A 104,368-nucleotide genomic window follows, 5' to 3' on the forward strand; every position below is an offset into this window, starting at 1 on the left:
ACTTCCATCTTCAGTGGCTTCAGGGGAAAGGATTGGGAGACACCTCAAGACTGTGCAATCCCATGGGAGTAATTTGTTGATTTGGTGGAGGCCAGCTTGAGATGGTTTAGTCTTTATCAAAGAAGAGTCTGAAGATACTTTGAGAATCACTGCCATCATCAAGGCAAATCAGAAATATTCTCTGGGCAAGAATTTGCTTGATAACAACAACAGAAGGGAGTGAAGCTGGAAGGCACTGTCAGCCAACCGGCAGGTAGTTCATGGGTGTCAAATCCTTTAATCCAACCTTTTAAAGCTCATCAAAAGATTTTACAGCAAGTGTATAAATGCCCTGAGAAATCCAAGGCTGCTGGAAATTATTTAGGACAAGAGCCAAACATAATTCAGAAAAAAATTGGAGATCGCTATGGAAAATTTGCAGAACAATATTTTTTGGAAAGCTTTTCTGTTATGATGCATAAACTAGATTCACACTAACAGAAGTGCAGAAGAAACATAACTCATAATGACTCTCTTACTTTCCTCTGACTGTAGTGGGAGCCAGGACACCAGAATTGTGCTCAGCAAAGCAATCCCTATTTCCAATTTTGAGCTCTTACTGTTTATTCAAAGCTTGCCCATTGACCCATCTTCCTGTCACAAACTGATTAAGTGCACATGTCAGAAGGATTGCCAGCAATCTACAGCAATCACTGGAAAAGAAAAGGGAGCTGGAGGGTATAAAACAAGCAGCTTTTCACTAGTGACTTCACTGTGAAGGAGCTGGAAGTCACGGCAGGCCAGTGGCACATGTCAGCATAGTCCAGAGGAAAGATGGAAATGGTTGGGAAGCTCAGTCAAGAAAAAGTGCCCACAGCCTTGCCTTGACCTGAGCATTGAACCTTTTCTCCAGGTTCATAAAGGCAGGCTCCCCGGGTGCACTTGATTGTAGGCACAGCATCACCTCACTCTGCATGAGATCCACCCCAAACCTCACTCCTACTGCCTCCACCCCTCAGAGGTGTCTTAGCATTGCCCAGCATGGAAGCCTACATGGAGGAACAGCTCACAGGAGGAAGGACGTGCTGCCTGTCCCTCTGAGTGGAGAGAGCAGGCTCTTTCTCATCACCAAGAAATGAATAGGCTTAGTCTCAAAGTCTTCCATCTGCTGGATTAAAACTGTGGTTTTAATTAAATCAAGGAGGAAAAGACAGAGGAGGAATGGTAATACAGATTTGGGGTGTGGAGGTTGTGTTTTTCTTTTTTTTAAGTTCAGTCTCTTGTGCATGAGGAGTGGCCCAGCGTGGTAGAAACAAGTGCTGGGGTGAGTTTGTCCATAGCATCAGGGCTGGGGCATCATCTCCTGATGTCCCAGCCCTGATGCCTGGCCTGTGCCTCAAGTGACAGTTTTCACATCTCCCAGGCTGGCCAGGACTTCCCAGGACTGCAGGCAGGGTGAAAAAAAAACGTCCACAAAGGGGTAGATCTTTCCTTATCAGCTGGGAGGGTGAGTGTATCTACTCTACACTTCATCAGAAAACAGTTTTGCAAAGCTTGTGAACCCAGTTGATGAAGAACTGCACTTGGCAGATAGAAAATGCACATCACATCCTGTAAACCTTTCCTAAAAGGGCATCACAAATTAATCACTCTGATGAAGTTCTTAATTTTTTTTTAGAGCATCATTTATCAGTTTAATTTAATGTTACTTCAGTTGCTAAGGAGCCATGATTGCAAACCTCCACCAAACAGGCGTTTTGAACACTAATGTCTGGTCATCTAATTGGAAAATATTACAAAACTCAAGCTGAGGTCTACCCTCTCCAGCCACACTGCACAGTGAGACATGGAAATGTTCTGTATTATATATAATAACACTGTTTATTAGTCAAGACTTGTAACTGTTGGAGAGAACAGCAAAATCACAAAAGGCTCAGTAGAAGGGACTTGCAAATTAGTCTCATTACTCTTGAAATTGAACTGCTTTCCATGCTCCTGGCAGAGATACCTCAAGGATACTGAGATTGCCTGTGTATTGCATTTCAGATCATGATCGTTCTGCTTTACACAGTAATGTACTAAGTCTCCATCAGGCCAGTGATGGGAAGGGGGATGTTTACTTAGTGATGTGTGAAATGATGAATAAATCTTCAGGAATTATTCTGGGGGAGAGGGCAGTGAGGGGAGAGCTTTATTACATTCCTGGATCACCACCAACTGCAGAAATCCAGAAATTTTGCACATCTTTCAAATAATGAGCATCAAATGGGAAAAAAAAAAAAAAGAAGGAAGGTTCAATGCTGGTTCAAATTTCTGCACTACCAAAAATGTTCCTTCATTTCAATTAAATCTTGACCTATTTTTAATCAAAAGAGCCTGCTGTGTCTTTCTGCCTCAGAAGACTGACATTGCCAGCAGGATGCTGCAGTCTCAGGTCCCAGCTCCCTCTGGAGTGCTGGAGGCTTTCCTTGGGGCCACAGGGTGTGGGGAGGCTCTGCTCCATGGGGCCATGGACTGCATCCCACATTGTCCAGAGCACCTCTCCCCAGTGCCATCCCTGCAGGGGACTTACCTGGTGTCGTACAGGAGGTCTCAGATGTACCAGCAACTGGAACCCTAAGAATGAATCAGGCCCCTCAGCTCCCAGCCCAGGCCTGCCACAGGCTGGGCCATTGCACTGAACCCACTGTGGGGTCACAAAAAGGGACCTGAGCTGGCACTGAGAGGGACAAGGCAGAGAGACAGGTCAGTAACTTTTCTAGATGAATATTTTCAAAGAGGAAAGATAGAGCAATGTTTTGAATAAGCTCCTGTGACATAAATAATAAATAAGCAATATAAACTCTATATACAGACATATACACATACATGCATGCATTATGGAGAGCTCTTCTTTGCTCATTAATTCCCTCGGGAGTTAGAAAATCACAGCTAAAAACAATCATTTGTATGCAGAGATAGACTGCACAGAGAGACAGAATTTTCTGTTCTTACCAGGACAATACTTTTTGGAAAAACCCCAACAAATTAATGTGAGCCATACTCAATAATTTTGTCTAAACAAACAGCAGAAGAGATATTTTCAAAAAGTAAGGAAATAAAGAAAATGCATTGATTTTTATACTTGTAATTTCATAAGCTTTAATTTTGTAACACTGTCCTCAAGACCTGAGCAATTCAACCCTTGTATGATACGTCTGACAAACTGAGTGTTTATTGCACTAGCATGAAACAGGGGTGAGGAGTACTCATCAGAAAAAAGGTAGAACTCCACAAATTTGATTTTAAGAGTGTTTAGAACAATCTTTCCACTTTTTTGATTCATCACCTAAGCCAAAAGGTTCCCAGTTCTCCCAGGGAAACTCATGTGTCTGAGAACTGGGCAGGTGGGCCATCAGCCAGCAGCTCTGCTTGCCCCTGCCATTCATTAGGCCATGGTGATGAAGCAGCTCTGTATGGATCTTTAATCCACTCCTTGTTACAAAAACCCATAAGATAGAGCTGTGTTTACCTGGTAGCATTTTATCAGGTAAAGCCCTGGACACTGCCTGGAGGGGAAAAGGGCTGATCTTCCACGTTTCTCTAGGCTAATCTTAAGGTTAATAGAAAGAGGACAACAGATGCCTTGTGAATTATTGCTTTGCAAATTAAACCTTCTTCCTTTTGTTGAAGGCAAGGCTGGAATGTTCCTTATTTTGTTACAGAAACCAGCAGTAGTTGAATTGATCCATAGTACCACCAAATTTTATCTACTGCACGCCCGGAGAGTTGTTTCAGGAGGGGATGACAGATGCTACCAGCAATAACAAAGGCACAAGTCCTTTGGATATGTAACTGAAATGCAAAAGACTTGCTTAGCTACTTCCAGATGTACAAGCACACCTGGCTACAGCAGGAGAGGAAAATTGGAGAGCTGCTCCCTGGGGACTTGCAACAGCTCCCTCTTCTGCAGGCAGGCATGCAGGAGGCCTGTGGGATTCACAAGCTCTGGGTGTCCATGCTCTGCTTTAGGCAAGTCTCTAACAATCCCCTCAGCTTGGTTTTTCACTGTATAGAACAAACCCTAGAGAGGACTTGTGCCATGGTTTTTGAAAAACCCAGTTCCACGGAGCCACAAAAATTCACAGTGCCAAACACTCCCATGTTAGGGCTCATCAGGCGTTAACTAATGATAATATCTGTCATAAATACTGTTGGGAATGGCAAAACATCACCCTTCATTGCAGTTGTGCCTCATTCTTTGTAAATACCTGCTGAATATTTTGAACAAATAATTATTACACTTCAGACTCTCCCCTTCAAGATATTCCTGAGTGACAATTTTTGCTTCACATCAAAAGAAACTGGTTCTTCATTCAACAAATTAAATGTTTGCCAGAATGGCATATTAAGAATCATAGAATGGTTTGGATTGGAAGAGACCCTAAAGATCATCCAGTTCTAACACCCCTGCCACTGGCAGGAACACCTTTCTCTATCCCACCTTGCTCAGAACCCCATCCAACCTGGCCTTGAACACTTGCAGGGATGGAGCATCCAAAACTTCTCTGGGCAATCTGTGCTAGTTTCTCACCACCCTCACAGGAAGGAATTTCTTCCTAACATTCAGTCTAAAAGAAACCAAACTCTCTGCCCCTCTACTTCCAGGCAGGATGTGGCTTTACCAGCCAGCAGAAAAGGCCCAGCAGTGCATCAGGCAGTAACTGCCTTGAGCCTTCTTTGAATCCCCAACAAATAATCCCACAAATAAGCCAACATTTCTGAGGTAACCAGGACCCAGGGACTGTACCTGAGATACACAGAGCAGAGGTGTCAGCCCAGAGTCAGAGTCCAAAACACATGAATCCCTTCACAAGCACATGCAACATCTGTGAGCTGTTTTGCCTCGAACATCTGGAACACTTATTTTGCTTGGGCAAGTCATCAGTAAGTGTTACCTTCCCTATGTGTAAAAGAGCACTTAAACTTTTCCTTAATTTGCAGATTCCTATTTAAGGTTAAACGCATGTTTAAACAACAAGTAATTCTTCCTCTTTTAATTAAGATTTATACAGATTCCCATAGGTAGATGAAGCAATGAAGTCCTAATGAGCAGAGAGTCTTAATTATGATCATTCTGTAATTGAAATAGTGGTGTGCCTCAGAACAAGACTGTTATGTTGCCAGATAATGGACTAATGAGCACCAAAGAAGTAGTAAAAAAGGTCTGTAAAAGTATCTTGCTGTTCCTATGAGGACATGCTTATGTGTGAGCACCTCAGTGTAGTATTCAAACACGTATAATGGAATATATAGTGCAATACGTCCAAAGATTTATATCAAGGTGTTGGAAATGGCTGAAGGTCAAGGGCATACCAAAAGCAATGGAATTAATTATTAATGCAAGACAGAAGAAAATAAGCCAGAGACAGCTGCATGAAGTGATTTGGGAGACAGATTAAAAATATAAAAAGGGAAGCCAGTGGGAGGCAACACTGGGAAATGATCAACATGCACCACAATATTGGTCCCATCGGCTGAAACCAGCTCCCTCCATGTTCTGATTGATGAAATACACCAGAGTCCGATATTTTTTCTTGCCTAAATGACCAGCTCTAATCATGAGCTCTACACATTGCTGCTTTCTTCATCATTCAGCTGGTCAGGAAAGAAAAGATAATTACAGAATGTTTGTTTAGTAATTGTCTGCTTCTATTTTGGAGTTTGCTTCTGGTGCTAACGAATGCGACTCCATTATGTCATTTATCATGTGAACAGTCAGGTTGAGGAACATTTTAAATCAGGAACTATTTTGGTTTGCATGAGAAATAACCCCACAGAACAACTGACAGCATGTGTGAGCAGAAAAATTCCATGCCTGAAAAGGATAGGTGAGGTGATTTCACCGGATAAAAAGCTTAAGGAAATATCTCTTCACCAGCAGAGCAGTGTTCATGGAGAAAGGAAGAGTTGTAGCCCCATATTTTTCCTCACAATGAAGTCCAGATTTGAATTTATTTACCTGGCATGCTAGGTAATGTTTGTTTTCCATTACCTTTTCTCCTATCACCCTTTGCAAGGGAGAGCTTTCGTTTCATTGGATGTGTTAAAAATTGTACTTTAAACCTGACTTAAGTACAGGTAACACAGGTTTTAATTATATCTGAGGTGTGGCAAGAGCAGAAAAGTGGAGCTAAAGGGAAGAACCAACCAGATATTACCCACAGATATATCTGGAAAGTGATGGGGAGTCACAGCTTTCTATAAACAGCTCCCTCCCTATGTTTATATCCAAAACATTAAATTTCCTGTTATACTGTAACACCAGGTACCTGACTTCTTCCTGACTTAATGCAGCCCAACTCAATGCACTTGTCCATTAGGGTGGGATCCCACACATATTCCCCATCCTATGGACAGGTGTAATTCTTGGTGAACCTGAACATGGTGGCTTGGGCTCAGTCAAAAGGCTACTGGGAGCACACAACCGTGTGAGAACAAACTGGAAATTTCCTCCAAGCATATTCTTCATCCTCAATTTGCTAGCTGATTTCACAACTGTGGGTTGAGAAACCTGTCTGAAGTGACTGGCCAAAGAAAAAAAACATCCCTTTAATAGGGTATCCTCCCAGTAATAGTGGAACAGAAGTTGTTTGACAATACTTTGGGTAATGTCTTGAAGACTGTAGATGACTAATAATAGCAGTGCCTTTTTTTCCAGAAATATGAAAGTCACAAAAATGATGGTTTAGAGGGACCAAAACTATTTATAAACTGAAGAAGAATTCAGTGAAGAGTTTTGACTAAAAAGGAGTGGAGGGGAGAATTTTAATGTGCTTGAAATAGAAATGAAATCTTAAGGAAAAAAATGCAAATCTGAAGTATTTTAAGTGGTTTTAAAAAAAGTTGAGTGGCTCAAACATGAAAGGACACCTTTTGTTTCAGATCAGATTAAGATTTTATGTTTACCAGGATGAACAACCTTGATTTGAAACGTCCTCTAACTTCAGCCTTCTAAAGATGGGCAGAGGACTCCAGTTCACCCAGGATCTTCCATCCATGCTACATACAGAGAAAGAGTAATACAGAGAATGTTAACTGAAAAAAATTAAAAGTTCTCAGGAGCATTGACTTACATCATGGGGTTTATTGTTCATTTCCTTTTGGCCAATTACTCTCTTCAGAAGTGTCTCCCGCATATTATGAAGACTAAGTGTTAAACCTGGGAGGTCATTTCACTTGCAGCCTGTCGAGAACATCTTTACATTGCTGGTTAACGACTTGTGAACTTCATTGTCAGATGCTGCTCTGCGACTTTGCATCTCCCAGCTGATGGCTCCGTGCCATGAGCCGAGCAATTGCCGGGGTTCGAGGGCGCCTCTCGCCCTTGTGAAATTCGAGTTCATTCTTTTTCTGCTCCCCGCGCTTTCTTCCTGCAAATTTATGACTTGCTAACAAATGCGTTGCTCTTGATTCCCTCCTCTTCAGTGATCTTTAAGATCTCTCATTTCATAAGGAAGAGGCAGGTGGGTGATCTGCTTCCAAAAAAAAGAAGTTTCCATAAGCATGACTTGTGGAGTAAGGCTGCTTGTATATCCATCCAATTTCCATTGACTTAATTCAGTCCTTTTTTGTCAAATTGCATAGCAGTAATTAACTGCCCTAACCAAAGTGTTTTCCTCAAGATGCCCACATTCCTGTGAGAGCTGAAGGTTTTACCCACACAACCAGGCAGCAGCCTTTCATCATTCTTCATATAAATTGAATACTTCCTCTGCTTGCCTTTACAGCTGTTGTCTGAACACCATCTACAAAACTAATGAAATACTCCTGTGGCTCACCCATTCCTTCAAAAACCTTTGTCCAAGCTTGTTATATCCTGGGAGGTTAATATTTTTTGCACCTTTGCAGTGGCAGAGGGCTGCATTGTGCTGATCTGGCACCTGGGAGTCAATAGGAGTAGGAGGAATTACAGCACATTCCTAGTAATTGTGCAAATGCAAATATATTACTCCAAAATCCTCTCTAATGTAAATCCAGTGAGGTCAATAGAGGTAGGGCAAAACTGGCCATTCTGCTTCGTCTGTTATCCTCAGGATATAAGGATTGATAGCAGCTATTAAGAGAAAGGAACTCTCAAATGTCTGGAAATATACCTGGGAAAAGAGCTGCAAGGATGCCAGAAATCACTCTTGGTGAAGATGGGTATTCTGCCTAACCAGAACAATCAGCACTGCCAAACACCTCCACCAGTGTGAACTGCTACATCTCCATTAGCAGGGCTGATTAACAGCAGCAGAGAGTCCTGCCCTTTGGTTAAAAAGAGCCAGCCTGTTACGGAGGAATTCCTGATTTTGGCAAGTAACAGCATCTCCCTACATCAAGGTCTTGCTAACCTGCAGCTGCGCTTTCCAGCGATTGTGTAAGGTTTTCTGCAGTTTCTTGAGTATCCTCCTAAAATCTTCTGTTGCTTGTGCAACATTTTTATGAGCTACACAAAAGAATTGTTTTCCTTAAGAAGTGCGTAACATATGCACAGATAAACTCAGAGTCTAAAGGTTAATATTGCTTCATCACCGCTGAAGTGAAATCAAAGATTTCAAAAGTCATTCTGCAGAATGATCTTGCATCTTTAGGGGAAAATAAACTGTTATTGACTATAATAATAATATTTTGGAATATGCTAATGGAATTTTTTTTTCATTTACCTTGATGCTCTCTTTTTTCCCATAACCACTGCAGTTCATCATCAGACAGTTATCCAGAGAAGTTGGGTTTTGTTCAGAAAAAAAGACTGTTGCAAAATTATTAAAGCATCAAAACATCGGTATAAACTTATGTCAAGACAGGAGGAGCTCTTACAAATAGGTATGATAAAAATACACTGTATTAAGCCTTTTCTTGCTTTCTTAAGATCTTTTAATTGGCTCCATTTAGCCAGGAAAGACAGTGTGTTAATTCAGTGCCTTTTCCCTTCTGCAATGGTGTCAGCAAACCATCAGCCAGAGAAGCCAGGAGTCTGAAATCATCTCCAGAGACCACTCCCTGTAGAAATACCCATCAGTAGGGAATTGCCTCGATGCCAAGGCTGTATTCAGCCTATCTAGCTTTATTAATCTGCTGACAGCCTGCTGCTTCTCACTGGCATCACTGGGCAAGCGAGGTAAACTGCAGCCTAATTAATGGCCAGGCTAGAGGCTTTCTTCAAAGACTGTCTGAGACAGATGCTGGTCTTGCCCAACAGAAATGCCAACCCAGTTTAAGTGTTCCTGCAACCTCTATGGTCAGGCAATTTATACAAATTTGGTGTGTTTGAATGCATTGTGCAAAAGGATGTTCAGGCATCCTAAACACAAACGGTGTCCAACGTGCATGTACTTGTGGGTCAGATACCTGCCAAAAGCCAAAGCCTTTAGCAGGATGAGAAGATATTCCTCTCCATCACTGATTTGAAATAGCTTTAGTTTTATGAAACACAGATTCATAGGACTGGAAATATCTCCGGCCTTAGGCTGTATCAAAACATGTGTGATGGAGATTTAAAGGGACTTGGATGCAAGTCATGTAAGGTCAAGTTTCCATTTAAGAACCATTTGCATTAGCAGTCCTACCACCGTGGTAACACAGGGGAAGAGACAGTAATGGTATTTAGCACATTAACATGGACAAAAGCTATTTGCTACATCCTCAGGAATAAACACAGACGAACTCATAACAAAGCTGTGCTTCCAATCCCTCCTCATTGTGCAGGTTCACACAAAAGGCTTCACTGGGCAGTGAGATTTGAGATCTGGTTTGGACACAGTCAGTACAGCAGAGAATACACAATCTGTGTCAGTCAGGCTCACCTGACACATACAGTTGTGACTCCTCATGCATTTTGGTGAACAAGCAGTTCATACCTGTCTGAAAGCCATGCTTGCCTGCTCAGCCAGGCACAGGTTCCTTGCTGGAAAATGGTCTCAGCAGAAAATGTTCAGCCCCATGTGTGGGTAACATCAGCTGCCTTGACAGAAGCAGATGGAAGGTCCATGTGCTGCTATGTCAGAAATGTCTGTCATTCTCCTGTTTTCCCTGTGTCCTGTATCTTAGGTTATCAGGCATGCTTCTCTCAATGCCAGTTAAAAGGTAGGTGTCAAACAGAGAAGGCACGTTCATTTATAACTACACAGACTATAATTATATGTAGTCTAGGGCTTATTTCCTGAACTAGGAAGGAGGAAAAATGGGTTAGGTGGGTGTGAATAACAAGCAAGAACATATCTTTTAGAGGTTATGAAACTACCTTGATCTCCCAGTATCAGAAATGCTGGCTAAGAACAAACAAATCAGAAAACCCTGTGCAGGCTGGGAGTTGGGACAAAAACAAGGGAATTTGGAACTGACAAGGGAATAGTAACAAGTTTCTGATCGAGGCTGGGAACTTAGTATTGCAAGCAAAAATGGAGGAGAAATATGAGGTCACCACTACAGCTTATTTGCAGAAAGATAAATGCAATCTTGGGATTACCAGGTGAGGTATTTCAGTGAGAAATGGGGACTTTAATGTCATTGTATGAAGCATTAGTGAGACCTCCTCCCATTTAATACTCTAACTACTTTTGGTAATCCATATGAACTTTAAGATTAATTGAAACCACAGCAGATGGAGGGAAGAGGTCTGAGGTGAACCGAGAGTCATTTAGGAAAGAAGATTGAAAAGCCAGTCCTGTGTAGCTCAGCGAGAAAGGGAGACGAGAGCCATCTCCATAAAAATACCTGAGTAAGGAGAAGTGAGCAAAAGAGCTACTGAAATGAGAGCCAGTGCTGGTGCCAGAACATGTGGGAAAAGGCTCCTGACCAGCAGGGACATGGACAGCCTGGGAGAATCTCACAGAGGAGTAACAGGCAAAAACACAAAATTGTTTTAAGTCCGAGCATGGTCCTTTCATGAAAAGGACCATAAACAACATTATTCCTGGCACAGCAGACAGCTGGGCTCTGTGATCCAGGATCCTCCTGTGCTTGTAACTTTAAATTGCCGAACGGGACTAGAACAGCAGCAAAACAAAGCCTTTGGCCACTTGTTACTGGAGGTCTGTGGAATATTTTCACAGCTCTTGCAATGCCAGAAGCTCCAGTGTCCTGGCTCAACACCAACACATTCCTCTGCTACTTAAGTCCCCCCTGTGGTTTCACTTAGTAATGCTACTCTTTGCTGCCTGTCCAAAAATTGTGGAACAATGCTGCCTTTTTGAGCTTAAAAATGTTTTCATTTTACTGAATTGCTCTTCAAAACGTAGTATAATTCACTCTAGGGTGTAACTGTGTTGCATTTTAACCTGCACAGAAATAGCATGTGCAAGTGTGGAGTGAGGATGGGAGAAAAAATAGCAATACAAAAATATCCTTATGACAGCACTGAGCCCAAGTGAGCAATATTGCCCTTATTTTACAGTAGGAAATTGTTGATTCTTTTAATCCATAAACAGAAGGGGTTGAAACATTTCCCATGAAAACACAATAAGCAGGTCTAGGGCTTTGCTATCAGCTGTAGCTTTTAACCAGTCTCTGGAAACTTGGTCTTGAATCTTATTTTATAAGCCTTTCAATGAAGTCTAAAGCCGAATTCCGGCTTTTCATCAAAATCAGAGGAAATTAATGACCGTGGCCTAAAGACCCTAATTTGCACTGGCAGGCTTGGGGTTTGGAACAGTATGAATTTCCCAGGGTGTGTGTTAACCTTCATTACCAGTATTGCAACAGTGCCTGGATCCTCCCAAACAAGAATAATGACATGTCCTATCCCAGATCTGTATCTATGGATGGCAGATACTTTGCAGAACAAGGAATCATTATTATTATTATTTAATTCTTATAACAATCACCAGAAGAGATGAGCTACTCCCACAGCTGCATTAAGTATCATGACTAAAATATGCAACCATTTTGTTATTTCATCTTCTATGGGAAAAGTGGACTGTCGTATTTCAACAGATGATTTTAAGCACATATTTCTCAGTAAGTATGTTGGAAAATACGGCTCATAAAATGTGCCTTGCTATTCCAATTTTGTCTATATTCAGTAATGCAGCCAAGTTACACAGATACCTAAAGTAGCTCCAGACAAGATTAAGTCCTGGAGCAGTGCAGGTAGCATGGAGCAAAATATGCACTAATCTGCCCTTCGAGTGGGGTAAATTAGTCTTCACAGAGCTCTGCCTTAACAAGTTACTTTAATATTTGGATGGAATTGTGTTAGAGATGGCTTGAGTAGAGCTGATTCTAAGCACAAGCCAAATAGGCAGATTTTCAAGGGCATTCACCACCAGGACACAAAAGCTGCTGAGATAAGAAACTTTCTGCCTAATTTTGCTGTGCCAGAACCCTGGGAAGGGAAGGAGAGAGAGGTACAGGAGGAAGAGTTTTCCTGCTGGAGCTGCAGGAACAGCACTGGCTTCCCACCACAGCCCCTTCACAGCCAGTGGCGCAGCCAGGCTGCAGCTCCTCTTCCTCAGGGTGGGAGGGAGCTTTAGATGTACCCTCTTTGGTGAGCTGGAGGGGCTACTGAGGGCAGGGACCCCCTTTCACAGCAGCCATGTGTGCGGCGGTGCCTCATGTGGCAGAGGGATGGGGAGCTGGATGCTAACAATGGCTATGATGCCTTGGTCAGACCCTGCTCCTCAGGACAGGTTTGTTACAGAGGAGCTTCATGGGGTGGGGTGAAATTTGGCCTCCTAGATATCCCGGGATCACCTTCTGAGGATAACAACTGAGGTGTTGAACTCAGTCCAGGTGTTGTAGCCAATAGTGCTAAGAAGTGCTGCAGCACTTTGAGCAGACAGGAGTTTCCTTAGCACTACAGGCTTTGTGTCCAGCCACTTCATTCTGCTGTCAGCCTGCCAAGATGTGATAAAAGTACCAATAAGGGCAGGTTCCTCACTGCCAGGATGGAAGAGACTCCAGGCCAACCTGAGAGGACAATGAGCTTTCCTCACGGACTGGGGCAAGGGCACTCCTATGCTAGCAGCTGCACTGATAATCGCTGGCCACATTCTCCAGGAGCAGGTGCTAGCCCAAACCTCGGCAGGTTTTTACTCCACTCCTCAGACTCCCCGACTCTGCCCTTGCAGCCTGTTTCAGGTGCCCATTCCTCATCCATCAACAATTTCAGCCTCATCCAGGCTGCATCTGCGATACAGTAAAAACGGTGCCACTTCTCTGGGACGAGGTGGCATCAGAATGTCCAGGGAGCCCTGGGAGAAAATTACTGGGAAGGAATCGCAGCACACCAGAGGGGAGAATGGGAAACTTTATTTTCCGGGGGGGCAGGTGGCCCGCAAAGCGCGCAGGGGCTGCGGCAGCGGCAGGGCTGTGTGCGCCAGCCCGCTCCACTCAGAAAGAGGCAGCGGGCCGGCTCCGAGGGCTCCGGGCGCCTCTCGGCCCCCGGCAGCTAGCGCCGGCAGGACGGCTCCGGCCAGGAGAGGGAGCCGTGGCCCCGCGCACCCCGCCTCGCACCCCGCCTCCCCCGGCCGGAGCCGCCAGCTGCGGGAGGGACGGAGCCGTGCCTTCCCCGGCACCGCGCCCGGCGGCTCCGACCCCGCTGCCCCGCAGTGACCGCCGCGGGCGGCGGGACCGCCCCGAGCGCGCACGGAGCGCGGCCGCGGGGAAAGGGGCGGGCGGGGCGGAGCGGAGCCCGGGGGCGCGGATCGGGGACGACGGCGAGAAGGCAGAAGAGGAGGAAGAAGAGGGGGAAGAAGAGGAGAACGCGGCGCGCCGGGCACAGCTGTACGCTCCGCTCGTCCTCAGGTGAGCCGCGCTGCGCGGGGCTGCGCGGGGGACGCCCGTGTTCCTGTAGGCGTGGGCGGGGGCAGGGACAAGGGACAAGGGAGCCTGTCCCGCCCCGCCCCGACCGTGAACTTCCCGCACGCGAAGGGAAAGTTTGAGTCGGAGGAGGCGGATTCCAGCTCCGGCGCGGGGTGCGCGGGCGGAGACGGGCGGCGGCAGCGCGCAGCCGGCAGCGGCCCCCGCTCCTCGGCTGGCACGGGGGGGAGATAGGAGAGAAAGAAGAGAAACCGCTCGGGAGAGCCCGAGGAGCAGCGCCCGGCGGCCACGGGCGAGGGAGGACGGGTGGGCACGGTGAGAGCGAGCGTGCGAGGCCGGGGATGCGGGAGCGGAGCGGGGGCGGCAGCGGACGCGGTGGTGCCGGTGTCGCCGCGGGACCGGGGACCCCCGCGGACCTCGGGGACCCTCGGCGATCCCTCGGTGTGCGGGGGCCGAGCCGAGCTGCGGGACCGCGGGTTTGTCTCCGCTTCTCCTGCAGCCGCGCTGGCCGTGCCCCCGGTCCCCGACATGCGGAGGGGTTTGCTTTAATTCGCTCCCCGGGCCATGGAGATCTGTGTATTCCTGGCTGGAGCGCTACAGGCACTGAGAAATGCAACTTTAATTTTCACCCGTATTGCAAATTCGTGAGCCTCTGATACCTGCTCTTTGCTGTCAAAGGGTCTCTGAAATGGAAGTGGGGAGAGGAAGGGATCAGGCTTCAGCCGTAGCAGGGAAATAAAGTGGAAGAGACATGTCCAAGAAAATAGACTGGAAGCGATTAGATGCTGGCAGCAAGATGGCCTTTGCTGTGCTTGTTGGGGGCAGCTGCCCCCTTACGTGAAACAGTTTGGGGGGGTATCTGGAGGGAAACTGGATGGTAGGAATTGTTTCCTGAAAAAGAAGGGGAAAAAGGAAACCATCAGGGCTTCACTGCTTTTCTGTGCCAATGTCGCTTTCCCCTGTTACAGTGGCAGTGCTTGTTCCTCGCTCTGGGCTGGTTTCTTGGAGTGTGCCTGTACAGTGCTTGGCACAACAGAACCCTGATCTTGGGGCCTTAGGATGTCACAGTAAACTGGATTATAAATGCCCTCTCACATGCACACACTCTCTTTTCCTCCTGACCTCTGTTTTGTGAATAGCTGGTTATAATGCTTGGATAAAATTCTGGTTGGCTTTACAGATCTTTTTTTTCTTATAAAATGATGGATTTTGTTCCATGCATTCAGTTTTTTGTCCTAGGAAAGGCTTTTCACTTCTGGATTTGGGAGATTGCAGCAAGCTCCTTATATTTTAAAAAACCCTATCTCCTTTGTAATTAGAAAGTATTATTTTCCTGACACTCCATTTTTAACCATGCCCCTCTCGGGCATGCAGAACTGTCACCCAACATACGCTTCCATACTTAGAAGGATTGTGAGCTGTTATTTATTAACTGTACTGTGGAGAGTCTATATCTCATAACTTAGAGGGTCATTTATAACAGGTTGTATTTGGCAGCTCTGGAAGATTTACTTGCTGTCTTGTATTCCTTGCAGGAAAGGTATCCCTTGTTTTCATGGAGAGCATCACTCCAACCCCACAGGCTCTCAGGTGGGCAGGCTTGATGCTGGAAAGGGTCCTGCTTTCTGTCTCCATTGCCTGCCTGTGGTGAGCAGGAGAGGCCAAGCAGAGAGGATTAAACTCAAATACCCAGATAGTCTTCTTCCCTGGAAGTAGGCATGGTGTTGTTGCTGGGATCACCTTGTCTGGAGGAGCAGTTAAGGATGTAGGATAGTGAGGGACATGGAGAGTAAGCCTGTGAGGACTTGGGGTGGTGGAAGGCTGCAGGGCACTGCAGTGACCGGGAAATGTTGAGCTGGGAAGGTGGTGCTGGAGCAAGGAAGCTGCTGCATGGAGCTGAAGGAAGGGCTGTGGGGTGAGAGGTTATGTTTCTCACTCAATGCCTCCATGCAGGGCTTGCATGGGGCAGGGCTGCATCCACACAGCCCTGGGATTGCTTTCCACGTCTCTGCTTCTAGCTTGAGTTCAAAGTGTCTGCATATGATATGATGCTTGCTGCTGTCTGTCCATGCCTCCCCAGAGTCCAGAAGGTCCTCTGATCCCTCCACAGTGTGGAAGGAAAGCTTGTGTCTGAACACTTCTGGGCTCTCCCCTTCCAGACTCTGTTGATTTGTGCAGGTATTCTGCATTTGAGCATGAATGCATGAGCACATGCAGTGGGGATGAGTACTGCCCTGTTCTGGGCTCCAGCAGCCTCATCCCCTGGGTCAGGTAGCACTATCCCAAAAACACCTGACACCCCAAAGCACGCATAGATAAGAGAGACTTCAGAGGGTAGGGAGAGTGGTGTGGCAGTAGGTTGGATGGTGCCTGGATACTAGGAGGTGTGGGAAATGCCTCCTTGCTGGCTTCAGAGCTGTAATTTTAAGCTCTGAAATAAGCATATAGGAAGAATGAGGCAGAGGGATTTTGTCCCAGCCTTATTCCTTTAAGACCTGCCTGAGCTCTAGGGAGGAAGCATTGTACTCCTTCAGAATAAGAGGCCAACATTTGTGGTTTTATTCCTTCTTCTCACTTACGTTTTGATTTCTCTGTTGATTATTTTGGCAGGCACATGATCCATATTTCTTTCCCCATCTGTCCTGGGTCCCATCTCTTGTCAAGTGTCCTCCCATTTCAGCAAGACTCTGACTTGCAAAAACTTGCCACAAAGCCCTTGTGGCTAGTGGTGTGGAAGAGAAGGTGCCCCAGCTTGGCTCTCAGGTTGCATTAGCCAGGTGGACAGTTAGGAAGATTATATCAGCATGTGAATGCATTCATATCTTTTTTTTTTTTTTTTTTTTTTTTTTTTTTTATCATCCAGTAACGGGGAGTGCTTTGGGAATAAAAATAGAAATAGGGAAAAGCCTATATAAGCTGAAATCTGTGAACAGCGCCACGTTATCTTGGAGCTGAAACACGTTCTACAGCAGAGCTCACAGTTCAGACATTGCCTGCTCTCCTCATTCCTCCCCTCGCTTTCTCTTGACACAGCTCATGGATTTCGCTGCCCCTGTGAGCAGAGCCTGTCTCCTCTGTGCTGCCAGGCTGATGCAGCCTGGCCAGTGGCATATCTGTACCCAGTGAGTGAGAGCTGGAGCTCCTCTGGTTGGGCGAAGTGGGACAGATACAAAGGCAGAAGGAAGGCAGAGCTGCCTGTCAGGTGTGCCATGCTTGAGCTGACCCTTCTCCACAGCCTGCGTGTGCTCGGGGGCTGTGTGCAGGTGGGGCTCTTGCATCCACGGTTTGTAGCTGCTTTGTTCTGCTCCACCGTCAGTGTGGCTGAGATTCACTGCTCAACTGGAACAAAGCAGCTTCTTTTGGGAGGTATTTTAGGATTTCTCCCCCCCACACCAGTGCTTTTGCCAGGCAGAGGGCTAATCTGACGTTTCTTAGCCACAGCGCTGGTCCGTGTGGGGCTTTTGCACGCAGCTGAGCCAGATGAGCTCAGAGAGTGCAGGAAGGGAACTGATTTGGGGAAATTACTTCAAATGGTGCCTACGCTTTAGGGAATTTCGATCTTGGCCAGAGTGTTTACTGTGTTCAGCCTCAGAGGTTCCAATAAGACACATGCACAGAACATGATATTCATAAACTCGGAGTCTTATTTTGCAGAAAATGCAGGAAAATGAGTGTATAAGTGTATGTATTTTGTTAGAGGGTTCTCTAAAATTAGTTGCTTGTTAAACAGTATTTTCACTACAAGTGAGGAATCATGTCTTTAGTCAGTCCTTTGTCAATTTAACAACTCTCAGTTTCATCAAATGGGAATATATCCCCAGGAATTCCTCTGACACAGGTTTCCCCTGAGTCTGGATGATTATCCAATTACAATTTAAAGAAAATTACAGCAGGGATAATTGGCTAAAGATAGAAGTATCTGAGAGCATTAGGGAAAGAGAAGGAGAGAGTGTGAGAGAGTGAGAGCTTCACTTTCTCATATGAATAAATGAGAATTATTTCAGTCCTTAACTTTTGCAGTGAGTGGATTCAAGGTCCCTGGTGTCTGGATCTCCCTCCTTCTTCTCTCCCTCCTCTTCTCTCCCTCCCTCTTCTCTGTCTTGTTATGTGTCGACTTGATATTTATATGAAAAAGTTACATTGATTCTTATGGAGTCTTTTTACATTTACATGTGTTAACAGAAAGAGACTGTTAACTTAAACGCTCTATTTGCAGCAGAGAGTATGAGATTTCCATGTATCCTGGGCTCATTCAGGGAAGTGGTAGGTGGCTCCTTCTCCTGGGAGCACTAGGAAGGTGCCAGAGAGCCATTAGTTTGGAAATCCCACGCAGAGTAGGGCCATCAAGGGCTACCAGCTCTTCCCATCTCTCTCTAGGTGCCCACAGAAGGAGACCCATTACCGTGCCTGGCAGGAGCACTGGATGCTCCAGCACTCCCGTCCCATGTCCATCATGGGAATTGAGACCCCTGAGCTGCCATGGCCAAGTCTCCAGTCGGTTCAGAAGCATTTGAGGCTGTCTTCAGGCCCACTCACTCTTTTTTTTCATTGCTAACAGCTTGTTTAGGCAAGGCTGGGCAAGCTCTGCTGTTTAACCCTTGCAGTGTTGGCTGTGGCCACGGGTCAGGGGCTCTCTGGGTGCAGGTGGAAACTCCATGGTGCAGGTCTGAGGCTGGAGTTGGACTCCCCATGCAGCTCCCTGGACAGCTTTGCTGTGCTGCAGCTGAAACATGATGCAACGTGAATCATGCACTTACACAAACACTTAGGAAACCTCTTCAGCTTTACTAAGCTGAGGTGTTATCAGAATTAGAAGAGGGTTTTGAAAAAAGAGTAAAGAAAAAAAGAGTAAGTTTTAATACCTCTCTGTTTATCTGGGAAAGCTGCTGGGTTTGCTTTTGTTTGTTTTCCTCACAGTTTTGTTTAATCCCTTGCGTGACTGAAATAAAAGTGGAGTATCTTGCCTCTCTTAGGCCTGATGCCCCTCATTTAGAGGGATGTGAGATTTTTCCAGTGTTCCAAGGATGATTCTTAGGTATTTGATCAATTTGTGTGTAAAAGCTTGCAAAACTGTGACTTAAATGTTTATCCTTAGTGCTGACAGGATGCTGTGGAGTTGTTTAACTGTATATTTGTAACAATTATGCTGCTTGGCGAGAAAGACGTGTTTTCCTCTCAGAGGGAATTTTTGTTGGTTTTTGGTTTTGGCCTTTTTCTGCCTGTGAGTTGTGGTTATGCTTGCCTTTCTTTATCATTTTACTTTTTGTCTTAAATGTAAATAAAGAGCTAATTACAGTTAATCTCGGTGCAAAGGAATGAAATTTTGAAGAGTGAAAAATAACTCCCATCTGTTGGATTTGCAGTAACGTTTTGGGGTTTGCCTTCTACTTGGAAAGATGCCAAAACTTATCTTGCTCAATTTAAGGTTTTCTTTGCACTATTTAAACTGGATTTTTAATAATTTATAAAAACAAACAGAAATGGAAATAGCTTTTCAAATTGTGTTTGGCCATGTTCTTTATGTGGTCGTTGCTAAAATGTGAACAGCTCTAGCTGAAACGAGTTTAAATCCCACCGCCAAATTCTATAGGAACAGGTTGAAGACCTTCTGGAAAAGCATCTATTTTTTGTAGTAGTATATTGCATTTCTCTGTTTCCTGCCTGCTGCGGCTCCATGTGCCCAACTAACCGGTCCCAAAACGACTTGTTCCAAGGGAACTGTTGCTTAAGTAGTTACTATATAAGACAGGCTCAGAACCCCAGTTTTTTTGTGGTGGATATGTGTTTCTTTTAGCCCCATCAGCTCCACTGACTGCTGAGCTCAGGGAATTAATCTATACTTTGCACTCATATGTTATCTTTCATCTCAGCATCTCTAAGCACTTTAGAGACTTCTAAGATGCACTGCTGTGGTGTGAGGTGGGGGGAGGCTGTTCTAAATGCGGCTGGGGAAACAGAGGCACAGATTTCAGAAGCCTCTACTAATGCACTCGGTTCAGGGGACAGCCGTTTAGAAGTTTTCTAATGCCTGATTATCAGGGAGGTACTACAGTTTTTCATGCACTGCATTTGATGATTGATGCCTACATATGGGTTTCATGTGCATTAGCCAGAAACTCATATTTCTACCCTAAACTAGAGAAACTAGAGATTTTTTTTAAATCTTCAACCTTAGAGACTTACAGGAGCCTAGTAAATGGCAGTGTAAGGAGTCCAAATTTCTAGTTATTTTTTTTCAGTGCAAGGAGTCCAAATTTCTAGTTATTTTTTCTCAGGTTAGTCCTGTTGCAAGAAGTAAAACCTCACCTCCCTCCCACCATAGTAACATCCAGGGCCCCACCTACATGAATTTATTAGCAGTCTGTTGAGTCAAAGCTCTGAGATATGTAAAAAAAGTACTTGTTTTGACAGTAAGACCCATGCAAATTCACTCTAATACAAATAATGGGATTTGTTCTGTTGAGAAATAGCCCCTCTTCCTTCAAGCACAGATACCTCCCAGTCCTTGTTTTTAAGAGGGATCTGGTTAGTGGGAGGAGGATACTGCTGCCCAGCTGGCAGGCTGTGGGGGTCTTGAGGGCACCCCTCCTCTCTGAATGAGCATGGATGGGCTGCTGGATCCCAAAATGTTTTGTTCTAGCAAATTGTGTTGGTTGCATTTGAGCTGATGTATTGGCGTGACTGAAGGGGAGAACTCAGACTCCACTGGAATAACATCCCTGTGGACTGGGATGGTATTTCCTCCATATCCATTCTCCTGAAAAAATTGCCACAGTTTCAGTGCATTTACCTTTCTCCTCCTTCCTTGTCCTCTCTCATGTTGCTCGGTGGAATTTAGGGAGGCTGTTTGACTCTGTCTCCTTGGGAGGCATCGCACATACAGACTCCCTGACCCCAGGCCATGGAGAGATAGAAACGCTTTTCTCCAGGCTGGTTGTGTCATCCTTTTCTCCCATTGCACAGGGGAGCTGTACCTTGCATTTCATAGTCAGGAGGGTAATGTTTCCCTCTTATAAACTTTTTTTCCCCTCTTATCTGACAGGTTCAATGACTCTGTAGTTGCTGACATGAAGTGTCAAAGAGCAGGAGGGAAACTCAACCAAACTGTGTTGGTTTGCACAGCCTGGTTTTTGGTGGCAGGGGGCCACAGAGGTGGCTTCTGTGGGAGGCTGCTAGAGGCTTCCACCATGTCCAGCAGAGCCAATCCCTGATGGACGTGCTGCTGGCCAAGGCTGGGCCAGTTGGAGGGGTTGGTGGTGCCTCTGTGATAACATGTTTGGGAGGAGGATCAAGACAAAGTGGGGCACATGCAGATTTAATTCCAGCCAGAGAAGAGAAGGAGGTGAGAACATGTGAGGGAAAACAACCTGGCGACACCAAGGTCAGTGGAGAAGGAGGGGCAGGAGGTGCTCCAGGCACTGGAGCTGAGGTTCCTCTGCAGGCCGTGGTGAGGACCATGGTGAAGCAGCTGTGCCCCTGCAGCCCGTGGGGATTCACGGGGGATGCAGAGATCCACCCACAGCCCCTGGGGATCCACGGGGGATGCAGAGATCCACCCGCAGGCCCTGGGGATCCACGGGGGATGCAGAGATCCACCCACAGCCCGTGGGGGAGGTGCCCACACCTGGAGGAGGCTGTGATCCAGTGGGAGACCCAGTGGGAGACCCAGTGGAGAGAGAGGGCCCCTGCTTCCAGGCTGGAACAGCCTGTCCCTGGGGGACTGCACCCCGTGGATAGAGAGACCCATGGCACAGCAGGTTTGGGAGGGCTGTGTGCCCGTAGGAGGGGCTCAGGCTGCAGCAGGTGCGGTGTGGCTGCTGCTCCTGAGAGTGGAGCCACATTGGAGAAGTTCATGGAGAACTGTCTCCTGTGGGAGAGACCCCACGGTGCAGCAGGGGAGGGACTCCTCTCCCAGAGCAGCAGGAGAAAATCTCGGTGATGAACTGACCAAACCCCCATGCCCTGTCTCCCTGCACTGTCAGTGGGAAGGAGGGAGAGGTTGGAGGAAGAAAGGTGTTTTTTAAGGGCTTGTTTTACTTCTCATTATCCTCCTCTGACTCTGTTAGCAATAAATTCACTATGTACTTCTAAGCTGAGCCTGTTTTGCCCTTGGAGTGTTTTTTCCCGGTCCTTATCTCAACTCATGAACCCTTCATTAATTTTTCTCTCCTCTGCCCAGCTGTAGCAGGGGAGGGTGAGCGAGTGGCTTTTATGGGTGCCTGACATTGGGCCAGTGTCAAACTACGACACCCAACTTTCCAAAGACACTCAGTGATTACTTCCTCTCAAAGCAAAGAGGTGAGCCAGCCCAGGGCTGGGGTCCGCACAGATTTGAGAATATGAAGGCATCCACTTCCTGGCACTGAAAGTGCTCAGAAGTGAAAATTTCAGAGGCTTCTCAGATTTTTGGCCCTTTGCAGCGGGGCTTTAGTGCATAGCAGTATTTCCTTGTGTCTCTGCTCCTTGTAGCCTTTGGAAATGTCAGCAGTGCATGTATTGCCTTTTGTTTGTCATTCAGCTGAAGAAATGAATTCATTGCCCTTGTGAGATCAATCATATTCTCCCCAAATAATTAATATTGATGACAATCACAGCATACTGCTGCCTTCAGCTCTGTCTCAGCATTCCCACTGTGTAGGTGCTGTGGGTCACAGAGCAGACTTTCTCAAAGGAGGCTCCTGGACTTCAAATTTCAGGGTGCTGTTCTTTGAAGATTGAATTTCAAGCTGCACTGAGGGGGCCACTGCAGGCAGAGCCTGAGAAGTTCCCTGTGATGGTGCAACAGAATATTTGCAGAGGGAAATGTTAGAGACATGCAAAAGCAATAGATGGGGGGAAGGATTGTCTCATTTCTGTTTCTCTTTTCCTCCTTTTTTGTGTGTGTACACAGCTTTTTCTAGCCCCCTTTGCAGAATGCAGCCATCCTGTGCTGACCAGAAAGGGACAGGTATGCAAAAGAAAGCTGCTCTGATAGTCACCAGGAGGACCGAGTGGGTGGGTTGGGAATGTGGAGGGCTGGAAGAATATCAGGAGAACTGTTTTTAAGTGGGGTGCTGTCCTGGGGGAGGCTGGTAGCTCCTGGCCTTTCTATTTTTATATTGCTTTAAATCGATTGATGTGTAAACCACACTTGGAGCAGCCTGTCTGAGCTGCCTGACAGGGATTGAGGCATCTTGATGTCTTACTCTTGTTTGCTTTTACTTATAAGGTTAAATGGGATTAAATTAACATGATTAATATAAGTACCAGGTGTGGAAATGCTGTGTGGCCCAAACTTGAAAAACTCCTCTGATTTGATTTTACCCTTGAATATGTTGCTCATCCCAGGATACCCAGAGTCACTTGAGGAGATCATTCTCTTATGCATCAGGAAGAGCTGGGGCTTCCTCGCTGGCAGCAGCATGGGTAAACCTGATAGTGGTGCTGGAGACACTGCAGCTGCCTGAGGAATTTGTGGCACCAGAGGAAAGCAGATTGTTGGGAGGGGAAGACAGTGATGATGTGCTCTGGAGCGTGGTGGTGCTTGGAGGATTTATGCCTGTTGTGTCCCTCTCTGGAGGAACAGGAAGGGAAAGATGTTGTCTGAATATATAGCAGCTATCCTGGGAATCTGGTCCTCAAGCCCGTAGTGATGTAAGGGGGGGGAGATGAAGTGAAGGAGCAGGTATGTAGCTGGCAGCAAGGGCTTGAACTTAAGGAAAAAAGCTTTTGGAGTGTTTTTTACTCTGAGAGCCTGTTCCAGGTGGTGCTGAGCAGGCCTGGGTGCAGCCCCTGGTGTGACAGGGAGGATGCGGAGTGGGACTGCAGGGCACTGGCTGGACTGGGCTGGGCTTGCAAGGAGACATCTCTCCTGGGAAAGCTGTTCTGGGGTTTGAGAGTCCTGGACCTGTCCTGAAAAAGGCATTAAGCCCATCTGAAAACCTGCTTGAAGCTGCATTGTATTCTCTGGGTTTAGAGACTTGTGCTGAGCGAGCTTGGGGCTGCTGCTGTGCAGTCTGTTGCACAGTGTGGATGTGCTGCTATGTCCACTGGGGCAGTGGAACAACCTCCTAGGGAGGGTAGTGGAGCTGCTTACACTGTAAAACCATTAAAAAGGTCGGTAGGCAGAATGAGTATTTAAATGCTCGTTGTCAGATGTCTCCAAGTGCTCCATGACTGTTAATTGGAGCTTTTCCAGTGAGGGAGGGATCTCCCTTTGGATTCCTTAAGTCTTCTCTGGTCTTTGAGCCACGCTGATTGCAGATTTCTTTTTTTCTGTGTAAAGATTAGTTTGTCAGTTTATTTTGTGGTAGCACAATATGTGCATGTTTCTCAGAACTCTCCTTTCACTATTAACAGAGCTGTCCAAAATAGAAGCATTGTGTCTGGCTTCATGGAAGATCTCAGCTCTCTTTGAAGCACTGTTGGGAACTTTTCATTCCCTGGCTATTCACACTCAAAAAATAGACTATCTTAGCTGGATACCTTTTGCTTGAGCACAGAAGTGCTCTTGTAGCTTAGTGTTTGAACTGCTCAGTGGCCAGCATGGATCCATTTGTAATCCATGCTGTTTGATTTTATAGCTGTGGCTCTACCTGCCCCTCTCCAGCCCACTCCACAGATCTCTAGGCAGTAGTCCCAGCTGCTTATTTGACTTGTCCAGGTGTGCATATTTTTTAGAGGTGACAGGGAGCTCATTTATTTTCTGTGTATGAAATGCAGTGTGCTCTGCCTGTTAAATTGGTGGCAGAGTATAATCAGTGACACCCTGGATTCCAGCAGAGCAGTGTGCAAGATCTGTAGCATTTCTGCTTTTCCGAGTCCTTAGAGGACCCCAGGAGAACTGCAAAGGGAAGCAGGGGATGCCAAATCTCTTCAGGTACATTTTCAAGCCCCCCCTCCACTTCTCTCTGCATGCCTAGATTGCACTTTTTTTCTTTTGAGAGGGAGAAAAAAGGCTTCTTCCTCTGAATTCTCATTGTTAGCATTAAATCTGTTGAGCCGAAAGGGTGCCAGGAAATGGTATCTAAATGCCAATAGCAACTCACAAATTCCCTGCCTGGAAATCTCACCTCCATGTCCCAAACATTGGCACTGGCAGAGGCAAATCTTGCACTACCAAGGAAGCTCCCAGGAATGACTCACTGTGAATGAAAGTCTCCACACTTCTCCCCGAGCCTCTGAGCTTGAGGGGAGGCTGCTGCCAGCTCTGCCCTCAGGAGCTCTTGGTGCTCTTGGAAGGGCAGTCTTGCTTCTGCAATTTGTGCTGCTCCGTTGAAGGAGAAATAGCTTGGGATCACCTCCCATGGTGACTCTGGAGCATCACACTGCTGAGCTTGTTCATCTCCATGTTGGGGATTTCATAAAAAGTAATTATTAAAAAGCCATCAGGCTGCAGCCCTTGGCCTGGATGTGCAGGTAGGAAGCCAGGGAGGGGCTGTGGTGGGTAACAAGCAAATGGAGCCACCTTGGATGCCTGGTGTCATGTCCTTAGCTGGCAGTGAGCTGGTTGAGCTGCTGATTAAGGAGACTATTTCCAGATTTCCTTGTTGTGTGTTTGGTTTTGGTTTGTTTTTTTCTTCCTTCAGGGTACTCAGTAGCCCTGGGTGTAAAGCTGTGTGTGAGCACTGTAACTGCCCAGTGCTGGGAGCCAGTGCTTCCAGGTTCTGTGTGCCAATGGCCGAGTCTGGCCAAGCAAGCCAGAAAATCCTTTGTACTAGTGACAGGAGACACCTCTCACCAGGGCAACTTTCCATCTGATTCCCACTAGTTTAATTTTTTTTTTCCCCTCTGCAAAAGCAGGTGTGTAATATCTGCTGTGATTCTAGCTGGTGAAAAGCTTTCAGGCTGCTCAAATTTCAGCATTTCCTTTGGTTCTGATGACATAAATTACTTTTGTAATAGAAACATTTCAGAACAGATTTCTTTCAGCCCTCTCTGCTGTCAGGCGTGCAGTGGCCTGGTGACCTGGCAGCTACCCTGGCACAGGTGGGACTCCAGCATTGATTTTGCAGGTCCCTGCCTTGGATGTGTCACCAGCAGATGCAGTGACTGGGTCACACCTATGGCTCTTGTGATATCCCTGATTGCAGGGCAGCTTCAGCCCTGCTTATTCCTGCTGAAATGTGCCTGGGAGCTGCTGCCAAGACAAATTGGGCTCCCTGCCCTCAGGAGAGATGCGAATGTTTTTTCTGAGGACAGCACTGGGGGCCCTCTGGTCAATGTGCCTGTGTTTGAAGTGATGAGTGTGGCGTAGCATGCATGAGAGCAGGGAGAGTGCTGCGTGCTGCTTACGGTGCTCATCGTCAGACTGCTGCTGGATTCCTCCCTGCTCCGTTCCTGGGAGCCATCTGCAGATGAAAATTGTAACGAATGTGGTTATTCCTCCTGGGGAGTAAAGGCTGGACTTCCAAAACCCATGGCCTGTCTTTCTGCCCAGGTCTCCAGAGATTTCGGTGTCACATTTGGTTCCTCTGGAGGGCTGTCCCTGGGACTGACCGGTTCTCTGCAGGAGAGGCTCCCCTTTGGGCAGGACAGAGTGGGACAGTGCCAGGCAGTGCCCACGTGGCCTCTGGGGGAGAAGTAGGGTAAGAGAGACACTGTGCAAACCCTGGATAAGTGGCACCAAGATGGTTTATGCTACAGTAATTCCTCCTTTTGTCTGACTTACTCCTGCACATGCTGAAAAGCAAAAGTGTTTCCTGGAGGGCTGAAGGGCCTTTTCCCATTTTCCATTAGTGTTTTTGCTGTTACTTTTCTGCAGCTGCTTTTTCAGGCTGCCCTTTTCTGCCTTTTGGATTCTTTGAATTTACTTGAACTTTACATCTGGTTTTTTCCCCATAAGAAAACCCAGCAAACTCATCGAGCAGCCTTCTCTAAAGCTGCTGTGTGATGATGCAGGGACCCAGGGCTCGTGGGCACGCTGTGACTGGGAGCAGCTCTGCAGCCCATCAATCAACCTTCATCTCCGAGTCCGTGTGGCATAGAACCAAAGCATTTCCTAAGCTAGCCCACTCTGGATTTTGCTAGCCTTCCTGTGTCTGCATCCTATTTTTTGGGGCTCTCAAATTCTTTTGAGTTGGGACAGAATTACAGAAGGAAAATAGCGTGTAAAACCTGCTTTGGCTGAAGTTATTTATTTCCTCTTTCAGAAACTGCTTTATTTTAAATGCCCTTTCAGTCAGAGCACTTAGTGGCAAGGTTCTGAAGAGCGCTTTTGTTCTGCAGGCCATAGTGTGAGTTCTCAGTGAAAAGCAAAAAACCTATCAGCTCTCCCTAGAGGCCTATGGTTAGGAGGGACAAAGGCGTTTTTCTTGGAAAATGCAGCATTGTTCTGAGGAATTGGTACAGTGTCTTTGAGAATAGGTGTGCAGTACTTAGACTGAGTGCAGTTCTCTTCGTTAAGTACTTGACGTCTGTCTTTTGTTTTATAATTGTTTGGAAAGTGCGTGGGCTTTGTGGGGTCCATGCTGCTAGAGGCAGGAGGAATGATGCCTTGCTGAGGTCTGTTTGGCAAGGATGTTTTATTAAGGGCTGTTTTATATGAAAATATTAATGTTGTTTCTGACATAAAAACCACTTTTGACCAGTATCAAATGAAAAAACCAAACCTTTCCACCCGCTTAGCTTTTAAGAGCAGGAGACACTTCCATGATTGTGTTTTTCCCCATCCCACTTTTCTTTGCTCCTCGGTAGACAGAAGGTTAAAGTTTGAAGAAAAAAGTGCTCAGGAAGGAAAAGGGAACAATTTCTGATTTGAAAGAAAGTGAACATTTCAAGTTGAGTTATTTAAAAAAAAATTCGAGCAAGGGCTGTGATGGATCATTTTCCCTAACCACTCTATGAATTATTATCAAAATGTTAATTTATGGAGACATTAAGAACACCTCAGAGTATATTGGTCTCGTGAGAAGTTCCTGGAGTGCTGAGGATGTATCAGAGCTCTCCAGCTGCCTTCTGGCTGCTCTGATTGCCTGGTTTCTAGCTGCAGTGTGATTTCTGAGCTGGTAAGCTCTCCTGCTCACTGATTTTATTCCTGGCTCCCTTTAGCATTTCCTTTTACTTTTATTTGCGCTGGGTGGATGCAGTTGGGTGAAGCCCTCTGCTGCAGCCTGGGTTTGCACTCCCTGGCCTCTGGCTCATTTGGTTGCAGCCACAGACGCTGGCATTTTGTTGCAGTGCTACGGAATTGCACAAGAAGTTCATCAGACAGCACTGGAATTGCATTACAGCAGGAAAAATGGCAACATGCTCTGTCCTGTTACGAAACACAGAAGCAGGTTGCTGGGAAAGGCTGAGAAAACTCTTCCAGTTCCTGGCAAGACCAGAGTGGGTTGTAGTCCGGTGATGTCAGGTTCTTAAGGGCATTACAAAACCCACCCCTCTCTGCAACAGAATGCAATGCTCTTCTCCTGTGTCACCACAGGACTGCTGTGGGAAGACCTTTTTATTAGGGGGATATCACAGCTTTGGGGCTATTTGGTTTTGGGTTTTTTTTTGAGTAATCATGTGTCACAGGAATGGAGCTGGACTGGCAAATGCTGGCATGGTCAGGGCATCCAGGAGGTTGTGATGCCTCCCCTTGACCAGCCCTTGACTCTGTGCGTGTCCCTTCCATGGCCCCTTGCATTTTGTATAGAGTGAGAGCAGCCAGGGCTGTGGTCAACTGTGTCCCTTTTCTGTAATGGAGAAATTGCTGTAATCTGACAGGCTCAGTGTCCATCTGTCTCCACTGCTAAGATCTCTGGAACGCCTGGAATGAACCAGAAGTAAATCACTCTGTGTGTAAGGCTTCTGATTTTATAGCTGGGTAGAGCAAGAAAAAAAGGATTTTCCTACTAGCAGACAGAGCATGGAAATCTTGGATACCTTGCTCACGGGAACAGAAACCTGGTGGCTCTGGGAGACAGTTGAAAGGAGCATGTTCCTGTGAGCATAGCTAATGGATGTAAATATTAGCTCACTGCAGAGTTCATGTATCACCGAGTGAAATGTAGTAGTTTATTTTGGCCTCAGGCCACACAAATGGCCTTGCTCAATACAAGGGAAGCTCATCCAAAGTCAGTAGTTGTTCCTGCTTGCTTCAGGGCTGAATTCAGTCTTATCTGAGTGAAATGCAGGAGAGACTCACTGGAAAATAAGGGTGAGTTAGGACACGCTGTGCATTTTAGCTAATGACAAATGGAGAGGGAGCCATGAGGGATCTTTATTATGGGAATGATTCCCCACCACTGTTTACACACCCTCTCTTCAAGCATCTCAATTACCAAAAGTTCCTAAATTCCTACCAGAGGTGCAGCATGTTGGATCTCTCTGTCCAATCTGATGGTGTAAAGATGTTTTATCTTTCTTCAGCATTTCCAAGGAGTAGGAGTACTTAATGTTGTTTCTTCCCTATGGAGTCTTAAGTAACATTGGGAGCTGGTTGTAGGTGGCAATAGAGAGGGGTTTGATAAGCAGCTGGCATTTTAATTTGGAGGATGGTGGTAAGGGATGATCAACCCTCTCAGCTGGACCCCAGGGGAAAAAAATATCACTTTCTTTCCTGCTTCTTGACCATTTTTGAAAGCCTGATGGCTTCAGAGGCAGTGTGCAGCCCTTCCCATGGGCTGTGCAGGGAAGAACAGGCATGCTTCAGATTTCCTTTGTCTCTTTGAGATGAGCCCAGCAGAGGGAAGGCATCGCACAAAGGCTTTTCAGATGTAAGCACTGAAAAGGAGGGATTCAATATCCGCTGCTGGGTTTTGAGTAGTGTAGTTCACGTGTCGCATTCTTGTTAATCTCTGCAATCTGTACAATCTTAGGTGTTCTCTGCTTATGCTCAAAGCCCTTCTGTGTACTGCATGTATTCTGGACAGGTTTTTGAGGGACATGTTTAAGGGAGCTCTGTGGCTTCTCCCCCCACACTTTTAACACACCCTGATGGAGCAGGTTTCTCTGTCATCTCATGAGCACATTCCTGACAGTATCACCATGCTCTCTCCTGCATCTGCCTGGCAGAGCTGAGATGCTTTGATGAAGTTCAGCCTTTTAACCATCTCTTCTCCCTTTGTGATCTGACAGCACCCAGGAATATCAAATGTGACCTTAACCCCTTTAATGAGAGCATCCAGTAGATGTCAGTTTTCATGACTACCAGCTTATAAATTGCTGAAAGACCTAGAAACAGAGGGAAATTTAATTCCAGTGAGTGAGCAGCTCTGAGAGCTGAATGCCAAATACTGGAGCGGGCAGCCAGTGAAACTCTGGCAGTGTACATTTATCTCAAATTACAGGAAATTGTGTTCTGTAGTGGGAATGGAAGAGTTTGGGATTGTTTTTTGCTATCTCTGCTGCTTAGAAAGTGTAAGCTTTTGTTTAGATTATTTCTGAAAAGCGTACAAACCTGGCTCTTGTTTACTCCTGCAAGTTCCAAGGAGGGTTTGACTGGGAAGAGCTGGTGAGGCCTTGTCTTGCCTCCACTGCCTGCAGGAACAGGCTGAAGCAGTCTCTGGCAGCCAGCCCCTTTGCAGGTCACTGGCAGCAGACCCTGCCAATTTGCACTGTGCTGGTGTGGCCGTCCTGTCAAATTGTCGAACATGTGCTCAGTGTAGATGTGCCACAGCCACCGCGAGTGCTCTCTACACTTGTTCTTAGAGATGAGCAGAAGGAGGTCTTGGCAAAGGACCTTCTTTAGGGAGTCAAAGCTTGGGATTTCTAGCCTACAAGTGTCCATTTAACTCCTTGTGCTCCTGGATGTAGACTATTCGGGTGACTTAAGTCAGTGAGCTGGGCTGTCCTCTTCAGAGCCATCACCTCCCCAGCTTGGCAAGCTGCCTGCAGGCTGCCACGTGGGTGCTGTTGTTAAGGAATCTTAATGAAATAAAACAGGGACATGCCAGAATTAAAGGATCACTGGGTGGGTGGAGGGATAAGCACATATATTCAGAGTTAAAAACATGGCCTGCAGTGGTAAAAGTGTCAAATAACCAGGTCTGTGTGCTTTGTCTCCCAGGATGAAGATGGTCAGTGTCCTGCTGGTTTCACTCTGGCTGTCCATGGTCACCCTCGGCAGAGGCTCAGGTAAGGACATGGCATGTGATGGACCTGCCCACTTACTGTGCAGAGAGGAAAGCTATCTGCAGTGAGCTTTAAGCATTTGCAGTATTTCTGGATTAAATGGTTGTGTGTAAAATACTTTAGCAAAATGCACGAACACAATGTTAGTTCTGGTTGGGTGTTGTGCAGTGCTCTGTGTAGAGACGACCAGTGTGGTGTGAACAGGTGCCTTAGCAAATAGCAGCATCACCTCGACCTAAAAGTGCTTTGCAAACTCATTCTGTGCCCTTGGTCAGTATCGTTATTGCCTTCTGTGAGGGACGAAACCAGGGCTCGGCCCATGGAGCTGCCTTGTCACTGAGTTGCTGGAAGAGCCCGGGCTTGAACCTGAACTCTGTTATTCCTGGTTGGATCTGAAGGGGACTGAGATTCAGCTCTCCAATTCTGACTCATGTCTCAGCAATGCAAGGGGAGAGGGGAACTTCTAGAGTAAGAGGAGCTCTGATACCCGTCTCACTGACTCACTTTCCTGACAGGAAATATGTTGTCATGCTCGAAGCTCCTCTGGCACTCGTTCAGCCCGGCTCTTGTGAAGAGGCAGATTGTGCATGTCTCGTCTCCGGACTTCCTATTTGGGGGTGGAAGGAGACAGCATGATTTGCAGGAGGCGAGTGGAAGGGGGGAGGGAAGAAAGAACAGGAGCTGGTTTTATGGGGGAAATGTTCAGAAATAAGGGCTGTGCAGGGGTTTGACAAGTCCCCCCATGAACCCTTGTCCCTCTGCAGTGCTGGCAAACAAGCAGTTACAATATACCCCGAGCAGATGAACAGCTCTTGTGTCGTTCTCTCTTGGACCACACTGAATTATTGTGGCCGGATTCACAACGTGCACTCTGGCAAGGTTCATTTCAGTGCAGTGGCTGAAGCCTGGGAGGTTCTTCTGCTTGGGCTGCCCAAGGGCTGCAGGCACTCACAGTAGGCCGTGATCTTCAGCAGGGGATGTCCCATCCTGGCTAACAGGGGCTGGGTAGAAGTGGTGAGCAAAGGGGAAACAGCAAAGGAAAAAGAATACACAGCCTAGGTCTCCTTCACTAAGCCCTAGGTAGTAGGAGTGCCTGGGGAAGGCATGGATCTCTGCTGCTCGCTGGGAAAATCCCTGCTTTGCTTGTGCTTCTGGACGAGCTGTTCTGCTCTCCACCAACGCAACATCCTCCTCCTGCTGAGGCAGCATTACAACACCCCACGTGCAGTCATCTTGGGCTTTTGCAGAAATGAGAGGTAGGTGCAATTGAATCAGGATTGCCCAGGAAATGTTACAGCAGCTCTAAAAGCTGACGCAGTCGGCTGGGAGGATGCTGATTTCACTCAGCTGAAATGAGCACCCTGGCATTTGGGTCACACAGGCTCATGCCAATTGATCTGGCAGAACCAGAACCCTCCATGCATTTCTGCAGGGTGTTTGGTACTTTTTAAATATTTCTCCTTTAGCAGAGATTTGCTGTACAGGGTGGTCAGAACCCTTGTAAAGTGCTGCAAGGATGTAAGTCAGGGGGTGATACATGAGTCTCGTGATCAGTTAAAATACACTTCTCCTGCAAATCCACTGCAGGTCTGTGAGTGTCAGACACACTCTTCAGTTCAAAGCTTCCTTTTTGGGCCATGGACTTCATAAACTGGTTTTGGCTGTCAGAATGTCCTTTGTTATTCATGATGGGCTTGGATGGCTGTACTTGGATGGAGGGGCAGCCGTCTGTGCAGCCCTCTGTTTCACTGCGGGGGTTTCCTGGGACTGGCACCAAAAGGAGACTGGAGCTGGTTTCACCCTTGCAAAGTCATAAATACAGAGCAGTTTGGGAGACTGGCCCTGTTCTGGGAATGTTACAGCGTTTGCACTTGCTTTTCCTTCTCGAAGCAGGGAGTGTACGTAGGAGGATCAGAGCTGAGCTTATCTGGAGTGAATGCAGAAGGGCTGTGCACAGTCTACAGCTGCCCTGGTGGTCCCCTAACACCAAGCACGGCCATGGAGATGGGTAGCTCTCACTGGGGAACCTGGCTCCTGGGATATTTAACATGTGTAACATGGTAGGGATTTGTCATTTCAGCTGAGTCCTTTTCGTGCTTTGACTATTAAGTCATGTATTGCTGTATTGTTGGGACCAGCTCTCTCTCCAGCCAAGTTCTGTTGTGGTTTGCTGCCACTTTTCCTGCGTCTGCCATCCTTCCCAGTGGAGCAGTCTGGTCAGCAGCACTGACCAGGGACTGCCTAAGCCAGGGGTACCGACTCTGCTGAGTCCCAAGCTCTGTGAGGAGTCCCAAGAGGAAGTGAGGAACCAACACTTGCTAAATTTTGGCTCTAAAATGCCAGCACTGCTCTGGCTGCACGTGGTCTTTCCATCCAGTTCAGTCACTATGGCTGTCAGTATCTCTGGCAGTGTGTCAGAAAGCTTTAGCATTGTGCTTCACCCTGCTTCCTGCTGGAGAGACAAACTCATAAACTTTATTTCCCCTCCAGATTTTGCCTACCACACTGTGGCTCTAAACATCTGTTCTCTGGGCTCTGCTGTTTCTGCTGCGTATGGAGACGGGTGCTGAAACAAAATCAGTTGCTGAAAGGGAGGTGCAAGCTGTACGAGGGAAGAAATGTGATCTGAGTAGTGTAGAGTAAAAGATGTAGAGCCTGAGACTGAATTGGTGCCTGAGTCTTCTATTCGCTCATGCTGAACGCGTGGGCAAATCATTCCTAGTCTTGAGAATATACATGATCTGCAGTGTATGGGCTTGAATTCCTTACTCGTGACCTTCGGGTCGCTGTTTGCAGTGGTATTCAAGGTCTTCTGCTCTCCTTGCCTAGCTAAGCCATCCTTAAGATGGAACTCATGTTGTAGGATGCTTAATGAACCCAGATGTTCTGATAGCCAGAGAAGGATAACAAAAACTGCTGGACCCAGGTCTGGTCTTACAATGGTTTCTTTGGCACTGCTGAAGTCATATGAATATACACTGGCTTAAAAGAGATAAAAAACCAGTCGGACAAAGAACATAACAGCCAGTTGGAATACAGAATAATGTTATCTTCTTACTTCTGAACAAAGCCGGCCAGTGTTAGACACGGACTTATTTATAAGATGTAGCTGTAATTGTGCTTCTTGTTCCATTTTTTTCTCTCTGCTAACCAGGCTGCTCTCTCACCCTCCAAGAATTCTCAGCTTTTCTAGGGTGAGGGCTGGGGAGATGACCGTGGTTGGGAATATTGTCTTAGCAAATTGCAAAAGCAGAAGAATATTGGTGCCAGGAGAGGAGGAGCAGCCTCATGCTGATTATCCAACAGACCCACATAGTGTGAGCAGGTACCTGCTGTGCATAAATAGCCCTTTGGTGGGGGGAATCGTCATGTTTGCATAGGAAATGCCTCTGTAGCTCCCTTGGGGGCTATCAGACAGACTGTGTGGTAGGATGAGCCCGGGACTGGGCCAGAATGATACTCCAGCATGGCAGGTAGTGGCTGGAAGGCAGCCAGGAGCTTCTGTCCTGGGAGCTTTATTTCAGGTTTTGCTGTTACTTGCTGGATTGTGAACATGTCTATTTACACTCCCCCATATCAGAGGCTTTCAGCTACTTTGGTTTTGTTTGCTCTGGAGTTGGCTCCAAAGTGCTAGATGTCACCAATGCTTCTGGATTCAGGTGGTGGCTGGAGCAGTGGAGTTCTGACTGCAGTGAGAAAGAAACAGAGGTCTGGCTCCAGAGGTCAGAGCCACTGCCTGCACTGTCTCTCCCGAGAGTTGAACTGCACTGTGTGTCTCTCATGCTTAGCAGAGAGGCAGAACAGTTACTTTTGGCCAGGGGAAATTTGCAGATTAATAAATTACTGTCTGTAAAACACTTTGAAGATGGAGAGCCCTGTGCAGCTCCTCAGGATTATAACTATATGGCTCTTACTCTACTGATGGGGTTCCAGTGGCTTTATTTTCATTACGATTTGTGACAGCCCCAGAAGCTGAGAAGCTTATTTTAGTGTGTAAAGTCAAAAGAAAAATAGATTAAACTGTATTATTGTTTTCTAAAGAGACTAAATCCCTCCCCCACCATCATCTCCTGGGATTTCCTGACTTCCTCCTACTCTTCCAATCTCAGCTTCTTGCTGTCCTAATTTAGGACATGATTTTATAACCATCCATACCTATCTGTGAGCTACTGTGGCTGTAGAAGTTTATGGTGCTTGGGGTCACGAAGTCATTTGACACTGAGGGTGTTAAAAGGTGCGCAGCCCTGGAGTGGATGGAGATAAAACCCGTGGTGCAGAGCTGACCTGGGTGCAGACGTGTCTCTGCAGCCGCCGGCCTCCCTCCACACCAGCCAGAGCTGTGCCCGCTGAGGAGATAAAACCTCTTGTCTGCTTCTTGTCAGCTGAGGAAATGGGTTGTGAGGGGTGAGCTCTGTGCCGGCGTCATCGTGGTGTGACCTATCTGCATTGAAGTGTGTGCAGGAAAGCAGCCCTTTTTGGGTGTGTTGCTGCTATGGTATTGAACAGTCACTTTGCTCCTCTGTGTGTGTCACATAGGGCATCAGGGAGCTGTCGTGTCCCCTTCCAGAGCCACAGTCGTGCTCTCACTGTGAGACGTTCTGTGGCACCCAGGTGACTCTGCCGGACTCTTGGACCCTTACAGTGCATTTTACCGCCTGCGGAGTTTTTTCAGTTGCCGTCCTCGGGCAACTGCTGCAGCATCTTTGTAATGCAGACATCCCTGTGGGATGGACAGGGAAGAATTGCTGACTGTATTTTAAAGCAGGCAACAGAGCACCTGGCTAAGTGCAGTAGCTGGGCTGCAGGTATTAGCTAAGCAAGCCTGTTGGCAGAGCCAGGAGTTCAGCCTGGACCTTGTCAAGTCCCAGCATGATGTCCCAGACACACAGAAGAGCCCCTGCCAGCTTGAGCACAGCTCAGCATGATGCTAATCAGGTAAGCCCCCTTTTCATGCTGCCTCTCCTACAGATGACTTTTGCAATGGGGTGTTCAATTTCCTGTATCTCTCCTCTTCCTATGCTGCTCTGCTTTGCTTCACGCAACAATTTTCTCAATGAAGCGGGATGGAAAGTAGCTGTTTGCTCTTCTTATCCTTCAGGGAAGCAGTTCATGCCCCTACCTTTATCGTTTGGATCTCAAATTTAAAGAAAGCCTCCAGGAAAATATGTCAAGCTTGCTAGAGAAATCTGAATATAATTTTTTTTTTTTTTTTTGGCCCAGTTGCTGGAGGTAACCAAAATACTCCGTGCCACATGCAGTAAACAGCTTTATGCACAGATAGAGAGTGAAGTCACAAAGCTCACTGTGGAGGAGTTCTGAGAGACACAAATAACAACTACCCCATGTTACAGGCTGTGCTTGATGAGATAAGGAGATTCAGAGTCAGAAGCTCTGGGCTCCATTATGAAATCATGGTTTTTTGGATGTCTTGCTTTGGCTGCTTCCCCCAAAGTCAACAGTTTATGCAGTCAGCTTGCTTGTTTTTCATGACTTTGGCAGAGACAGGTTGTCACACCTGTTTAAATTAGACATTCGGGGCCTAAAGTTAATCAACCACAATGCACAAGTGCTTTTTGAAACTGAGCCATTTTGCAACAGGAAGTCATTTTCCTTCTCCTTTTCTCAGCTGTCCTATCTATTTAAATGATAAAAGCACTTGGGAAGAGAGAGAGACTCCATCCTAGTGTGCAGCATCCAGATGAGCTGCTTCTGGGGGGGCATCACAGCTCAGTGGCAACACAGGATGAATATGATGAGACTTGGGAGAAGTGTAAAACCATGTCACCAGTGTCATCCCAGCAGAACTGCATGGATGAGGCTGGGCTGTGTAGGAAGTTTGTGCCAGGACCACTTCCACCTCCTTGCTCTGCTGGAGAGGCTGTGGGAGGAAGGCAGTGAGGTTATGAGAGGCCTCTTTGGATGCGTTTCCACTGGAAGTCAGATTATAATTTTCTGCAGAGTTGGCACAGCTTCTAGGCTGAGCCTCCAAGGCAGCACTGAGCTACAACCAGTTTTGAGGAGTTCTGTGACCACCGTCACTGCTGCAGAAGTAGTGAGAGCAAATGGTGAGAGCCAGCTGATCTTGGCTGGGTCTAACCCAACTCCTGCATCATTCCCACCCATCTCGGTGTGTTTGGGTCTGTGTCTCTTCTCCCAGTTAAGGGCAGAGCTTCTCATTTGTTTTGTTCCATGCTTCTCTCCCTTTGCCATGCTGTATGGTCAGATGGGATACTACTGAGCAGAGAACACAGCCAGGGAGCAGGGGGTGGTCTCCTGCAGGGTGGAAAAGGAAGGATGCAGACTCAGTGGGGAGAGTGGGTGCTCCTGGCACCAGTATAAATGGGAGACGCACCCACGCGTGGTGCTGGGCACAGCTGGTGCCTCCTGTGCTCACAGCACAGCTCTTGCATTTGGCCCGGCTTCCTCTGCTTCCATCTAAACTGACTGAGCGTGAAAGATGGTGGTGAGGAAAATTTTTTTAAGGTAGTAATGATTAATTCTTGCTTAATTGCTTTGCATGATCAGCTTTTTCTGCCTTATTGATGCTGATTCGTGCACCATGATAACGGGCTGGCCTTGCTGTGCCCCCCGGGTAGAGGCTGACTCATACCAGCTTTGCTTTAAGGTAATGCAGCAGGGGCAGATGAAGAAAGTAGGAAGCTGTTGAGATATGGCTTGGCAGCCCCAAAAAGCCAACTGTGTCCTGGATCACAGCAAAAGATGTGCGGCCAGGAGGTCAAGGGAGGTGATTCTGCCCCTCTACTCTGGTGAGACCCCACCTGCAGTGGTATGTTCAACTCTGGGGTCCCCAACATACAAGGGACATGAATCAGTAGGAGTGAGTCCAGAGGAGGGCATGAAGTTGATCAGAGAGACCTGGAGCACCTCTCCTATGAAGACAGGCTGAGAGAGTTGGGGCTGCTCAGCCTGGAAAAGAAAAGGCTCTGAGGAGACCTTAGAGCCCTTCCAGTACAGAAAGAGGCTACAGGAAAGCTGGAGAAGGACTTTCCACAAGGGCATGTCATGATGGGACAAGGGAGAATGACCTTAAGCTTAGGGAGGGTGGGTTTAGATTTGATATTAGAAGAAATTCTTTGCTGTAAGGGTGGTGAGGATACCCAGAAAAGTTGTGGATGCCCTATCCCTGGAAGTGTTCAAGGCCAGGTAAGATGGGTCTTTCAGCAACATGGTCTAGAGGGAGATGTCTGTGCACCCACACCAGGGGTGTTGGAACTGGGTGATTTTTAAGGTTCCTTCCAACCCAAATCATCCTATGATAGTACAGCCCCATCTGATGCCTCAGCTGAAGTGGTGTGAAGGGCAGGGATCATTCAGCTGGCAGCACTGATGGCTTCGTGTCCTGCTGCCACTGCACGGTCCCAGTCTGTATGCAAGGCAGGCCCCTGAAGGCACATGAAATCAAGGTGGGCATCCTTATCCTCACACTTCTGCCCTGCCTGAAGTTTCTCTTCCAGTTCTGATTGTTTCCTTCTACCATGCTGCCTCCCTCTAGCCTATATGATCCTCACTCCTTTTCCTAAGCAGGGCTGTGTGAAGAGGACCATTTCTTGCCTTTTTCCTGCAGTGTCTGTCCTGGGTAGATATTATGGGTCATAGACTGCCTCACTGTGTAGTTGCAGAGCATCAGCGGTAAGAGGGGTCAAGGCATCTGCAGTGCTTCTGATTGGTACTGAGAACAAGGTGGCTTCTTTCAAAATCATTTTGTAGAGGCATTTCTAGGAAGGTGCATTTGTGGGATGGTGTATTTTTAGAGAATTTTACTGTGTCCCTCAGGTGTGTGTGTAGTGCTCCATTTGCTGCAGCACAGAAAAGACACGGAGTTGGATATAGCTCCATTTCCTCACTAGTTTCCATTTGTTAGCAAACCTTTGGAGTCACAGCATGAATGCTGATCCCACTTGATTTAATCAGGAGCTGCTCTTAACTCCGGCAGCTGGTTTGTGTGGGAAACATTTCAAGAGAGAAGAAACTTGCTTCTGAGGCTTAGCCAGTGAAAACAAGTGTGAGTTGCTGCAAATGAGCACAGCACCATAGAAGTTAGTGCTGTTTCTCACAATTAGAACTGGATCCTTGCATCTTCTCTCTGCAGTGCTCCTTCAAATATTGTTACTGGAATCAGGATATATCAATGTGTGTGTATATATTTTTTTTTTTCCACAGTGGAACTGCTTTATGCCAGTGAAGGGTCAGTCATGCCATGTATATTTTTTTTCGCAGTGGAACTGCTTTATGCCAGTGAAGGGTTAGTCATGCCATTTTTTTTCAGGCTATCTCCAGTTTAGACTGACATACAAGTAAGTGGCATGCTGATGTTAGCAGCAAGTAGGGTCTGAGTATCCATAGAGCTTAAAATAGTGGAAGGAGCACAAAACGTTGTGGGGAACTGTTGGACGCAAATAAAATTATAATGTGAGTATCCCCTCTACTTTATGCATGTGTGTGGACATGTTGCCCCATCTGCTGGGGTCTGCTGCAGAAGTGCCACCACAGCAAGGTTGCTGTTGTCACAGGGAGAAGAGCACTGTCACAGCTGAGGAGGAAGAGGCTCACAAAGGTGTATGTGAGGGGTGCCCTGCAGTTCTCACACATTTTATCAGGCAGAGCCCGGGTCTCTCGGGCGTGAAACACCCCAAAATGTAGAAATAGCAGTATAACTGTCAGCATGGCACAGGGAGGAGGGAAGCTGTGCAAAGCACCACTGTCCTTGCTGTTTTATGTGTTAAGGACATCTTGCTGCAGCCTGTGGTGTTCCTGCCATCTCTGCTGAGTGATGGGTCATGGCATTGGCCCCTGAGCCCTCGGAGTCATGCTGGGTGGCTTTGCCCTGGCAGCCAGGAGGAGTCCTTGCCTTGGGAGGGAGGCACAGCCTGGGATCTCTCACTGCACGGCTGCTCCTGTGCTCTGGGTGCAGATGTTCATGACCAGCAGTTATGTGCTGTGTCTGGGGTTCAGCTCAGAGCCTGCAGCACCCCAGGGCAGGGCACATGTGGGGAGCCTTAGCACCACCCGTTTGCTGTGACAGTGTCCCTGAAGCCAGGCCAACTCTGAGACAAACTCTCCAGGTACAGCACTTACAGTAAAACTGCAACAGTCCCCTCTTCCAAAGCCAAGAAGACAAGGTCTGGGCATTGTTCTAGAGAAATGTAGGAAGAAAAAGAATAAAATAGTTGTATTTATTTTCAATAACTCATTCAGGTTGAACGGGTAAGTAGTTTTACAGTGCTGATTTATGGGCTGTTGCAAAGTGCAAGAGCTGCTCATGATTGCAAATTTCATTGATTTTGACTCCAAGAATTTCAGTACAGTAATGTTTTATATAGTTTTCTCTCTCCCCACTCCTGCCATTTGAAGTAATAACAATGATTTGCCTTTATGCAGCCCAAGAGCAGACACAAGTCAGGTGGTGGGAAGAGAACCTGGGCATCCTGATTTACAGACCCAGGTCTGCTCCTTTCAGAGGGGAAGCCTTTCTTTACAGAAAAAATGCCCTGTCTCCATGAGCAAAACCACTACAGCAACAATCCATGCTTTATCATGCAGTTAGCAGGCAGTCTCTGCAGGCTCATTTGTCTTATTACCACTCTAAGGACACTTGACCATGCCTAATCCATGGCCCCACCAGCATAAAGCAGCGTGCTGGTTCCAGTTGGCCCTGATCGTGGTGCTGATGGGTCGTTATGCCCCTTCCCATGGTGTAAGGCTTCCAACAGTGGTTTGGTCTTTCAAAATGAGCCTTGGCTCTGGCTGTGGTAGCAGCCATGGTGTGTGATGCTGTGCAGTTTTGAAAGATCTGTATGTTTTTAGATGATGAGCACTCTCCAGCTATTTGGGTTTGGGGTTCCTATGAACAAATGCTTGTGTTCTGGGTAGCTTCACTGCCTCTTCCTAGCCCAATTCGTTCTCTTCCTGCAGAAGTAGCACTCTGTCATATGGGTGTTTGGCATACTGCAGCTTGCATTTACATTTATGTGTAAACCCGCCAGAAAACATTTCTATTCTTACTGGCCCAGATTCCTCCTGCCCATGACTAACCATTGCTGAGCCACAGGAGTTAGCATCATTGCCTTTAAGTGCTGCAGGCCTGTCTTCTCAAAGGTTTATCTCTGCTTTTTTTTAATTAAGTATGAATTTGGGGGCAAGCTACATCCCACTGTCTATTTAGGGAAGAATGAATGCCAGAAATCCTGCTTTGGGCGTGTGAAGTCAGTTCAGAAGAATTCAGAAGAATTGGTCTCAAAGAGCATATTGTATTCTACTTCTCTTCCCAGTCTGAGTTCTTCTAGTATCTGCAAATGTGAGAGGCTTTGCAGTGTTGTCTCTGGTGAGCCTGTGTGTGATGTGCTGAGACACTGCTCCCAAGCACTGCTGCAGGCAGCACACCCCTCTCCTGTTTGACTCATTTCGGGTTCTCAGACGTCAGGCTGCCCTAGCAAATGCCTCCCAGCAGCTACAAGAGAGGGACTGGGAAGTGTGCCATGCTGTGCTCTGCCTCGTCAGTGTGGGGAGACAGGAGGTGGAGTGACAGCAGCTCCTCCGTGTGTCTCAGTTGGCTCCCAACAGTGCAGGTTGCTCTCAGGTTTGCTGACACCCTGGTACTGTGCTTTGCTTGCACTGAGTCTCTGCCTGCCTGGACATCCTGATGGGTAGGAGGAATGGAGTGGAGTCCTCAGAAGAGAAGTGGGTTTAGACTGTGCTTTTTGTCATGAAACTGTTTGCTAATGACAAGAATATTTTTTCTAAAAAGTAATTAGAAAAAAAAAGGCTCTGTACAGCTTTTTCTCTTGCTGGCCAGTTTCTATGTCAGTCCAAGTCTGCTGTGAGCCACGCTGAGCCACTGCCTGTTGTTGCTTGGGGTTTGCACCTGGGCACTGCCTGGGAATACAAGAGAACTTGCTGCTACCTCCCCCATACCGTCCCTTCTGCTCCTCAGCCTCCACTCCTAAACTTTGCTATCAAGAGTCTCTCTGTGTCACTTACTAGTGCTTGTGCTCATTGTGTTATCCTGGTGTGCACAGGTGTCACATGAATCCATCACAGTCCTCACTTCTGGAACCCACAGTGTAGCTTCTTCTGCCAGGGAAAGTGACCCACAGCTCTAAGGGAGGGTTGATGTTTGAGGTTTTTTTTTTTCTCTTCCTATTTCAGCACATCTATTTTCATCTTCCCTATCACTGTGTATGGATGCACACACACCTCTGGCATTATTGTCATCCAAATTTTATCTTCCCACATAAGACTTTTTTTGTGGTAAATTTTCTTGGAGCTCTCTAGGAAGTCTAGTTTTATGCAGGACTATCCTATTCTATTGTCCTGATGTGAGATGAATAGCTTGGCAGAAACGTAGGAGGTGTACAAATGAAAACAGAAGTTTCCAGTTCTCTAGAAATGAACACAGTGTTCTTGCTCTGTTTATAAAAGCCCAGTTTGCTTTCATTGAAAACACTATGGTTTTGCCTCTGATTTTAGCGGGGGCAGGACCAAGGGCTGTGGGGAGCATGGGCAGAACTGTTTTCCTCCCACAGACTTGCAACTAAGGCGCCTTGTTCTTCCGGCTGCAGAGCGCTGCGATGACTGGGGTGTGGACACCATGAAGCAGATCCAGATTTATGATGGGGAACCTGCCAAGATCAAATGCCCACTTTTTGAGACCTTCTTGAAGTACAACTATAGCACAGCCCACTCTGCTGGCTTAACCCTGATCTGGTACAGGATCGCGCAGGACCGGGATCTGGAGGAGCCCATTAATTACCGTCTACCGGACAATCACATCAGTAAGGATAAAGACACCCTTTGGTTCTGGCCTGCTCTTCTCAATGACACTGGGAATTACACCTGCATGCTCAGGTAGGTTGTGGGTGCAGCTTCTGTACCTCTTCAGTGCAATCAAAGGACTTTAGTGGAGGTGGGGAAACAATGCTGTTAGCACCAGATCTTTCTGTAGGGAGACAACCATTTACATAAGCATTAATAGGAAAAGAATGTTACAATTATAAGACCGCTCAGTGCTGAGCCAATTTACATGGCAATAATGCTTGGAGCCTTGCAGACGTTAATGAGCGTGCCTCTCCTTGCTGCAAGTGTCCGTGAAAATATTATTGCTGAGCCCATGGCAAAATCCACAGGCGCTCACCATTAAGAAGTGATCTGCAAGTCTAGAGTAAAAATAGCTTCAGATGCAGGGGTAATGTTTTGACTGCACACTAATTTGGCAAAGATTCATGAGATTCAGACTTCGAGGAAATTAAAAGTGTCTAACTGTGGTGCAAAATGAACATAGCATCTGCTATGCACAAGAGCTCTTTTTGATCTTCCTCACGTTGTCTTTTGTCTGTGTCTTTGACCTTATGATCTGCTTTAGCAGCAGGGGAGTGGATGTTGCTTGTTAGTCATCTTTATAGGCTTTTCTGAGCTTGTGTGGCCACCTCTGGTGGGGTTTTCTTTCCCATTTATAAATGAGTTAACTAAGGCTGTACATACCTCATCAGCACTATGACGCTCATTATTGCAGATGTAATTTTTATTTCACTCCGCTGCTGTAGGAGTAAACAAGTTTCAACTAATCAGCCCTGTTCTCATCCACCCTTAGGAACACAACCTACTGCAGCAAAGTTGCATTTCCCTTGGAGGTTGTTCCAAAAGATGAGCACTCTTGTGTGAGCCATTCCATAAAACCTCCTGAGGAGATGTTCTACTTGGAGCACGCCAATCAGAAGATCACATGTCCAGATATTGATGGGTTTTACCCTGCCAGCGTGACACCAACTGTCAAGTGGTACCTGGTAAGAAGGACGTACTTGGGCGGCGGGGGGATGCAGTGGTGTGTGTGAAAAAGCAGTGGTTGGCATGACAGTCATGGAGCTGCATTTCAGAGTCTCCCCAGTGACAATGCTGTTAATGAAGCTTTACTAATTTCAAGAGCTTTGCTTCCATTGAGTTCAAGGGTAAAACTGCTCTTGGAAAGGAACTGAGAGCTAACACTGAAGCTTTTTTGACCAGCGCGCACAAGTGAAAAATACTCCTAGGAGGGATTTAGGTGGCTCAGTTCAGTTATGGGCAGTGTGCCTGACCTGCTGTGTGAGCCTCTCAATTCCCTGTAAAGGAAACTGTCATTCATATTCCCTCTTCTTTAAAAAAACCTACCTATTAATGAAAATTGCATCCTTTCCAAAATCCTCTGAGGTCAGCAAGTGAAGTTGTACATCAGGCTCTGCAAGGACAACGGGTATCCTGTTTGACACAGTTCAGCAAACCTCTTTTCTAAAGACTGAGACATCTCTACTCCACCCTTCATACTTTTCTGATGATCAGACTGTCTCCAGCCATCCTCAGGCTCTTGCCTACAGAATTACTGCTCAATTTTATTAAATTTGATCTCACCCATTCTCTCTAGGTGGATGCCTTTAGTCAGTAGAGAATAAGAAGTCTCAGGGGATGTAAAGTCAGAGAGATATGGGAATAAATTCTTTAATAACATCCTATAAAGTGCTTTTGTATTTCTAGGTAGAACATTTTGTATAAGTGAATTTAATAATAAAGGAAGTTGTCAACAAATGTATCTGCTGATTAAAAAAAAAATTTAAAAAGACCCAAAAGAAAAACCCCACCTCTAAAACTGTGCAGGAAAAACTTCCTCTTGTATCAAGAGGGGCTGTTTCACTCCAGTAGTTTAAATGCTTTACTTGTATTGTTCATTGAAATTCACATCTCGGCAATCAATTAGCAGAATGAAACAAAAAGCCCCTTGGAAGTAATTTTTCAGGCAGCAAGTCATCCCATGCCTAATAAAAATCATTAAAAATGGTATATGACCCCTGTCTTAAACTACCCCATTAGGATGTATCTGATTTGGAAATGTACCATTCAAAAATAATCTCTTAGAAAATGTGCACATCTTTGGGCTTTATGACAGTCAAGATGTTATCTGCATAACCTCTTTCTGAAAAGGGATCTCCAGCTTGGTATTTTGGCAGAGTTTTTCTGCCTCACCTGACAGAAAGAGAGGAGTTATTAAGGTTTATGTACTACTGATTCTCGTTTGCTATTTGCAAACTCTGGGGCCTCATCCTCTGCTGAATTCAGCCAGGAGAGCTTGATTAGTCCCAAAAGAAGGACATCAACAGGGTACATGTCCTTTAGTTTAGTATCCATTTGTGAATATGTCATCGTTTTCTTCTTGTCACTTTTTACTTTTATTCTTCACTCTGCTGAGGTGCTCACTTTGATTGCCAAGGTACTTCTGGATCAGAGATCTCTTTTTTATAAAACTGTCTGTGTTTAAAGTGGGATAAAGCTGTTAGGGTGATCTGCTTCATCACTTCATTTTCAAGGTGAACATAGCAGTCTATATTCCAGCATGCTCAAAGTTCATGGTATTTAGGTCTGACCTACATCATGATCCCAAGTGTCATATTAACAGTTTAAAATCAGATCTTTGTAGTAGCATTTAAGCTGGTATCTGTACTTTTAAATCCCAAACTCAAGTGTTTTTCTGCCTGACTCCAGAACTGCAACTCGGTGGATAACTTCTATGAGAGATATCCCCAAGGGCCCAAGCTTGTCATTGGCATTGTCCGCAGTGCATATAAAGGGAATTACACTTGTATTGTGACATTCAAGGACCATGGAAGAACCTATAATCTCACCAGAACCATAAAGATGAAGGTGGTGGGTAAGAATGACTTTAAAATGAGTAAAATGCATGTGGATAACTGCAGAAGTGGTAAAAACAGCTGGAAGAGTTTGTTGCAGAATCCATTTGTGGTTGTATTCAATCTGCATTACCCAACTGACCTGGTGTATTTTTTCTTGCTGGGGTCAGACTTGTGTGACTGCCCAGAACATACTGCAGTAGAGGTCTCTCCCACCACCATGTCAAATATCCCAAACACAGAGAGTGGCCAGGCTCAGGCTGTTGAGGTTCAGCCCATGAGATGGCCAGGGGTACCCTCTGCTGGCATGTGAATGCATAACCCTGGCACTCCTGCTCGTGGTCTCCCGTGCCCTTTGCTTGTCATTGTTTGTGGGATTGTCACTTTATAGCCAACTTGTCTCGATCTTCTTGGAACCTCAAAGCCATTTTTGCTGGGGTTGAGACTGTTAATCAGCCAGGTAGAGCTCCAGGTACCCACTGCTTGGATGCGTCTGTCCCACACCTGCCAGGGAATTGTAGAGTTGAAAAACCTAGTGAGCTGTAGGATACATCCTGAGTTCCACGGGAACATCTGATTTAAGAGATGAAATAAATATATGTGACAGGAAATGATGTTTTTATTTTGTTTTTTAGAAGCAGCAGTAAAAAGAAACCGGTGCAGGTTATGCCTTGAGGGAGATGAGAAGGGTATGGAGCTCTTCTGATGTGAGAGGCCCAAACTAGCTTACCTAAACTTTGGAGGATCCTCAAAATCTGGATCTGGCCCTCAGTTTGGGGACTAGGATTAGATTTGTGTATGCATGGAACTCTGCAGCAGAAATGCATCAGGAGTTAGATTTGGGAATGTGCTGTGTGGTGTGAGGGCATTGGGAGTGAGGCTGCAAGGATTCCAGGTTTTCATGAAGTGTGGGTCCCCATGGGGGGCTCTCTGTTGTCTCCTGCAGGATCTCCGAACAAGGCCTTGCCACCACAGTTCACCTCTCCAAATGAGAAAGTTTTGTACGAACTGGAAGCAGGTAAAGTCCAACACTCGCAGCCTGCCAGTGAGACAGGGAGACCCAGCCAGGCACAAAGCTCTCCCCTGCCCCTGCATCCCCGCTGCTTTCCCTCGCAGAGCACACGAGCTGCCATGAGTTGCCTGGTAGACAGTGTGGGATGCCAGTTCTTGATGCCAGAATAGGAGAGCACAGCTTTAAAAGTTGATTTTTTGCAAGCACAAATAAAGACAGATATTCAGGCACGGAGATACAGAGCTGCAGCTGCAGAAGCAGATGAAATGGGGACACCCAGCTGCTTAGAAGAATTCCTGTAGGACCTTGTCTCAGCCCTGGCCCTGGCTGTGGTTTGCTCCCATCCTCCCTCATTCACCCCTAGAGTGGCTTCAGCCTTCTAGCCAATTCTTGCTCATCTCTCCCTTTCTTTGGCTGATGACTTCCTAATTAATGACAGCTCTCCTTCTGCTGACCTCGCAGCACTGGGTAGTGGGGTACCACACCCTTTCCCTCACCCCTTCCCCCACACCATCAGTTTTGCCTAATAGCTTTTTGGAGCAATTCCCTATATCAAATGGATTGTGTCCCATTACATTGCTGTAATAAATGTGGTGCCAATGATGATGATTAGCACCAGAGTCTTCACTTTAAAGAACAGCTCTTTTGGCTCACAAGGTCAGATTTCATCCATAGTCCTCTGTAAGATAAAATCACTTACAGGCTGATCACAAAGATATTCACACTCCCAAGTCTGATCTTAAGCAGAAGTCAAATTCTAGAAGTATTTCCAAACCAAAATGCTTTTATGGAGCTTGATCCTTCACTTTATGGCATCTGTCCCCTGTGCAGTGGGTTTGATTAACACTGCCCAGCTTTCCAAGGATGTGGTTGGCATGGAGCATGTCCCTTTGGGTGGGTCACTTGGTGCAGTCAAGGAATTTGTAACACATTTGAGAAGGCAGGATATTTTTTTCTATTTATCTATCTGTCACAAATCATCATGTCCAGGGATGTTAAGCTGTTATTACAGTTTATGTCAGAAAGTGGATGTTGGCCTCATTCCTTCCTGCAGGGAGGCAGAGCTCAGGCTGGTTAGGTTTTGGACAGCACAAAAGTAAGCCTGGTGCTGTTCCTGCTCTGCAATACCTTTTTTCCTAGGAGATGATGGTCCTTTCTTTGCAGGTGATGACCTTATCCTGCCCTGTGAGGTTTTCTTCACATTCCTGAAGGACTCCCGGACTGAGGTGTGGTGGACCATAGATGGGAAAAACACAGATGACATCACAGACCCCAAGATAAAAGTCACACAAAGGTAACACGTAATGTGAACCTTCATTTGTATCTCTGGGTCCTGTGTGGGTACAGGCATGTGACAGTCCTAATAGAGTGTGGAGTCTCCCTGTTAATCAGAAGCCCCTGTGTTTGCACCATGCTGTGATGAGCAGCAGGAGCTCCAAGGAGGGGGCCTCCTGTGTCATATCTTATGGATTAGTTTGAGGGAGCTTTGTTAACCAGTTCTCATCATCGTTTGTTCAGGTCCTGGTAGTGATGCCAATAGGTGGTGCTGTTGTGGGACTCACAAAACAGGGGCAGACAATGCTATTTAGAGGAGTGTTCCCAAATAGCAAAAGGGATAAAAGTGTTTCAGAAAAACAGAAGCTGAAAACAAAAATGTAATATTAAACATAGTATTGATTAGGAAGAATAGAGGTTCAATCACATAAATAACTCAAATGAGGATCAAAGTCCCGTTTGCTGGATGCTGAATTACAAGTGGAAGGCAGTCACTGCCCCAGTTGATTTGCAAACCAGTGTAGAAAAAGGAAAGGCAAAAGGAAATACTGTATCCCCATTTTGCAGATGGTCAATTCAGGCAGAGAGAGACAAAGTGACTCATCCAGGACTGCACAGAGAATGTGACGTGAGCTCTGAATCTTGAGTTCATGAGATCTTCTTGTTTATAGGCAAGAACTTCCATTTCCTCTAAAAGGCAACGTGGCACAGCTGCAATGAGAAAATTGTGAGTGGTAAAATAAATATTAAGGAAAATCAGATAAAGGAATAGCTGCAGCTGTATTAAAGGCTGAAGTGTATATTGATTTATAAATATCATTTTATGTGTTTTGGACTTTTTAAAGAAAGAGGTTATATCAGGGAAAGGAATATCTGTCGCTAAAAGCTTGCTGCACTTTCACATGTGTAATGCTCTAGTTTTTCTCTTACAGTGAAATTACTAGAGATTTCGAAGACAAAACTCTGATAAGGACTCTAACAGTTGCAAAAGCCACAGCAGAAGACCTGAAGCGGAACTACACTTGCTATGCCAGGAATGCCAAAGGCGAGGAGCACAGCCAGGCTGTAGTGCGCATGAAAGGTACGGCACCTGCAGAGCAGGGCTGTGCACGGAGGGGTGCTCCGGGGGGCTCTTGCTCCTGCCTTGAGGCTTGCCCTGCAAAACAGTAAGGGAGCAAAGAATTCCATCAGGCCTTTTTGTCTCACACAGTCTGTTCTGTGGGCACTGCTGCTTTATTGCTGTCATACTGCTCCTCTTCTTGGAGGCAAGGGAACAAAGGGCACTTCCATAGGCAAATGCCTGGGGAGAGAGAGGGGTGGACAGAGCTGTTGTCCTCTCCCCGTCCATGTACCGCAGCTGAAGCAGAGCTGAGGGGACAGGCAGCTTGAAATTATTTCAGGTTACTTGATTGCATGATACAATAGCTAGTTGGCATCCTGCAGAAGACAGACTGCACTCGCTGGCATTGCTCAGGGAGTGAGACAGTCACACCATGATGCTCTGTGGTTTTATTCCTTGCTGTCATGATCTTGCAATCTAGATACAGCCACCTCAGCATGGATGGTATAGACTGATTCAGCTCTCTTCTGTGGGGTTTTTCCTACATCTTTTTTTCATCACAGATTTTGTTCTTGTTTCCCAGACCCACCTCCCAGTAATAAAAGCTATGTGAGGCTTTCTGATTAAGGTTGATTTTTCTGCCTCCTTATCAACCTCATCTAGAGCTTCAACACATGCTTTTACTCTAAGTCAGACCTCCCCTCTCCCACAAGAAGTGCTGCCATGCCTTGCGTAACTCACGCCAGACACCTTCTTCCCTCTACTCTGCATTACAAGCACAGGAATGCTCATGGGAAGGCTCACTGGAAGATCTTTTTCTTCTTGGTACTTGTCCTCCTTTTTTAGTCTCATCCCTCTGAGACAAACCTTTTCTGGATTGTTAGGAAGGAACAATAGACCAAACACATAACTGAGAAAGGCTGAAACCATCTGCCAGTGTGTTCATACTCCATATGTAATTCTTCTGGGGTGATAATATTTGTACATGTAGCAGAAGTGAATCTGAAATAGTCACATTCTTTCTCTATATAACAGTGCCTAAATACTGGTTTCTAGTGAACTGATCCTCTCTCTTCCTCCCCACATCTGTTCTTGGTTAGTTGACTGGGTTTGCTCTGAGCAGACATGGTTATCCATCACTCCTTCTTCCTGCTCTTGCAGCAGCAAAATCCAAGAACCATAGAACTCTAGCAGCAGCTAGAGAACCTTAGGCTAAGCTCTCTGCAGCCCATCCCACTGTACATCCCGTGACAGCATCAGGCATGCCAGAACCTAACCCCTCAGCACCTGCCTTCCAGTTTTTAGCAAGTGGCTCTATATGTTGGCTCTAATTCTTTCATTACATTAGGTCATGTACATTTCTTGCTTTTTCCTGGATGATGTCCTTCTCCTTCTCATGTACTTCTGCTGCTCATCACCTAATGAACATTGATAAATTCCTTCCATTTTCGATTTTGTAATTCAGTTTTATTAGAAACGTATTAAATATTGGAATTTGGTGGTGTTTCCACTCCCTTTTGTTCTTTTATTGTGCAGTTTGTCAGTGTGCACATCAACTGCCACCAACAGAGTTTCCCAGGGACACAGTTAGAAATTTTCTGTTCTTAGTACGAAGAAACAGCAGTGGTGTGACAGACAGTGTATAAGTTGGAGGGGGTCTGTGATATTCTGGCTTGATGCCCACAGGTTGTCCTGTTTGTTTGCAAGCATTTCAGTTTTTCTGTAAGGAACTCTGATTCTTCTTTCATTGTAGAAAACAGTCAGGCCATGGCTAATTATATCCTGGGTGTCAGTCTGGGACAAGCCACAAGACCTGTGTCTGTTTGATAGGGAGGGAGCATGGTAACCATTGCCTTTATTTTGATGCAGATGCTTTACCTGGATCTCTTAGAAGTCAGAGCAGTTGTGTGTGAGAAAGAAACAAGCCTGACACTGCATAAAATTCCTGGGAAGCAGGGAAGAAAGTAGATTACACACTATCTGAGAACAGGAAAGGCGTCCCGTTTTCTTTGAAGCCTGCAGACCTTGAGGAAACGAACAAACTGTCAGGCCGACGGATTTATGACAGGCCTGCAACGGGGTTGTGTGTGAAGGGCTGAGCAGAGATTCTCACACTGAGTGTATAAGTACTGTCTTAACTCTGCAATAAACAGATTCATTTTGCTCTCAGCTTGTGAGTCTCACATTCGTACGCTGACTGTTGTGTTTCCCCAAGAGTTTGCTGATACTGCTGAGAAGGTCATGTTCCTCTTCTGGCTTTGGACTGTGCAGGTTTCTTCCACCAACAGATCATTCTACCACTGGCTGCTCCCAGGGCCTCACTCAGAGGCAGAAGTCCAGCCTGTGCTATGGATTTGCTCTGCCAGCATAACCAGACCTAATAACCCAGAATGGGGCTCCAGGGTGGCCAGCCATCACGAAAAGCCTTGGCCACCTTACTCTGAAGGGTCACCTTGGCACCTGGCTGTTCCTCTGTGGTGTTTGGCTGTGTGTGACACAAGTTTGTTCCTGCCTAGCTGAAGGCCCAACCTGTTCTTTAAACCTGACCCCCTGTTTATTTTTGTCCTCAGTTGTAGCACCCAAGTACACCGTGGAGCTGGCCTGTGGTCTGGGGGCAACCATCCTGCTCGTTGTAGTGCTCATAGTCATCTATCATGTGTATTGGCTTGAAATGGTCCTCTTCTATCGGGCTCATTTTGGGACAGATGAAACCATTCTAGGTAAGGATTTAAAGAGCTTTCATTTATTCATCCTGCTGCAGGCCAGGCCCTTTGTTTTCATATAGGATTTTTCCTGTAAGCTATTTTTAACCCTCTTCACAGCATAATGACGTTTTGACCTTCCATTTCTCTACCTACATGCAGTTGTGTGGGTCATTTTAGAGCAAGAGGAGTCAGGCTTTTGGCTCAGGGGAAAGGAAGAAATTCTCTCTATTCTCTGCAGAGCTGGAACATAGACATGGCAGGTTCCCAGAGCACTGCCCTGCTGATCTAGCTGTGTCACCCAAGCTAGATTGTCAGCATAAGTCATCAGGTTTCAGTATGTCCCGGGTTTCCCTGGTGACTCTATGTAAGGATTCATGATCTGATCCAGAGTGATCTGCTTTGAAATGTGGGAAGGCATCCAAAAGGGTGGATGTGGAAATCACCGTTCTGTCCTCAGTTCTTCCACAGCTTCCCTGTGTTACTGGGAGTTCATTGCTAGGGACTCTGAGGTGAGATTTCCTCCTCTGGAGGAGGAGGAGGGTGTTTGAGCCCTTGCAGCTTGTGGTGTGAACCTGCCACGGGGGTGCGGCAGCTCTCAGAGGGTGTAGGCAGGGTGCAAGTCTCTGTCTGGTGGGACTGCTCATGTGGATAAACAGCAACTAGAGGGAGCAAAGTCAAAGATGTCAAAAGACAAAAGATGCCTGGACAGAACGGGTTGGTCTGTGGAAATCTACATGCCTTAACCTGCAGTGCCTGGGCTCCAAGTGAGCCTTCCTAGCTGCTTCTCTTGCAAGTCAGAGGCCCGGCATGGGCAGTGTCACAGGTGTCCCTTCTGCCGTTTGTGTCTCCCTGTGCTCCCGCTGCCCAGACGGGAAGGAGTACGATGTGTACGTGTCCTACGCACGCAACGCGGAGGAGGAGGAATTTGTGCTGCTGACACTGCGGGGAGTCCTGGAGAACGAGTTTGGGTACAAGCTGTGTATCTTCGACAGAGACAGCCTCCCTGGGGGAAGTGAGTATCTCACAGGGGCTGTGCTCCATGCACCTCCTCTCTTTATTGTTCTTTGAGTTATTGATCATTGATTGCAACAAGCCTATCCAGATGATTTCTTGGATTTTTTTCCCCATCACTGTTAATGTACTCTTTTTGGTGTCTTCTAATGTTTTGGCTTCGCATGACAGTGTTGCGGATGCTCCAGGCCATGAAAAGGGCTGCTGTGGGCAAATGATGGTGGTGGTTGGTTGTTTCAGTTGCTCTTTCCAGGAGTGATGTGCAGGAATGTCAGCATGGGGAACCGGACAACTGAACTTCATGCAAGCCCTCTGAGCTGCCTTAAAAAAATGGGATAAAGTCAAAGCTAGAAGAAAAGAGGCAGGAGAAGTGTTATACTGGATCAGACTGGTAGCTCACAGAGGGTAATGGTGAATGCTTGTAAAAACCAGGAGTGTCTGCCTCAGGAAGGAGTGGAAGGTGCCAAAATCAGTGAGAAGATAATGTGCATCCCATTCATCCTCGTTAATTAGGGAGTTTGTGTCTAATATGGCATACAATTAAGCTACTATTATTAAAAGTACTATGTTGCAGGTAGTGAGACTCATCTCTTCAGTAAGATCAAGTCTTTTTCACTGTTTTGAGATAAATCATACAAGGTTCTGGCCATAGTGTCTGCTGCAGGGAGGTAGGGAATCACCAAGAATGGAAGTTTGTGAAACTCTCCAGATACACATACCTTCACACAAGTTCCCCAGCAAGGGCACAAATCCAGGCAACACTCTTGATTTTCAGTTGAAAATCAGGCTGAGTTGGCTGTATGATCCTGATGCCTATTAAAAGTTCAAAGTCTGAATTTCTGCCAGTGCAGACCACCCCACTTTGAAGTCATGGGCTTTGGCTCAGGACCCCACTGGTGACAACACCTGTGCTGAGAAAGTCCATTGAGGTCCCTTTTGAGTAGGAACAGGAGGGGCAGCTGGGTTCTCAGCCCGCTGCCTGATGAAGGGAGCAGAATCAGTCTGGGTTCTGTTATCTTTGTCTCCCAGATGGTTGACAGTATCTAGGAGCACCTTGAAGTTTGAGGGTAAATAAATATATATGTCTCAGTGAGACAGCTGCAATCCTGGTGCTGTTCCTTCTCGAAGAGAGCCTGAATGACATGGCAGGGCACCCTCCAGGCTCAATTTGCTTCATGCCAGCGTCAGGCTCAGAGCAGCTTTGCTCTGAGCCATTTTCACCAGATGTCCATCTCCCTCCTGTTCCCTCTGCTGTGTCATGCCCTGTTCATTTTGGAGGGTGTCATTTTCCTCCCAGCACAGCTCTCCTGGACTCTCTGTCCTTCACCCTTACCCCCAAACATTCCCCTCTGTGCCCCCCTCAGTCCCTGCCAGCCTCAAGCCGGCGCCAGCCCTGCGGAGCACTGCCGGAGTGGTTTGTCACTGCGCTGCCGTCTGCGATGCTGCTGGGGCTTCCCCGGTGCTTCTTAGCCAGGATTTGACTAATCTCCTTCTCAGGAAAACACGGCGGGCCAGGCAATAGCTTTTGGCAGCTAGTGTCATGCCTCCAGAGTGTGCATCTGAGTCATGGGTAGAATTATGTTGTCCTTGATGAAGAAACAGTGGGAGATGGATTATCCTGCAAGTTAGCTGACAGAAACGAATCAAATGTGCTTGACAGCTAAATGAAGTTGTCTGTCAGCATTATTTTACTCTCCATCGTAATTTCTGACCAGTCAAGAGTGTTCCCTTATCAGGGGAAGTGTGGGCGATCCTGCAACAGAGAGTACAAGTGCTGGGATTCACACTTAAAAGGGATTTTCACATTAATTGCAGGAAGGTGGCCAAGGACAGTCTACCTGCAGGTGTTAGAAAATTAAAGAGGAGCCACAATTACCGTGACGTGTCTCCAGCTCAAAGGGTGTCATTTTTGGGACACTTCACTAAAAGTCCTCAGAGTCAGTTCTAAAAATGCTCTAATCTGCTTTCATAGATGAAAGCAGCAGGAACAGACTGATGAGTAACAGGAGTTAGGATGGTAGCATTACCAAAGCAAATTATCCCATGAGGACACTCGGGGATGATGTAGATACTTATTTTGTGTGGGGAAACTGTGGCAAGAGGAGTGAAGGGAGTATCCAGAGTCATTTTGGACATCTGCCAGAGGAGGATGTAAGCATAGACATTGAGGCTTCCTGAAGCCTCTTCAGGGTGACTCTTTCCCTTGAGTTCATGTGTTGTTCAGCTGGCAATTTCCCTGCTTTGCTCCAGAGAGCCTCTTTTTCCCCTCTCTCTAGAAGGAAGCTAAATCTGAGCCTGAGATTAGCAGCCCTCTTGGCCACAAGGCATGCTCATTGTACTGGGTGGTGTCACTGGTGTGTAGTACAGTGACTTTCAGGTGTAGCTCTCTTGGTTATCTCTGTTAGCATGGGAAGGAGGAAATGCATCGACAGGTAGTCTGGAGCTGATGGAGAAGATGTCACTGTATGGGGTGGTGGGAACCAGCCCTGATCTAGGAGGTCCCACCTGGAGTCACTTGCAGGATTGGGAAGCACCAGTGTAGTCTAGAGAGGGCCTCCAAGGGATTTTATTGTCCCCTTCAAGAGGCACCTGGTGTCACAGCAGCAGCTCAGATGTTCTTGGACATCACTAACCACCTCAATGTTTCTTTCTCCCAGTTGTCACAGATGAAACCCTGAGCTTCATCCAGAAAAGCCGACGTCTGCTTGTTGTCCTGAGCCCCAACTACGTGTTGCAGGGGACACAGGCCCTGCTGGAGCTCAAGGCTGGCCTAGAGAATATGGCCTCCAAGGGCAACATCAAAGTCATTCTAGTGCAGTACAAAGCCATCAAGAAGAGCAAAGTGAAGGAGCTGAAGCAGGCCAAGGCAGCCTTGAATGTCATTAAATGGAAAGGCGAGAAATCCAAGTTCCCAAAGGGCAGGTTCTGGAAGCAGCTGCAGGTGGAAATGCCAGTGAAAAAAATTAGCCGGAGTTTAAGCCTTGATGGGTTGATGCATATCCCTGAAAAATGTTTGACACAATCAGAAAACAAACCAAAACACACCCCAAAAATCCACAAGTTAGGCCAGGGGTGGGGAGGAACTCAGGGTTTTTTCCGTGAAGGACCATGTCCCGAGCATTTCAGAGGATAGTCATGTTTTCCCTGCAGCTTTGATATTGCTCTGTCAGTAGGGAGACCAAAGATGCGAACACCCCCTCTCTGCAAATGTATGTCCTTGTTATCAACCACACAAGCCCTGGGCTTAAGGTCTAAGTTTGCTATCCAGGTGCGATGCATCCAGTACCTTGTGATAGCATGGCCAGTACTGCTAGATCCAGTTCCTATGGGGACCTTCATGAGCATCCAGGACAGAGCTTCTTTCCTCTCCTGAGTGACTTCACTCCTTTCTGGTCCTCAGTCCCTGCTGCAGAGGCTGAGGACCAGTTTGCAAGGTGTCTCCAGTGTAGAGCGTTTCCTGCATGTCCCAGGTCTGTAGTCCCAATCACTTGTGGGATCACAGACTTCTGCTGCACTGCAGGGAGCGTAGACTCTTGAGGCTCCTCATCTTTGCTCCCTACATTTCCTTTGAAGCAGATGCATCCAGGTAGTTTGGCAATGGGAAATGGCTGTTAGAGAAGCATTAAAAAAACCCCACAACTCTACTGGGTGCTATTTGTATTCTAGCACATCTATTAACAAGTGGTCAGTCTCTGGGACTCTGCAGTCTCACAAGTACTCCAGATCCTTCAGGGCTGCTTGTAATCCAGGGAAATCTCTCATGAGTACAGGCCATGGAGCATGTCTGAGAGATGTTTCTTTGTAAACTCAGGGACTTCACAAGCACTACAAGGAACCCCAGTGTACTACTGAACCTGCCTACTGTCTCTGCCACTGGCTGGGGGAAAGCGTCGTGCAAGGTGCTTCCAAGGTCTTTGGGATGACAATGGATATAAGTCCAACTCACCAGGACACCCTACAAACTCATTTGAACTTACTAAAAACTACTAGTTCTGTCCATGTAGGCAAGACTATGAGGACAGGCTGAGAAAACTGGGGATGTTCTCCCTGGAGAAGGCTCCTGGGGGACCTTATTGTGGCCTTTCAATACTTAAGAGAGGCTTATAAGAAAAGTGGGGACCGACTTTTTAGTAGGGCCTTTTGCAATGGGACAAGGAGTAATGGTTTTAAACTAAAAGAGGGTAGATTCAGACTATGTCTTCCTTTACAATGAGGGTGGTAGAAGACTGGCACAAGTTGCTCAGAGAGGTGGTGGATGCTCCATCCGTGGAAACAGTCAAGGCAAGGTTGGACAAAGCTGTGAGCAACCTGATCCAGTTGAATATGTCCCTGCTTATTGCAGGGGCGGTTGCCCTTTAAAGGTTCTTCCCAACCCAAATTGTTCTATAATTTTTATGAAGACTCTGTCCTCTCTGCCTGGTTGTGAACAACGTTGCCATTTCTAATTCAGGGCTTAGGTTTAAACTATCTTTGGCTTTACAAAGCAAGTCTCCCCCCATCTCATTTCCAGCCCAGAGCTGCAGAACAGAGGGTGTATCTCAGCTTTTGCAACATTCACACAAAATGGAAACACAAAAACCAGCTGCGTAGCTGTCCTTGCTTCAGCAGGACAGGGCGTGGTGAGTTAACCCCCATCACACAGTTCCTGCTGAGGAGGGAAGTTTCCTTTCCCGTGTAGGACAAACCAAAGCACAGTAAGTGCTTTTGACTGGCATTGACATGTGCTATGGTTCACAATGTTTTCAAGTAAAACTACATGCTCGGGGGGTGTCTCCATACCCCTGTAGTTCCCAGTGCAAGGACCTGCCCACTTAATTGTGGAGTTCAGTATTACACACACCAAGTGCGTGCTTATTTTTATTGATGGTGGTTGCTCCTGAGTCACCTTTGACTCATGCAGTTGCTCTGTTGGTGTCCAGTGGGTGAAGCATAAGCATTCATAATGGCACTATAAAAGCACTACAATTTGGAGTCTATGCACTATTCACCCAGCTGAGCTGGGAGCTTTGCAGGCGTCCCAGTAAAAAGCTCAGCCTTAAAGGTGTGGTACTGAATCCTGGTGTCAGAGAAACCTTTTGCCCTTAGCATTTTATGATTAATAATGTTATTCCAGGGCTGCAGGGAGCTACAGCCCGCCCTGCCCTTGGTCGGGTGCTGTATGTCGTGTTTAGGAATGGTACTGCACAATTCAGTGCTCCCCATGAATCCATGTGCCCCTCATTTTCGCCATCTCCCTCCCCCTGCAGAGGGCAGGAGAGGAGAATTGGAGGCTCAAAAGGTAAAGATCCTGCTGTGAGAAAAGAAAAGTTTACTGGAAACAGCAATGAGATAAGAAAATGAACAGTAACAGCAACAATACCGATGACAGAGGGTACAGGAAGTAAATGATTCACATGGAAAAAACCCCAGCAATAGACAATACCTGGCTGCTCCCTCTGCCATGCTGTGCTGGCCCAGAAGGGACCCTTTCTCCCTAAAAGAGACCCCCTTCCCCCCACCCCCCCCTGCAAATGTGAGGTGGTGTAGAGTAACTTCGGTATCCTGGACACTGCAAAAACTAACCCTGTCCTGGCCGGAACCAGGACACTGTACAAACATGGAACAGATAGGGCTTCTTTCTTACTGTCCTCTTCATCCTCCCCACCCCATGTAAGCTTTGATTTAAGCAGGTAAAAATTGCAGTCAGCTTCACTGAAGGCAGTGGAGCTCCTCATCTGCTCAGAGGTGCTTAAAAGTTCTGTTATGAGCTTTTCTACTGTGGTTGTCTTTGGAGGGACAGAGCTGCTTCCCACACTCCAGAAAATGTCATTTATAAGAGGTAGCACCCGAACCCATGCTCAGCTTTGTGAACCCATTGCAACCGTGTCATTTTGCCCGGCTTCACCTTTTTGTTTGTGTTTTAAGCATCTCTGTAATCAGCTGCCAGACCTGCAGGCAGAGGGAAGGCCCTGAGGCCAAAGCGGAGCTGTGTTAGATTGCCACATGATTTTTAAAAAATTGACTCCAAAATACTCATAAATTGAATTGACATCCCAGACCTCACTACATCACGTCTCACTTTTGGCTCAGTTACCAAGAGAACTTCTACAACAGCTGGTGAGGGGTCAGTAGCTCTGACCAAGGAAGCTGTGACCGGTCCAGAGAGATGGTCCCAAAAGGAATCGCCTTCCCGAGGCCCGGTGTCTTCCCTCAGCTGCTGGCTAGGAGGGCCCGTGCAGAGGCTGTCAGCTCTTCAGTGGTTGTCAGCTCGTGATTCCAGCTCAGCTCTGCAGGGCAGCCCCCAGGCCAGACCAGAGAGAGAGAGACGAGATGCCCCTGTAGCTGTTCCGCATGAAGGCAGCTTTATTGGTCCATACTCCGGAGAAGAGGAACCAGGGACGGGCTCTCTCTGCCCTCGCAGGGGCAGGGGGCTGGCTTTATAGGGATACAGGGGTGGGTATCAGGGGGTAAGGGCCAATGGGTTACAAAGGATCTGCATAGGGTCTCCCAGAGGATTCTGGGTTTGTCTTCTTGCCATAACTAAGAGTAGCTCCCTTTCCAGGGGAGTTCTGCTGGGAGGTTTAGGCAATCTCCTTATCTCAGCAGACGTCTCTCCAGGGCAGTGTCTGGGCATACCCCACAAATTTCTGCTGATGTTTTAGTAAATCTGATCATTTTAGGAAGGTAAATCCACCTCATGTATTTTTTCTGCTTTTATTGAAAGAGTTTTCCAAATAATTAATAGACCTGGACTTTCTCAGGCATACACTGCAGTAGCCTTTGGTGTCATTGCAACCCCAGAACAGGATTACTGAGAGACATCAGCAGAGCACCCACAAGGTGAAAGGTGTGATGGTTTGGAAGGGGCCTGAGAGTCAGAGGGAGCAGTGTGGAAGGAATAGTCCTGGAGCAGGTTCCACTCACCTGTGAGCTTTACCACTGGCTTTGCTGGGATCTGTCAGGCCAGGGGTAAAGCCCAGTCCCAACTGTAAAGCAGATCTGCAAGCACCTCAGATACGCCTGTCATTTCATTCTATGCCACAAGCGGTTTCCATTGTGGGATTCTGTCACAGCATCTGTCTGAATCAGTTGATTCATTTGAGTTTCTGTGCTCTAACCTAACATTTATCAATATGCAGCTTGTGAAAAGTTTGTCATTGTTATTTCATGGGGCAACAGCGTGGCACAAATTGGAAAAAATATCTTCCTTCCTCGTGCTGTTTGATGTCGTACAGCTGTTCCAGAGTTTTCCCTTTTCTGTATGTTTTTGCCTTTGTGTGATTTGTTCTGTGAAGTGTCAGTATTATTTTATTTTGCTTTTCAATAAAACATTTTCATTTTTGCATTTCAGTCCTTGTGCATTTCTCATAAGTACCATCTTCCCATTACATCTGCGAAATGCTGTTAAAGAAAGATGATTGTGTGTAGTCCAGGCGTCGAGACCATTTGGGGCTCCTCCTTGGAATGGGACATTTTCCTGGCTGCTTCATGCAGTGCCTGCAGAGGCACCTGAGCACCAGAGCCATCCAAGCAGAAACACGGTGACACACAGCATTCAGATGTCTCACAGCAGTGGACACACACACAGAGAAAGTCTCTGATCTGAAGCATGCTCACTTGGCAATCACAAGACAGATGGGAAGGAAGCATAATCTCTTTGCTTTAAAGATCAAATCAGAATCTTAGAAATCTGCCCAAACCACAGTAATCAAACTCACTCAGGCTACTTTGCCCATCACCTTCTAGGTTCAGTCGGCTTCATATTTTCTCATCCAAGTCAATTTCTTGCCCATTTCCCATGTTTGCCTGCCAGCAGGTAAGTTGAGAGAGAGCCCAGCACTTCCAGACCACTAGCAAAATGAGTACTGTGACAATCTATGGATTTGAGGTCTGTGGGTATGGGATCTGTGACCATAATCCTTACAATCTCTGTTACATCTTTGGGGTACATTGGGGAGACACAAGTAAACCAGTAGAAATACGTAGTGTCTTCTGCAAGCATTTAGTAAAGATGGAAAGTTTTTTAGTATAAAGCAGATAACCAAGAGTGTTGAACCCCCAGGTCCCTGCAGTGTTACTGCTGCCTGTCCCATCCAGTGCTGTTTCACTGGGAGGGAAGATCCTACCTGCACACTGTGAAGTGTCTGCTCATGAGCTGGGTAAACATTGCAAACTGAACATCCCTAGGTATCCTGGTCAGCCAAGTCTAAATGCATCCCATTCTCAGAAATCAAATATATCTTTGGAAATTTGAGCGTTTTCCCCACCAAAAAAAAAAAAAAAAGTCTCAAAAAAGTCTCAAAAAGTATTTTAAATTCAAAATTGATAAAAGAAAACCAGCACTGTCACCTCAATCAAAACATTTCATTTCAGTAACATCAGAGTCATTCATGTTAATTGAACCTGGGCTTTTTGAGCAGGCAGGTAGAATAGATGACCTCCCAGGGGCAGCTCCTGCTTACATTTTGCTGTGGTTCTGTGATTCCAGTTTCAAAAAGAAAGACCTTTCAAACCAGCAAAAGAGCTTTTTCTTTCACAAACTGTTGAAGCCTGGCTGTTTTCAAAATAGATTTCAATCAGTTGTAGAGAAGTTTGAATGAGGTCTAGACTTAGTAAACTGGAGATTGCTGCCAATTTTTTATGCCTTTGAAATAGGGTGATAAAAACATGTGATGGTGGTAAGTGACAATCCTGACAGAACTGACTGTCATCTACTTTTGGTTTCAATGAACCAGTGTTTTCCTGTGTGTGTTGGGGTAAAAATCCCCCCCAACTTCATATACAAGAAAAAACCTCTCAATTTGATTTTAATTCCAGTATTTTGTTAACAGTGCTGTACTTTCTCCATTAGGATATTACTGTATGATCATTTTTCCTATCTTGGTCTCCAAATAATCTAGTGACAATGAGTTTTACAGCTGGTCATACTTCTTTGAAAAGTATTGCTCTGTAGAATATTAAAATAAGGTGCATCCAGTGCACCTTCTGCTGTGAGATAAGAGACAGCCAAGTGCTTGGCAGAATAAGAGGCATTGCCATTGCAGGGAAGGAGCAGTATTTTTATTCATATAAAAGACCAGTTTTCCACTGTCAGGGAGAGAGGAGAGTCTTCAGCCTGAGGAATGAAGGCTTTAGCAGTGTGAAATGGAAGGGAAGCAGAAGAGCTCTTTGAAAGACATTCCTAGAGGTAGATTTTTCACTCTGAATGTGCAAGAGCTCTTACTCTAATGATCCTTGTCCTGCTTGAACACCAGCTTGTCCTTGGGTCCCCTCTCATCTCAGGCACCAGCACTTAGTAAGTGTATGTGTTTTTAAAAGTTTTTACGGTTTTATTACTCAGCTTTTGTTAATTTGCTCTCTGCCACAGCCCTATAATTCCCATCCTTTCCACTGCTCACCCTTTAGCCACAACACCTTCAATATGCTTTCTGCATCCTGAACCACAGGTAGAAGTCCAAGGACATCCTTCAGGTTTGCTGCTTTTCAAAATTTGTAATAAAAGAGATGCTGCTCTTGCCTGGCACCATTCCAGCTAAGCTTCTTGCTGAGCTTTACAACTTGCAATTAATCCCAAGAAATGCCTTGAAGGACAGTATTTCCAACCCCCATGATGCCATGGGCAGCTGGTGGAGGGGTTTAAGGCTGACATTTTTGCTTTCTAAATCTGGAGGTTTCTACTTAAAAGATGAGAGAGCATGACAGGGGGAGGTGGGTCAGCCCCTGCAGTTCGATCTGTGGCAGGATGAGATGATTGCTTTGATCCCCTGATGCAAAGGGCTGCTCAAGCTGTGTGCAGGTGGTTCCCAAATAAGAGCCACCCTTTATCAAACGCCTCCACTTCCCTGGGCAGGACTGATGCTGTGCAGGGCAGAAGTCAGAGTACAGTCATGGCATATCCTGGCTTCTCATTTACTGCCTCAGCCATCTCAAAAACCCACTGCACAGCAAAAATGCTGCCAACAGGAGTGTGGGCAAGTCAAAAGTTACAGGGCTTGTGCCACGTTTCCTTCTGTGGGAAGAGGGATCTGTGCAGGTATGCCACCAAGCAGCTTCCTTAGCTTTTCTCTCCCCGCTCCCTTCTCCTTGTGCACCCCAATTCCTCTGCCCTTGTCCTCTTAGATACCACTGAAGCCGTGTTTGACTTCATCCAGAGGAGCCGCAGGATGATCGTGGTCCTGAGTCCTGATTACTTGACGGAGAAGAGCATCAGCCTCCTGGAGTTCAAGCTGGGCATCATGTGCCAGAATGCCATAGCCACCAAGCTCATCGTGGTGGAGTACAGGCCGCTGCAGTGCACCCACCCCAGCATCCTCCAGCTGAAGGAATCTGTCTCCTTCGTCACCTGGAAGGGGGAGAAGTCCAAGCGCTCCGGCTCCCAGTTCTGGAAGGCATTGCGGCTCGCGCTGCCTCTGCGCAGCCTGAGCGCCAGCACTGGCTGGAATGAGAGCTGCTCCTCCCAGTCGGACATCAGCCTGGACCCCGTCCAGAGGAGAAGGAGCCGCTTGAAAGGGCAGCCCGACCCACGGGGTGCCACACCTGTGACTCTCACTCACGGCGGGACGGCCTCGGCCTCCGAGTCAAAGGCCAAACACCGAGCCAAGCGCTTCCTGACGTGCCGGTGTTGTGGGACCTACTGCAATGGCAGCAGCAGACTCAAGCACAAGCACCAGGCCGTGGCTGAGCCCAGGTGGGACAGTCATCTCTGCAACCCGGGCTCGGGCAGGCCCCCGGCACAGGGGCTTCAGGGCAGGGGTCGAGCGGAGCCCCCACCGGCACAGGCCCCCGCTCTTGCCCTCTGCCATTACAGTGACCTGTCAAACAACAATGACTTCTACGTGCTCTAACCCATAGGCTGAAGCGCTGCTGGTGCTGGACCAGTGGAAGAAACTCGCTGCAGCCTCAGACAGGATGTTTTTACCATGCCATAGGCACGGTGCCATGAAGTGTCAGTCCCATGCCTCCATGGAGGACTGCAGCAGTATCACTGCTGCCATGCACAGAGCAGCAGCTGGGGGCTTCCCGCCCGGGTGCTTCTCCTGAATTTAAATTGCAAAGTGGAGCTGAAAACATGTTTCTCTGGCGTTGCTTTTCCCACACCATGGCTGTGTTTGTGGCAGGGCTGCTGCTGGCGTCGGATGTGGGAGGGCAGGTCCCCAGCTGGGGCCCGGGAGGGAGGGAGTGGGGAGAAGCCATCCTGCTGGCAGTAGCCTCTGGAGAAAGGGGAGCAATCCTGCATTTTGCAAAGGCTAAAGCTTTGCTAATGAGGGTAACGGGAGCCCCTGCCACTGCAGTTATCCACTGTGGTCTAAAAGAACTTGCTCAACAGTTTTAAGACAAGCTCTTCCTCTCTAAATAAAATTGATTTCTTTAACCTGCTGTTGTAAAAAGTTCCATAGGAACTGGTAAATGCTGGAGCACTGTTCACCAGGCAGTGCCGAGGGATACGGTTTGCCCAAGCTGGCTGGGGTCCCCTCCTTTTTCCAGAGCTTGCAGTGCGCTCCTGGGCTTGGTCCCCATCCTGGCTTCACCGTTATGATGAATTTGTTCTGTCAGTTGAGTGGCCTTCCACGCAGCAGGAAAGAAAACCATTAAAAATCTAGGGAAATGTGATAAAAAAAATTCTCTGAGTAGTCAATGAGCTCAGGGATAGGAGCAAGACCTCAAAGGCTCACAGAAAACCTCCAGCGCTGAAGCCGAGGGGTCAAAACTCAACCACACTTCATTAAATAACCAAAAGAGCCTTTGAACAGTCTCCCTGGGGCTGCTGTTTCATCAGTCCATCGAGCTGGCTGTCAGCAGTGTTTCCTACTCTTCTCCTGCAATGAAAACTTCATTTGTCTCATTCCACATTGTGTAAGGATTTCTCTCCCCACTGAGGAAGGGTGCTAATCCTGGGAGTCAGCTGCTCACCTTCAGCTGATGCTCTGGCATGACAGACCTGGTAATACACTGCATTTGTTTTCTTTCCCTGAGACCAAAAAAGGTCTCCTTCACCACTCTGCTCAGTCTCGTAATTGCCTATCAGGTTGACAGGTAATTATTTTTCTTCTGCCTTGAAAGTATGATTTGAGCCCTTGGGGTACAGGGTCTGGTAGCCCCCAGGACCCTTATCTGATGGCCTCAGGTGAACTTGCTGGAGCTGTGAGGAAGGAGGGGGCCATATCTCACCCATTTTAATAGTGCTGAAGTCCCGTTATAATTCACGTATCACTTACCTTCCCTCAGCAGACCCTCTTCCTCAGTATTGCCCTGACTTTTTTGATCCTTTCCTTCTGAGATCAAGCACAGCTGACAGCTCTCCTGTTACAAGTCTCTGTGAGCTGAATCCTAACAGCCCGCTGCAACAGACTGAGAAGTAGAAACCAAAAAACCTGGTGCTGAGTCAATCTAAATAAAACAAGGGCGATAAACCCCTACCAGCTCATAGGAGTTAAAAATTCAGACTCTCGAGAAGTTTCCACGTGTGGATTTCTCTCTAATTTCCATCAGACACATTGTAACTTGCTCAGAAAAGCTTTGTCCGTATGTGGCTATTCCCAGTGATCAGAGGAGAAGCAGGAATGAGATATTTGGAAGGCAAGCTGATACATTGCAGGATGCTTTGTGAGACACAATCAAAATACCATTAAATGGTTAAATGATTCCAGTTGCTTACAATTAGATGTGGGATGGTACTGTCAGTGAGTCTGGTAGTGCTGAAAAGTGCAGCTACAAAACATAAATAATTTGTAATCAATCAGCCTCCAGAGTCAACATACTTGTTATTTGTTGGCATTTAAACAGCTCTTATTTACAGACTTTGCCCTTATTTGAGTGTGGTATTGTCTCGGTTGACTGCAACAGTGCAAAGATAGAGGAAACAACAGCTGGAGCTCCTCACAGATGCACAGAATGGCCAAATGCAGCCTTTTGGGGCAAACTGTCATCTCTTCATGAAAGAACAAATGCAAACTAGTAATGACCATTGTTTTTCCTTATGCTTCAACAGAGCCAGTGCAATTTTACCACTCCTTTTCTGACCTATCAAATGCAGCCAGGGTCTTGTTTGCTTTCACCACAAATACCGAGACATGGTGGGTTCCAGTGTGTGCAGAGACCCTGTCCCTCAAGGCCAAGGTCCCAGAGGCCGAAGGCACATCTCATTGGAGGGGTGTCTGAGCAAGGACATGGGGAACAAACCCCAGAACCAATTCCGCTGCGTTTGTCTCTCATGCTAAGGAAGTTGTTAGAAATACCCTAAGTCCCAGCTTGATGTCCTACTTTAGGACCAGAACAAACTCTTTGCAGGGTTGAATTCTGCTCTCTGAAAATCTGTTAAAATCTGTTCATGTCCCATCTGACACTGACTGATGCAGATGTACTGTAGTCCTTCATCCCACATAGTTCTTTCAAAAGAACAGTTGAGCAGGAGCAGAGTTAGTATATATGTAGAATTTCTACTATATCCTAGTGTAAAAACATTTGTACAATGTTGACTATCCTACCTATGGCATGCAGTGGTAGAAAGCTACCAGGTCATGATGTGCAGAGCCATTTCTACAATATTTGCACTGCTACCTAGAGGTTTTTAAACTGTGGAAGGCTGGTGCTGTCAGGAAGACGCTGAGCATGGGTAACTAAACAGTTAGGGGACACAGACAAGTCACTCAATCCATCTCAGCATCAACCTGTCTTCACTTTAGTGACTGCAAAGGTCTGGTAGCTAGGAGGTGTCTCCCTAGCAAGTGCCACTGGACATGTCAATAGTGGGCTGCTCCTCACATCTGAAATGCTGGATGAATCACTAACCTGCAAGAACTAAAAGAAACTTTCTTTCTAACATAAAACAGAATTTTATTCTCATGTCTTACACTAGATGCTGATCTCAGAGCATCTGATCTAAGTGTATTTATAGCAGACATTTTCCCAAACAATGACAAGATTGTGAAGGAACCAACAGATGCCAGAAATAGGAAAAAAAATGCTTCAAACCTTTAATCCTTGCTCCACATTTATATTTTTTCTTCCATGATTGATTCACCAGCAATATCTGTGAAGGGCAGCACCACCTGTAAGACAGTGTTTGCCCTGTGGGACACACCCAGCCTAGGAGTATAACCCAGAGCCATGTCAAGCAGGGGAGGGCAGACCATATGAGGGTGCACAGGTGCTCCCTGCTCACCACCCAGGCATTTGGCCTCACCTGGCATCCAGAAAAATGTGGTGCTGTTCTGGAAATGCACAAGTTAAAACATTATGGACTGAGCAGGGAGAAACAGGAATGATCCTGCAGCTGCCTGTCCAAATCCACGTGAAAGAAGTGCTGGGGTTTGACTGTTGTTCACATGGGTGTTCACACTGGATACCATCACTGGTCATGCTGGCAAACGGCTGTGGCTCTAAAGTGACATCATAAATGCACCGTGCAGGCTCCTTTTGCAAAGTTGTTAATGACACAGAAATGCTGCAGAATGGTTTACAGAGGACATAGCACCAGACACAGTAATGGCCAGACATCAGGGGACACAACATTTACACTGGTATGCCTGTAATCAGGCTAATGATTTGTGCTTCACTAAAATGTATGTGCCACAAAGTCATTTGGCTTGAAAACATCAGAGTTTTCCAACTCGTCAGTATTTGTTCAAGTGAATAATCAGCCTCAGCCTTAATATTGTGCCTGATGGTTGTGTAACCTGGGTTTTGCTTCCAGATGGTTCTACTCCTCTGCTGCAACAAAGAGACTTTTCAGGTATTTTTCTGTCTGTGGGAGTATTTGCACGCTATTGCCAAATCATCTGAAAATCCACTGTCCATGAAAGGATTGTTTTCCAGCAGGTTTTCTTCCTTTTCTTTGCTATTAATAATTTTCAGACCACAGGTGGCAGATTGTCTCTCCTTTTTGTTGCCCTGGCTGCACAAGGAAGTGAAGTCCCTGACCTGCAGTTACTCACTGCTTCCCACTGACCCTTTTCTTCCTCCCACTGCATCTCAGTGGGAAATTGGACTGGATTGCTTGTTGCCTCCAACACCTTTCCCAAGGAGGTGCTAGGGCTGAGGTGTCTCCTGGCATTCCACTGGCATGATTTTGGATGAATTTTTTTGTTACAGTGCACTTTGCCTGCTTGGGGCCAGTTCATCAGGCAAGGCAGATCACGTTGCGTGCTTGGTGAAGCGGGAAATAGCGATGACAGGCAATCCTTGTTCCATCTGCCGTGGTTATTAGCAAATGATGTTTTATTTATCTCCAGATCAGCCATGAAGACACCGAGACACTGACTCCCATCAGAAACTTGTTCAATAACGAGTTCTTACCTTCTGAGATCTTTAGGTCAATGGATGAAGAGCCAAAACCCTGCTATTAATGTGTGCAGGGTGATGCTTACAAAACATTACCACATCTATGTACCCACAGTTACCTGCCAAGCTGGGAGTACTATTAATGGGAAAAGGTCATTTGGGAATATCTGCTCCCATTGAGCCATTTTCACTGGCTACTACTGATTACAGTGACACCTTGAATTTCCACATGTGGGCAGCTCCATATTGACCACTCTGGGAATGAGTCTGCAGTGATCTATACAGAGTCACAAAGAACTTGAGTTTTCCATTCACAGCAAATCCAATTTCTTTAGTTTTTTTTTTCTCCTCTCCTGTCCTCAAGCAGAACAAAATCAGCACAAGACGACATCAAAATTTTCCAAGAAAATGGAAAATGTGTGATTCCCATTTAAAATTACATTTTATTTAACATAAACATGTTTTGAAAAGTTTTTAAACAAAGCTCAAAATGTGCTATACCGAGAGTGTCAAAATCAGTCTGGTATTTCACTTCTGTTTTGCTTACAGCATGCTTTGTTAAGACTAGTGCCTTTTAAAACATTTCAACTTAAATGAAAACAGCATTTTCCTTTGGAAAGCAGCTTTCATTATAAACACATCAGATCTGCATTGGTTATCAAAATTGCCCTTTTCTGCATATTGGCCCAGCACTCTCAGTTTTCAGTATTTGCAGTTTCTCAGTCTGCTAAGATTTATTAAAGATTTAGGTCAGTGATGCCATGAGCTCCCTAACCAGCCCTCTAGCAATTGAAAAGCCTCGAACTGTATTCTTACGGCTTGCTGGAAAAAAATCAACATGTTTGCATATCAGATTGTATCAGCTCCTCAGGTCGTACTCATGTTTGTGTATCAGGTCCAAGAACTTGGCTGTGGATAATACCTTACTAGCTCTCTCCTCTGCACACTGCCAACACAAATGGGGATGTCTCTGCAGACAGCAATCCATGCCTTCTGCTTTGCTCTCACTCTTTCTGTGCACACTGTTGCCAGTGAAAGAAAATTCTGCTTCATTCATGCTTACATTTTAATTGCATGCTCCTTTCTGGAGGCAAGCAAGAGTAACATCTATCATTTTGTTTCACATCTCTGCCTTGAAAGCATCTGCTCCATTTGGGGATGCAGGAGAGAGCAGCTGCTGGCTCCCATTCAGTATCAGCCTCCCTGGCACATGTTCATTTACCTGCATTTAACATCAGACAGCATTTCAAACTCACTCACTGTCCCTTTCAGAACTCCATACATGAAAAAAACCCACCCCAAACCAGCTAACAAATATCTGGCATTTCCCCCTAATATCTACATCTGCTTGGGCTGGTTTCATCCACTCCAGCAGCACAATACTGTCAGAGCCCTATCTGACCCAAGCAACAGTTTTGGCCCATTTGGCACCAAGCTGGACCTGAATGAAGAAAAGTGAGGCCATCTGGGCTATGTCAACACATAGCTACTGCCCAGCCCCTCAAATAAGAATCAGACCCCTTACTGGTCTGCTCTGTTAATGCTGAGTCCTACTTTTCTGCCAGCTTGGCTTCATGTCCTTTTTCCCTTGATGACTTCAAGGCTACAGTTCAATAAATGCCCACAGTGTCAGCAGGATCTGTTCATGTCACTAATTTTAAGTATTTATTATTGCTTTTTTGGGGGTTAGACAAGAAGACCTAAGTAACTGGGCTAAGTTACTCCTTTCCCTGGGGACATCTTGCACTTCTGTTTCTTTTTGTTATTATCAGTGAGCCAGACCTCTCCCACACGCTGCCTCTCACTCCTGCCAAGCTTCTACACACAGACATGATTGAGAAGATGCCCAGAGCTCACTCCAAACTTAATGCTTTGCTCAGTCCAACTCAACTGCTTGCAATTTCTCTTACATGAATTTTATGCCAAGGGGGGACCCAAGGTCACCACTTTGTAAACAAGATCAAGATGATTTAGCTTCCCATCTTCTTTTCTAATTTAGCTACCCCTCTGTCTTGCCTGTCTTAATCTGAAGCTTCCTGATAACCATTGCCATGCACACAAGCAGCATCCAAATATTTCCAGCTGCTCTGCACGCCAGCCTGACTATTAGATGGAGACAGGCTTCGCAGGTGGCTGGGATTCACCATCTGGCTGTACTCCATCCCAACCTGCTTGCTTGCTTTCTCTCACTTACTCCTCTCCAAAGTACAGCAGCTTATCTCCTTCCCTTACACCTCTTTGCTCCATCAGTATCCAGATAATTCAGTCTCCAGCATATTCTTCCTCTCCATCCTCCATGGGTAAGGAAGTGTGTGCCAGGTGCTGCACAGGGGACCCCTTCTCTAAAGGAGCTCTGCTCTTATTTTGTGAGATTCCAGCTGTCTGACAGCAAACTTCCTCAAGGTACAGTAAGTTTGTTCAGTTTGGCCCTGCTTCCAGTGCAGAGGTCAACACAACAGATGCTTTGGAGCACCGGCTTCATCAGCAAGCCTTGTCCAAGCCTGTGTGCAGCCATCTGTCTGCCAGTTGCCAGCAAAACACTGGAGCAGCCAGATCGGAGCAGCCTGCAGGGTGTCACCTCCTCTCACCGGCTGCTTCAGCTGGGTGACTGGCTTATATTTAGTCTCTAGTAGGTGATCTTATGAAAAGATACGGAACAAGGAAAAATATGGCAGAGAAAGTAGATCACATCATTCCAGTTAAAAAAATGTATTCATCCTGGCACTTTCAGTTGTACTTTCATACTTTTATTTATGATAGGGTTATTTTCTTCTTTCTTTCTTTTTTTTTCTCTTTTTTTTTTTTTTTTGAAACACAGTACTTGGCAGGCAAATAGCAGCTCTCCATTATACTACTACAAAGTGAAACTGTCACCACTCATTTCGCAGACTAAAGGCAACCCGTGTTATTCTCCGTTTAGCCAATGCTTTTACAGAAACACTGGAATAAGGAGAGAATTGCCTGAAAGCAAGCTCTAGGGCTATTATTGAGAATTCCTGGCTGCCTGGCTGACACCTTAGCAGCATTCCCCATTGTCATCTTTTTCACTGAATTGGACTTACTACTTCATTATTCGATTTCTGTTGCTTTCTTCTCAGGTCGGCATTTGGCCTTTCTTTCAAAATACCAGGTGCTGCAACCTCCCTCCTGTTATAACTAGGGAAAGTTTAAAGCTCTTGCTACCTCTCATTCCTGTCTGCAAAAGCAGAGCAGACTAGATTAATATTAGATTACTTACATTATCATTTTCCTTCATTTTTGTAAGGCAGAAAGCACCAAATAAGTAACATTGGTGGCAGGGAAAATCTTTGCAACAAGTCCCACCTGCAACAACTCCTTTACCGCCTCAAGCAATTCCCTTCTGGTCACCCCATTAAATAATCAGTTAACATTTATTAATCACATCAGTTGTGTCTGATGAATACAGCTAAGCAAGCAAACCCTCACAGAAACGTCTGAGAAGTGGGGCTGGGTTGAGATATATTATCAGGAGGTCACCAGAGAATCACTTCTCCTATGGATCCCTGTGGTAAAGTATGACTTATTATCTCCCTTGAGAAAATGTTCTGAAAGGTGGATATCTGAGTGCTTCCAGATACCTTAGCCTAGGTAATTGCCCCTGGTTACATGCAGACTTCATAGCAGAGAGAGAAATTTTTGCATCTATTAAGCTCAGTTTGTTCAGTTGAAATATGACTTCTGTGTTGTCTCTGTGGAAAAATTGTAGGAAAATGTGCTGGTGCTTCCCTGCCAATTTCAGAACAAGCTCCTTTGAGTTTTGGGGATCCAGATTCCCAGGAGCTGCAGAGCAGACTAGACAAGATTGCTCACTCACGTATCCTCATGTCCTCTTGCATGCCAAGTGTATATTTTAACTAGTAAGTTTAACAGCCTTCAGTGTTCTTGCTCCCTCTCCACGTTTTTGTGAAGTTAACCCTATTTATGAAGCTCCCCATCACTAGCAGTTGGAACACACAGGCTGTGCTGGACAGTCCCAGTCTGGATCAATCCACACTGGTTTTTTTCCTCTCTGGATTCCCTCCTCCCAGCTTTTTACTACTTCTTCTCTCCTGACCTGTTTGGTTTTGAAGAGACATACACAGAATCTTGCCTGGCACTGTGTTCATGACTTGCTCTGCACAGAAGTAGTCAGCAAATCAGTAATTCTAAATACATGGAATCCATACCAGTGGGCACCTTCCTCACTGTGCCATCAGCCAGTAGGGGCTGTTTGACACATTTCCAGTGCATCCCACTTCCCTGAAGTGCCTCTGGGGTGTGGGGGAAATGTGAATAGGTTACCTTGTCCTGTTCTGCTTTTTCAGGGATGTTTGGGCTCCAAATGTATGAATTCATGTATGAGAGTGGTTTTTTTCCACTTGTAGTTGGAAGCTTCTAGCAGCTGTGCTTCCCTGTTAACCCTTGCTATGTTTGCACTCATCTATAGAGATTAGTGGTGTTTTCTACAGATAGGGTCAGACAGGGCCCTTCAGGTGCAGAACAAAAGGCAGGTTATGCCCACTGGGAATACAACCAGCAGTTCCCTCTGCATTAAGCACATCACAAGGGCCAGGGGATGCCTGGGAGGAGGCCCCTCACTTAGGCTGGCGGCTCAGGGCTCGCCTGGGGATCGTCCTGCTCAGAGTACTTGTTTACTCTTGTGGGCTCTGGGTTCATTGATATTTCTGCCACAGCACAGCACACCTTGCCAGTCTGATAAGGCAGCTCTCTGGAGACATCTTGCTTGCTCTGGACACTCCTGGGTGGAGGCGTCAGCTCCGGCCGCATTATCGTGCGCATCAGGAGCGCTGTGATATTTGCTCTGTGCTCCCGATGGGAGCTCTGCTAGCTCCCCCCACCTCCTTCACACACAGATACACACACTTCAAGCTGTCCAGTGTATTTCAAGAGAGCAGAAAGTATTTGCTAAAAATATTTATGCAGAAGTTATTTATGGCCTGGCCCACATCAACCCCGTAGCAGCCGTTACACAACGCGGCACAAAGGAGCCCTTATCTGGAGGAGCACACAGCCAGTTTTGCAGCCCACAAGTCACCAAGAAGCAATTCCAGTGGCTTTTCAATCAAATCAGGAACCTGAGGCCTGGATGTTCAATTTAGATGTCAAGTCTTGTCAAGCAGGCTCTGCCAAGCTGCTTTCTCATGCCTCCCAATTTGAAGGGGACTCTGGTAGAGGGGATCAGAAAATGCTGCACCATTCCAAGGAATGGCAGTTTTTCCTCAAAAAGCTGGAGGTAGGCAAAGCAGGTCTCTTTAGCTGGAATTTGGTTCAAGATTAGAATTATTTTCTCTCTCTGCTTGCTGTAAAAAACATCTCAATAGCCTATAGAAGGGTAAGGAGATTTACCCCTTGGCTGACACTGGGCATGCACCCACAAGGCTGGGCACAGAAACTGGATCTAGTTCACAAATGCACTCTACTGCTACAGCAAGTATTTAGCTGAGGTACCTTTTGGTTAAAACTGTAGTAAAGGTATGGGGAGTTTGTAAACCCCTTAATTTAAAAAAAAGTATTACTCAAAATTCAGTGCAAGGGAGATCCAGCCTTTTGTCCTGGACTATCTCCACCTTCATATAGATTTTTTTGGACTACATTTATGATCTGCAATGGCCTCATGGGTGCTGATCTTTAAAGGTCTGTACTAAAACTCCCAGCCTCATCTGTTATGGTGGGGACATGAGACATGAGCTTGTGCAGGTAAGAAAGCAGAAGATGCTCTTGATATAACGAAACTGGTGGGATGCAAATGTACCAGAGGAATGACAGGAATATCAGCACTTCCCTGTCCAGCTGCTCAGTACCAGTGCCATGAGTTAGAAGTGATTATAGCCCAATTCCTCGGTTAACTTATAAGGGGAAAAATAATTGAAAGCCAGCGCCTCAAATTAGGATCACACACATTGGTTCCCTGTCCTCCATCAGGTCACTAACCCTCTCAAGGGATTCAGGTTGATTTGACATGCATGTTTTCATCAAACTCCTGCTGCCAGGTCCTTATGGTTTCATTATCCATTTAGTACTAATGATGGGATGCTCCTTAACCACTCACATGTCCTGGATCTTGGAAAGGCTAATCCCCAGAGCCTCTCTTTGCCCTCTTTTTAAGGTAAGTATTTTGCTTGTCCTTTTCCATTCCTTTGAGACCTCTGCTGCTGTCTTTGCCTCCTCAAATGCAATCACTAATGGTTCAGAGGTTTAATTAAGCTAATTCTTTCTATAAGCACTCCAGGGGGAATTTCAGCAGCCCTTGCCAGCTTGAATACATGGAGTTTTTTAAAGTCTGGATATTTCTTGAAATCATTCTTTCACTGTGCTCCTTCAGAGTAACCTATTCTATTATACAATTTGCCGTGCTGGAATTCACTTATTTGCGAAAAATAGGACAGGATTAATTTTGAGTCCTTCAGTTTTAACAAGCTTTTTTCACATGTTTGCTCCTTTGCCCCACAAAGCAGTAAGTCAGTAGCATCTTTTGTCACAGCCAATTCCTTTTTCCCTTGCACCTCCAACTCCTTCCTTTTGGATGACCAGGTCAAAGTGTTTCCTCAGGACTCTCATAAAAAAAAAAGGGACTCAAAGAAGTTTTCAGAGTCAGAGAATGAGGTGGGATGTACATGCTGATAACACCTGTCTAGTCTTGGGAAAATCTTCACAGGACTGCAAGACTTTATCAGCTCTGAAAAGAACTACACATTCTTTTTCCTTACACTTTTTCTATCTCTTAGAATTGTCAAGAAGAGCAAAGAACTATGATCCATGAAAATTGAGTAATTCCATTCTAGTGTTCCAGGTCTAAATCGGTTATGAGCTACTAAGATCAGCAGCTAACTAACATGCAATAACAAACTCTGCCAGAGTCGATCACACGCGCTGCTGTGGTTTTCCTTCCTCTGAAGCATTTGGTTATTATCAGAAGCAAGATCTTGAACTCTTGGTTATGGAGTAGCCACACCTATGTCTCTAAAGGGTCAAACCCCAGTTTTTAAAAGCCTCAAAATCATTGTTTTAGCCTATCAGCGTTTTCCAGCTGATCTGATTTTGGAAGGACTGTCTCCATTAGTGTTTATTCCTCTGGGATGGTAAAGCCAAGCATGGATGAACATCTGCACGTGCTGTAGATGACCGTGAATGCAGGTAAACAGTTTGCCCACATGAGAGCAGCCCATGTCTCACAGATACCTTTTGGGTGTACTGGTTTTAAACGTGGTTTCAAACTAAGAGTAGGATGCTCGCCTCTCTGCAGGCCATCTGGTGGCTGCTGGGGAAGGAGCTCTCAGACAGGAACACAGAATTCATACAGCAGCCCATCTTTTGGGATGCAGGCACTGCAAATAATGGTTATTCTTGGGGTAATAAAGTTAAAAATCAGGTAAGGTTACTCTTAAACATCTACTGGCATGAATCAAGCCACTGAATCCATGGCAGAGCCCAGCATAAACATGTGTCAGCAGAGTTGGGGCAGCTGTAGCCTAGAAAAGCCCAACAGAAAACCATTTGTGAATGTGATTTTGGTGTAGAAAAACACAGAAAAGGAGCATCCTTAAAAAAACACAGATGCTAATGTGAAGCTCTGGGTATCCAGTACGGACGTGGAGCTGACAGACAGACAGTGATTTTAAACATGATTACAGACTTTGTGTGAGTCTTTCCCAGTTTCTTCCAAATCCTGCGATATGTCCAGGTGATTTAACAATCCAAGCCTAACATTTTCCCTCCACCAACAGTATCTCAGCTGATGACACAGCTTTGCAAAAAATCCTATTTAGGATGGAGTTCTTAGGCACAACTGTAGGTATTGTAGTGGTTAAATGAAATCTGTCTAGAAATCAGTGACTGAGCAAGTCATCTAACACAGCCTCTCCTCTTTCATTCACAAAATACTTGGGATGGACTTTGTCCTTTTTTTTATTCTTTTTTATTCTTATATTGTGTGTTGGGTTTTCTCCTCACTCTAGTCAGTGGTGTGAGAGAATGGCTTCCAGCCTGCCTGAAATATTCCTGTTAATCAACCTTTGCATAAAAGCTCGAGGCTATTTCTGGGCTTAAGTTTTCTGTTAAAATTCATTTATGGTCCTCAGGCTTTTTTTGTTGAGTGAGCATTAGAACACAAAATGTCTCTCATCTGAGTATTTGAGAAAACACTAATATCAAAGCATCTATACTGAATTTGAATTTCTATAAAATAGTTTATATATAAATACATAGGAAAAGCATTTTTCAATCACCTGATAATAACCCTATCTGTGGTCACAAAAACTGGCTGAATGAGAATTTCCGAATGGAAGTTTGATTTATTTTAATTTATGTGATACTAAGGAATTTAACTCCATTTGCATTCTTAGATTATCTTGGGTTATAGCAAAAGTCTCTCTAATTTAGCAAAGATAGACTAGCATTTCCAAATTGAAAATATAGGAATTTATTCTTAAGTTTAAAGGAAAAGTTTTCTCTATAGTGTTTTCCAAGAGTTTGCTTTCCATAGAGCACATCTATTGCAAAAATCTAGATATCTGTTCTAATGCCCCTCTTCCCTTGCTAATCTTCAAACAAAGATCAGTGTTGTTACTTTTCCAGAAAAGAGCTCTGTTAATAGTCACACAGACCATATCTCACAAAGTCTGTGGCCCCATAGATCACAAAATATGAGCTCATGTTCTGATGAATAGTTGATTGTTTGCAAAGAGTTTGTAGGCAACAAGGCTTTGGAAAAGAATTTGGAGCAACTATTTTTGCTTCCATTATTCATCCATTCCTTTTCCCCCCAAATAGTCTCTTTTCAGTTCCCAGGCATGTGCAGACTAGAAATAGCATCAGCCCTGGGGGATTTTCCTTTACCAATCCCTCGGACATTCATTTCCCGATTTAGGGTGTCTGTTCTCAACTTTTCAGAATAGCATCTCCTTCCCTTGCTCCATCCTGCATGGACAGCAGGGACAGGCTGCCTCGGGAGAGAGATATCCTCAGCTGGGCCAAACAAAATCAGAACAACCCCACTACTTTTCTCCCAGACAGCAGATGTAGCCAGACATGAATTTTATTGAAGGGAATAGATGGTGCAAAGTTTCCTGGTTTATCCTTAATAGTCACTAGAGGGCAAAGCAGGTCTCCAGAAGGCAAACTTGCAACCCACAAGGGAGGCTCCCTGGCTCTTGCCTTTGTCTCCTGAGTCTCTGGTGTGGTTCTGTCTGCAGGGACAGAGCTGACTTACCTGGTTTGGGACATACTCAAGTCTGCCCAGAGAACGCAATTCTCATGTGTTTCTGGTTTTGGACATAATATTGGCATCTATGATAATGTTTTGCTTATATGAAAGCATCTTTCAAGGTCAAGGTCCTTGTGGTGCAGCATCCATCCGCTCAGGCATCTTGCTACTGTTTTCCCTAGAATGTCCTCCAGCCAACTGTGCCTTAGATAATTCAGGATGCAGAGCTCAGACCTTTATAGATAACATTCAGTTTTCTTCTTTAATTTCTGATTACTTTTTGCATCCCAGTAGCCCTTAGGTATTTACAGAGCTCTTGCACTGAAGTCCTGAAGTTTGCTTTGCATTGTGTGTAAAAAACACCTCCTTTGGTCTCTCTTGAACATGCTGCCTGACTTCTTCACACTGTGTCCCCCCATTTTGATACCAGGAGCAGCAAGCTGCAGCCACCTTTTCATCCTCAGCAAGGCCATTGTGAGTTAAAGTAGCTGTGCCATGCTCTCACCTATTTTTTTTCTCTTCTGGGGTAAAAATTCCTAATGCATGCAGTGGTTTGGACATTGATTAAGTCATTCATCTTGCATGGCAGATCAGGAGCCACCCCTGGAAGTCAATGTGAAGCTAACCAGGGAAAAATTGACTGAGAGAGCATAGGAAGACCCTGGGAGAGCAAAATAAGATGACAAATCCAGGGCAACAGAACCGTTATCTTGGCATGGCTGCAGCCTCAACATGTGAAAACCCACCTAAGCCAGGATAACAAGAGATGCCAATGAAGCCTTAAGTATCTCATGTGTAGGAGTAAAATCTGTTGACATTTTTCCAAAGTAAACTCTTTTCATGTTGGTGTGCACTACAAGGCCTTTGGGAAGTGTTTATGCAGCAAGAAGCCCCAACCCTTAAAACATGAGACTTGTGCTGCTGAACTTCATGATTCTCAGCATCTTGGTGAATATTAAGGCTTCTTAATTAAAAGCAGATATGTTTTGGTGTTTCAAAAAAAAAATGTTGGGCTTCAAGATCTGCTGCCTGGAATATACTTCAATCCAAAGTGTTCCAAATTTGAGTGAAACACTTAAAAACACCTTCCACTGTTCCCACAGACCTGAATCCTCATTTTTCAAGCAATCTAGCTGGAAGTTTTTGAGTACCAAAATTGAAATCCATGTCTGCAGTCAATCTCCTTCGCACTGTGCTCTGCCAATTACTGAAACCTGCTGATGTGGAGAGAGGAGGTTGCTGTGGGCCAGCCTACACAGCAAGGACTATTGGGCTGATGGCACCTGGTGCCACAGAGATGGACTGAGCTCCAAGCGGAAAAAGCCAGCCCTGAGCTGACAAGGAATTCCATATGAGCAGCAGGGTTTCCCTTTCCAGAGTGCCAGCCTGTTTTCTGCTGTGCAGGAAAGGCTTTTCAGTCCGTAGATGTGATGGCAAGCTCATGAACAGCACCTCACGTGAGTCAATGTTCCCAATCCTGAGCCAAAATCAACAAAGCCTGTGCTCAAGCCTGGCTGTTGGGAAATGATAATTGCTTTTTGAGTTGTGGACATGTTCTACACTGAGCCATTTAGCTGAGATCTTCTATTACCCTGAAATGAACAGAGAGGATGTAATGGTCAGGGAGGTCTATGACAATCCAGAGGAGGTTGGAAAAGCCAGGACCTTCCAGTCAACAGGATCCCAGATTTGCAACAGTGGGCACCCAGCTCCAAGTAGTGCTCTCAGCAGAGACTGGTGAACTAGCTGTGAGCAGCACATGTGATGCAGAGTGGGGCCAGAGAGTGCAGAAGCTGCTGAGACACTGGCTGGAGCTACTGTGCTTTTGGAAGGACCAATTCTCCCAGCTCACGCTGAAAGTCCCATGAAAGTCAGTGGGACAATGTCTTTTATTTTGATGTATTGATGTTTGATGTTACTGCAGGAAGGACAAGGATCTAAGACTCGAGGATTTTTACTTTTACCCATTTAAAGTGAGGTAGCTGAATGCCTAGTCTGGACTTTTTGTTTGCAAAGCAGCCACAGCTCACACTGAGCACAGGGATAATTGTAAGTTCTCATCACTTCTGGAAAATGGGCCATTAAATAGGTCATTAAGTATAGCATTAGCTGCCTCATTTCAGCCACCCATGCTGAAGAAATTTGGCTGTTGCAAGGCAAACAGAGGCTCAGATTAGCACTGAGTGCAGGCTGGCTGACCATGCTGTTGTCTTCTGCTGCACCACAACAGCACAGGCAACCTGGAGCTTCAAACACGTGCCATGAAGTCCACACTGGCATTTAATAGCCCCCTTTCTCAGGAGAAATGAAACTTTTCCTGAAAGCATGTTTCCAGAACACAGAGGAGAGCCACAGCCCCACAGGAGCTCTGAAAGTGGCAATCAGAGCTTTACACTTTTAGGTCATTGATTCACAACTAGTTCAGGTTGGAATGTCATTCAAACAGTGGCTCTTGGTATCCTGCTGTGGAATGAGCTGACTTTTGTCCCTTTAGGAACCTGTTTGTCCACAGGAGAAGGCCCCTGTGAGGTACCCCATGCAAGTGGTCTCCTATGGGCACAGGGGTGGCCGTACAACCTCAGTCCAAACAGCCAGCTATTCCAAGGTGCTGTATCTACCAGTGACCAAAGCAATCCATGGGAAAACGTGTAAGAGCTTGGCAAGGACATATGAATCTCCCGAATGCAACTATTTGCTGTTTAGGAAGGGCCAGAGCCAGAAGGAGTTTCTCTGTCTTTAGCAACTCCATATATTTCTATTTCAGGAAGTTTCTCTGTCCTCCTCATTCTCACATAGACCTGTTGCATCCACAACACCCTTAGACAGGAACAAATCAATCTGAGAATTGAATTGCAGAGAATAGACATGAAGAACAGTTGGAAGCAGCAGGAGAAAGCAAGCCAGCTTTTCCCTGGCTCAATTCCTCCTTAATGCAGCTGTAAGGAGGCCTTTTTGCAACATGCTGAGTCTTTGCCACAGCTTTGGATTTGCTGAACCAAATTTGTGAAGAATCAGGAACATACAGAAAAAGACATTAGTGTGGTATTTAGCATGAATGTGAGCAAAATAAGCCAACTGTGGGGCTATGGGATGACCCCACCCAAACCCACACGTGTTTTGTAGGTCCCGGAAACAAACGTGAAGGCTCAAATAGCATCATTGTGCTACAGTGAGCTCTCTTTCTTGAAACATTTAATGATAAATGTTTGAACAGCTGCCCTTGTAGGATTCAGGGAAGGAGAGCAGTAAGGCATTGTCTTGTATTAAAGCCACAACTGGACTTGGGCCAGAGCTGAGGAATTTGTAGGTGACATGAGTACATTTTTCATGCATTTTGCTGAATCCCCTGCATGGCGTAACTTTCTCTGTGGGAGATATAGCCAAACAGTCTGAAGAAAAGAAAGAAATGTGGACAAACCAGCTTCTGTGATTTATTGCCTCAAAGCCATTCAGTAGAGATTGTCCCAGCTGGTCATAAGCCACTTATTTCCTACTTCAGTGGAGGGGAAGAAGGGTACTGGATGCACATTTTGCCCAGATAGAGATCTCTATTCTTTAATTTATCTCACACACTTAGGACAAATGAATAGTAGTGTTGATCTTATCTCGTGCTTAATTTCTTGTTTATTTATTTATTTTCTCAGTCCTCTTGCCCCCTCCCCCCCTTTTTTTTCCCCCACTCCCTTCAAGATGGGAAGTTTTTAACATTAGCTTTATATGTCACTGGAGAGTTGATAAAACACATAAATTAATGACTCTAGTAACCACAATGCCTCATCTGGTGTGATCCCGGAGAATATAAATACTTGAGGACTACTAACTGTTTTCCTTCCCAAATATCAATTGAGATTACAGATCTTTTGATTAAGACCACTGTGAAGCCCTGAATATGTGTCTGCATTAGTGTTACAGTTCAGTTCAGGAGCGCCCTGTAAAAGGAGTTTGGTTTGCATTGTGGTGCCATCTTAAGGATGCTTGAATTACTGTCCCTTTGAAAGAAACTTGTCTGGAATATGTGGTCCCCTAATCCATCCCAGGCACTACTGGGAACCAGGCTGTGGATGGCAGAAATTAAAAAAGAGAAGAGAAAAAAAAACAAAACAGTAAAGGCCCAGACAATAAAACCATGAAATGCATTTACTGTGGATGTCAAGTCCTCAGCAAAAATCTTCCTGGTCCTTGGCTCTGCTCCTCTTAGTTCATCCTATTTGCTAATGCAAATGTAGTCTTAGAAAATCCAGAGATGATCTTCAGTGAATTTGAAGGCTTCATGGCTAAGCTCTTCCAGCATAACCATTAAGTGTACAAAATTAAGTAAGTCCAGCTGTGTTGTGTGTTACCTGTCTACATGCAAGCACTGTGAAATGCAACTTTTTCTGTTGTCACAGATGGAAATTGGTCAAAATACCAGTGTTCCTTCTTTATTTCCATGTAGATAAAATTCTTATTTCTACAATATAGTAAATTGTCGGGGCTGGGAAACCCTCATTGGAAAAGGAGCAAATCTGTGATTCTTCTGATGGACCTGTATGTGCTATGGGTCAGAGCATAGAGCAGCCCTGAACTGTACAAAATTCCATGCCAGAACATTTTCCACGTGTCTAGAAACTCATTTATCATCAAGGTATCCATCCTTTGGGGTGTGATCCTGCCCACCCGCAGCACCAGCATCCCAGCACTGATGATGGTTTGTTCTTCAGCCTTGGGGACAAAGACCCACTGATCATCACACCGGTGCAACTCCCCACATCCCATCACCTCCCACAACCTTCATCTTTGCTGCTCCTTCAGATGACTCTAAATAAATCCCTCATACATCAGAGCCTCCTAAGGTGCAGTAACTGCAGTGTGACAGGGGCAGAGGGTGCAGCATGGGGGAAGCTGCACAGGTGGGAGTGGGATTAAGCTCCTCACCATTGCTCTTGGATGTTTGTGCACCCACTCTCTCACATGAGTGCACACTTTGGTTTTTTTCTGGGGACAAAGAAATGAAATCAAATCAGCTGCGACTGATTCTTCTGAGAGGGAGAGAACGGAAAGCAAGTGAGATAGTGTGACACACACCTGATCCTCACAGAGCTGCTGTGCAGGCAGGTGGATGGGCAGTGACTGTCAAGCAAGGTGTCCTGCTCCAAGCTGAGCCAGAGAATGTGGAGGGCAGAAAGCAGAGGCTACCTCTGCCACCTTGCTATTTCCAAGGATTAAACACCCCCCAGATGTGAGCTGCTGGATAATTTTGTTCAGGTATTGACAGGATCTCTGAGCTTGCAGTGACAGATTGTGAAAGGCTTATTTGTTTGTTCCATGGGGCTTTCCATAAAACTACTGAAAGCAAGTTTCTTTATCTTTCTCTCTCTCGCAGACACTTGCACACCGGTGCCAACACCCCCACCTGCTGCTGCCCACATTCAAGTAATGAGAGAATCACTGTACCTGCAATTTTCTTACCATAAGCAATGCAGTTACCATGAATATTTAGGAGGAGGTTCATAATGGTGATGTAAATCAGGACCAGATTTGATGTCTAGATCTGCAATACATTTTTTATTATAAGTATTTTGTAATTGGAAAAAAAAAGGGTTCTGTAAAACAACAACAGTCCTGATCTTTTGCCAAACACCCCCTCGGCTGAAAGTTTGCTTTCCATTAAGATATGTTACTTCTTCAATAACCGAAGAGTTTAAATATTCTTTTTGAAGGACTTTTAAGGAGATTGCGAACAATTAAAATGTAAAGGATTAACAACTCTGACAAAATTATAATCTATTGAATTTTCTTTGTTCTATTTAATTTTTACCTCTGTGAGGCCTCATACACTGAAATGCTGCGTCATCAGCACCCAAGACACTCATTTATTGGGGGGGGGGTGTGGTTTATGTGTTACACCCTCTCTGGTATAATCTGCAGAGGCCAATGCATGTAACTGCAGTTGCCCTTTAGTAGATGTCTGAATTTGGGGATCTATCCTTTTCCAGACCACTGTGGTAGAAGCCTTGCCCTCTTCTTGGCCACTGTTTTACCAGGCCTTTGTGGACACAGATTTCATGGAAGGAAAACTGATACAGAGAGAATTAGTCAGCCAACAGTCCTTACAGACATGAGATCCGCATGTGGAAAATTCTTACAAACACAGATTTTTAAACTCAGTGTGGGGCTTTGGGATTTAAGGGCATGTTTGAACTTAGCAAAAATAAGCAACTCAGTGAATATGAACAGTCACAGCCCCCGTGTTTGCAGCTTATGTATCACTTCTGCAAACACAGTGGTTTATAATTGACTGAAAGGAGAAATACATCTTGCAACACCCACCAGCTTCTGCAGCCTGGGTGATTTCCCACCTGAGCACCTCACTGGTCTATTTTTATCCTGTAAAGAGGTTACAGCACTGTGCTGGACATGATTTCCTTTACCTAACAGGTGCTGGTCACACTTTATTTTGCAAATGAGGCATTTCGTGAACTATCATGAGAGTAAAGAATTACTAGAGCTGAGGGGGCGGGGGTGAAATGGAAAGAAAGGGAGGGAGGGCAAAGAATGACTTTGCAGACAAATCTTCCATACTAAAGAATCTTTTCTGGCACAGAAAAAACCCCAAATATCAGAAAAGTCATGCTTCAGTTCTCCACTGTTGCATTATCTTTTTTCTTTTCTTTTGCTACTTCAAAATACCTACAAGTATGCTGCCCCCCTTGAAGCCAGCTCCTTGAAAATGAAGTGTACATTTCAAAGACTGTGTACAGTGTAACTCTTTGTGTTTGGCCTGGAGAAATATTTGTTGGGTGGAAAGGAAAAAAGGAATTTAAGTAGCTGGTAGTAAGCAAATGTTTCTTCAATACCTGCTTGAAACACATTGAAACTAAGGACATGTCATGGCCATGCTGGACAGAAGTTGAATCTTGTGATGTTAGAAGAGAGTTAGAGCTCTTGACAGGGAGTTGCAAAATTAAGCACCCCCTAAACCTGTGAGACACACATCCAGAGACGGGTAGGTTCACACTTGCTAGAGTGGCAATGCCAGTGTGGAGATGACAGTGAGGACTGGTTGCCTCAGCATCTGTCCCCAGTCCAGGGCAGGGTCCCAAGCTCCTGTGGCACATCTGTGCTGCTGGCAGGGCTGTCACGAGCTGGTTTGAAGAGTGCTGCATCTACAGTGGAGCAGCAGTGACAATATCTCATCTTGTCTGGCATAAAGCCACTAGAGCAGCAATAATGGAGAAGTCTGGGACACCATTAACTTCCCAATTGTTTTGCTCCCAGATAAAAGCAAAACATTCTCAGTCATTTTCCTGAAGTGTGGCCATAAAGAACACATCTTTAACATCAATGATGGCTAAAATTGGATGAGGTTATTCCTGTGTTATGGCAATCAATCCAGCCATGTTAGGCACTGCTGATGTCAAAGGCTCTGTGTTGGCATTTAATTTCCTGTAATCCACAATTAGCTGCCATTTCCCATTCCACTTGTTACTGGTCGTACAGGAGAGTTATAAGGGGAATGAATGGGAACAATTATTCCATCTTCCCTTAAGTCCAATATCACAGGGGAAATCCCTTCTCTGGTCCCCAAAGGGGGTTTTTACATTGGTCACCTTCGAAGGAGGCAGAGTTGGGTGGGGGGGGGCAGCTTGCAGCGGGTGAAGTGATGAAAAATCCAAACCAAAAGTCCAATGCCTGCCCTTATCATCAGTCCAAGACTTGCCCTTTAAGATGTGTAAGTTTAGCTTATTTATTGTCTCAAATCTTCTTTGAGCCAGAAAAATGCTGGTTTCCCATGTGTACAGATGGGGACCCAGGGCCCAGATACAAAATAGAATACTGCTCAAATACTGCTGCCAGCTTTTGTTACAAGTTGCTCCACAACATCCACTGAAGTTACCACTGGCAAAAGAATGAGAGGGGGTTTTTAATTCCAAACTTGACAATTTGATAGTAAATCTCACTTTTTTTTTTTCTTGGTTCCACACATGAGCCCAAAGCTTCTAAAACAGGACTTCAGGTGAGCTGGCAGGAGAAATAATGATGAACTCACCCTCCAGGTGCCATGGTCTGCCTGCTCTATGTTCCCCAGGCAAATCAGGGAGGACAACTGATTTGGATCACCTTTTGTTTGCTGAGCATGTACAGAGGAGATGATTAGCTCAAATAAGTGGGTAGGACTGAACTTTCTTAGCATATATTTGTTCTGTCCTCATTTCTTTTTGTTTGGACTCAGGTGCCAAAGCACGTTGCCATGATGAATATATGAAGGCCTTGGAAAATTAGAATTAAATATGTGTATTTTTTGTAAGTTGAGACATGACAGAAAAGGGAACTCTGAATCTAGTGTAAATAGCTAACAACGTACTTCTGGTTTTTTTTCAGTCCAATTGTCTAAACGTGCTATACCTCATGTTTTAAAATAACACTTGAGCTGAGCTGATGCCAGGCTGCATCTCTTTTCTCTCAGCATTCCTAAGCAGCACGTATTCAGCCAAGGAGAACAGGATGGGCACTTGGGTCTGCTGTCCAAAGCTTCCATGCACCACCCACCCAGCACTTCATGGCTGGGCCCGGGGTGAAATGCATCTGGATTTAGCATCTTCCTTGGGCACCAAACAGAGTAACAGAAAAGCTTTGGCATGCTTTTGTGTTTTGTTTTGTTTTCCATTTTGTTGTTTTTTTAATTTCCAAGCTGTCATAATTCTCTGTCAGTTAGCAATTCCCTGGGCATATTTTGAAGGTAGCTTAATAGACTTTGATGAGGGGTTGCTTGAGCCAGGACTTGAATTCTTTCATCTATATTCAGAGAAGCTGGAAGACTTGCCCTAAGTCTGTTTGAAGCCTCAGGTTCATGCAACCACCTAAGAGAAGCTCAATTTTATGCATGCAGAAGAGGTACCTCAATGCTTGAAATAATTTCCAGGGAATGATAATTTCTCACAGTTTGTTTGACTTTCATCATCAAACAGTCAGAAAGTTACTCAGTTTTTGACTGATTTTGGCCTGAAGCTGTCCCACAGCAGAACTCAACATTCCAGGAGAAGTCGTGATTTCAGCATATTTTGAGTTCCAGACTAAAAACAAATGTGGCTTCCCTTGAAAGAAGTAAAAAAACAATTTTTTTTTTTTTTGAAAGACAATTTGGAAATAAAAAGTTAAAACATTGAATGTAAAAGTTCTTCAATGGTTTTGAAAAATATAATTCTATTTTTGGCTTTGCTATACTGCTTTTCCATTTAGATAAAAATGATATTTTGGTTGACAAGTAGGCAGCTCCCCTCTGGCTGTCTGGATATCTTCATGCTCTTCTCCTGTACAAAACATGCTCAGCAGGAGGCACATGAAAAAGATCAAAAGCATCATCTTGATCTGTCCAGGCAGAGCCTGTATCCTGGGTCTGTGCTCTGGAAGATGTGCAGCTCCTGGAATCAAAGTGCTCCTTTCTTTGACACCTGTTATGAAGGATTTCTAGTTAACACATGAACAGCAGATTTCCTGCCCAGGGACCTCTGAAGTGAGGTATTCCTTGCTTGCTCCCATGGGAAACAGAGGAAGATATGGGCAAGGAAATAAAAAAAACCCGAGGTCAAATCTAATTAAAACTACATTTTCCATTGCAGGAGCAATCAGGCTGGGAAATCAGTGTTATTTGACACCATTGTGGTCAAGAATACCACAAGACACATGAAAAGTCTTGGACTTGAGATGAATGTGCATCTATCTCTGCATGGACACACACACACATCTCCAAAGATATCCTAAGCCATTCCAAGATAAATGCATGTAAAATTAAACCCTCTGCCACTCTGTTTGTGCCACAAAGATATTTAACCCTAATCTGTGCTAAAGATCTAAGTTCCTATTGAAGTCTAGGAGCCCTGATAGGCTGAAGGATCCTCCTGTAGTCCTGCTATGGAGTGTGCATTATTCCAGCTCAGTTACTGTGGCTGGAGAGCTGCAGCTCTGAGCAGAGGTCTGCTGAGCCAGCCTCGATGCTCTCGGAGATGAAAATGTGCAAGCAGAAAACCTGGCCCACCCAGTGGCTCATTTTTGGGTGGAGGAGGGCCAGACTGCCTACGCTGGCACCATGTCCGTAGGGCAGCAGGTTCCAGTGGAGTTAGGATACCTGGGACCTTCCAAGGAGAGAAGGAAAATATCCAATTTGCAAATTTCAAAGCCATTGGGAAGCAGTGAGTCAGTGGAGGGATCTGATAAATTCTTTGTTAGAGGCTTGTTCCAGTTCTAATTAATCACATTCAATAACAATTCAATTAGTGCCATGAGTTAAAAATTACCAAGTTAACTGCACATACTGAGATGGACACATTCAGGGCCGAGACAAAAATAGTCTGGCAGAAATGAGAGGCATTGAATAAGGCAATGATCTCCTGGGACATCTCTGGAAATTGTTCATGGCTATTTTCCATGTCCTCATTCTCCAAATGCTTCTGGTATTGCTTTCCTTCTCTGACCTGGGCCCTCCACAGGGGATCTCACACACATTTTCTCTTGCTGTGGGCAAGAGTGGAGACTACTGGCGTGAGTGGGTGCTGTGGTTAGAGAACAGACTGGAACCTCTCCTAGAAACTCAATCCTACTCTGCTAAGAGCTCTCTGCACACACAACAAAAAGAGCCCCTGGGAAGATTAATAAAGACAAAACAACAAGCAAAAGGCATATAATTGAGTAGGATTTGTCTCCCTGAGAGCCAATGGTCCCAGCAGTTCAGCTTCCAGCCCTCAGGCTGCTGGACACCACACTCACCTCTACCAATAGAAATACACTGAACGTCAGCACCCCTTTGACTTCTGTTAGCCATTTATTCATGTATTTAACCTCTTTTAGTTTTTACAGCTTTTGGATTGTGTTCACTGCTTGTATTGCATCAAATACAACAGGGTTCTGACTTCGATTTTTTGGCTAGTAAAAAAAAAGTCAAGTGAAAGCCATCATCCCACACTTTATAGCTTTAAAAAGTTAGTGATGTAAATATGCTGAAAGAGCAGAGAAACTTCTATCAAGATGAAACAAGAAATACTGGAATAAAAATACTCAGTGATTCTTTTAATAAGACAATAAAAACTAAACAATGGAAATTATCTTCTGCAAGCTAGGTCCATAATTTACCCTGCATTCTTGACGTGAAATGCCTTTTGGTTGCTTTGTTAGTTCATCTCCATTTGGCACTTCCTCGGCAAGTCAGAATATTTACCTCTAATCTCATTTTGCATAGAAAAGTACAAATTCCAGTTGCAGTCAATCTGAACAATATAGATATTTTTGGGTAAATGATTTGGGAAAAAAAATACTGAGAGCTGTTTTCCCATACGTCATCAACTGAGACACAGCTGGGGCAGTGCTGGTGATGGGGCTAATGCACAGCATGGGTGTAACTAATGAAATGGGAACTCTGAAGAGGAAGCAGTGGCAAAAATAAACCTCTAATTCATCACCCACATGAGTAGTCGGAATGATTTTCTTCAGCACACAGTGTCTCTGTGGCTCCCAGCACAATAGGTGATGTTGTGCTGTTGCATGATGATTCAAAGTCCAACAACAGGAAAAGAGCTTTCTATTAATTTCTTTGAGCTTTCCACTTGTCTTACAGAGGCAACTTATGGTTCAAGCCACAGCTGCAGAAGCCTCTCTCTAGGATGGATTGAAATGGATGGGCACCAAGCAAGCAGGAGGCTGCAGAAACCCCCCAGGATCCCAGCGTAATTCCATCACTGTCTGCTAGTGGCCAGTGGCACTGCTGACAAAAGTGCCATCACAGTCCATAAGCTGCTGCTTCCACACGTGTTTTGGGGCCCTGATTGCACCAATGGCTCTTCATTGTCCTGGTCAGCCTCACCTCCACCCACAGCCCTTGCTCATCAACCCAGGGATCCCATTTAGGCTCTGACTGGGCTACTGAGCTCTGGTTTGAGGTATGCTGCAGGACTGGGGTGGTTTGCAGTTTGGCCATGCACTTTCCTGGCAATGAATGCCACTGATCCAGACCCCAGTGCACAGACTGACTTCTGCCCTGGCTCTGGATGTGCCTTGCTGCTGTGGATCTGCCTGAATATGACCTGTGGTTTGACTTCAAACCTCCCTCATCACCATGGATTCTCCAGTGAGCTGAGTTTTCAGCTGAGCCTGGCTGCTTTCTGTGGCCTGCCTTGCTTGCGTGTTGTGAATGGGCTCCTGGCTGGTGAGGCCCCAGTGCTGCCAGTCAGACCTCGCAAAAGTGCTGGGCACCTTGGATACAGAAGATCTCAATGCAGTAGCTGAATTTCCTAAATCAATTCTTTTAGCCATGGAACTGTCCAGGCAGTTTTCAATGTGGGTAAGTGCACTAGAAATATACCTTTATTTTGAGGGTTTCCTCTCTATTCTGACAAAAGGGGATTAAGGAATATGCTGCTCCTGCACCCCATGCAGACCTTGCTTTGGAGGAGTTGCAGCAGCCTGTTTTGAGCCACTGCCTCCTCTGCACACCCCTTAGCTGGGTGCAGTGCAGGAATTTGGCTCTTGACAGGACCCTGCACTCACTGAAGCCAGCCTTGGCACAGGGAGTATCAGGTCTGTGACCCTTGCAGATGTCAGTAGTAGATGAATAGGCATGACCAAGACCCCAAAGCATGCCAAGTTTGTAAACTCTTTTTGTCAAGGACTATCTTTTCAGTGCATGTGGAGCACCTACCTTTGTGTGGTTTTGGTCATGATTCCAGGTGCTGCTGTAATGTAAATACTTACTAGAGTAATATCCAAGCTCTGGCTGCTTTTGTTTTGCTTTTTATAAGCTCACATACCAGAGAGGGCTGGAATTCAGGATTTACCAATAATAGACCCTGCTCTAAAGGGGATGCTGTTGTCACTGGCAGTGTGTAAAGGTGGGTGAGGCATGTTAGCAGATAGACATGGTTACTCTTGGGAATAAATAACTAGGATTGCTTCTGTGAATGCCTTGGGAAATGTTTAACTGTCCTGTTTGTTTAAAATATTTGAATTTACATAATCAATTAGGCTGAAATGGTATCTGAGATCATAGAGTCCAACCTTTGATCAAACACCATTATGTCAACTGGACCATGGCACTGAGTGCCACATCCAGTCTTTTCTTAAACACCTCCGGGGATGGTAACTCCACCACCTCGCTGGGCAGCCCATCCCAATGTTTAATCCCTATTTTTGTGAAGAAATTCCTCCTAATGTCCAACCTGAACTTCGCCTGGTGCAGCCTGAGGCTGTCCTCTTGTCCTGTCGTTGGTTGCCTGATAGAAGAGCCTGACCCTCACCTGGCTACACCCTCCTGCCAGGGAGTTGTGGAGAGTGATAGGGTCCCCCCTGAGCCTCCTTTTCTCCAGGCTAAACACCCCACAGCTCCCTTAGCCACTCCTTATAGGATCTGTGCTCCAGACCCTTCACCAGCTCCAATTGCCCTTCTCTGGCCTCACTCCAGCACCTCGATGTCCTTCCTGAATTGAGGGGCCCAGAACTGGACACAGTACTCAAGGTGTGGCCTCACCAGTGCTGAGTACTGGGGGCATGTTGTCCAAGTTCCTAGTTCTTGAAAGAGCTGTGGGGTTTGAAAAACTAGTTTTCATTTCAAAATCTCTTTTGCCATGTGATTTAAATGAGTTATTTCAAGGGGGGAAATTCCTTCAAATCAACCTATTGTGTTTTGAAACAAAACCAGAGCCCTTGCTGTGCAAACAATAGTGGCTGCATTGCCAGCATCTCCCTTGCCTCAGCTGCAACAGACCATGCACTTTATGTTGCTCGACTGGAATCCAAACTGTCGTGTCTGAGTGTTCAGGACAAGCTGGTTAAAGTGGTGTGAGATCAGAGACAAGGCTGAGGGCTGCAGCCCTCCAGGGAAGAGGGATGAATCCTGGGTCTCAGGGTGTCCTGCTGGCTTTGGTAACTGGTAACATGAGGGGTCATAGCACTCTTCAGTGTGCTCCTTCAGGCAGTGTTTGCACGGTCATCCCAGGGGATGCCAGTCTTTAATTCAGCATCAAACAGACTAATATCTAAATCTGTCATATGTGACTGAGTTGCTTTGTGGGTGAGCCCATTTTTTGTGAGCTGCTGCTTTATCTCTCTCTTCCTTTCCTGATGTTCTTCTGTTTCATCTTCCTCTGACTTCTGTTTTATTTTTCCCTCTGGCCAGCCTGCCAAATCCTTATTTTTGCTTGAAAGTCTTTTACTGTCTGAAAGCTGAAATTGTGGAGCATATGGGTACTTAATGCAGGCCACCTGCATGCATCCAGGGACTCTACACAGTCCATGAATTCTGTGCTTGACAACCTCAGTGTAAAATGTTCTGCAACCACAAACTACAGATACGAGTCAGGCTGCTGCTGAGATGTGGTGGAAACCTTAAATTGTTATGTGATTCCTTTCTGTCCTGTAAATGTTGTTTATTTGCATAAATTCAGAGAAGCCTCCTGGATTGCCTCAAAGCTGCAGCTGTTTCACTGAATTAATCTCAGCCACCTCAACTGTTTTGTGCTGCAATTTTGCCAGCACCCACTGCAGGCACAGCTGCAGGGCACAGCAATTTGTTTCCATATGTTCTTCACACAGCACATGTAGTAGCACCCAATGGTGCAAAATCTTACTAGTGGGACAAATCCAGAAATTTTAGACCTATTTATTAAGTGCTTGGATTTTGGTCTTACAGTAATTTTGTACACAATTTATGCAGTGGAGCTTAAACCTGCGTATACAATGCAAGCAGCAGATAATCATAATTATGGTGTTAATAAGTGGTGTTTCATAAGTGGTCTCCTGAAAAGCTGTCCTGTGTAGGCTGTTATGCAAGCCATTTCTCCTTTATTAATTGTTGCTAATTATGTTTTCACTGTGAATGATCCATTAACTAGCTTAGATTGCCAGAGTTGAACAAGAAAAATGTATTACGTTTGCTCAGAGAGTAAGTAGAAAATAACATAATTCTTGGCTGGGTCTCTCACTGCTGCTTGCTCTCCTCAGATGTGTTCTTTATGACTGCTTATTGGCTTTCAGGCCCTGTGGGCTGTACAGCTTGTAAAAGGAGCATGCAGGTGATATCATCTGTTCCCTTTCTCTGGTGCAAGTGATTCAAAGTCTGAATTTTTTATTCAAAGTAAAAAGCAACCCAGTTTTTGCTATATATAAAAGCATATTATAATGATGGCCAAGATGTGATTTGAATGCTTTAACCAGTAATAATGGCATCAGCCATCCCCTTGGAAGGTGGAGTTGCTTTCAAACAAGTCTGGATACAACCTTTCCTCGAGATACTCATGAAGGAACTGCTGCAGGTTTCTCTTATAACAAGTACTTGTTTTATGGAGCTTGGATTCAATTACTTATCCAGAAAAGCAGTGACACTAGTGGGTAAAAACTTTAATTGAAGAGTGATGTCTGTATAAACATATACAAGAGACAGGCATAATCTGACTGGGTTTCAACATCCTAACAGTATTCTAAAATAGCTACTGAGTAAAACACACTCTGTAAACAAATATGACCATATATTTAGAGAATCCCTATCTTTGTCTGCTGAACAGTGTACATAATTAAGAGGGAATCCAAAGGCAGTAAGGATTTAGCTTGTTTGCAAAGCAAGAATATACAACATATTGTCCTCAAATCCAAGGCTCAGAGAACAAATGGGTCTTTGAAAATATGTCATGGTAAAAGACCATGAGTAAAAGATCAGGTTTTTAACCAAGCCATTACAAACAAGAGGTGAAAAGAAACAGTCTGCAGGTCATCTGAGCAACAGAACTGGGGCAAGAGCAGCCAGGCTGAGACTATTGAAGACTGTCAGCACTGTCACAGTAGCACATGATGAACTACACAGGGATTGGAAAACGCCTGCATGAGCAGCCCCCTCACTGCCAGCGTGTGCTGATGCTCCACAGGAAGGACTCTCTTGAAACATCTGCAGAGGGCACAGGGGAAATGGGCAGTGTGAAGAATGTCTGGGAGAGCATGAGCAGAATTCGTGTTGTGCTGCTCTGGGGAGGAATTACAGACCCTCCCAGGGCACCTGGAACAGCTCTGGCTCTGCACCACTCCTTGACTCAGATGTATTTCTGCAAGAGGAGTAGGGAACTCGGTTATTGCAAATACCTGCTGCTATGATGTCTGTGGTTTTCTTCCTTTATCCTGCTATATTTTATTCCCTTTCATTAAACTTATTGATGTAGTTTTCTCTTTTCTTGTTATTCTGTTTTAAATCCCCAGTTACACCTTCCAACTTGTTTAACTAAAGGCTAAAGAGAGCAGAGATTAGGGATTGGTCAAAAATTGTCAAAATTCTTCTAGATTCAAGAGGTGTGTCATGTGTAAATATATAACTGCTTCTCCATAAGGGGTGTGACTCACGGCCACAGGGCAGGTGCTCCCCTAAAAGGGTGTAGGCAAGCAGAGGGCATCCAGACTTCTCCTTTGTCCTCCAGTCTGTGCAGAGAGCTGGACAAAAGCTCTGTGGACTGATTCTTTATCTGGAAATCTGGAGGAATCGTTGTGTGTATTTTAAATGGCCTTCAGGTGAAGCTGCTTGGGATGATGCATTCAAGATGGGAAAATGCTGGGAAAGCTGATTATGAGCAGTGCTATTCCACAATGATGCAGAGAAAGCTGTTCTCAGCTAAGACAAAGAATCTTTCATTTGTGCAGGTGATTCCAAAAGGAGGAAGAGCTGAGGACCTGGAGAGTCACTTTCCATCCAGTTGTCAGGATCAGATTGATAGTGATCAGTCTCCTCCACACCATTTCCTATCTGTATCTATTTGGTGTATAAACATAAGCTTACAGGCTGACTTCAGGGACTGTAACTGTGAATAGTGGGGCAATAGGTGCACAATCAGACTATTGCAAGATGTGTGGTGCATATGTGCCAAGCCTATTTTGGCCTCTGGATCAGAAATATATGGTCTGTTATTGCAAGTATTGTTCATTGAATATAGATGTACCAGCCTAGCCCCAAAGATTACAGTTTGCTGGAGGATACTGGTTTGGAAGAGATTAGATTAACTACAGAATGATTTTTAAAGGCATTTAAAGCATGATGAGGGTGTCAAAATGATTGATAGCTATTTTATTATAACTAGAGGCTGAGAAAGAACTTGGTGGATAAATGCCGTTTAAGATAAAGGCTTCAGTAAGAGCTGCTTTCAAATACCTTCAAATGTATAATTTTTCACAGAATCACTTTTTGAGCAGCTGTTCCAGATGGATGGTGAACCCCAGACAGCTGCTTTCATGCCCTTCCTGCACAGTAGCAGGTACTGCAGCCAAACCAGGGTTGCACATGTGCAACTTGTGCATTGCATCTTGCATGTCTGCGCCCTACACTGCAGCTTGTTTTAGCAAGAGAATACACTACACTGCTCTGGCCAGAAGATGGCAATGAGAAATGAGGTTTTACACTTTATTTTTTTTATTAAGTATTGTCCTGTGGTGCTTCAAGCTGATCATGGTTTATATGTCAAAACCTTCCAGGCAGATTTATTTTTTTTGAGGAATTAGCAAAACCCAGCTTCACCTCTACACAGATGAGCCACCAGTGGGCTGTGTCTGAGGACATCCAGCAGGAGAGAATGTAGGTGGCAGTTTAATATCAATTTTCCCTGAATTGCTCTTTCATATCTGGTTTCCATAAACTGCATAAAGCCCCAAAACGTTTGGCAGCTGTGTTTTAAGGACTTTGGGAAGACCAGATGGCCAAAGATTCACTTGAGCTCTGAGGTCCCAGGGTAGCTACTCCTCTGGGGCTTCAGCTGACAGGTTTTTAAAAGTGTAGGTGAGATTTGTTAGAATGTGTTGATTTCTGAAGTAGGAATGTAGTTTTAACACAAGGTTCATTGCCAGAGATTCCTCAGCACCAGTGAAAATGAAGCTGCATAGTTGCCCTTCAGGAGCTGGAGCCATGGGAGAATTATTACTCACCTGTTCCAGGGACATGAGGGTGTTGTTCCTGGTGTGGCACTGAACCTGCTGTGGCAGCTCTGGCTCCATCATGAGATGTATCCCCCAGAGCACTTTGTGCTGCATTTCCTTTGGTTTTACTCTCACCTCTAGAAAGACCTTGGTTCTTCATACAAGATAAGAACTTTGTGGGAGTCTTCAAAAGATGATGTTTCCCATTAAACTCTTGCTATTTTTTTTATCATGCTGACTCCTAATACCCATCAGAAGTAGCAGAGTGGCAGAGGCAAACTCACAGTGGTAGAAGAGGAAATTTCTCTCCTCCTTTAATATTTCATGACTGACTGCAAAGCTGTGTACCCAAAAGTAGATGGGTTTTACTACTGGGGAGTAACTTAGGACTGAGCAGTTCTTCTCTCCTGAGTGAATGGTCAGTTCTTTCAAACTTCCCCCTCAAACAGAAAAAAGATAATGAAGTGTTTGTAATCTTTGCACAGTCTCCTTTGCTGATCCCCAGAAAGTGAGATGTGTTTCCAGGAGGAAAATGGACAGCAGGAGAATACTGAAGAGATCAGACTAGAAGAGAAGTAAAACTGTCAAGGGGACAAGGTCAGAAGTCAGTGTAAGAGCCAGGCTGAGAGCTTGCCTTATTGCATGGTGCTTCCCTCAGGTGGTATCTTGAGATAGGAGCTCACACCCCACCATCTCACAGTCCTGCTGAGGCTGTTTTACCCACACAAACTGACTGGAGCTCTTGCATCTGCTCTTCTGCATCTCCTTTTTGGCGTAGGGCAGCATTTGAGGCTCTCCCTGTAGGGCAAGGGAGAAAGTTTGTGGTGTGTGTTGTGCACCATGATGCCAACTTATGTGCCTGTGATTAATTTTAGCTTCCTGGTTTGCTCTCAGTTCAACAGTTATAATGAAGACTCTCCAGTGTCCTCTGCTGTTCTTTAACAGCTCAACCAGTCCCAGTGCCAACAAGGAAGCAGCTAATCAAAGGCTGCTGCCATGAATGATCAGACCAAGGATACACAATTAATGCCCACATCTCCACAGGTGTCCCAGGCCCACTCTGTTTGCCTTTCCTTGGTTTTGCATCAACCTGGCATGGCCATCCTCCTCCCATGTGGGCTGATGATCATAACTCTATCATTTTATGGGACTGGAACTACCAAAGTGCACCATTTTCTCAGCTTGTTCTCATTTCCCAGGGTTTAGAATCAGCTTTTTTTAGGGACAGTTTGCAGAGGCTATGTCCCCAGTGGGAAAACTTTTGTTAAATAGTCCAAATTGAGTGGTTTGTTTCATGGGACACATTCTGACACCCTAATTCATGCTTGGGGAGGGTTGACTGTAGTGGTACATGGCAGGATGCAACATGAATAAGTTCATTTTCCTGTGGCACTCCAGGCTGAATTACGATTTTTTGGAATTACTGTGTCCCTCAGTGATTGCACAGTACTGTGGATTTAGAATCATTGCGGAGCCAAGGCAATCATTGTTTGTGGTGGAGGCTTAGCCAGCAGGATGATGGATGCAAGGCAGAGGCTGAATACTTGCTGTGATACCTGGGCCCTCTGTCAGAGGCAAGGATGACCATTCATCCTCTCCTGCCTGGTCCCCAGGCACCACAGACTCGGTGGTGAGAGTGGGGATAACAGCTGCCTATGAAGGTCCAGTCAGGAGCTGGGTGTTTCAGGGTGTGCATTCAAGACTGCCCTTCTGTGCAGACCAGGACTGGCCCTGATCTCTGACCTTGGCACGTTTAGCTGCAGGCTGTGCAGTGCTGGGCTCTTACTTTCCTACCTTATGTAAGACTACAGTGAAGGGGCAAGTCTGACCAGGGAATTTTTCTGCTAAGAAGTGCAAAATGCTGCGAACATAGGATCACTGATAGAAAAATACCACAGAAAGAGAAAATAGTATAATTTCTGTCTTCTCATTTTCCCATTTTTTCCACTGTTTTTATCTGTTGTTCTCTAGTATCTGCTTCTTTACTGTTTATATGCCTCCAGTCCTTCAAATGCAAATGTATTTTGGTAGGAGGTGTAGACACTCCACTGGACTGACACAAGTCCCAGTCCAGCAGGACACTTGCTGAGAATTCCGCTTAAAGTTGAGTCTGCAAAAGTGAGTCTCAGCTAGACAGAACATGCACAGGAAACCACCACGGGTGGATGCTTTCATCAATTTTTTTTTTTTTTGACAGAGGAGAGGTGCCAAGCAATCAAAACCTGTTTATACCATGGCAAGTAATAAATCAAGGCTCTGATATTTTAAGCAGTGGGTTGTGTAACATTCATAAAGGAAGAATAGGAGTTCTGCCAGCCATACTGGTTATTCATCACCTTCTCCATCAGTTTAGCCAGTCTCAGGTATTCAGGTTGTTCCTTCCCTCTTTTTATTTCTTAGTAAGCATTACTTTATTTTCTAGGGAGCACAGAAATAAGAATAGAGAATGAACATAATGATGACAAATGGTTGCTTTGGCCTTCTCTGGGAAGACTGTGATAACCTTGGTCTGGTCTTTGTGTGTTCCTTCTGCCTTGCCATATGAGTTCGCTGAGGTGGCCCTAGACTGGCAGACCTCCAAACTGGCGTGTGTCTGACATTGTTCAGTGGGAACACTCTGTGCAGACCCAGGCACGCTCCTCTCCTTGGCATCAGAGGAAAGAAAACAAAAGGCCTTGGTTCCAAGTTTGTTGGCTTTATCAGCACACATGGTTGCCTCCTCTGTCTTCCAAAAGCTGTTTCAACCCCAAGACCAGGCCATTGGTACTATCTGGCAAATCCCTCTTCACTTGCCAGCCATAGACAATTGGCTTCCTTGGAGCTGATGAGTAACGCTTCCCTGCTGCATGAGCGTGGAGGAGCAGCTGAACATCCATAAATCACAAATTGTCTTTGTCCACCTCCTTGCTCAGCTTAAGCAGAGATTTTGTGCAAAACTGGTTCTTCCAGGGCCTTTGTCTGTGGGCAGCTTGATCTTCCAGATGAGAGATGATGTAATGGATACTACTGATTTTGAGAAGACTTCTACTTCAGGCAAAAAAGGTATCCCAAATATGTTCTACTTCAAAGCCTTTGATACAAAAATTCTTAGTTTTCCTTGCCCAGTGTTTTTTTTCCCCAAAAGAAAACAAAGCTTATAATGTCAGTGCTCAACATGACAGAATCACCTGTTTTCATCTTAGCTCTAGGGAGAATCAGTCAATCTGTAATGGTAAAAATTGTTGTTATCAGATTTCTCAGGTTGCTGTGAGGGATGAATTACAGTGGAATTGCAGAATAATGCAGTCTGAGGAGGGGCTGGCATCCATGTTTAGCTAGTGCCTGTTAGAAACAGTGTGAGAGGAGAGGCTTCCAATTGCACAGGCTTTTTTCCAGTGTTGAACCTATTGGCTGGGCGACCAGCTGGGAAGTATTAAGTTGGCTGTAAGGATCTGGTGCCTCTGATCTGTGTTAATGGAGGATAGCAAGAGACAAACTATTATTCCACCCACATTAAACATGAAAGAGCTGCATTAAAATGCCCTAGGAGAAAGGAATTACTTGTGTCTTTTTGATCAGTGGGTGGTTATTCTAGATTTGACACTGGCACGTGTCTGACTTGGTTCACCCAGCCATATTTTCAAACAGCAGTAGGAGTTAAATTATCTTTTCAAAGGGGAATGAACACACACCTGGGGTTAATGCAGAAACATCAACAAATGGCTGTGCTCTGAAATGCCTGGGGAATAGGTGCAGTTTCTGCATTCTGCTCCCAAATGCATTTGGACAAAGGTAGAAAGTGTGAGGATAAAAGAGAAAATTCATAGTCCTATTTTATAGGGGAAAAAGCAAAGTGGTGGATCATACTCCAGCTAATGTTGGCTAGTCTAAGGCTGATGAGTGCTGATGGACCTTTTCCTGCAAGTAGACAGTACATGAAGAAATGATTGATCAGATGTGGATTTAGAATCACTGAATTATTGAAAATCTGAAGGTAGAAAGAGACATACATAGGTTTTCTGATCCAACTTTCAGCTCAAAGAGGCAACTTCAAAGTTGAATTGGTTGCTCAGGGCCTTGTCCAGCCACCTGCTGACTATGTCCAAGGATCAACTACCTAAATCCTTGCATTTATTGTGAGGAATTTTATCTAGAAGTGTATGTATCCTTAGGTGTCTCTGCTTAGCATAAAGAGAATGGAAAGACAAAGGCCAACATAAATGTCTCTGAGGGTTTCCTAAAAGGGACTTGAAACCTTTCAGGACAGAAAAGATCAATAAGCAAATGCTGAAGTTTAGGAGATGGGCTTCAGCTTCTGGGCAAATAAGAATCAAAGGGAAGGATGTCTCTCCCTTGTAGCTAACTAAAAAAAGCTTAAGAAACCAAGAAAACTAGAGTAAAATAATCAAATGCCTCTCACCATTCAGTGCTGTTTTTCCTCCATGAGCATTACTTAGCTCCTTGCTTCCCTGTCTCTTGGATTCCTGTTGCCTTAGAGTCAGAGAAGAGAGGTCTTAGGGAAGCACTTGAATTCCATTCTCCACTTCAGGGCCTGCCAGGGAAGGCAATGGGCTTCCAGCTGCCCTGGACAAGCCTGGTTTGCCGACCTCATGGGCTAGTGGCCAGTACATTTTCTTTGTTCGCTGTAGCCTCCGTTGGGATGCAAAGAGAGTGCCAGCCATGGATTTCATTAATTCCACCATCAGTAGGTCTGAATTCATTGCCACTAATACAATGCCTTTTTTCTGTGTGCTGTGCCAGGGGTATTTTTTTTGACACCATGTGTGACCTCTTGTTATTTCTCAACAAATGTTGGCAGGCAAAGCACAGCTGGCAGAGCAAAGCAGCACAGTGTGTCACAAACTGCTGAGTGCATCCATGCTGAAATGAACAGCCAATTCCAGAGTGCACTGAAAATTAAATCAATAAGAAAGAAAAACATGCCACTACTGCTCCCCTTTACTCCAGCTTTGACTGCTGCTTCCCATTGCACATGCTACTCTTCTGATTTGGACTCAGGCAATAGCCAGAAAAAGGTTATCACAGAGTTTCAAAGTTATATTTTTGTATCTGTCTACCCTTCTAAAATTTCCCAGGCTTCTGCAAAACAGGTGTTTCTAAACTATTCACAAGCAACTTAGCAATGAATTCCTTTCTCAGAGCTGACGCTCAGACTGCTTTTTGATTTTACAGGAGGCCTTGACCTGTTCAAATAATATATTACAAACAATAATTATAGTAAATGTTCATTGTTTCCAACAGTGGATAACCCACTTTTCCCACCTTCCTTTCTTCTTTGGTGCTCTGTGCCTCTCCTCTGTTGCTGTGTGTGAGTGTTGGAAGAGGAGAGCAGGGTGAAGTGCTGCAGTCAGTCGTAGGCAGCCTGATCTTTGCTGGTGAGAGAAGTAGCTGCAACGGCTTAAACTGCTCAAGTGCAGGACAGAGGACTGGGTGGTGTTGCAGAACATGACTGTTGGGGATACTGGGTTTGCTTTGCTATTAATAAATCACTTTCATGTGCTAAGGAGCAGCTGTGCCACCCTAGGAACTTGTCCTACCCCAGCCATCCTGTAGCCAGCCCCAGGTGCTCTGTTTGCCTCTCTGCTCATCTCCCCCCTCTGCTCAAGCCACAAAAGAGGGCTCAGACCCTGCTGTCAGCCCAGGGCTCAGGCTGCTGGGACTCACCCAACCCTCGAGCCCTTCAGCTCAGGGTGGTTCATGGATTCAACCGTGTCCCTCGGGGTGGGTAACACACAAACACATTTGGGCTCCTGTCTCATGACAGGATTTCATTAAGCAGCTGTCATGGTACATTTAATTTGACCTGTCTTAGGATGTCCATGGGAGGAGGCAAGTGTTTGTGGAGCAGGTTTCTGCTGGGACACCCTCTGCACTCTGTCAGAGCCATGTGTATAATTTTGTGTGCTCAGTATGGCACACTGGCCTGGAGAGCAGGGGGGTATGTTCCCTGCCAACAGGCCTCTCAAGATGGCAAGGCAGAAAGAAATAGCTTCAATACAACTATCCTGCAAGCCTGGTTCTTCAGTGGATTGTCATTTTTTTGGCACTGAGGAGAGCATTTTAAGCTGATGAGAAAATGCAATAGACTGATTTACTTGGATGCTTTCAATGTTTCTTTGACTTTAGCCAGGGGAGCCCATAAGGGGGGTAGAGAAAACCAAAATATAATGCTGCACAAGGCTTGTTTGTATGCACTGGGGCTTGCAGACACTCACTGAACTGGTACCTGCCTGTGGGCCAAGTGGAGAAGGACGGCAGGCAGAGGGAATTTTTTGCTCTTGCTCAGATTAACAGATTTAACAACCACTGTCATCAGCCCCAGGTGAGGCCATGCAGCTTGGGAAAGCTGAGAAAAGTGTGTGTAGCTTATACGTGCTCTCTCTGCAGTCACAGTGTCTTGCAGAATTTCTGGTTGTTGGCCCTCTGGCTCACCCTCCTCTGTGGAGCTGGGCCCCTCAAGTGGCACTGGTGACATGAAGTGTCCTGAGAGCAGGAGGATACACCTTAAGTCTAAAAGGACAGAAATAAACCCATTTCTTATCTTTTCATGAGCAAATCTTGCTCTTCTCTCTGCTAAAGAGCCCATTCCAGAGCAAAGCAAAAGCGAAGCAGAGACCCTAAGTTAGGTGCCCCAGGGCAGTGATATGTTGTCAACAGGAGCATCCCATGCTTTTCCAGTAGAAGCATCTCATTTCTACTCTATTTTCTCAAATTGGCTGGTCCCTTGTCTCCTTGATGTCCCTTTTAAGACTGCAGAAGGGGTCTGTAAGCCACTTGGGTGACACTAATTGCTCCTCTGGCTGAAGTGTTTTGATAGCAGAGGATGGGACAGACAGAAATGAGGACATGAGGATAAACAAGTCCTGACATACAAGCACTGGTATTGATGGCTCCTAGAAATGAGGAAGTGTGACCCATCCTTGTGGCCCCAGGGCTGGCACCAGACCTTGTACAACAGAAAGCCAGAGAGAGGGAATTGCAGTGGGAGTGCACAGGAGAATGGTGACAGTGACTCAGTCCCTGGTGGCTGCTGCTAAAGCTGAGCATGAGCCCATGTGTTTGCAGCTGTTCTCATAGAAAAAGCCAAGTCCTGGGAGACTTTCAGTTTGCAGTGCATTGGGGGAACTCATGTCCCTGTTGTGATGGGGAGCCCAGTGCTGCATCTCTGGAGTAGTGATACACAGCACGGCTGTTTCTGTGGCAGCTCCTGGATTTCTGTTATAGCACAGAAACCTGGATCAGCCCTTGGATAAGGGCTGACTGGTCTTGTGTTCCATCATGTTGCTGCCTCTAATTGTACTCAGTCCTATCTGATTAAATGACACTGGAATTTACTGGCTACTCCTTTTCTCTGCTGCCTGTGTCATTAATATCCAGGGCTCAAACTCAAGAGTACCTGCTTTCGCAGCCCTTTCATGTTTCTGGTCACATCTTCTGGAAAACTAGTCCAAAGGTTGGGTGTTGGCAACTTCTCCTTTCTTGGATGGTACAGTAAAAATGTCTGGAAGAGCTTCAGGTTTCTAGAGTTGTGGTACTGCTAGTCTTCCCTCTATGAATTCTGGATTAAATTGGGACTTGTGTTACAGGAAATTTTAGGTAATGTCTGCCTGTATTCACAGCTCAGCCATTTATTTGGGTGTAGCCCAGTAGTCTGAATAGCCTGTGATTTACTGCCACCGGTGAAATGAAACAGAATCACTTTCTCTGATTTATATCCTGTATTGTAGTTAAATATTTACACAGTATCAAGATCTTAGTAATTGAATGGCTTACAGATAGGCAGCAAATGTTTATATACCTCTGAAATGGCCACAGGGCCATTGAGGTAATGATATTTTGTTCTGATAAAAGGTCTTTTACTAAGAAGAAACTTAAAGCTCTCTCAGCTCCATTTTGTTCTCAGGGGTTGGAATAAGTCATTCCGACTGCTGATTTCAGTGGGTTACTGCAGTTCTTACAGACTGTAAAAATGACACAGTTCAGAAAAGCATTTTTGTTGAAATGAAGTCGTTGTAGTGGAGGAACACGGCATCTTTCACCCAGCAGTGTTGTTGATTTCTTCAGGTAAGAAGGCAAGAAAAATTACCAGGCTAATATCACTCTCTGAAGGAAACTGAAGCTGGCAGGTTTGAACAATACCTACCAGTACTAAATCAGTGTTTCACCTGCAGAAAGGTATCACTAAATATTTCATGACCCATAGGTAAACAAAATTAGCCCTGTTTCCTGAAGCAAGAAGGGATCCTGTCATTCCTACTTGTTCTTTTTGATTGCATCTCCAAGTGAGGGAACTGGAATTCAAAGCAGGTGCAACAGTTACAACTGAGTATGAATATTGCTGATCTGTGCTTTACAGTAATATTCAGAGTTTAGGAATGAACCGACCTGCATTACGCTGTTAGTGAAGATTTTGTCTAGACTGGGACAAGAATGTGTATTTCTTAGAAAGAGGAGTTGCTTGTGTCTTGGAACTGTGCGGTTTTATAACCAAAAGAGACGTCAACTTTTCCTAATACAAGAGTCTGCATAGAGGCTTTCCATCAGCATAGATTATTCCTTTTTTTCATCATTGTTTGACATTGTCAGATAATTTTGAGCTCCTGGATTTCAGATTGGACTAGATGAGCAAAAAATAGGAGAGTAGCAGAAAGGTAGTTCTTACTATATTCTGTCTTGATTTCTGAAAACCATTTTAGCATCTGTGTTTCATGTAATTCCAGAGTGGATGTTGGGGAAAAACCAGAAACAATATATGTATATTTTAGGTCCTACTTATAAGTGTAACTTGGAAAAACCCTTTAGAATGAGGGAGGCTGTTGGGGATCCCAGGCTGGGGGAAGGAGAACAGAATTTACTACAGAGTGATTAACATTTTTTGATATGATTTCCCACATAATGGAGACCATATTCCTACCTGCATAGTCTAAATAATCCTATAACATAGAGTAGTGATTATTTTAATTGTGTAGTAACAAATATTTCTGTAGAATCAAGCTTTATGCTTGGGGCTTGATACTCAATCAAACATGCAATGCTTTGGAGGATGCATCCTTTACAAAGGATGCTCTACTCAAAGGGATTTCTTGGTTTCTCTGTCCCAGCTGGGAGACAGTTGATAATTTCTTCATTCTATGTCTGGGATAAACTGCAGTTCATAACACTGGTAAGGGGAGCTTTCCAGTTGACACTTTCTCAATGATACGGAGTAGGATACTCTGAAATGGCCCCTGCCTGTCACCCAGCTGCCTCACAGACTGGCAGAGGAGCCCAGCACTGTTTGTACCTGTAAAGCGCCACTTACGTTTACCGTGAACGTGGTATTTCTTCCCGGTTCCTTGCCCTCAGTCATGTTGTCAGCTAAAGCTTACCTCGAGATCAAGGCAAGCTCATTTTCCTAAACAATGCCATCAAGTGTGACAGCGTCCTTCGAGCTGCTGGTAACGGGACAGGGCC

General features: G+C 45.6%; 1 protein-coding gene across 4 annotated transcripts; it reads left to right on the forward strand.

The window, feature by feature from the left end:
- Positions 1–13,627: 13,627 nt before the first annotated feature.
- Positions 13,628–63,885, forward strand: LOC104687925 (interleukin 1 receptor accessory protein). Of its 4 annotated transcripts, none has more exons than XM_039556913.1 (11): positions 13,628–13,746; positions 30,734–30,801; positions 42,378–42,663; positions 43,406–43,598; positions 45,322–45,487; positions 46,414–46,485; positions 47,644–47,773; positions 48,687–48,835; positions 51,385–51,534; positions 52,388–52,531; positions 62,629–63,885. In XM_039556913.1, exons 2-11 carry the CDS (start codon positions 30,735–30,737, stop codon positions 63,351–63,353), a joined length of 2,082 nt encoding a protein of 693 aa, XP_039412847.1. In that variant the 5' UTR covers positions 13,628–13,746; position 30,734; the 3' UTR covers positions 63,354–63,885. The 4 variants fall into 4 exon arrangements, with proteins under 4 accessions (XP_039412847.1, XP_039412850.1, XP_039412851.1 ...); XM_039556916.1 differs by lacking the exon at positions 62,629–63,885 and adding an exon at positions 55,188–58,696; XM_039556915.1 differs by lacking the exon at positions 13,628–13,746 and adding an exon at positions 13,880–14,076.
- The last annotated feature ends 40,483 nt before the right edge of the window (positions 63,886–104,368 follow it).

The sequence above is a fragment of the Corvus cornix genome, chromosome 9 (assembly GCF_000738735.6).
Source record: "Corvus cornix cornix isolate S_Up_H32 chromosome 9, ASM73873v5, whole genome shotgun sequence".
In the NCBI taxonomy this organism is placed as follows: domain Eukaryota; kingdom Metazoa; phylum Chordata; class Aves; order Passeriformes; family Corvidae; genus Corvus; species Corvus cornix.

Bases quoted from the DNA above. Each gene is read 5' to 3' on its own strand.
- LOC104687925 (XM_039556913.1), top strand. From the start codon at position 30,735: ATGAAGATGGTCAGTGTCCTGCTGGTTTCACTCTGGCTGTCCATGGTC. The intron at 51,535-52,387 runs GTAAGGATTTAA...CCCGCTGCCCAG, and splicing joins GACAGATGAAACCATTCTAG to ACGGGAAGGAGTACGATGTG. The intron at 52,532-62,628 runs GTGAGTATCTCA...TTGTCCTCTTAG, and splicing joins AGACAGCCTCCCTGGGGGAA to ATACCACTGAAGCCGTGTTT.